General features: G+C 30.8%; 6 protein-coding genes across 7 annotated transcripts; 1 reads left to right on the top strand and 5 right to left on the bottom strand.

Annotated features, from left to right (window-relative positions):
* Positions 1 to 1,338: 1,338 nt before the first annotated feature.
* LOC135131459 (testis-expressed protein 10) lies at positions 1,339 to 3,614 on the bottom strand. Its single transcript, XM_064059230.1, has 7 exons — positions 3,351 to 3,614; positions 3,094 to 3,300; positions 2,396 to 3,046; positions 2,099 to 2,339; positions 1,836 to 2,043; positions 1,611 to 1,765; positions 1,339 to 1,556 (listed from the first exon to the last, which is right to left on the bottom strand). The coding sequence occupies exons 1-7, from the start codon at positions 3,543 to 3,545 to the stop codon at positions 1,354 to 1,356; spliced, it is 1,860 nt and encodes a 619-aa protein (XP_063915300.1). The 5' UTR covers positions 3,546 to 3,614; the 3' UTR covers positions 1,339 to 1,353.
* Positions 3,615 to 10,528: 6,914 nt separating this feature from the next.
* On the bottom strand, positions 10,529 to 18,252 carry LOC135131352 (uncharacterized). The gene is made up of 4 exons (XM_064059028.1): positions 18,099 to 18,252; positions 11,701 to 12,218; positions 11,196 to 11,643; positions 10,529 to 11,146 (listed from the first exon to the last, which is right to left on the bottom strand). The coding sequence occupies exons 1-4, from the start codon at positions 18,207 to 18,209 to the stop codon at positions 10,637 to 10,639; spliced, it is 1,587 nt and encodes a 528-aa protein (XP_063915098.1). The 5' UTR covers positions 18,210 to 18,252; the 3' UTR covers positions 10,529 to 10,636.
* A 2,614-nt stretch (positions 18,253 to 20,866) lies between these two features.
* Positions 20,867 to 21,670, top strand: LOC135131282 (octapeptide-repeat protein T2-like). Its single transcript, XM_064058952.1, has one exon. The coding sequence runs from the start codon at positions 20,867 to 20,869 to the stop codon at positions 21,668 to 21,670; it is 804 nt and encodes a 267-aa protein (XP_063915022.1).
* Positions 21,671 to 23,177: 1,507 nt separating this feature from the next.
* LOC135131353 (uncharacterized) lies at positions 23,178 to 35,964 on the bottom strand. The gene is made up of 4 exons (XM_064059029.1): positions 35,828 to 35,964; positions 24,336 to 24,853; positions 23,831 to 24,278; positions 23,178 to 23,781 (listed from the first exon to the last, which is right to left on the bottom strand). Exons 1-4 carry the CDS (start codon positions 35,936 to 35,938, stop codon positions 23,272 to 23,274), a joined length of 1,587 nt encoding a protein of 528 aa, XP_063915099.1. The 5' UTR covers positions 35,939 to 35,964; the 3' UTR covers positions 23,178 to 23,271.
* Positions 35,965 to 36,569: 605 nt separating this feature from the next.
* Positions 36,570 to 64,928, bottom strand: LOC135131395 (TBC1 domain family member 12-like). The gene is made up of 4 exons (XM_064059140.1): positions 63,819 to 64,928; positions 63,557 to 63,763; positions 44,020 to 44,687; positions 36,570 to 37,369 (listed from the first exon to the last, which is right to left on the bottom strand). Exons 1-4 carry the CDS (start codon positions 64,676 to 64,678, stop codon positions 37,182 to 37,184), a joined length of 1,923 nt encoding a protein of 640 aa, XP_063915210.1. The 5' UTR covers positions 64,679 to 64,928; the 3' UTR covers positions 36,570 to 37,181.
* Positions 64,929 to 82,860: 17,932 nt separating this feature from the next.
* LOC135131338 (sorting nexin-14-like) lies at positions 82,861 to 99,139 on the bottom strand. Of its 2 annotated transcripts, XM_064059015.1 has the most exons (12): positions 98,942 to 99,139; positions 98,631 to 98,895; positions 97,891 to 98,584; positions 97,558 to 97,838; positions 97,445 to 97,506; positions 97,369 to 97,404; positions 89,358 to 89,586; positions 89,126 to 89,304; positions 88,802 to 89,074; positions 83,382 to 83,572; positions 83,168 to 83,332; positions 82,861 to 83,121 (listed from the first exon to the last, which is right to left on the bottom strand). In XM_064059015.1, exons 1-12 carry the CDS (start codon positions 99,052 to 99,054, stop codon positions 82,874 to 82,876), a joined length of 2,736 nt encoding a protein of 911 aa, XP_063915085.1. In that variant the 5' UTR covers positions 99,055 to 99,139; the 3' UTR covers positions 82,861 to 82,873. The 2 variants fall into 2 exon arrangements, with proteins under 2 accessions (XP_063915085.1, XP_063915086.1); XM_064059016.1 differs by lacking the exon at positions 97,369 to 97,404.
* Positions 99,140 to 129,081: the final 29,942 nt, after the last annotated feature.

Here is a 129,081-nt window from a genome sequence, read left to right on the forward strand (position 1 = left end):
AAATCGGAAAATTGCAAAACTGCAAAACTGAAAAATTTTAAATTGAAAAATGGAAGAATTTCAAAATTCTGGAATTAAAAAGTTGAAAAACTGAAAAATCGTAGGGGAGTAAATCAGAACGAAAATTCGAAAAATAAAAAATTCGAAAAATTGCATAATGAACAAATTGACAAAAATTATAACTCCAAAATAAAAAAAATATACAAAATTGAAAAAACGAAAAAATCAAAAATTTTAAAACTAAAAATTGAAAAAAAAAAACGAAAAATTGAGAAACTAAAAATTGAAAAAATACCAAACTCAAAATGTGTGAAAAATCGAAACTTCGGAAAACTGCAAAATTTTAAAACTGAAAAACGGAAATATTTCAAAATTATAAAATTAAACACTCGAAAAATTACAATCGAAAATTTGTAAAATTGAAAAATTTCAACCAAAAAATTGAAAATCTAGAAATTCTTTATTGGAAAGTTGAGAAATGAAATATCGAAAAATTGATTTCGAAAAATTTCAAAATGAAAAATCAAAAAAACATAAAAATTTAAATCAACATCAGAATTGAAAATTCGAAAAATCGAATAATTAAAAAATGCTAGAATTTCAAAATTGGAAAATCGTAAATCAAAACGAAAATTTGAAAAATCAAAAATTCTAAAAATTGCAGAATGAAGAAAATTGAACTCGAAAAACTGTAAATTGTAAAAATTTTAAATCGAAAAAATAAAAAAACACAAAATTGAAGGAACCAAAAATTGAAAATACAAAAATTCAAAATGTCTGAAAATTGAAAAATCGAAAAATTTTAAAAATCCGAAAATTGAAAATTCGAACTACTGCAAAATTGTAAAATTAAAAAATGAAATATGGAAAAATTTAAAATATCTAAAAATTGAAACATCGAAAAATTGAGGAAAAAGATGAGAAATAAAAAATTAGAAAATTGAAAATCGAAAAATCAACAACGTAGAAAATTGCCATGTAACTAGAAAATCGAAAATTAATGAAAAATTAAAACATTGAACTGAAAACTCGAAAAACTGCAAATATATAGATAAACAAAAAATCGAAAAATTGGTAAAACAAAAAATCAAAATTTCTGAAAATCAAAATTTCTGAAAATTGAAATGTCGAAAAATTGAAGAAACGAAAATCTGGAAAACTTAAAAATAAAAAATAAAGAAGCCGAAAAATCGTAAAGTAAGATATTTTAAACTGATAACTCGAAAAAACGAGAAACTGAAAACTCAGAAAATTAATAATAACCACTTTTTTACGGTTGCACTTGAAACACCTGAAAAAAAAAATAGACAGGAGAAAAAAATTCCGACTGCCTAAAAGTACTTATCACAAAATTTATTTCAACATATAAGTCCTCAACTCCAACATATTCGTCAAATAATTGGCATAACTCAAACCCGGATGCCCCTCCACAAACCTGACAATCTCGTCAACATCATCGGGACTCAGCTTTGGCAAATAGAAAAAAATCGAAACCAAATTTTTCCTGGCCGCTTCCACATCACCAACACCACTGATTTCAAGCAGCGGTAAATTACCTAAAAACAACAAAAGCACCATCAAAACTGCCAACATAAAAAAATCACGGGTACCTAAAATCCGCGCCAAAGAATTCTGGACGCCACTTTGGACCACTTCCTGCCCCCTCCTGCACAAATCCAAAATCCCGTCAATCAATTTCCCCGGAATCCGCTCATTACACAGAAATTCTGGCAACTTCTCCATCCACGAGTGGTGCTTTTGGAGACTGTGATCAGAAAAATCATCAATATTTAAGCGACAGAGCGTTAAATTGATAATAATTAGAATAGACTTACCAAGGGCTTGTAAGGATTTCTAAAATGTGATTTTTGTACAGTTCTGGTATTTTTTCGTTGTAAAAATTTAAAATGTGCTCCATTAGTTCCGTTTCGTTTATGCCGAGTCTGCGGCACAAAAATGGGTTTTCTAGGACGATTTGCTTCAAGATTTTTACCAAATAGGAGAAGCTGGTGGAGTTTAGGCGAAAACGGGATTTTAAACAATCTAAAAATTTTCACTCATGTAATATGAAACCAAATAAGTGGACATAATTACGTACTAGTGAGGTAAGTAGCAACTGCTGTCTGTTTGGGAACGTTTCTGCCATTTTTCACCCTCAGGGTGATATAAATATAAATTAAAACCAAATTTTCTTCAACGAAATTGGGGTCATTGTTAAAAATAAAACATTTAGGGAATTCTTTCACAATTTCTAGATTTTTTTTATTGTGAGAATAGGGAAAAGTGCTCATGATGTTGTCCAGAAAAAGCACAGATTTGTGTTGTGTGAAAATATTTCCCTAAAACAATAATATCTATATTTATAAATTCATTTAACACAGACAATTCAACTTACACTTGTACAACTCTCAACGTACTCTTGCAGCAGCCGTAAAATATTTACCACACACGTGAAAATCGCAACCGAATCTTCGCTTGTCAATACCGTCGAAAGTGAGCTTTTCTTCACGCTTTTCTCAGGCACTATTTCCATCCAAATTTCAAACAACAGTTGCGTTAAATCCAAAATGTGGCCATCAAAATTTGTGTTTATATTTTTACTTGAAGAAAACGCAACAGAGTCTATATTTTCATAGGCGCGGATGTTTTTATACATTGGAATGTAGAAACAATCTTTGGCGGACGCAACAATGGGGTTGGTACCATCATGGACACTTTTATGTGTTTGTCGGTTCTGTACCATGGCGCATAAAACCCCATACAAGCGCGCCAAAACCTTCACCCTCCATTTCACACTAGTGATTTTTCCTTCTAGATTCAAACTCAAACTGCGTTCTGACGTGGATTGTTTCAACTTTGAAATTAGCATTAAAAAATTGGGGAAAAAGTCGCTGAAATTTTCGGCTATGAGAAGGCTTTTGTGCTCGATGATGGCGTCCAGAAGGAGCAAAGAGTCCTCTTGAATGTGCCTATTGATGTTGGTCATTGCGCATTTTAAATTAGTGAGGATGTAAGTGAAGAACGGTCTTAACGTATTATCAGAAACCTGTAATTTTGTGTGAAAAATGACTCAAATAATCTGTTTGGACGCACCTTTTCGAAAACCGCGTTGAGTAGTTTAACTGAAGCCCTGCGGACTTTTCTTTCTCGGTCCTGAATGAGCGCACTCCCGTTCTGGATAATTGTCGACAGGTAAATCTGGACAGATTCTAAGGGGTTGAGAGTGATGATCTCCTTCAGGTCTTGACAACTTTCGGTCTTGATGGTGTCGTTGAAGTGCTTCAATTTGGGTAGTAGTTCCTAGAATTTGGTTAAGGGCGTGAAGGTGGGAGGGTTTTTGGTCAGCTTACGGTGATAGTTGCTGTTTTCTTGGTCCCTGCGACTAATTCTCTTTCTTGGAGCTGCTGCTGGAGCACTATTGGTTTTATTTTGAAGGACGTGTTCGTCACATTTTGGCCTTTCGGTAAAAATTTCGTTTTCGATTTTATGTGCACTTTGTTTCTTTCTGATTTTAACTTCTTGGAGTGTTTGTGGTTTTTCCCCATTTTTAAATTCACGTTTGTTTTTTGAGGTTAATGAAAAGTTAGGTTAGGTTCGGCAAGGTCAGTGTACGAACATCGAATTATCAAAAGCGCTTTGGATCGAATAGAAAGCGGACTATAAAATTACAAACTTGTATTCTTGGTTGCCTATATAAATATGATACAAACGTTATCTAACCCTCCCAAAAATAGCAGTGAGACGATCTTGTTATTTCATTTATTAATGTCGTGAACCCAAAAGCACATTTTAGACAGTGCTAACATAGATGGACACGATATATGGACAGTAGATGATTTTTTCTTCTTGATTTAAGATATAACATTTTATTTTATAATTTGATCAAAGTGTTGCAGTACATCTTGCTCATAACAAACAACAACCTATAGATTTCTATTGTCCAATCTATTTAATATACACATAATAACACATATGTACAAAAAATATCTATACATAGTTTTACATTAATTTTTGCAAAAGTCGTTTAAATTCCCCTCGCTTATTCGCAATAAACACGGACTCGTAATCCTGAGAAAATTCAGCACGTAATGGACACGGCGCACGCTTGATTCGGACCATTTTCAAAAATTTTGAAAAAAAGGGCAGACAAATTTGCATTTTTCTCGCTTATTTGAAGAGGTAGATCAAAAACGAGAACGGAATCGTAATCCTGAGGAAATTACGCATGAAATGACACCCAACTTGGTCGAAACAGACCAATTTTGAAGAATTAAAAAAATGAAGGGGGGCAGACAAATTTGCATTTTTGTCGCTAATTTGAAGAGATGGATCAGAAACGAATACGGAATCGTAATCCTGAGAAAATTCCGCGTGAAATGACACCCAACTTGGTCGAAACAGACCAATTTTGAAAAATAAAAAAAAATTAAGGGGGGCAGACAAATTTGATATTTTCTCACTTATTTGAACAGATGCGTCAAAAGCGAATACGGAATCGTAATCCTGAGGAAATTCCGCGTGAAATGATACCCAACATGGTCGAAACGGATCAATTTTGAAAAATTCGAAAAATGAAGGGGGGCAGACAAATTTGCATTTTTCTCGCTTATTTGAAGAGATAGGTCAAAAACGAATACGGAATCGTAATCCTGAGGAAATTCCGCGTGAAATGATACCCAACATGGTCGAAACGGACCAATTTTGAAAAATAAAAAAAATAAAGGGGGGCAGACAAATTTGCATTTTTCTCGCTTATTTGAAGAGATATGTCAAAAACGAATACGGAATCGTAATCCTGAGGAAATTTCGCGTGAAATGATACCCAACATGGTCGAAACGGACCAATTTTGAAAAATAAAAAAAATAAAGGGGGGCAGACAAATTTGCATTTTTCTCGCTTATTTGAAGAGAAATGTCAAAAACGAATACGGAATTGTAATCCTGAGGAAATTCCGCGTGAAATGATACCCAACATGGTCGAAACGGACCAATTTTGAAAAATAAAAAAAATAAAGGGGGGCAGACAAATTTGCATTTTTCTCGCTTATTTGAAGAGATATGTCAAAAACGAATACGGAATCGTAATCCTGAGGAAATTCCGCGTGAAATGATACCCAACATGGTCGAAATGGACCAATTTTGAAAAATTCGAAAAATAAAGAGGGGCAAACAAATTTGCATTTTTCTCGCTTATTTGAAGAGATAGGTCAAAAACGAATACGGAATCGTAATTCTGAGGAAATTCCGCGTGAAATGACACCCAACATGGTCGAAACGGACCAATTTTGAAAAATTAAAAAAATAAAGGGGGGCAGACAAATTTGCATTTTTCTCGCTTATTTGAAGAGGTAGATCAAAAACGAATACGGAATCGTAGTCCTGAGGAAATTCCGCGTGAAATGACACGCAACATGGTCGAAACGGACCAATTTTGAAAAATAAAAAAAATAAAGGGGGGCAGACAAATTTGCTTTTTTCTCGCTTATTTGAAGAGATATGTCAAAAACGAATACGGAATCGTAATCCTGAGGAAATTCCGCGTGAAATGACACCCAACATGGTCGAAACGGACCAATTTTGAAAAATTAAAAAAATAAAGGGGGGCAGACAAATTGGCATTTTTCTCGCTTATTTGAAGAGGTAGATGAAAAACGAATACGGAATCGTAATCCTGAGGAAATTCCGCGTGAAATGACAACCAACATGGTCGAAACGGACCAATTTTGAAAAATAAAAAAAATAAAGGGGGGCAGACAAATTGGCATTTTTCTCGCTTGTTTGAAGAGGTAGATCAAAAACGAATACGGAATCGTAATCCTGAGGAAATTCCGCGTGAAATAATAATATATAATATATAATAATATATATATTTGGTCTCCACAGATACATATATGAATAACAGTATATAAGACAAGTCAAAAAGAAAAAAAATACAAACAAAGAAACACTAAAACTAAAAATTAAAAACTAAACATTTAACAAGCAAAATAACAAAAGGACAAAATGATATTGTCAACATGCCATCAACCTTGAAAAAATTCACCTAGGGAATAATAACATTTATCTGTTAAAAATACTTTTAAATTTTTCCTAAATGATGATATTAACTGACAATTTTGAATATTCACTGGCAAGTAATTGAAAATTCTAACTCCCATACAATCAGTTGCTAACACACCAACATTACAACGTTTAAACGGAACATGAATCTGATGTTTTTGTCGGGTATTTACTTTATGTACGTTATGGACATACGTTAGATTATGTCGGTTTTTATAAATGTGAACACTCATTTCAAATATGTATAATGACGGAAGAGTCAATATATTTAATTTTTTAAAAAGGCTTTTGCAGCTTGTATGTTTACTTGCACCGGCAATTGTTCTGATGGCACGTTTTTGACTAATAAACACATTGGCTGCGCTTGGTGACCCACCCCATAAACAAATACCATACCTAATTCTGGATTCCACATGAGCATGGTATATATTAACCAATTGATCAATATTTAAAATTATCTTTAAATTTCTTAGAAGATAACACAGTGAGTTTAATTTTGGAACCAGTATTTTGGCATGTGACTTAAAGTTGAGGTTTGTATCTACCATAAGACCTAGAAATTTTATGGTGTCGACAGTGTTATGCTGTAGATTTGAACATTTGAGATCTATATACTTACAGGTGTTTTGGCGATTACGAAATCTTATAACTTGTGTTTTTTCAGAGTTTATATAAATGTTGTTGGTGGAAAACCAGGATTGGAGATTCGTCATTAAAATATTAACCCCTCTTTCTAATTGAACTTCATTGCGATCTGAAATTATAATCGACGTGTCATCAGCATATAAAACAGGTGATACATTTTTAAAGATGCTTTCAATGTCGTTTACGTAAAGAAGGAAGAGAATGGGTCCCAGAACTGATCCCTGGGGCACACCTACATCTATGTCAATTATGTTAGAACTGATTTGATTTTTAAAATTTTCTTTATTGGTATTCGGAATTGCAACGTACTGATGCCTGTTCTCGAGGTAGGATACTACCCAATCCAAGCTATTACCTCTACATCCATAAGAGAATAATTTGGTTATCAACAGATTATGATTTACGCAGTCGAATGCCCTGCTGAGATCACAAAAGATCCCAACAGGACACTCTCCCGCCTCTATTTTTGAAACAACATTGTTATACAAATCAATCATGGCAGTATTTGTGGAAAGATTATTACGAAAACCATGCTGGTATTTACTAAGCACATTATGATTGTCTAAAAATTTTTGTAAGCGACACAGAAATGCTTGTTCAAAAATTTTTGAAAAACTAGAGCTAATTGCAACAGGACGGTAATGATACCCAACATGGTCGAAACGGACCAATTTTGAAAAATTCGAAAAATCAAGGGTGGCAGACAAATTTGCATTTTTCTCCCTTATTTGAAGAGATATGTCAAAAACGAATACGGAATCGTAATCCGGAGGAAATTCCGCGTGAAATGATACCCAACATGGTCGAAACGGACCAATTTTGAAAAATAAAAAAAATAAAGGGGGGCAGACAAATTTGCATTTTTCTCGTTTATTTGAAGAGATAGATCAAAAACGAATACGGAATCGTAATCCTGAGGAAATTCCGCGTGAAATGATACCCAACATGGTCGAAACGGACCAATTTTGAAAAATAAAAAAAATAAAGGGGGGCAGACAAATTTGCATTTTTCTCGCTTATTTGAAGAGAAATGTCAAAAACGAATACGGAATCGTAATCCTGAGGAAATTCCGCGTGAAATGATACCCAACATGGTCGAAACGGACCAATTTTGAAAAATTCGAGAAATAAAGGGGGGCAAACAAATTTGCTTTTTTCTCGCTTCTTTGAAGAGATAGGTCAAAAACGAATACGAAATCTTAATCCTGAGGAAATTCCGCGTGAAATGATACCCAACATGGTCGAAACGGACCAATTTTGAAAAATAAAAAAAATAAAGGGGGGCAGACAAATTTGCTTTTTTCTCGCTTCTTTGAAGAGATAGGTCAAAAACGAATACGAAATCTTAATCCTGAGGAAATTCCGCGTGAAATGATACCCAACATGGTCGAAACGGACCAATTTTGAAAAATAAAAAAAATAAAGGGGGGCAGACAAATTTGCATTTTTCTCGCTTATTTGAAGAGATATGTCAAAAACGAATACGGAATCGTAATCCTGAGGAAATTCCGCGTGAAATGATACCCAACATGGTCGAAATGGACCAATTTTGAAAAATTCGAAAAATAAAGGGGGGCAAACAAATTTGCATTTTTCTCGCTTATTTGAAGAGATAGGTCAAAAACGAATACGGAATCGTAATTCTGAGGAAATTCCGCGTGAAATGATACCCAACATGGTCGAAACGGACCAATTTTGAAAAATTTGAAAAATAAAGGGGGGCAAACAAATTTGCATTTTTCTCGCTTATTTGAAGAGGTAGATCAAAAACGAATACGGAATCGTAATCCTGAGGAAATTCCGCGTGAAATGATACCCAACATGGTCGAAACGGACCAATTATGAAAAATAAAAAAAATAAAGGGAGGCAGACAAATTTGCTTTTTTCTCGCTTATTTGAAGAGATATGTCAAAAACGAATACGGAATAGTAATCCTGAGGAAATTCCGCGTGAAATGATACCCAACATGGTCGAAACGGACCAATTTTGAAAAATAAAAAAAATAAAGGGGAGCAGACAAATTTGCATTTTTCTCGCTTATTTGAAGAGATATGTCAAAAACGAATACGGAATCGTAATCCTGAGGAAATTCCGCGTGAAATGATACCCAACATGGTCGAAACGGACCAATTCTGAAAAATAAAAAAAATAAAGGGGGGCAGACAAATTTGCATTTTTCTCGCTTATTTGAAGAGATAGGTCAAAAACGAATACGGAATCGTAATCCTGAGGAAATTCCGCGTGAAATGATACCCAACATGGTCGAAACGGACCAATTTTAAAAAATTTGAAAAATAAAGGGGGCAGACAAATTTGCTTTTTTCTCGCTTATTTGAAGAGATATGTCAAAAACGAATACGGAATCGTAATCCTGAGGAAATTCCGCGTGAAATGATACCCAACATGGTCGAAGCGGACCAATTTTGAAAAATAAAAAAAATAAAGGGGGGCAGACAAATTTGCATTTTTCTCGCTTATTTGAAGAGATATGTCAAAAACGAATACGGAATCGTAATCCTGAGAAAATTCCACGTGAAATGATATCCAACATGGTCGAAACGGACCAATTTTGAAAAATAAAAAAAATAAAGGGGGGCAGACAAATTTGCATTTTTCTCGCTTATTTGAAGTGATATGTCAAAAACGAATACGGAATCGTAATCCTGAGGAAATTCCGCGTGAAATGATACCCAACATGGTCGAAACGGACCAATTTTGAAAAATAAAAAAAATAAAGGGGGGCAGACAAATTTGCATTTTTCTCGCTTATTTGAAGAGATAGGTCGAAAACGAATACGGAATCGTAATCCTGAGGAAATTCCGCGTGAAATGATACCCAACATGGTCGAAACGGACCAATTTTGAAAAATAAAAAAAAATAAAGGGGGGCAGACAAATTTGCTTTTTTCTCGCTTATTTGAAGAGATAGGTCAAAAACGAATACGGAATCGTAATCCTGAGGAAATTCCGCGTGAAATGATTCCCAACATGGTCGAAACGGACCAATTTTGAAAAATAAAAAAAATAAAGGGGGGCAGACAAATTTGCATTTTTCTCGCTTATTTGAAGAGATATGTCAAAAACGAATACGGAATCGTAATCCTGAGGAAATTCCGCGTGAAATGATACCCAACATGGTCGAAACGGACGTATTTTGAGAAATAAAAATAATAAAGGGGGGCAGACAAATTTGCATTTTTCTCGCTTATTTGAAGAGATATGTCAAAAACGAATACGGAATCTCAATCCTGAGGAAATTCCGCGTGAAATGACACCCAACATGGTCGAAACGGACCAATTTTGAAAAATTCGAAAAATAAAGGGGGGGCAGACAAATTTGCATTTTTCTCGCTTATTTGACGAGATATGTCAAAAACGAATACGGAATCGTTATCCAGAGGAAATTCCGCGTGAAATGATACCCAACATGGTCGAAACGGACCAATTTTGAAAAATAAAAAAAGTAAAGGGGGGCAGACAAATTTGCATTTTTCTCGCTTATTTGAAGAGATATGTCAAAAACGAATACGGAATCGTAATCCTGAGGAAATTCCGCGTGAAATGATACCCAACATGGTCGAAACGGACCAATTTTGAAAAATAAAAAAAATAAAGGGTGGCAGACACATGTGCATTTTTCTCGCTTATTTGAAGAGATATGTCAAAAACGAATACGGAATCGTAATCCTGAGGAAATTCCGCGTGAAATGATACCCAACATGGTCGAAACGGACCAATTTTGAAAAATAAAAAAAATAAAGGGGGGCAGACAAATTTGCATTTTTCTCGCTTATTTGAAGAGATAGAACAAAAACGAATACGGAATCGTACACGGTCGACAAGTATCAGTTTATTAGTTTGTAATGTACAAGGGATGAATTCTAATATAGCATACAGTAAGGAAGTCGGCATATATTGTTGGCGCATTTTTTAAACAAATTTTTCAGCAATCTCCTTCGCCTCTTTCCTTATCAACTTTCCAGTCGGCGTTTTCGGTATACTCTCAACGAAAATCACTCCACCTCTTAGTTTTTCCTTGTCGGAAACCCTCTCTGTCACAAACTTTTCAATTTCCTCCTTGTCGGTAGTACAGCCATCCTTTAGCACCACACAAGCAGCAGGTACGTCTCCTTCCGCACCTCCAGGAAGTCCAAAAACAACAGTTTCTTCAATATCCGGATGTTCCAAAAGCACCGCTTCGATCGACGACGGTACTATATGCCACGACTGGTACTTAAACATTTCCTTAATTCTCTCAATAACGTAAACGCAACCATCGTCATCATAGTACCCAATATCACCCGTTTTCAGGAAACCGTCACCATCGAAACACTCAGCACTGTCGTTCCGGTAGTACCCTGTCATCATAGCATCTGATTTCACTCGAAGCTCACCTTTCTGATTTGGTCCGACGATCTCTTCATTGTCTGGATTAACAATCTACAAAAACAAGTACACAAAAAGCAACTAAGCACACAATGGTACTCACTTTGAGAAGAGTTCGTGGTGAGACTTTGCCACAAGAACCCACTTTAGTATCTATGAGATGTTTGTCGTCTTCGGGGTGAAAAATAGACAGTAGTCCTATTTCGGACATTCCGTAACCAAAAAGAACTTGCGCTTTGGGAAACAGTTGTGTCAGTTTTTTATATTGATCGGTACTCATCGGAGTACCGCCTGTCAGTAAACAACGAAACGAGGAAAGGTCGTACCGTTCTGGATTTGGAACGTTAGTTAACTGGTAGGTGTAAATTGGGGCTACGAAAAGTGATGTGAGTTTGTATTTTTCGATCATTTGGAGCGTCTTTTCGCCTTCCATGCTACGTGCAAAAACCCGGGTACTTCCATCCAGGAAAGTCCGTCCCAGAATTGCCATACCGGTAATCCAGTACATAGTTGTGAAATGTAATATGGATCGACAATCGTACCCACAATAGCTGTAAAATCTCATTAATTCAATACTTGTCTTAACTATTTCTAGTACTAGTACTTACAATGATGTTTCTACGATTTGTAAAAAACTACGGTGACTGTGGCAGATAGCTTTTGGAAGACCCGTAGTACCGCTGCTGAAGAACATGACTGCGGTATCATCGATGTCTGTTTTTGACGGTTTGAATGCTTTTTCGTCGCCACAAGGCAACGTCATTTCGGCAAAAGTACCATGTTTTGTGGATTTGCCGAAAACTATAATTTCGCAAGATAATTTAGCCCCTTTAAGAGATTTTTCAATCAACTTTAGTGACTCTTCTTCCACGAAAATAATTCTAGGGGTTACGAGACTAAGCAAATGTTGAATGTTTCTAACCGACAGAGTTGGATCTAGATTTACAACTTTCGCTCCTAAATATGAGGATGCTATTAATGGTATAGAGTTATCCAAGGAATTAGTAGAACAAAAGCAAACTACATCGGTGGAAGTGATTCCCTTTTTTTGGAGATTCAATGCAACTCGAGTACTTCTTGTTTTCACACTGGAGTAAGTTTCTGATTTGTCTAAATCTCCATCTATCTACAAAGAAACGGAAAAATTGTACTAATAATAAGAATCATGTACAACATATTCCCCAAATTTTTGGAAAATATGGTGAGCCGTCTTCGAATTGGTCAATAAAATAAATACTGCTTCATTATTTTTTTTTGCTCATCCTGTATAAACAATTCTAACAAAAATGAGTGCATTGGTAAATCACAAAATGTAAACTTACACTATTTTGTACATTTTAAATAGCATTTATCCAACAAAATTTTGAGATCAACTTTTTAACAAAAACTAGAAAAATGGCAAAAAAGACGACAAAAACGGTGGTAAAAAAGCATAAGAAAAAGACAAAAAGGCGTCAATATAAATGTAAACTATAAAACGACAAAATGAGGGCAAAAAAATGCTTAAAAAAGCGACTAAAAAATAGACGGAAAGACGAAAAATAGGCCTAAAAACAAACAAAAAAGCTCCAAAAACATCAAAAATGGAATCAAAAATAACAAAAAAGTAGAAAAAATGAGGATAACAATGCAAAAAAGGCAAAAACAAGGTCAGCAAAAGAACAAAAAGGCCATGAAAATTATGACAAAAAAATGAAATAAAAATGCAACAAAAAATTGAAAAACGCAAAAAAAAGTAAAAAAAAAAACAAGAACAAGGTTGAAAAAAAGAGGACAAAAGTTAACTAAAAATACTGTAAAGAGGCCACAAAAAATTACAATAATACAAGGACGACTAAAAAGGACAAAAAACGACAAAAAAGGTGATTAAAAAAAGCTTCAAAAATGGGGTAAAAAACGTCAAAAAAGCACCAAAAACATGTCGAAGATGAAAAAAAAAAGACAAAAAAACGCCTACAAGGCGACAAAAAAAGCAGAAGTGAAAAAAACAAATCATAAAAAGTATACAAAAAAAAACACGCAAACTGTGACTAAAAAATGAAAAAAAAAGACAGCAAAACACTTGTCAAAAAAAAAACGAAAAAAATTAGATTGAAGTCCAAAGGAGGCAGAAAAAAAGTGCCAAAAAAATAAAAAAGAGGGCTATAAAAAAAGTCTCAAAAGCAATGATAAACAAACCGGCAAATAAAATATCATAGATATAATAAAAAGGACCCACCAAAAAAAGCGTAAAGAAAGCCAAAAAACGAGATAGAAAAAGATGATAAAAAATGTCATAAAAAAAAAGAAGAAAAAAGTAAGAGGACAAAAATGGCAAACAAAAATAACCAAAAAAGGCGATAGAAAAAGGCCGAAAAAAACACCAAAAGAGTATGAGAATACTTCAAAAGGAGAAAAACGATGAAAAAACTAACAAAAAAGCGAAAAAGTAGAAACAAGGATAAAAAATATAACCAAAAAAAGGACAAAAAAGGAAACAAAAAAGACAATAATATAAATTCGACTAAAAACAGACAAAAAGAGAAAAAGAAACAAAAAAAGAGCTACAAAAATACACAAAAACTATACAAAAAGAATAATAGAGTGACAAGGAAAACGAAAAAAGAGGAGACAAAAAAATGCCACAAAAAACTGAAGATAAACGAAAACAAAAAAAAGGCTCCCAAAAAAAAACAAAATCTGCAATGGAAAAGTCATAAAAATTATCATAGAAGAAGCGGCAAGAAAAGGTGCTGAAAAATTTCAAAAAACAAGGTCAGAAAAAAAGATGACCAAAAGAGGCAAATAAAAGATGACCAGGAAGATCTCAAAAAATATATCATATTTATCGAAAAAAAAGTGATAAAAAAACGAAAAAAGGCGATAAAAAAAGAGGAAAACACGAAAACGAAAAATAAGGGAGACACAAAGAGCTACTAAATGCGGCAGAAAATATAAAGGCGAAAGGATAAAAATGCTTCAAAAGAAAAAACACGATAAAAAGAATAACAAAAAAGCGGAAAAGTAGAAAATGTGAAAAAAAGGTTCAAAAAACGACCAAAAAGGCCTAAAAATCACTTTCGAGACGGTGACAAGAAAGGGATAAAAAAACAACCATAGAAGGATAGAAAAAAGTGAGCAAAAAAGGCAACAAAAAAGACGATAATACAAATTCGACTGAAAACAGAAAAAAGAGGGACAAACAAATTTATAAACGCGCTTCGAAATTAAAAGGTGATAAAACGGGCTAGAAAATCGACCTCAAAGCTTGAAAAAGCCCCGAAAAAACAACAAAAAAATGCGGTAAAAAACGACAAAAAGATTTAAAAAAAACGCTTAAAAAACGAAAAAAAAGACAAAAAACGATTAAAAGATAACCAAACAAGACGAAAAAAAGAAAAAAAAACAGAAAAAAAGTTGAAAAAAAAAACTACAAAAATACACAAAAACTATGAAAAAAAAAAGAAAAATAAAGTGACAAGGAAAACGAAAAAAGGGGCCACAAAAAATGCTATAAAAAGCTGAAGGAAACCGAAAACAAAAAAAAGGCTTCCAAAAAAATTTCAAGAAAAGGCGATAAAAAGGTCAGCAAAAAAGAGGACCAAAAAGTCAACTAAAAGATGACTAGAAAGACTACAAAAAAGTCAAAAAGTACCCACCATATTTATCGAAAATTAAGTGATTAAAAAGAAACAAAAAAAGTCGATAAAAAAACAACAAAAAAGCAAAAAAGTAGAAAATGTGGAAAAAGCTTCAAAAAACGACCAAAAAGGCCTAAACATCACCTTCGAAAAGGCGATAAAAAAGGGATAAAAACAACCATCGAAGGACAGGAAAAAGTGAGGGAAAAAGGAAAACAAAAAAGACGATAATATAAATTCGATCAAAAACAGAAAAAAAGGGGGACCAAAAAGGACATAAACGCCCCGAAGTCAAAAAATGATCAAACGGGGTAAAAATTCTATCGCAAAGCTTGAAAAAGCTCAAAAAAAAAACAAAAAAGGCGTCAAAAAACGCTTGAAAAAGGACAAAAAACGACTAAAAGATGTGCAAACAAGACGAAAAAAAAAAACAAAAAAAAGAGTTAAAAAAGGTTACCAAAAAGGGTACCTAAAATATACAAAAACTATGAAAAAAAAAACAAAAATAAAGTGATAAGGAAAACGAAAAAAGGGGCGACAAAAAATGTCTCAAAAAGCTGACAAAAAAAGAAAACAAAAAAAGAAAAAAGGCTCCAAAAAAACAAAAACTGAAATAGGAAAGTCATAAAAATATGATAAAAAGCGACAAAAAAAAAGGTGTACGAAAATTTTGAAAAAAGGCCGATAAAAAGGTCAGAACAAAGGGGACCAAAAAAGGCAACTACAAGATGACCATAAAGACGACAAAAAAAATAAAAAAAGACCATATTTCTCTACAGAAAAGTGATAAGAAACGAAAAAAGACAAAAAAAGATGAAAACACGAAGGCAAAAAATAAGGGGGACATAAAAAGTAACTGAATAATATCACAAAAGGCGACAGGCGAAGGCGAAAGATAAAAACACTTCAAAAGAAAAAAGACGATAAAAAAAAACAACAAAAAAAGAGAAAAAGTAGAAAATATGGAAAGAATTTCAAAAAACGACGAAAAAACCTAAACATTACCTTCGATAAGGCGACAAAAAACGGATAAATTAATCAATAAAAGGAAGCAAAAAAGAAACAAAAAAAGACGATAATACAAAGTCGATTAAAATCAGAATAAAAGGGACAAAAGGACATAAACTCCTCGAAACCAAAAGGTAATAAAACAGGGTACAACAATCGACGAAGAAGCTTAAAAAAGCTCCAAAAAAAAACAACAAATAAAAGGTGGGAAAAAATGACAAAATGTCAAAAAACGCTTAAAAAAAGAAAAAAATTGAACAAAAAAACGACTAAATGAAAAAAACGAAAACAAAAGAAGCCTTCCAAAAAAAACAAAAACTGCAATGGAATTCATAAAAATTATCAAAGAGAGTGCCAAAAAAGGTGCCAAAAAATTCAAAAAAAGGTGCTGAAAATATCAGAAAGAAAGGGAACCAAAAAAGGCAACTCAAAGATGACCAAAAAACCTCAAAAAAAGTCACAAAGGACCCACCATATTTATCGAAAAAAAGTGTTAAACAAATGAACAAAAGACGATAAAAAAAAGACGAAAATACAAAGGCGAAAAATAAGGGGGACACAAAAAGCAACTGAAGGATGATCACAGAAGGCGACAGAAAATATAAAGGCGAAAGGATAAAAACGCTTCAGAAGAAAAAAGAGGACAAAAAGAACAACAAAAAAGCGAAAAAATAGAAAATGTGGAAAAAAGTTTCAAAAAACGACCAAAAAGGACTAAAAATCACCTTCGAAAAGGCGACGAAATGGAATAAAAAACAACCATAGAAGGACAGAAAAAAGTGAGCAAAAAAGGAAACAAAAAAAAACAATAACACCAGGGTGATAAAACGGGGTAAAAAATCGATTGGAACGTTTGACAAAGCTCAAAAAAAACAACCAAAAAAAAAGGCGTCAAAAAACGCTTAAAAAATGAAAAAGGACAAAAAATACAGAAAAAAGAGTTATACACAAAAACTATGAAAAAAAAACGAAAAATAAAGTGATAAGGAAAACGAAAAGAGCCCAAAAAAATATCACAAAAAGCTGACGAAAAACAAAAAAATGAAACAAAAAAAGGCTCCAAAAAAAACAAAAATTGCAATGGAAAAGTCATAAAAATATGATTAAAAAAGCGACAAAAAAATGGAGTCAGAAAAATTTCAAAAAGGGCGATAAAAAGGTCAGAAAAAAATGGACCAAAAAAGACAACTACAAGGTGACCAGAAAGATGAAAAAAAAGTCAAAAAGGATACCAATTTTACGACAAAAAAAGGTGATAAAAAACGACGAAAAAGAGGAAAACACAACAAAAAGCAACTAAATGATGATCACAAAAGGCGACAGAAAATATAAAGGCGAAAGGATAAAAACTCTCAAAAGAAACAAGACGATAAAAAATGCAACAAAAAAGCGAGAAAGTAGAAAATGTGGAAGAAAGCTTCAAAAAACCACCAAAAAGTCTTAAAAATTACCTTCGAAAAAGCGACAGAAAAAGGAAGCAAAGAAGAAACAAAAAAAGACGATAACACAAATTCAACTAAAAACAGAAAAAAATGGACAAAAAAGGACATAAACTCTTCGAAACCAAAAGGTGATAAAACAGGGTAAACCAATCCAGCAAGAAGCTCCAAAAAACAACCAAAAAAAAAGCGGAAAAAACACAAGAGTCAAAAAACGCTTCAAAAAAAAGAAAAAGGACTAAAAGATGAACAAACAATGCGAAAAGAGAAAAAAACCCACAAAAGGCTACAAAAATAAAGAAAAACTATAACAAAAAATTTTTTTTTAAAAACGACAAGAAAAATGAAAGAAAGGGCCGACGAAAAAATGTCACAAAGAAGCTGACGAAAAACGAAAACAAAAAGGAAAAAACATAAGACGAAAACACAAAGGGAAAAAATAAGGGAAAAACAGCTAAAAGATTATCAAAAAAGGCGAAAAAAATTACCCAAACGGGACAAAAACGCTTCAAAAGAAAAAAAGCAATTAAAAAAGGACGACGAAAAAGGTGAAAAAGGAGGACAAGGAAAGGAAATCAAAAAGGTACCTAAAAAATATAACCCAAAAAATAAAAACACTCCAAACAAAACAAAAAAGGCGATAAAAAACAAAGGGACAAAAATAAGAAGGAAAAAGCCGCAAAAACGACCAAAAAAGCAACTAAAAGATGACAAAAAAAAAACCTCCAAAAAAATTGACATAAGAAAGGCCGAGAAATAATTGATACATCTTAATCAGCATTTATCCAATAAACCGGATAAAGAAAAATGTTTTGGTCTGAATTTTACAAAAAATGAAATTAGCCGTTCGCCTATTACAGAACTTTCTCGGCGTATACCCAAAAATTGAAATTGAACAATGAATTAATAATAACGACCCCGTGATATATATTTACGTACCTGACAAATTCTGTCTGCGTATTTTTCACAGCATTCAAATAAAAATTCGCCGAAACTTATTTTGTCGAAATTTGGATGAAATTCTTTCCCTTTTAAAATGCGAGCAGACATTGTCGACGTTAAGAGGCAACTAACTATAATTAACAACTAATTTCCTTGTTTATATACCATCCTAGATAAGATTGTTTACGGTAATTATATATATGAAACGACAAAAGTGATTCGATAAGAATATGATTCAAGTATGGATTTAACGCATGTTCAACACTTTTATAATATGTATGAACAATGTGTAAATTACGTAGTTTTAAATATATTATCTCAAATAAATTAAAAAAGTACACAATTGCTGACACGAAGTTTCATATAGTTCATATATTTCCTATATCTCTAAATAAATAATACTTTAATATACTGTGAAAATATTTACTTTACAAATAACAAAAGATTCCGTATTTAAAACGACGCATTTTTCCATAGAATAGTGTTGTTTCAGATACTAACATGCACAATTATCAATAAGAATTCGTAAGTCAATTCTCAACATAAGTAAACTTAAAGTTTGATTGTTTTTGTAATTTCACGGGCAATTCAAACCTAGTTTTAAAAGACACCTGACAGGAGGAAACAAAAAAACACAGTGGATTTTTTATTATCATTAAACAAACAGACGTAAGATAACAGTAAACTTGCATTTCTGTAACTTGAGATTTCGAGCTGGGAAACCCAAAGAAAAATCAAAATTGGTGTAAACAGCAAAAGAACTGAAATTATGAAAATAAAACGTAATAATAAAGGACATTTAAAACAAACACAGAAAAATCTAAAATTGAAAAAAATCGAAAAATTGAAAAAGCAAAAATTTGAAAGAAATGACAAATCGGAAAATTGAGGAGACGAACTCGAGAAATCGTAAAATGAAAAATTTGAAAAAACAGCAATTTGGGACTCAAATTTAATTAATAAAAAAATTTCAAGAGTCGAAAATTTGAAAAAACAGCAAACCGAAAATTTAACAAAATAAAAAAGTGAATAATCCAGCACACACAAAATTGGAAATAGTAAAAGTTAAAAAGTCGAAAAAGTGAAAAACCGGAAAAATTAAAAAATTGGAAAATTGAGAAATCGAAAAGTTGGATTCGAAAAACGAGAAATCGAGAAATCAGGAAATTGAAAAGTCAAAAATTTCAACAATTATTACATATTAAAAAAAAAACAAAAAATTGAAAAAATGAAAAATCAATAAATCAAAGAATCAATTGATCAAATGATCAAAGATTGAAAGGATCGAAGGGTCAAGGGACCTAAGGAACAAATAATCAAAGTATCAAAGGTTCAAAGTATCGTAAGTTCGCAGAATCGAAGGATCAAAGGTTCAAAGGTTCAAAGTAGCGTAGGGTCGAAGGATGGAAGGAACAAAGGAACAAAAGATCAAAGGTTCAAAGTATCAAACGTTCAAAGTATCGTAGATTCGAAGGAGCAAAGGACGAAAGGTAGAATGAACGAAATGACGAAAGAATGAAAGGACCAAAGGACGAAAATAACGAAAAGGACGAAAGGACGAAAAGGCGAAAGGACGAAAGGGTGAAAGGGATGAAAGGATCAAAGGATCGAAAGATCAAAGGATCCAAGGAAAAAAGAATCAAAGTATCAAAGGTTCAAAGTATCGTAGGTTTGCAGGATCGAAGGATCAAAGATTCAAAGGATCAAAGGATCAAAGGTTCAAAGGATCAAAGGATCCAAGGAACAAAGAATCAAAGTATCAAAGGTACAAAGTATCGTAGGGTCGAAGGATCGAAGGATCAAAGGATCAAATGATCAAAGGTTCAAAGGATCAAAAGATCCAAGGAACAAAGAATCAAAGTATCAAAGGTTCAAAGTATCGTAGGTTCGAAGGAGCATAGGACGAAAGGACGAAAATAACCAAAAGGACGAAAAGGACGGAAAGGACGAAAAGGAGGAAAAAGACGAAAAGGACGAAAATGAACAAAAAGGACCAAAAGAAAGAAAGGGATGAAAATGACGAAAAGGACCAAAAGGACGAAGAGGACGAAAATGGTGAAAAGACGAAAAGGACGAACAGGACGAAAATGAGGAACATGACGAAAAGGACCGAAAGGACGAAAAGAACGGAAAAGAGGAAAAGGACGGAAAGAACGGAAAGGACGGAAAGGACGAAAAGGACGAAAATGGCGAAAGGACGAAGGGACGAAAGGACGAAAGGACAAATGGACGAAAGGGATCAAAGGATCAAAGGATCCAAGGAACAAAGAATCAAAGTATCAAAGGTACAAAGTATCGTTGGGTCGAAGGATTGCAGGACCAAAGGATCGAAGGACCAAAGGGCCAAGGTACCAAAGGACCAAAGGACGAAAGGACGAAAGGACGAAAGGACGAAAAGACGAAAGGACGAAAGTACGAAAGGACAAAAGGATGAAATGACGAAAAGACGAAAAAACGAAAGGACGAAAGGGCGAAAGGGATGAAAGAATCAAAGGATCAAAGGATCAAAGGATCCAAGGAACAAAGAATCGAAGTATCAAATGTACAAAGTATCGTTGGGTCGAAGGATCGAAGGACCAAAGGATCAAAGTACCAAAGGACCAAAGAACCAAAGGACGAAAGGACGAAAGGACGAAAATGACCAAAAGGACGAAAAGAACGAAAAGAACGAAAAGGACGGAAAGGACGAAAAGGACGAAAAGGAGAAAAGGACGAAAATAGCGAAAGGACGAAAATAGCGAAAGGACGAAGGGACGAAAGGACGAATGGACGAATGGACGAAAGGACGAAAGAACGAAAGAACGAAAGGTCGAAAGGTCGAAAGGTCGAAAGGACGAAAGGGCGAAAGGGATCAAAGGATAAAAGTATCAAAGGATCAAAAGATCACAGGATTAAATTTTCAAAGGATCAAAGGATCCAAGGAACAAAGAATCAAAGTATCAAAGGTACAAAGTATCGTTGGGTCGAAGGATCGAAGGACCAAAGGACGAAAGGACGAAAAGATGAAAGGACGAAAGGCTGAAAGGGATGAAAGGATTAAAGGATTAAAGGATCAAAGTATCAAAGTATCAAAGGATCCAAGGAACAAAGAATCAAAGTATCAAAGGTACAAAGTATGGTTGGGTCGAAGGATTGCAGGACCAAAGGATCGAAGGACCAAAGGACCAAAGTACCAAAGGACCAAAGGACCAAAGAACCAAAGGACCAAAGGACGAAAGGACGAAAAGACGAAAGGACGAAAGTACGAAAGGACAAAAGGACGAAAGGACGAAAAGACGAAAGAACGAAAGGACGAAAGGGTGAAAGGGATGAAAGAATCAAAGGATCAAAGGACCAAAGAGTCAAAGGATCAAAGGATCCAAGGAACAAAGAATCGAAGTATCAAATGTACAAAGTATCGTTGGGTCGAAGGATCGAAGGACCAAAGGACCAAAGTACCAAAGGACCAAAGGACCAAAGAACCAAAGGACCAAAGGACGAAAGGACGAAAGGACGAAAATGATCAAAAGGATGAAAAGGACGGAAAGGACGAAAAGGACGAAAGGCATGAAAAGGACGACAATGACTAAAAGGACCAAAAGAACGAAAGGACGAACAGGACGAAAAGGATGAAAAGGACGAAAAGGACGAAAAGACGAAAGGACGAAAAGGACGAACAGGACGAAAATGGCGAAAAGACGAAAAGGACGGACAGGACGAAATTGACGAACATGACGAAAAGGACCGAAAGGACAAAAAGAACGAAAAGGGCGGAAAGGACGAAAAGGACGAAAAGGAGAAAAGGACGAAAATAGCGAAAGGACGAAGGGACGAAAGGACGAATGGACGAATGGACGAAAGAACGAAAGAACGAAAGGTCGAAAGGTCCAAAGGACGAAAGGACGAAAGGGCGAAAGGGATCAAAGGATAAAAGAAACAAAGAATCAAAGTATCAAAGGTACAAAGTATCGTTGGGTCGAAGGATCGAAGGACCAAAGGACGAAAGGACGAAAAGATGAAAGGACGAAAGGGTAAAAGGGATGAAAGGATTAAAGGATCAAAGGATCAAAGTATCAAAGGATTCAAGGATCAAATGATCCAAGGAACAAAGAATCAAAGTATCAAAGTTTCAAAGTATCGTAGGTTCGAAGGAGGAAAGGACGAATAGGACGAAAAGGAGAAAAAGGACGAAAAGGACGAAAAGGACGAAAACGACAAAAGGACCAAACGAACGAAAGGGATGAAAATGACGAAAAGGACCAAACGGACAAAAGGACGAAAAGGACGAAAAGGACCAAAAGGACGAAAAGAACGAAAAGGACGAAAATGACCAAAGGAACCAAAAGGACCAAAAGGACGAAAATGATGAAAAGGACGAACAGGACGAAAATGGCGATAAGGAAGAAAAGGACGAACAAGACGAAAAGGACGCAAAGCGCGAAAAGGACGAAAAGTACGAACAGGACGAAAATGGCGAAAAGACGAAAAGGACGAACAGGACGAAAATGAAGAACATGACGAAAAGGACCGAAAGGACGAAAAGAAAGAAAATTCGAAAGCTCGAAAGGTCGAAAAGACGAAAGGACGAAAGGGATCAAGGATCAAAGGATCATAAGATCACAGGATCAATGAATCGAGAATAAAAAAAAACAAAAAATTAAAAAATTCAAAAATCGATGAATTGAAAAGTCGCATAATCGAGAAATTCAAAATTGAAATATCTAAAAATCGGAAAATTAGGAAATCAAAAAAACTGAAAATACTAAAATTTAAGATATCAAAAAATTGAAAATCCGAAAAATTGAAATAGTAAGAAATTCAGAAACTGAAAAATTGAAATCGAAAAACTGAAAAATCGAAAAAGTGAAAAATAAAAACCTGAAAAATCATCGCGAAATTGAAGTCTAAAAAACCTAAAAATTGAAAAATCGAAAACGGTATTCCATCGAATGATTTAAATGTGATTTAAATAAAAAATCGCAATCTTTGGTTAGAATCAGCAAATTCGATGTCAAAGATAATATTTACATGAAAACTATTCTTTGAAATAACTTATAGTAAAAGTGGAATTTCTAATTGGAAGTTAAACTCAAAATATTCTTTGAAATATCAATTTATTAGTCTGAAGTGTACAAGAAAGGAATAATATCCCAAAGTCAGACAATCAGTCGGTATATTGTTGGTTGTTTTTTTACAGCGACTTTATCGCAATCTTCCTCGCCTCGTTCCTTATCAACTTTCCAGTCGGCGTCTTGGGCAAACTCTCAACGAAAATCACTCCCCCTCTTAATTTTTCCCTGTCGGAAACCCTCTCTGCCACAAACTTCTCAATTTCCTCTTTATCAATAGTACAACCATCCTTTAGCACCACACAAGCAGCAGGTACTTCCCCTTCAGCGCCTCTGGGAAGTCCAAAAACAACCGTTTCTTCAACATCCGGATGTTCCAAAATCACCGCTTCGATCGACGACGGTACTATATGCCACGACCGGTACTTAAACATTTCCTTCATTCTCTCAATAACATAAACGCAACCATCGTCATCGTAATACCCAATATCACCCGTTTTTATGAAACCGTCATCATCGAAACACCCAGCACTGTCGTTCCGGTAGTACCCTTTCATTATTGCACCGGATTTTCCTCGAACCTCGCCTTCCTGATTTGGTCCGAGGATCTCTTCATTATCGGGATTAACAATCTACAAAAACAATTACACAAAAAGCAACTAAGCACATAATGGTACTCACTTTGAGAAGAGTTCGTGATGCAACTTTACCACAAGAACCCACTTTAGTATCTATGAGATGTTTGTCGTCTTCGGGGTGAAAGACAGTCAGTATTCCGACTTCGGTCATTCCGTAAGCAAAAAGTATTTGGACTTTGGGAAACAGTTGTGTCAGTTTTTTATATTGATCGGTACTCATCGGAGTACCGCCTGTCAGTAAATAACGAAACGAGGAAAGGTCGTACCGTTCCGGATTTGGAACGTTAGTTAACTGGTAGGTGTAAATTGGGGCGACGAAAAGTGAAGTGAGCTTGTATTTTTCGATCATTCGGAGAGTTTTTTCGCCTTCCATGGTACGAGCGAAGACCCGGGTAGTTCCATCCACGAAAGTACGTCCCAGCATTATTAGACCCGATACCCAGTAGAAAGTGGTAAAATGTAATAGTAATCGGGAATCGTATCCAGAATTGCTGTAAAGTAATTTTGCTGTAATTTTGTATTTATCCCAACTATTTCCCGGTACTTACTATGTTATTTCTACCATTTGCAAAAAACTACGGTGGCTGTGGCAGATAGCCTTTGGAAGACCTGTAGTACCGCTGCTAAAGAACATAATTGCGGTGTCATCGATGTCTGTTTTTGACGGTTTGAATGTTTTTTCTTCCCCACAAGGCAACGTCATGTTGGCAAAAGTACCATATTTTGTGGATTTGCCAAAAACTATGATTTCGCAAGATAATTTAGCCTCATTAATACACTTTTCAATAAATTGTAGCGACTCTTCTTCCACGAAAATAATTCTAGGAGTTACGAGATTCAGTAAATGTTGAGTGTTTCTGGCCGACAGAGTTGGATCTAGATTCACAACTTTTGCGCCCAGATACAAGGCTGCTATTACGGGTATTGAATTGTCCAAGGAATTATTAGTACAAGAGCAAACTACATCGGTAGAAGTGATTCCCTTTTTTTGGAGATTCACTGCAACTCGGGTAGTTCTTGTTTTTACACTGGAGTAAGTTTCGGACTGATCTAAATCTGCATCTATCTGTAACGAAACGAAAAAATTGATGTACAGTCAAACGAATCCCAGTTTATCAATTAAATAATAAATTAGCAAGCATATATCAATTTGAGTAGGTACATTATAATATTAGTAAAAACAGTAATGTATTCATAAAATTTTTGAAAAATGGGGTGAGCCAGTCTCGATTTGGTTAATTAAGTAAACTGCTTAAAAAAAAAAACAAAAAAAGTAACAAAAGGTGACAAAAAGGCGATAAAACACGAAAAAATGACCAAGAAACATTAAAAACGACAAAAAAGTGCCCAAAAACACCGTCGAATAGGTGAAAAAAAAATGGGACCGAAAAAGGATATAAACACGAAAAAAGGCAACTAAAAATGGCTAAAAAAGGAGACAAAAAAAAATGAAAAAACCAAAGAGACAAGAAACAGATTAAAACTACAAAATAAGAACCAAAATTAGGACCAAAAAATGCTTAAAAACCAATAGAAAAAGTCGATAAAAAAGTAAAAATAGAAATGATTCAAAAATTAAAAAAAAAAAAATGGAAAAGCTGGCAATAAACCGGTTCTAAAGGGGCCAAAAAATCCAAGAAACTCGAGAAAACTAAGAAACGAAAAAATTCTAGAAATTCAAAAAAAGACTTTCCAAGAATCTCAAGAAACCGAAGAATAGCAAAAAATTCGAGAAATCCAAGAAATTCAAGAATTTTAAGAAACCCGAGGATTTCAAAAAACCCAAAAACTCAAAAAGCCAAGAAATCTGAGAAAGCCAAGAAATCGAAAAAATTCGAGGAATCCAATAATTATAAAATCCACGAAATCTAAGAAATTTAAGACAACTAAGAAATTCAAGCAATTTGAGAAATCTAAGAAATTCAAGATACCCAAGAAACCCGAAGAAATCAAGAAATTCAAAAAATCCAAAAAATCCGAGAAATCCAAGAAATTCAAGACATCCAAGAGAACCAAGAAATCCAAGAGATCCAAGAGATTCAAGAAATCCAAAAATCTAAGAAATTAAAAAAATCGACAGATTTCAAGAAACCCAAAAACTCAAGAAAACCAAGAACTCCAAGAAACCGAAAAAATTCGAGAAATCCAATAATTCCAAAATCAAGGAATTCTAAAAAACTCAAGAAATCCAAGGAACCCAAGAAATCCAAAAAATCCAAGACATCCAAGAAATCCAAGATATCCAAGAGATCCAATAGGTCTAAGAGATCTAAGAGATCTAAGAAATCCAAGAGATTTATGAGATTCAAGAAATCCAAGAAATTGAAGAAATCGAAGGATTTCAAGAAATTCAAAAACTCAAGAATCCCAGGAAACCGAAAAATTTCGAGAACCCCAATAATTCCAAAATCCACGAATCCTAAGAAATTTAAGAAAATTAAGAAATTCAAGCAATTTGAGAAATCTAAGAAACTCAAGATATCCAAGAAACCCAAAGAATTCAAGAATTCCAAGAAATCCAAAAAATCCAAGAGTTCCAAGAGAACCAAGAAACCCAAGAAATCAAAAAAATCCAAGAGATCCGGGACATCCAAGAGATCGAAGAGATCCAAGAAATTCAAAAGAACCAAGAAATCCAAGAAACCGAAAAAATTCGAGAAATCCAATAATTCCAAAATCAAGGAATTCTAAGAAACTCAAGAAATCCAAGAAACCCAAGAAATCCAAAAAATCCAAGACATCCAAGAAATCCAAGAAATACAAGAAATCCAAGAAATCCAAGAAATCCAAGAGATCCAAGAGATCTAAGAGATCCAAGAGATCTAAGAAATCCAAGAGATCTATGAGATCCAAGAAATCCAAGAAATTGAAGAAATCGAAGGATTTCAAGAAACTCAAAAACTCAAGAAACCCAGGAAACCGAAAAAATTCGAGAACTTCAATAATTCCAAAATCAAGGAATTCTAAGAAACTCAAGACATCCAAGAAACCCAAGAAGTCCAAGAGATCTAAGTGATCCAAGAGAACCAAGAGATCCAAAGGATCCAAGAGGTCCAATATATCCAAGAGATCCAAGAAATTCAAGAAATCCAAAAAATCTAAGAAATTCAAGAAATCGAAGCATTTCAAGAAATTCAAAAACCCAAGAAAACCAAGAAATCAAAGAAACCGAAAAAATTCGAGAAATCCAATAATTCCAAAATCAAGGAATTCTAAGAAACTCAAGAAATCCAAGAAACCCAAGAAATCCAAAAAATCCAACGATCCAAGAGAACCAAGAAATCCTACAAATCCAAGGGTTCCAAGGGAATCAAGAAGTCCAAGAAATCCAAGAAATCCAAGAAATCCAAAACATCCAAGAGATCCAGGACATTCAAGAAATCGAAGAGATCCAAGAAATACAAAACATCCAAAACATCCAAGAGATCCAAGAAACTCAAGAGAACCAAGAAATTCAAAAGATCCAGGAGATCCAAGAGATCCAAGAGATCCATGAAATTCAAGAAATCCAAAAAATACAAAAGATCCAAGATATCCAAGACATCTAAGAGTTCCAAGCGATCCAAGCGATTCAAGAGATCCAAGAATACAAGAAATGCAAGAAATCCAAATATTTCAAGAAACCCAAGGATTTAAAAAAGTACAAGAAATCTGAGAAACCCAAAAGAAACCGAAAAAATTCGAGAAATCCAATAATTCCAAAATTCACGAAATCCAAGAAACCCAAGAAATCAAGAAATCCCAGAAATTGAAGAAATTCAAGAGATCAAGATATCCAAGACATACAATACATCTAAGAAATCCAAGCGATCCAAGAAATGCAAAAAACCCAAGGATTTAAAAAAACCCAAGAAATCTAGAAACCCAAGAAACCTAAACAATTCGACAGATCCAATAATTCCAAAATCCACGAAATCTAAGAAATTCAAGAAAACTAAGAAATTCAACCAATCTGAGACAAGCAGCTCAAGAAATCGAAGAAATCCAAGAAATCCAGGAAATCCTGAAAATTCAAGTAATCCAAGAGATCCAAGAGCCCCAAGAATTTCGAAAACTCAAGAAACTCAAGAAATCCAAGAAACGCAAGAAATCCAAAAAATCTAAGAAATCCAAGAGATCCAAGAAATCCAAGAGATTCAAGAGATGCAAGAGATCCAAGATATCCAAGCGATCCAAGAGATCCCAGACATCCAAAAGATCCAAGACTTCCAAAAGATTCATGAAATCCAAAAAATCCAAGAAATTCAAGAGCTTCAAGAAAACCAAGAAATCCAAGAGATCCGAGAAATCCAAGAGGTCCAAAAGATCCAAAAGATCGAAGAAATCTAAAAAATCCAAGAAATTCAAGAAATCCAAGGATTTCAAAAAACCCAAAAACTTAAGAAAACCAAGAAATGCAAGAAATCCAAGAAATTCAGAAACCCAAGGATTTAAAAAAACCCAAGGATTCTGAGAAACCCAAGAAACCGAAAAATTCCAGATTCAATAATTCCAAAGACCACGAAATCTAAGAAATTCGAGAAATCTAAAAATTTCAAGCAATCTGAGTAATTTAAGAAACTCAAGAAATCTAAGAAATCCAAGAGATCCAAGAGATGCAAGAGATCCAAGAGATGCAAGAGATCCAAGATATCTAAGCCATCCAAATGATCCAAGAGTTCCAAGTGATCCAAGAAATCCCAGAAGCCCAGGAAACCGAAAAATTTCGAGGAATCCAAATAATTCCAAAATCCAGGAAATCTATGAAACTCAAAAAATCCAAGAAATCTAATAAATCCAAGGATCCAAGAAATACAAGAGATCCAAGAAATCCAAGAAACCAAAAAAATCCAAAAAATCCAAGACTTGAAAGAGATCCAAGAAATCCAATAATTCAAGTAAGCCAAGAAAATGAAGAAACCGAAAAAATTTGAGAAATTCAATAATTCCAAAATCCACGAAAAATATGAAACTCAATAAATTCAAGAAAGCTAAAAAATCCAAGGATCCAAGAAATCCAAGAGATCTAAGAGTTCCAAGAGATCCAAGAGATCCAAGAACTCCAAGAGATCCAAAAAATCGAAGAATTCAACAAATCCAAGAATTTCAAGAAACCCAAAGATATCAAAAACCAAAAAATTCAAGAAACTCAAGAAACCCAAGAAATCGAAAAAATTCGAGAAATCCAATAATTTCAACATCCACGAAATCTAAAACATTCAAGAAATCTAAGAAATTCAACAAACGCCAGAAATCCAAAAAATCCAAGAAATCCAAGAGATGCAAGAGATCCAAGAAATCCAAGAGTTCCAAATAGTCCAAGAAATCCCAGAAAACCAAAAAATCCTAGAGATCCAAGCGATTCAAATAATCCAAGAATCCAAAAAATCCAAGGATTTCAAAAAACCCAAGAAATGTGAGAAACCCATGAAATCGAAAAATTCGAGAAATCCAACAATTCCAAAATCCACGAAATCTAAGAAATTCAAGAAAACGAAAAATTTCTCAAGCAATCCGAGTAATTGAAAAAACTCAAGAAGTCTAAGAAATCCAAGAAATCCAAGTGACCCAAGAGATGCAAGAGATCCAAGATATCCAAGCGATCCAAGAGTTCCAAGAGATCCAAGAAATCCCAGAAACCCAGAAATTCCAAGGAATCCTAGAAATCCAAGAAATTAAAAATCCAAGAGATCTAAGAGATCCAAGAGATTCAAGCGATCCAAGAAATGCAAGAATTTCAAAAAACCCAAAGATTTCAAAAAACCCAAGAAATCTAGAAACCCAAGAAACCTAAAAAATTCGACAGATCCAATAATTCCAAAATCCACGAAATCTAAGAAATCCAAGAAAACTAAGAAATTCAACCAATCTGAGACAAGCAGCTCAAGAAATCGAAGAAATCCAAGAAATCCAGGAAATCCTGAAAATTCAAGTAATCCAAGAGATCCAAGAGCCCCAAGAATTTCGAAAACTCAAGAAACTCAAGAAATCCAAGAAACGCAAGAAATCCAAAAAATCTAAGAAATCCAAGAGATCAAAGAAATCCAAGAGATTCAAGACATGCAAGAGATCCAAGATATCCAAGCGATCCAAGAGATCCCAGACATCCAAAAGATCCAAGACTACCAAAAGATTCATGAAATCCAAAAAATCCAAGAAATTCAAGAGCTTCAAGAAAACCAAGAAATCCAAGAGATCCAAGAGATCCGAGAAATCCAAGAGGTCCAAAAGATCCAAAAGATCGAAGAAATCTAAAAAATTAAAGAAATTCAAGAAATCCAAGGATTTCAAAAAACCCAAAAACTCAAGAAAACCAAGAAATCCCATAAAACCAAGAATTTCAAAAAATCCTAGAAATATGAGAAACCCAAGAAACCGAAAAAATTCGAGAGATCCAACAATTCCAAAATCCACGAAATTTAAGAAATTCAAGAAAACGAAGAATTTCTCAAGCAATCCAAGTAATTTAAGAAACTCAAGAAATCCAATAGATCCAAGAGATGCAAGAGATCCAAGATATCCAAGCGATCCAAGAGTTCCAAGAGATCCAAGAAACCCAAAAATTCCAAGAAATCCTAGAAATTCAAGAAATCAAAGAAATCGACGAAATCGAAGAAATCCAAGAAAACCAAGAAATTAAAAATCCAAGAGATCTAAGAGATCCAAAAGGTTCAAGCGATCCAAGCGAATCATGAGATCCAAGAAATCCAAGAATCCAAGAAATGTAAGAAATCCAAGAAATTCAAGAAACCCAAGGATTCTGGGAAACCTAAGAAACTGAAAAATTCGAGATTCAATAATTCCAAAGACCACGAAATCTAAGAAATTCGAGAAAAATAAAAATTTCAAGCAATCTGAGTAATTTAAGAAACTCAAGAAATCTAAGAAATCCAAGAGATCCAAGAGATATGAGAGATCCAAGATATTCAAGCCATCCAAATGATCCAAGAGTTCCAAGTGATCCAAGAAATCCCAGAAGCCCAAGAAACCGAAAAATTTCGAGGAACCCAAATAATTCCAAAATCCAGGAAATCTATGAAACTCAAGAAATCCAAGGATCCAAGAAAAACAAGCGATCCAAGAAATCCAAGAAATCCAAGCGATTCAAAAAATCCAAGAATCCAAAAAATCCAAGGATTTCAAAAAAACCAAGAAATGTGAAAAAACTCGTGAAATCGAAAAATTCGAGAAATCCAACAATTCCAAAATCCACGAAATCTAAGAAATTCAAGAAAACGAAGGATTTCTCAAGCAATCCGAGTAATTTAAGAAACTCAAGAAATCTATGAAATCCAAGAAAGCCAATAGATCCAAGAGATTCAAGCGATCCAAGCGAATCATGAGATCCAAGAAATCCAAGAATCCAAGAAATGCAAGAAATCCAAGAAATTCAGAAACCCAAGGATTCTGAGAAACCCAAGAAACCGATAAATTCCAGATTCAATAATTCCAAAGACCACGAAATCTAAGAAATTCGAGAAAACTAAAAATTTCAAGCAATCTGAGTAATTTAAGAAACTCAAGAAATCTAAGAAATCCAAGAGATCCAAGAGATACATGAGATCCAAGATATCCAAGCCATCCAAATGATCCAAGAGTTCCAAGTGATCCAAGAAATCCCAGAAGCCCAAGAAACCGAAAAATTTCGAGGAATCCAAATAATTTCAAAATCCAGGAAATCTGTGAAACTCAAGAAATCCAAGAAATCTAATAAATCCAAGGATCCAAGAAATACAAGAGATCCAAGAAATCCAAGAAACCAAAAAAATCCAAAAAATCCAAGACTTGAAAGAGATCCAAGAAATCCAATAATTCAAGTAAGCCAAGAAAATGAAGAAACCGAAAAAATTTGAGAAATTCAATAATTTCCAAAATCCACGAAAAATATGAAACTCAATAAATTCAAGAAAGCTAAGAAATCCAAGGATCCAAGAAATCCAAGAGATCTAAGAGTTCCAAGAGATCCAAGAACTCCAAGAGATCCAAAAAATCGAAGAATTCAAGAAATCTAAGAATTTCAAGAAACCCAAAGATATCAAAAACCCAAAAATTCAAGAAACTCAAGAAATCGAAAAAATTCGAGAAATCCAATAATTTCAACATCCACGAAATCTAAAACATTCAAGAAATCTAAGAAATTCAACAAACGCCAGAAATCCAAAAAATCCAAGAAATCCAAGAGATGCAAGAGATCCAAGAAATCCAAGAGTTCCAAATAGTCCAAGAAATCCCAGAAAACCAAAAAATCCTAGAGATCCAAGCGATCCAAGCGATTCAAAAAATCCAAGAATCCAAAAAATCCAAGGATTTCAAAAAACCCAAGAAATGTGAGAAACCCATGAAATCGAAAAATTCGAGAAATCCAACAATTCCAAAATCCACGAAATCTAAGAAATTCAAGAAAACGAAAAATTTCTCAAGCAATCCGAGTAATTGAAAAAACTCAAGAAATCTAAGAAATCCAAGAAATCCAAGTGACCCAAGAGATGCAAGAGATCCAAGATATCCAAGCGATCCAAGAGTTCCAAGAAATCCCAGAAACCCAGAAATTCCAAGGAATCCTAGAAATCCAAGAAATTAAAAATCCAAGAGATCTAAGAGATCCAAGAGATTCAAGCGATCCAAGAGATCCAAGCGATTCATGAGATCCAAGAAATCCAAGAATCCAAGAAATCCAAGAAATTCAAGAAACCCAAGGATTTCAAAAAACGTAAGGATTCTGAGAAACCCAAGAAACCGAAAAATTCGAGATTCAATAATTCCAAAGAGCACGAAATCTAAGAAATTCGAGAAAACTAAAGATTTCAAGCAATCTGAGTAATTTAAGAAACTCAAGAAATCTAAGAAATCCAAGAGATCCAAGAGATACAAGAGATCCAAGATATCCAAGCCATCCAAATGATCCAAGAGTTCCAAGTGATCCAAGAAATCCCAGAAGCCCAAGAAACCGAAAAATTTCGAGGAATCCAAATAATTCCAAAATCCAGGAAATCTGTGAAACTCAAGAAATCCAAGAAATCTAATAAATCCAAGGATCCAAGAAATACAAGAGATCCAAGAAATCCAAGAAACCAAAAAAATCCAAAAAATCCAAGACTTAAAGGAGATCCAAGAAATCCAATAATTCAAGTAAGCCAAGAAAATGAAGAAACCGAAAAAATTTGAGAAATTCAATAATTCCAAAATCCACGAAAAATATGAAACTCAATAAATTCAAGAAAGCTAAGAAATCCAAGGATCCAAGAAATCCAAGAGATCTAAAAGTTCCAAGAGATCCAAGAGATCCAAGAACTCCAAGAGATCCAAAAAACCGAAGAATTCAAGAAATCCAAGAATTTCAAGAAACCCAAAGATATCAAAAACCCAAAAATTCAAGAAACTCAAGAAACCCAAGAAATCGAAAAAATTCGAGAAATCCAATAATTTCAACATCCACGAAATTTAAAACATTCAAGAAATCTAAGAAATTCAACAAACGCCAGAAATCCAAAAAATCCAAGAAATCCAAGAGATGCAAGAGATCCAAGAAATCCAAGAGTTCCAAATAGTCCAAGAAATCCCAGAAAACCAAAAAATCCTAGAGATCCAAGCGATCCAAGCGATTCAAATAATCCAAGAATCCAAAAAATCCAAGGATTTCAAAAAACCCAAGAAATGTGAGAAACCCATGAAATCGAAAAATTCGAGAAATCCAATAATTCCAAAATCCACGAAATCTAAGAAATTCAAGAAAACGAAAAATTTCTCAAGCAATCCGAGTAATTGAAAAAACTCAAGAAATCTAAGAAATCCAAGAAATCCAAGTGACCCAAGAGATGCAAGAGATCCAAGATATCCAAGCGATGCAAGAGTTCCAAGAGATCCAAGAAATCCCAGAAACCCAGAAATTCCAAGGAATCCTAGAAATCCAAGAAATTAAAAATCCAAGAGATCTAAGAGATCCAAGAGATTCAAGCGATCCAAGAGATCCAAGCGATCCAAGCGATCCAAGCGATTCATGAGATCCAAGAAATCCAAGAATCCAAGAAATCCAAGAAATTCAAGAAACCCAAGGATTTCAAAAAACCTAAGGATTCTGAGAAACCCAAGAAACCGAAAAATTCGAGATTCAATAATTCCAAAGAGCATGAAATCTAAGAAATTCGAGAAAACTAAAGATTTCAAGCAATCTGAGTAATTTAAGAAACTCAAGAAATCTAAGAAATCCAAGAGATCCAAGAGATGCAAGAAATCCAAGATATCCAAGCCATCCAAATGATCCAAGAGTTCCAAGTGATCCAAGAAATCCCAGAAGCCCAAGAAACCGAAAAATTTCGAGGAATCCAAATAATTCCAAAATCCAGGAAGTCTGTGAAACTCAAGAAATCCAAGAAATCTAATAAATCCAAGGATCCAAGAAATCCAAGAAACCCAAAAAATCCAAGAGTTCCAAGAGAGCCAGGTGGTATAGGAGTTTCAAGAGATCCAAGAAATCCAATAATTCAAGAATGCCAAGAAAACCAAGAAACCGAAAAAACTTGAGAAATCCAGTAATTCCAAAATTCACGAAAAATATGAAACTCAAGAAATCTAAGAAATCCAAGAGACACAAGACATCCAAGCGATCCAAGAGATCCAAGAAATCCAAGAAATCCAAAAAATCCAAGAGATCCAGGATATCTAAGAGATCCAAGAAATACAAGAAATCGAAGGATTTCAAAAAACCCAAAAACTCAAGAAACAGAAAAAATTCAAGAAAAAAAAGTTCTAATAAGAAACTCAAGAAATCCAAGAGACCCAAGAAATCCAAGAGATCCAAGAAATCCAAGAGATCCAAGAGATCCAGGAGATCCAAGAGATCCAAGAGATGCAGGAGGTCCAAGAGATCCAAGAAAACCAAGAGATCCAAGAAATCCAAAAAATCCAAAAAATTCAAAAAATCCAAGAAAATCAAGAAATTCAAGAAATCCATAGATTTGAAGAAACCCAAGAACTACAAGAAACAGAAGAAATCCAAGAAATCTAAGAAACAATCTGAGAAATCTAGGAAACTCTAGAAATCCAAGAAACCCAAAATAATTCAAAATTATGTATAAAGTTCCACGGGAACTAAGAAATTCATAAATCCAATAAGTTCAGGAGATTACAGAGGAAACGAAAGGTTCAAGAAATCCGAGATTTCCTAAAATTATTAAAAACTTCAAAAAACGTACAGAAATCCAGTCAGTCCAAAAATGTCACATACTCCAGATCCTAGAATTCCAAGAATTCAGAGAATTTCAAGGATCCCAAAAATTCGAAAAATTCAAGAAACTCGAGATACTAAAAACCTAAGAAGTCCATTAATTCCCCCAAATCCAAGAAATTCTATAATTCCACAAAAAGTCCAAGAAATCCATGGAGGTAGAAAAAATCCAAGAAATTCAAGAAAACTTCTTAGTTTCTTAATTCAAGCAACTCAGAATTCAAGAAATTTGAGATTTCCTAGAATTAAAAAATTTCCAGTACTCCAAGAATTTGGAATCCCAAAAAATCCAAAAAATAGACGAAGTCCAATAAACGCAAGGACAACAAGGATTCCAAGTATGTATTCCAAAAATCAAAAAGATCCCAAAACCCAAAAAATGCACAAAAAAGCGCCAAAAAATACCGAACAAGCAAAAAACGGAGCAAAAAAGAAGACAAAAAAGGGACTACAAGATCATCAAAGAAAAGCTACAAAAAGACAAAAAGTAAAAAAAAAAACATCAAAAAAGAGCATAAAAAACGACAAATGACAGGTGTTAACGTACAATTTGTCGAAACATGAAGAATACACACTCTCATCATCTAAGTTAATAATAAATAATTATTTTCTTTCGCGAACATTCCGTACAACAAAATTTTCATTACGGTCCACTCGACAAACCCCCTCCTAACCATCTGGACTGCGACAAGTTTACAAGAGTGTGTTAAGCCGTCATAAAAATTAGTTAGTAGAATTCGCACAATATTTTTGGTCATACTATACCTACAATACGTCCATCGGGAATTAAAAAAGGACAATTAATTAGTAATACCGCCAATTTTAAATATTACATACCTGACAAATTCTGTCGGCAAATTTTTCACATCGTTCAAATAAAAATTCACCCAAACTTGTGTTGTCGAAATTTGGGTGAAATTCTTTTCCCTTTAAAATTCGGGCAGACATTGTTAAGAGATAACTGTAATTAATAACTAAATTTCACGCTTATATAACTCTCAAGATAAGACTATTTACAATAAATACATGCATTAGACTAATGACTCGACAAAAATATGATTACTAGCAAAATTTCGTTCTTTAATGAACAATGGGCAAAGTGCAACAACAGCACCAAATTATATAGTTTTAAATATAATCTTTATTAAATAAAGCAAAGTATGTAATAGCTGGAACAAAATGTCATATAGTTTGTATACAATATCTGTAGATAAATATTTACTCTCCAATATTTTAAGTACATATATGTAAAATTCCTTTATTATGAAGTGACAGTTTTCCATAGAATAGTGTTGATTCAGATATTAACAAGCACAAATAAATTACTTCTGTCTTCCAAAAATGTTAAATTTTGTAATATCAAATACAATAATAAAAGGGAATAAAAACAAACACAAGAAATACAAAAGTTCATGTATTTTTTTAATAAAATTTTACTACAATTTTATTTTTAGAAAAGGTAAATTACAATCTGTACAGTATTTCACAACTTTTTTGCATCTATATGATAAATTATAAAGCAGATTTAACAGTTTTTGTTTCTTATAACTTTGTCGCTTTCTGTACATTAATAAAAAAATAATGTCACTTAAAAGTTAACATACAAACACTCCATAAATAATAAACATGGCCGTATGTAAAAAATAACTACACATTTTGAATATTCGTCTCAGAATCTAACATGAAATAACTGCGTTTACATAACTATTAATTATCAATAAAAAGCATAAAAACACAAGTAGGAAATATCCGCGCCTTTAAATGATACATTTTCTTTGAATATAAACAAACTCTCAAAATTCTCTACAAATGGAGATCTTCCATCGTTCAAATTTAATAATCTTACACAGCCTTATCACCTGAACCGGAAATTCGAGAGAATTTTTTTAGAGTAGCACCTCAGTACATTTTTTTTCCGGTCAGAAAAGAACGCCCTCTAACTGGCAAGTTTTGATTACACTTTACAGAATATCTTAAACCATTGTATTGTATTTATACCTAAATTAATTACAAAACAGTAGAGATTCCGTGAAACAAGTGTTTGTGGAAGTGGACGGAAATAAAGAGGACATAACGTTACTTGGACCACAACAAATATTTATATTAAAATAAAATTACAAGAATTACAAACTAGTTGTTTGTTTCGGTTTCTGAGCGAATTTTGTTCTAACTATTTGTTCTACATTTTTTATTACCTGATTGAAAGGCTATACTTATCGACAATTTGGCAAAATGTTTGTTTTCCTATGTTTGTTGTAACTGACTGTATACTTTTGAACAACTGGTCTGACGATAAGTCGTCAGGTAAACGAGTAAGGAACTGTGCTCCGTGCAAAAAATCCATGTTTATTAGGGTATCTTGGTTTAAGTGAAGAATACCTGGAACAACAAAAAAATTAAATAAACACAAATGTGACTTTTGTTATATCCAATTAAATGATTTTAAAACCTACGTTTACTCGCATTTTTTTATTAATTGGAACTATTTACTCGATAAACAACTATAAAAAAAATTTAACAAACAGAGAAAGTTGAAAAAAAAAAGGGAAATTAAAAAGGCAATTTAAAAAAGGTGATAAAAAGGAAGTAAAAGAAACAATGAAAAGGTCGACAAGATAACAAAAAAAAAAACAAAACAAAAGCACAATTACAAAAAAAGACGAGAAAAAAAAATACACAAAAAAAAGACCGACTTAAACACACAAAAGAAAAAATAAGAAAAATTGACATCAAAATAGCAAAAAAAAGACAAAAGAAAAACCTATTACAGAAGGTCAAAAAAGCGACTAAAAAATATAAAAAAAAATAAAACAAAAAAAGCAAAAAAACACCACAAAAAAATCTAAGACATTCAAGAAATCCATAATTACAAAATCCACGAAATTTAAGGAATTCAAGTAACCTAAGAAATCTAAGACACTCAAAAAATTCAAGAAATCCAAAGAAATTCAAGAAACCCAAGAAATCCAAAATATTAAATAATTACAAAATCCACGAAATCTAAGAAATTCACTCAACCTGAGAAATCTAAGAAATTCAAGAAAACTAAAAAATTTCAGCAACCTGATAAATCTAAAAAACTCAAAAGCTAAAGAAGAAGAAATCCAAGATATCCAAGATTTCCAAAAATTTCAAAAATCCAAGATATCTAAAAATTTCAAGAAACCCAAGAAACGCAAAAAATCCAAGAAACCTCAGAAATCGAAGAAATTCAGTAATTCCAAAGTCCACGAAATCTAAGAAATTCAAGCAACCTGAGAAATCTAAGAAACTCAAGAAATCCAAGCAATCCGAGAAATCCGAGGACTACAAGAAATCCAAGAAATCTAAAAAATCCAATAATTCCAAAGTTTCCGAAATCTAAGAAATTCAAGCAACCTGAGAAATCTCAGAAACAAAAAAATTCAAGCAATCCGAGAAATCTAAGACCTCCAAGAAATGCAAGAAATCTAAAAAATTCAATAATTCCAAAGTCCACGAAATCTAAGAAATCCAAGAAATTCAAGAAATTCAAGAAATCAAAAAAATCAATAACTCCAAAGTCCACGAAATCTAAGTAATTCAAGCAACCTGAGAAATCTAAGAAATTCAAGAAAACTAAGAAATTCAAGATCTTCAAAAAATCCAAGAAATCTAAAAAATTCAATAATTCCAAAGTCCACGAAATCCAAAAAAAAAACAAGAAATTCAAGAAATCCATAAAATCAATAACTCCAAAGTCCACGAAATCTAAGAAATTCAACCTCAGAAATCTAGAAAACCCAAGAAAGCAAGAACGAAACGAGAAACTTGAAAAAAAAGGATATTAAAAAGGCAACTCAAAAAAAATTAACAACAAAATGGCAAAAAAGCGACTAGAAAAAGGCGACAAAAAAGTGCATAACAATCTTTGATTTTTTTAAATCCTGGATTTTCCAATTTCTGTAATTTTTAATATTTCGATTTTGGCCTTTTTCGATTTTTAAAGTTCTCAATTTTTTTGCGATTTTTCAGTTTTCCGTTCTTTTATTTTTTCAACTTCTAGATCGAATTTGTAGATTTTTCTATTTTATACTTTTTTGTTTTTTCATTTCTGATTTTTCAAGTTTACAATTCTGCAATTTTTACATTTTTTATGGGAAGTGAAAAATTGAAATATTAAAAATCGAAACGTTGAAAAGTCCAGTTAATCAAAAAGCTTTAAAATCCAGTAGTTTGAAAAAAGGAAAACTTCTGAAATAATAAAGTTGAAAAGGTAAAACATTTTTTTAATTATTATTACTATTACATACTTAAAATGAAAACTGGAAAAAATTTAAAATTGCAACTCAAAAATTGAAAAAACAAACACCTGAAAAATCAAGAAACTGAAAAACCGAAAAAAACGAAAAATAAAAAATCTAAAAGTTGAAACATCAAAAAATTTAAAACCGAATAATTTAATAATAAAAAATGACTGAAAAAACAAAAAATCATAAAATCGGAACATTGAAAAATGGAAAAATTGTAAAGAAAATGAAAAAACGAAACGAAAACTTTGAAGAAATGAAAAACTGAAAACCGAAAACTTGCAAGTCAAAAAATTGAAAAAAACCCAGAAAATAAAAACGCGATTAACAATAAAAAATGACAACAAAAAAGCGATAGATAGATAAACAGGTGACAAAAAAGAAGTACAAAAAACAATATCAAGAAAGAAACTTGGGAAAAAAATCTATAAGGTAAGAAAAACGTAATAAATTTTTTCAAAAAGTCGAGAAAAAGTACAAAATGGACCGAAACACATAAAAATGAAGAGAGTATTTTACTCTCAAAAGAAAAAATTAAAAAAATACAACTCAACAAAATAGCGAAGAAAAAAGACAAATAAAAAGCGACAAAAAGTGCAATATGAAAAAAAATTAAACAAAAAATTCAGCAAAAAAAAAACCTATAAAAAGAAGACAAAAAGGGGGAAAAGGTAAAAAACTACAACAAACGAAGGCAAAAAAGGGTACTAACAAACGCAACAAAGAATTGACAAAAAAAAAAAAATCCGAGTCGAAAAAACCGACAACAAAAAAAAAAAACGAATAAAATAAGACTTAAAAAGAACGATAAAAAGCGGCTTTTAACTGTTACAAGAAAGGCGAAAGAAATCACTGATTAAAAAATACAACAAAAAAAGGAAAAAAAAAAACGCAAAAAGTGCCAAAAAGGCCACTAAAAAATAGTTAAAAAAATATCACAAATACAGATTCATTGTATTTAGTATATTGTAGATAGGATTTATCCAACAAATTTTTCGAGAAGAAAAAAAAAATTGTAATAAGTGATTTATCATATTATAACCTTGAAAATATTTGCAAGATGTTGCTTTACAACTCTAATTTTTTTTTCCAGAAATTTAGGTGTCCAGGGAAAAATATAGGCGCACTAATAAACCACATATAGAAAAGCATGTTATTTTATAAAATTCAAGTATGACTTACTTTTGGTTAGTATTTAACCGTTTAGACAATATTCCTAAAATGAATTCAATCATTTTAAAACCTACGTTTACTCCCATTTTTTTTATTAATTTGAACTATTTAATTAAGAAAGAATATCAACGTCTAAGTCAGCCGTTCTTTGAGAAAAAGCATTCAAGGCGTTATAAACAACATAACAGAAAAAAGTGACAACCAATTAGGTAATAAAAGATGATAAAAACGATACAGAAAAATCGACTAAAAAAATCCACAAAAAATGAAGTAAAAAAGAAGACAATAAAAAAACCGACACCACGGGATAAAAAGGCGACAAAAAAATTGACAAGAAAAGGTGGGACAAACGGACAAAAAAAGAGATGAAAAATGAGAGATTAAAAAAATAACTAAAAACGTCACGAAAGAGGAGAATAAATAAGAATAAAAAAAGGACAAGAAAAAGACGGTAAAACGGGAAAAAACTGGATAAAAAAGGAGACAAAAAATTCGATAAAAAAAAGAGAAGTAACAAAAAACATGAAAAATACGACCAAAATAAAAAAAAACCGCAAAATACAACAAAAAAAAAACTGATTAAAAAACAACAGGAGCAAAAAAATAAAAAAAAAAACACTTAAAAAGTCGGAACAAACAATTTACAAAAACGCCACAACAAAAAAAAAGGTAACGAGAAAACCTCGACAAAAAAGGCGACAAAAGATCGAAAAGAAAAGGGGAAAAAAACTCGATAAACAACTATAAAAAAAATCTAACAAACAGAGAAAGTTGAAAAAAAAAAGGAAAATTAAAAAGGCAACTTAAAAAAGGTGATAAAAAGGAAGTAAAAGAAACAATGAAAAGATCGACAAGATAAAAAAAAAGCGCAATTACAAAAAAAAAAGACGAGAAAAAAAATACACAAAAAAAAGACCGACTTACACACACGAAAGAAAAAATAAGAAAAATTGACATCAAAATAGCAAAAAAAGACAAAAGAAAAACCTATTACAGAAGGTCAAAAAAGCGACTAAAAAATATAAAAAAAATAAATAAAACAAAAAAAGGCAAAAAAACACCACAAAAAATTCTAAGACATTCAAGAAATCCATAATTACAAAATCCACGAAATTTAAGGAATTCAAGTAACCTGAGAAATCTAAGACACTCAAAAAATTCAAGAAATTCAAGAAACCCAAGAAATCCAAAATATTAAATAATTACAAAATCCACGAAATCTAAGAAATTCACTCAACCTGAGAAATCTAAGAAATTCAAGAAAACTAAAAAATTTCAGCAACCTGATAAATCTAAGAAACTCAAAAGCTAAAGAAGAAGAAATCCAAGATATCCAAGATTTCCAAAAATTTCAAAAATCCAAGATATCTAAAAATTTCAAGAAACCCAAGAAACCCAAAAAATTCAAGAAACCCAATAAGTCCAAGAAACCTCAGAAATCGAAGAAATTCAGTAATTCCAAAGTCCACGAAATCTAAGAAACTCAAGAAATCCAAGCAATCCGAGAAATCCGAGGACTCCAAGAAATCCAAGAAATCTAAAAAATCCAATAATTCCAAAGTTTCCGAAATCTAAGAAATTCAAGCAACCTGAGAAATCTAAGAAACTCAAGAAATCCAAGCAATCTGAGATCTCCAAGAAATCCAAGAAATCGAAAAAATCCAATATTCCAAAGTCCACGCAATCTAAGAAATTCAAGAAAACTAAGAAATTCAAGATCTTCAAGAAATCCAAGAAATCTAAAAAATTCAATAATTCCAAAGTCCACGAAATCTAAAAAAAAAACAGGAGATTCAAGAAATCCATAAAATCAATAACTCCAAAGTCCACGAAATCTAAGAAAACCCAAGAAAGCAAGAACAAAACGAGAAACTTAAAAAAAAGGATATTAAAAAGGCAACTCAAAAAAAGGTAGTAAAAGAAACCATAAAAAAATCAAGAGGGAAATTTGGGAAAAATCGACAAGAAATGCAATAAAAAAAATTATAAAAGGCGCAATTACAAAAAAAGACGAAAAAAAAAGTACACAAAAAAAAGACCGACTTAAAAAAAATCACACACACAAAAAAAATCAACAACAAAATGGCAAAAAAGACGACTACAAAAGGTCAAAAAAGCGACTAGAAGAAGGCGACAAAAAAGTGCATAACAATCTTTGATTTTTTTAATTCCTGGATTTTCCAAATTCTGTAATCTTTAATATTTCGATTTTGGCCTTTTTCGATTTTTAAAGTTCTCAATTTTTTTTGCGATTTTTCAGTTTTCCGTTCTTTTATTTTTTCAACTTCTAGATCTAATTTGTAGATTTTTCTATTTTATACTTTTTTGTTTTTTCATTTCTGATTTTTCAAGTTTACAATTCTGCAATTTTTACATTTTTTATGGGAAGTGAAAAATTGAAATATTAAAAATCGAAAAGTTGAAAAGTCCAATTAATCAAAAAGCTTTAAAATCCAGTAGTTTGAAAAAAGGAAAACTTCTGAAATAATAAAGTTGAAAAAGTAAAACATTTTTTTAATTATTATTACTATTACATACTTAAAATGAAAACTGGAAAAAATTGAAAATTGCAACTCAAAAATTGAAAAAACAAACACCTGAAAAATCAAGAAACTGAAAAACCTACAATTGAAAAAAACGAAAAATAAAAATCTAAAAGTTGAAACATCAAAAATCATAAAATCGGAACATTGAAAAATGGAAAAATTGTAAAGAAAATGAAAAACCGAAACGAAAAATTTGAAGAAATGAAAAACTGAAAACCGAAAACTTGCAAGTCAAAAAATTGAAAAAACCCAGAAAATAAAAACGCGATTAACAATAAAAAATGACAACAAAAAAGCGATAGATAGATAAACAGGTGACAAAAAAAAACCTATAAAAAGAAGACAAAAAAGGGGGAAAAGGTAAAAAACTACAAGAAACGAAGGCAAAAAAGGGTACTAACAAACGCAACAAAGAATTGACAAAAAAAAAATCCGAAGTCGAAAAAACCGACAACAAAAAAAAACCAACGAATAAAATAAGACTTAAAAAGAACGATAAAAAGCGGCTTTTAACTGTTACAAGAAAGGCGAAAGAAATCACTGATTAAAAAATACAACAAAAAAAGGAAAAAAAAAAACGCAAAAAGTGCCAAAAAGGCCACTAAAAAAGAGTTAAAAAATATCACAAATACATATTCATTGTATTTAGTATATTGTAGATAAGATTTATCCAACAAGTTTTTCGAGAAGAAAAAAAAAATTGTAATAAGTGATTTATCATATTATAACCTTGAAAATATTTGCTAGATGTTGCTTTACAACTCTAATTTTTTTTCCAGAAATTTAGGTGTCCAGGGTAAAAATATAGGCGCACTAATAAACCACATATATAAAAGCATGTTATTTTATAAAATTCAAGTACGACTTACTTTTGGTTAGTATTTAACCGTTTAGACAATATTCCTAAAATGTATCTAAAATTTCATCATTCATCATTCTTTTAATTCAATTTGATGCCTCCACCAATCTTACTATTCCAATAGTTCCAAAGATAAACAACCCCAATTTCGTTTCTACATTTTCGCTCAATCTTCCAACTTACCCAAGGCGGTTCTGAAGATAAACTCGCACCCATCCCTCAAAAAAATATCCCACACCCTGCACGCCACATCCAGCGGCATCGCCTTCGCAAATATCGTATAAATCCAATCCAGCAAATACAGATCCGGCGTCAACTTGGCCTCCTCGAAATGCTGGTGCAGCTTTGGCAAATTATAGAAGAACACCTCGTTGTACGCGGAATAGTACGCCTCCATCTGCGCCTGGTTGAGCGTGAACGCCGACAAGTGCAGCGGCTGGTTCAGCAAATTCGCGAAGCAAATGAACGCGTCGAACGCCTCCATGTTCAAGATGAGGATGGCGGCGATGTACGACATGCCCTGGACGTAGCCGACGTCGGGGCGGTAGCACACGTAGGCGGCCAGGAGCGAATGCAGCACGTCCGAGTAGGGCCCGCCCTCCTGGAAGATGCACAGGTGCGGGAACGTCCTCGAGATGTCCAGCTGGATGACGTCCATGCTGCCCTCCTGCTCCATGTCGGAGTGCGAGGGCGAGGGGCTGTTGAGGCGGCTCTGGGCGCGGGATACGCAGATGTCGTACAGCTGGGGGGTGAGGTTGAGCTCGTTGCCGATCGCCAGGCGCCAGACTCTGCCGCGGACGCTGGACGGAAGACCTTGCCACCAGAGGTCGAGGGTTTTTTTGCTGCTGCGCCTGAAATGTTTTCAAAATATGGGTTAAGTTTAAGTCAAATTTGAAAAATATTTTTTTTTAATTCTGCGACAAAATAAAATCATTTAATCGAAAGAATTAATACTTGTGATAAGAACAAATATCTTTCTTACCACCTCATCACTTTACGACTGTAACACATATAAAGTAAGGATATGTGTGAATGTTAAAAATACAGACAAAAGAAGAGTGTTATGCCTATGTTTCAAGTGAGTTTTTCATAATAAATTTTTGTGATGATGTTATCAACTTTTTAGCAAGGATAGGAAAAACGGCAAAAGACGGAAAAAACGGCGACTAAAAAAGCAACAAAAAAGCTAAACAAAGACGAAAAATGGTAACAAAAAAGTGAGTAAAAAAACAAGGACCAAAAAATTTTTTTCAAAAAGCCTCCCCCAGAAATAGCGAAGAAAAACGGCCGAATAGGCGCAACAGGACAAAAAAAAGAGGTCAACAAATAAGATCGCCAAAGAAAAGGTGACTAAAAAAATAAAAAAAAAGGGAACGAGCGGTGACAAAAAAAAGTAAAAATAAAAGTTTTTAAGAGACAAAGAAAAAGGACACCAAAAAAACACTGCAAAAAAACCGTTTACAAAAAAGAGCCCGCCAAAAAAAGTTACAAAAACACAAAAAGGGCCACAGTAAAATAAAAAACAATCAAAAAGATAACAAAAAAAAAACGCTAAAAAAAGCTCAAAAAAGGTCAACCAAAATTACAAAAGCGGGACCACTAAAAAAAAAAAATTCTACAAAAACTATGACAAAAAAGTACATAAAAAACAAAAAACTTAAAACGCCAAAAAATGAGGCGACAGAAACAAAAAAGAACAGGCGGAAAGAAGCGCAAAAAACGACCAAAAAGACAAAAAAGAGGTCAAAAAAAGGCAAAACAGACTAGAAAACGACGAAAAAAGACTTAAAAAACCAACAGAAGAAAACAAAAAAACGACCATAAAAAATTGCACAGAGAAAAATGCTTAAAGACCACAAAAAAAAAACAAAAAAGGACCATGAAAAAACGAACAAACAAAAGGTGAGTACAAAAAAGTAAGTAAAAAGACCTAACAAAGACGAAAGAGCCAAATAGGTCATAAAAAAGCGACTTAAAAAAACGAAAAATAAATCATAAAGAAGGCTTCCAGAAACTACAACAGTCATAAACTACTATAAGTCAAAAAAAAGACGCAAAAATACGAAAAAAGGTTAAAACGCAAAGAAGCGCAAAAAAACTACAAAAAGGCGCAAAAAGGACAAAAAAAAAGAGCAAAAAAAGTCACAAAAAAGAGGCTAATACAAAAAGGGCCACCAAAACGTGGCCAAATAAAGGTTACACAAAAGGTTGAAAAAAGATGGCCACAAAAAAAAGGCGAAAAAGACTAGAAAGAGACGAAAAACAATAAAAAAGTAAAAAAAAAACGAAAAAACGACCAACAAAAAAAGCGCAATGAAGCACAAAAACCTACTAAAAAAGCGCAAAAACAGGAGAAAAAGATAAAAAAAAGGTGGCAAAAAGTCACAAAAAAGGCTACTAAAAAGACGCTAATGGAAAAAGGTCACACAAAAAGGCGAAAAAAGATGGCCACAAATAAAAAAGGCGAAAAAAACTGGAAAGAGACGAAAAAAATACTACAAAAGAAAAAAAACAAAAAACGAAAAAAAAACACGACCAAACAAAAAATTGCACAGCGAAAAACGTTTAAAAAGGTCACAAAAGAAAAACAAACAAAAAAAGACCATGAAAAAACGGGCAACAGAAAAATGCAAAAAATCGGAACAAAAATGTACGTAAAAAGAGTTAACAAAGACGAAAGAGAGGACACAAGTAGACGACAAAAAAGTGTCTGAGAGATGAAAAGTCTGAAAAATGAAAAAAGTCGCAAAAAAGGCTACCAAAATATGCAAAAAAAAAACAAAAAAAAAAAAAAACAAAAAAGAGCAAAAAATCCGAAAAAAGGCGCAAACAAAACTGCTAAAAAGGCTCATAAAGAGGACAAAAAAGACCAAAAAAGGCAAAAAGGGGCGACAAAAAACTTAACAAAAAAACTGACTAAAAAAAAGACGCTAATATAAAAAAGGACCACCAAAGAAAGTGGCCAAATAAAGGTTACACAAAAGGGCGAAAAGAGAAGGCACAAAAATGGCGAAAAGGACTAGAAAGAGACGAAAAAAACTAGAAAAGAACCATGAAAAAAACGAACAAAAAAAAAACGCAAAAAAGGGGAACAAAAAAAAAACGTAAAAAGAGCTAACAAAGACGAAAGAGGGGACACAAATAGGCGACAAAAAAGCTAATTTTTTGTTTTCCATTTTTATAATATTTCTAATTTTTCGATTTTTAATTTTTCAATTTTTGCTTTCTTCAGTTTTTCAATATAAAATTTTTCGAGCTTTAAATTTTTATTTTTAAAATTTTTCGGTTTTAATTTATTCAAATTTTCCATTTTTAAATTGCTCATTTTTTCCATTTTATGATTTTCCACTGTTTAGATTTGACAAATTTTCATTTTCAATTTTCGATTTTATAGAATTCCGTTCCATTTTCTGATTTTTCAGTTTCTCGTTTTTTTCCTTGTTTTCAATTTTCAGATTTTTCTATTTGAAGATATTTCCATTTTCCGCTTTTTTAATTTTTCCGATTTTCAATTTGTGGGTTTTCATATTTTAAATTTTCCAATCAAGCCATTTTTTAATATTTCTATTTTGCCATTACATATTTGATTTTTCAATTTTTCGATTTTTCAGATTTTGTTTTTCGAATTTCCAGGTTTAAAAATTGTACCAAATTTCTATGGAACTTCCTTGTAGTGGGCATGGAGAGACAAATTTTGGTTTACGATGTATCAGGCTAATTTTTTGAGTTTTCAATATTTTAAATTTAATTCAGGTTTTCGGTTTTTCAAGTTTCGAATGTTTCTGTTTTTTTTTTTTAAATTGTAGTCTTTGTTTCTTCAGTTACTTGTATTTTTATTGTTTCAATTTTTCGATCATTTTATTCCTAGATTTTTGATTTTTCGATTTTTCACCTTCTCGAATTTTCAGTTATAAATTTAAATTTTCAACATTTCGGCTTTTGATTTTTCGGTTTATCATTTTTATCGATAGCCAATTTTATAGTTCTTTACTTTAAATTTTTCAATTTTTCGATTTTTAATTTTTGAATTTTTGCTTTCTTCAGTTTTTCGATATCAAATTTTTCGAGATTTTTTTTTAATTGCTCAAATTTGGGGTTTAAAATTTCGTATTTTTCAATGGTTTGATTTTTTACTATTAGAATTGTAAAATTTTTCTTTTTCAATTTTTCATCTTTAATTTTCTAGATTTTTCAACTTTTGAATTTTTCAATTTTTGGTTTATTCTGATTTTTTGAGTTTTCAACTTTAATTTATTCAATTTTCCCGTGTTCCAAGTGCTAAATTTTGGGTTTTAAAATTTTGAATTTTTAAATGTTGTGATGTTTCATTGTTTGAGAGTGTGAGATGTCACAGAGTAAAGACGTGTTTCCAGCTCTCTCCGGACTTCCGTGTAGGAAGTGTAAAATTTTACCGGTTAGTGGGTTATTATGTGTAAAATGTGGTTCGTTAAGCCATCCCAGTTGTGTGAAAATATTAAAAAACATCAAGCTTATCAGTGATACGCAGATAATATGCTGCGATAACGTCGATGGCTCGTCGAAAAACGAATTGGATTCGGTGAATCTATCCCTGCACTCATCTCCTACAAATAGTACTGTGGATATTTCGGTTTTAATAAAGAAAGCAATGGAACCGCTTTTAGAGGAAATCAAGTACCTTCGAGCAGAGATTATTTCCCTCAAAGAAAGTAACATCGACCTGGTTAAAGTTCTAACCAGCGCTAATGTATCAGATAATAAATCGCTTTTCTCCTCAAAATTGAAAAAAGTGGACCCTATTCCATCGTCATACGTTGGACAGAAAAGAACTGAACCAATGTCGAAAAAACCAGGTTTTATTATAAGTAATCATGAGAAATTGCATACAAGAAACGAAAATATAAGAAATGATGATAAAGGTTGTAAACAAACATCAGCTGTTCCTCAGACGCCTCCCTCTCGCACTTGGCATTCGGAAGTAGAAGACAGTCTCTCGAACGTCAGCGTTGAAGAAAAATGGACCGTACCTCGACGTTCGCGAAGAAATAGGAAGAAGCAGCCTCCGCCCATAATAGGAACGTCCGTTGCTGCATCGGCATCGGAGAGTAATTTCAGGTCAACATATGTGAAGAAAGCCTGGTTTTATGTCGGCAAGGTTAACAAAGAGACAAGCAGTGATGATGTCAAATCATACATTAGTGGAAAGCTCCCCTCGGATGAAGTGACGGTGGATAAGCTTAATACTCAAGGATCCTACCAGTCTTTCAGGGTTGGTGTGAAGTTCGCCTACAAAGATACCCTGTTCAAGGAAGAATTCTGGCCCCAGGGCGTCGTTGTAAGGCGCTTCAATTTTTCAACTAAATCTTTTTTAGAGAAAACTACCTAAGCTCAATAAATGGGATGAAAGGCAACATTGTGCTGGATACCAACGGTTCTGATCAGGAAATCCCAAAATTCTCTGTCTATTATCAGAACACCAGAGGCATCAGATCTAAGCTTAGTGACATCTATTGTGAAGTATTAGGAGAGAACTTTTGTGCCCTGGCTTTCACTGAAACCTGGCTATCACCAGACATACACAGCAGCGAAATATTAGACACCAGGTATAATGTTTTTAGGAACGACCGTAATGCTCAAAATAGTTCTAAAAGTCGCGGTGGAGGTGTTCTCTTAGCAATAAACAACAAATATAAATGTTCGCAAGTGTCTAGTGAGGACTCAGTGACTGAACAGGTGTGGGTGAAAGTTTCTATCCCCTCACGCTCTCTCATCATAGGTTGCATATACCTGCCTCCCAAATCTGCTGTCGAAACTTACAATGCACATATGCTGTCTGTTCAGAGTATCTGCGATTTAAATCCAAACTGTGACATAGTAGTCGTCGGCGATTTTAATCTGCCAAATATTGTATGGACTCATGAGCCAGATTTCGATGGGCTTCTTCCAACCAATATTACAAATGAATGTGAAATTTGTGTTTGTGATAATTATTTTAATTTGTGTTTTAACCAGCTCAACAACATTGAAAACGCTAATGGCAAAATTCTTGATCTATGTTTCTGTAACTGCAGTGGCATCGAATTGGTAAAATGTGCCGCTATTTCTAAACTTGATGTTTACCACCCTTGCTTTGTTGTGTATCTAGATAGTTACCAGGATAATTTATTGTACAATAGTATCGATTCCTTTTACAATTTCAAACGAGCAAACTATGAAGAAATAGGCAGGTTTTTAAGCAACATTAGCTGGCTAGAAATTTTTTCATCCGCCTCTAATGTTAATGAGGCACTTGACAGTTTGGATTTGACAATTTTTACTTTAATTTTCAGTATCTAGATTTTTCAACTTTAAAAATTTTCAATTTTTCGATTTTATGGAATGTCGAATCGTCAATTTTCCAATTTTTCATTTTCCGTTTTTTTCTATTTTTTTTTTTAATTTTAGTTTTTATTTTTTAAGTTTTTTGATTTTCCGTTTCGCGACGTTTAATTTTTTGACTACTCGATTTCCAATTTTTCGAGGTTTCTTTTTTAATTTTTTCAATTTTTGGATTCTTTTATTCCTAAATATTTTAATTTTACGATGTTTCACATTCTCGAATTTTGATTTTTTATTTCTTCAATGTTCCGATTTGCAATTCTTTAAATTTTCAATTTTAAACAAACATTTTTACAAGTTTTTGATTTTTCGATGTCATATTTTTCGATTTCCAATTTTTCGAGTTCTCGATTTTAAATTTTAAAATTTTTGGATTTACAATTTTTCGATTTGTAGAAATTTTATTTTTTTGTTTTTTCATTTTTACAATATTAACTAAGAAATGCAAACTCAGAAAAATAAAAAAAGTAAAAAAAAGACAAAAAGATCACAAAAAAGGCTACTAAAAACTACAAAAAATAACTCAAAAAAAAACGAGAAAAAGACGAAAAAAGACTAGAAAAAGCGAAAAAAATACTAAAAAACGACCAACAAAAAATTGTACAGAGAAAAACGCTTAAAAAGAAAGGCCACAAAAAAAAATTAAAAAGGGCCACCAACAAAAAAGGGCAAAAAAAGGGGAAATAAAAAAAAGTACAGAAAAAGAGCTAACAAGGACGAAAGAGGGGACACAAATAGGCGACAAAAAGCAACTAAAAAAAAATTGGTCTAAAGAGTTTAGACAGTACTTCCCTCGCTGTCGGAAACGTGACGACTGCATGTCTATTATGTTTTTTTTTCGCAGTAGATTTCATTATTTTTTTTGAGTCACCCGGTATATGCAAATTCAAAAAATATGAATGGAATGACAAATTACAAGTACAGGCTCATCATATTTTGTATATTCTAGATAGGATTTATTCGGCAAACTTTTGAGCTGACGTCATCAATTTTTTGGAGGGGATAAGCAAATATATTTTGACTAAACATTTATTATGCTCTTTATGACCTTAAAACATCTGCAAGATTTCAAAGCATTCGGTTTTGTAGTTTCTGAGTAAATCAGTAAAATAAATTTACGCATTCATTAATTTTTTTGAGTCACCCTGTATATGCAAATCCAAAAAATATGAATGGAGTGATAGATCACAAGTACAGACTCATCATATTTTGTACATTTTAGATATGATTTATTCCACAAACTTTTGAGCTGACGTCATCAAGTTTTTGGAGGGGATAAGCAAATATTTTTTGACTAAAGATTTATGATGCTCTTCATAGCCTTAAAACATCTGCAACATTTCAAAGCATTCTGGTTAGCAGATTAAAAATTAAATTTCAAAATGTTGTTTTATAATTTTGATTTTTTTTCCAAAAATCTGGACGTTTCGGGTGAAAAGTCGATTCAGAGTTGTAAACTACATGTGTAGGACTATGTTATTTTATACAATTGAAAATCCATTTACTATGTACAATTTTGAAGTGACGTCATCGCATTAGTGGTGGGGATGATTCGACAAATTTTGGTTAGCGTTTTACCATCTACATGATATTCTTAATATAAGTACAAAATTTCACAACAATCGGTCGAGTACTTTCGGAGATTATCTGTCTAATAAAAATCCGGGACGGCAGACGGACAGACGGACGGACAGACGGACAGACAGACGGAAATAGGAGATCTATTTCTTCGTCTTCTAGGGGTCATGAAAGATCGAGAAAACGTAAAAGTAGAGATTCGGCCGACGGACTCGATTACAATACTTCCTTTGCTTACGCTCGGGAAGTAAAAAAGACGCCAAAAATACGAAAACTGGGTTTTAAGACGACAAAAAAAGACCACCAAAAGAAGCGCAATGAAGCACAAAAAACTACTAAAAAGGCGCAAAAACAGGAGAAAAAGAATAAAAAAAAGTGGCAAAAAAAGTCACAAAAAAAGGTGAGTAAAAAGACGCTAATAGAAAAAGGGCCACTAAAAAGTGACCAAATAAAGATCACACAAAATGGCGAAAAAAGATGGCCATAAAAAAAGGCGAAAAAATACTACAAAAAAAAAAACAAAAAACGAAAAAAACGACCAAACAAAAAATTGCACAGAGAAAAACGTTTAAAAAGGCCACAAAAGAAAAACAAACAAAAAAAAAGACCATGAAAAAACGGACAACAGAAAAATGCAAAAAAATCGGAACAAAAAAGTACGTAAAAAGAGTTAACAAAGACGAAAGAGAGGAAGGACACAAATAGACGACAAAAAAGTGTCTAAAAAATGAATAGTCTGAAAAACGAAAAAAGTCACAAAAAAGGCTACCAAAATATACAAAAAAAAAATCCGAAAAAAAGGCGCAAACAAAACTACTCAAAATGCGCATAAAGAGGACAAAAAAGACCAAAAAAAGGCAAAAAAGGGCGACAAAAAAGATCACAAAATAATGACTAAAAAAAGACGCTAATATAAAAAAAGTACCACCAAAGAAAGTGGCCAAATAAAGGTTACACAAAAGGGAGAAAAGAGAAGGCGACAAAAATGGAGAAAAAGACTAAAAAGAGACGAAAAAAACTAGAAAAGGACCATGAAAAAAACGAACAAAAAAAAAACGCGAAAAAGGGAACAAAAAAAGCTAACAAAGACGAAAAAAAATTTTCTTATTTTTCGATGTTTAGTTATTCAATTTTTCAATTTTTGCTTTTTTTCAGTTTTTCAATATTTTCGAGCTTTAATTTAATTTTTAAAATTTTTCGGTTTTAATTTAATCAAATTTTCCATTTTTTAATTACTCATTCTTTGGGTTTTAAAATGTTCATTTTTTCCATGTTATGATTTTCCACTGTTTAGATTTGACAAATTTTCATTTTCAATTTTCGATTTTATAGAATTCCGAATCATCAATTTTTCAATTATTAATTCCATTTTCTGATTTTTCAGTTTCTCGTTTTTTCCTTGTTTTCAATTTTTAGATTTTTCTATTTGAAGATATTTCCATTTTTAGCTTTTTAATTTTTCCAATTTTCAATTTGTGGGTTTTTTATTTTAAATTTTCCAATTATGCCATTTTTTAATATCTCTAATTTTGCAATAACATACTTGATTTTTCAATTTTTCGATTTTTCAGATTTTGTTTTTTGAATTACCACATTTAAAATTGTCCCAAATTTCTATGGAACTTCTTTGCAGTGGGCATGGAGATATAAATTTTGGTCAATTTTTTTTAATTTTAGTTTTTGTTTCTTCAGTTATTTGGTTTCACGGTTTCTCGACTCAATTTTTGACTTTTCAAGTAATCGGTTTCCAATTTTTCGAGTTTTCTATTTTAATTGCTTAAATTTTTCGATCATTTTATTTCTAGATTTTTAATTTTTCGATTTTTCACCTTCTCGAATTTTCAGTTTTAAACTTAAATTTCCAACATTTCGGCTTTTGATTTTTCGGTTTATAATTTTTATCGATTTTCAATTTTTCGATTTGCAATTTTTCAGTTTGTAGAAATTATCATTTTTTTGTTTTTCACTTTTACAATATTTCAATTTTTCGATTTTTAATTTTTCAATTTTTGCTTTCTTCAGTTTTTCGATATCAAATTTTTCGAGATTTTTTATTTTTGATTTATTAGTGTTAAAATAGTAAATTTTTTTTTTAATTTTTAATTTTTAATTTTCTAGATTTTTCAACTTTCGAATTTTTCAATTTTTGGTTTCTTGTGTTTTTCGATTTCTGATTTTTTGAGTTTTCAATTTTAATTTATTCAATTGCTAAATTTTTGGGTTTTAAAATTTTCAATTTTTCAATGTTGTGATGTTTCACTGTTTGGATTTGACAATTTTTATTTTAATTTTCAATTTTCAGTATTTAGATTTTTCAGTTTTAAAAATTTTCAATTTTTCGATTTTATAAAATGTCGATTCGTCAATTTTCCAATTTTTCATTTTCCGTTTTTTTTCTTTTTTAATTTTTTTTTTTGAAATTTTAGTTTTTATTTTTTCAGTCTTTTGATTTTCCATTTGTCGACTTTTAATTTTTTGACTATTCGATTTCCTTTTTTGATTTTTTCAATTTTTCGATCCTTTTATTCCTAAATATTTTAATTTTTCGATTTTTCAGATTCTCGAATTTTGATTTTTCGATTTTTCGTTTCTTTAATGTCTCGATTTGCAATTCTTTAAATTTTCAATTTCAAATCTAAATTTCTCAAGTTTTTGATTTTTCGATTTGTCATTTTTTTCGAGTTCTTGATTTTAAATTTTTGGATTTACAATTTTTCAATTTGTAGAAACTTTAATTTTTTGTTCACAAAAAGGCTACTAAAAACTACAAAAAATAAGTCAAAAAAAGACGCCAAAAATACGAAAACGGGGTTTTAAGACGACAAAAAAAGACCACCAAAGAAGCGCAATGAAGCACAAAAAACTACTAAAAAGGCGCAAAAACAGGAGAAAAAGATTAAAAAAAAGGTGGCAAAAAGGGTCACAAAAAAGGCGACTAAAAAGACGCCAATAGAAAAAGGGCGACTAAAAAGTGACCAAATAAAGGTCACACAAAAGGGTGAAAAAAGATGGCCACAAAAAAAAGGTGAAAAAAACTCGAGACGAAAAAAATACTACAAAAAAAAAAAAAAAAAACAAAAAACGAAAAAAACGACCAAACAAAAAATTGCACAGAGAAAAACGTTTAAAAAGGCCACAAAAGAAAAATAAACAAAAAAAAGACCATGAAAAAACGGACAACAGAAAAATGCAAAAAAATCGGAACAAAAAAGTACGTAAAAAGACTTAACAAAGACGAACGGGAGGACACAAATAGACGACAAAAAATCGTTTAAAAAATGAAAAAAGTCACAAAAAAAGAAAAAAAAATTTACAAAAAATAAATGTAAAAAGAAGCAAAAAAATCCGAAAAATGGTGTAAATGAAAGAACAAAAAAAGACCCAAAAAAAAAACAAAAAAAGGCGTAAAGAAGCGCAAACAAAACGCGCACATAAAAAGGACAAAAAAGACTAAAAAAAGGTAAAAAAAGTGCGACAAAAAAGGTCACAAAACAGTGACTAAAAAAAAGAAGCTAATATAAAAAAGAACAACCAAAGAAAGTGGCCAAATAAAGGTTACACAAAAGAGAAGGCCACAAAAATGGCGAAAAAGACTAGAAAAGAACCATGAAAAAACGAACAAAAAAAATGCAAAAAAAGGGGAATAAAAAAAAATACGTAAAAAGAGCCAACAAAGACGAAAGAGGGGACACAAATAAGCGACAAAAAAGCTAATTTTTTTGTTTTCCACTTTTACAATATTTCTAATTTTTAGATTTTCAATTTTTCAATTTTTGCTTTCTTCAGTTTTTCAATATCAAATTTTTCGAGCTTTAAATTTTAAGTTATTCAAATTTTCCACTTTTTAATTGCTCATTTTTTGGGTTTTAAAATTTTTTCAATTTTAGATTTTATAGAATTCCGAATCATCAATTTTTCAATTATTAATTCTATTTTCTGATTTTTCAGTTTCTCGTTTTTTTCCTTGTTTTCAATTTTTAGATTTTTCTATTTGAAGATATTTCCATTTTCCGCTTTTTTAATTTTTCCGATTTTCAATTTGTGGTTTTTTATATTTTAAATTTTCCGATTATGCCATTTTTTGTAATTGCATATTTGATTATATGGAATGTCGAATCGTCAATTTTCCAATTTTTCATTTTCCGTTTTTTTCTTTTTTCAATTTTTTTTTGAATTCTGATTTTTCGAATTTTCGTTTCTTCATTGTTCCGATTTGCAATTCTTTAAATTTTCAATTTTAAATCCAAATTTTTCAAGTTTTTGATTTTTCGATGTCATTTTTTACGATTTCCCATGTTTCGAGTTCTCGATTTTAAATTTTAAAATTTTTGGATGTACAATATTAACTAAGAAATGAAAACTCAGAAAAATAAAAAAGTAAAAAAAAACAATATCACAAAAAAGGCTACTAAAAACTACAAAAAATAACTCAAAAAAAACGAGAAAAAGACGAAAAAAGACTAGAAAAGGCGAAAAAAATACTAAAAAACGACCAACAAAAAATTGTACAGAGAAAAACGCTTAAAAAGAAAGGCCACAAAAAAAAATTAAAAAGGGCCACCAACAAAAAAGGGCAAAAAAAGGGGAAATAAAAAAAAGTACAGAAAAAGAGCTAACAAGGACGCAAGAGGGGACCCAAATAGGCGACAAAAAGCAACTAAAAAAAAAATGGTCTAAAGAGTTTAGACAGTACTTCCCTCGCTGTCGGAAACGTGACGACTGCATGTCTATTATGTTTTTTTTTCGCAGTAGATTTCATTTTTTTTTTGAGTCACCCGGTATATGCAAATTCAAAAAATACGAATGGAATGACAAATTACAAGTACAGACTCATCATATTTTGTATATTCTAGATATGATTTATTCGGCAAACTTTTGAGCTGACGTCATCAATTTTTTGGAGGGGATAAGCAAATATATTTTGACTAAACAGTTATTATGCTCTTTATAACCTTAAAACATTTGCACGATTTCAAAGCATTCGGTTTTGTAGTTCCTGAGTAAATCAGTAAAATAAATTTACGCATTAATTAATTTTTTTGAGTCACCCTGTATATGCAAATCCAAAAAATATGAATGGAGTGATAGATCACAAGTACAGACTCATCATATTTTGTACATTTTAGATATGATTTATTCCACAAACTTTTGAGCTGACGTCATCAAGTTTTTGGAGGGGTAAGCAAATATTTTTTGACTAAAGATTTATGATGCTCTTTATAGCCTTAAAACATCTGCAACATTTCAAAGCATTCTGGTTAGCAGATTAAAAATTAAATTTCAAAATGTTGTTTTATAATTTTGATTTTTTTTCCAAAAATCTGGACGTTTCGGGTGAAAAGTCGATTCGGAGTTGTAAACTACATGTGTAGGACTATGTTATTTTATACAATTGAAAACCCATTTACTATGTACAATTTTGAAGTGACGTCATCGCATTAGTGGTGGGGATGATTAGACAAATTTTGGTTAGCGTTTTACCATCTACATGATATTCTTAATATAAGTACAAAATTTCACAACAATCGGTCGAGTACTTTCGGAGATTATCTGTCTAATAAAAATCCGGGACGGCAGACGGACAGACGGACAGACAGACGGAAATGGGAGACCTATTTCTTCGTCTTCTAGGGGTCATGAAAGATCGAGAAAACGTAAAAGTAGAGAGTCGGCCGACGGACTCGATTACAATACTTCCTTTGCTTACGCTCGGGAAGTAAAAAAGAGCGAAAAAAAAACCGCAAAGAAGCGCAAAAAACTACAAAAAGGCGCAAAAAGGACAAAAAAAGTCACGAAAAAAGGGACAAAAAAAGAGGCTAATACAAAAAGTGGCCAAATAAAGGTTACACAAAAGGTTGAAATAGATGGCCACAAAAAAAAAGGCGTAAAAGACTAGAAAAGTAAAAAAAAAGCGAAAAAACGACCAACAAAAAAAAACCCACAAAAAAAGTATAACGTAAAAAGAGCTAACAAAGACGAAAGAGTGTATGTACACAAATAGTCGACAAAAAAGGAACTAAAAATGAAAAATCAGAAAACTGAAAAGTCACAAAAAAGACAAAAAATTCACAAAAAAGGCTACCAAAAACTACAAAAAATAAGTCAAAAGATGACGCCAAAAATACGAAAACGGGGTTTTAAGACGACAAAAAAAAAAGACCACCAAAAAAGCGCAATGAAGCACAAAAAACCTACTAAAAAGGCGCAAAAACAGGAGAAAGATTAAAAAAAGGTGGCAAAAAAGTCACAAAAAAAAGGCGAATAAAAAGACGCTAATAGAAAAAGAGCCACTAAAAAGTGGCCAAATAAAGGTTACACAAAAGGGCGAAAAGAGAAGGCCACAAAAATGGTGAAAAAGACTAGAAAGAGACGAAAAAAACTAGAAAAGTACCATGAAAAAAACGAACAAAAAAAAAACGCAAAAAAGGGGAACAAAAAAAAAACGTTTTCAATTTTTCAATTTTTGCTTTCTTCAGTTTTTCGATAGCAAATTTTAATTTTTTAAATTTTTCGGTTTTAATTTATTCAAATTTTCCATTTTTTAATTACTCATTTATTGGGTTTTAAAATTTTAATATTTTCCATGTTATGATTTTCCACTGTTTAGATTCGACAAATTTTCATTTTCAATTTTCGATTTTATAGAATTCCGAATCATCAATTTTTCAATTATTAATTCCATTTTCTGATTTTTCAGTTTCTCGTTTTTTCAATTTTTAGATTTTTCTATTTGAAGATATTTCCATTTTCCGCTTTTTTAATTTTTCAGATTTTCAATTTGTATGTTTTTATATTTTAAATTTTCCAATTATGCAATTTTTTAATATCTCTAATTTTGTAATAACATATTTGATTCATTTTTTTAATTTTTCAATTTTTCGATTTTTCAGATTTTGTTTTTGAATTACCAGATTTAAAATTGTTCCAAAGTTCTATGGAACTTCTTTGTAGTGGGCATGGTGACATAAATTTTGGTTAATAATGTATCAGGCTGATTTTTTGAGTTTTCTATTTTAAATTTAATTCAGGTTTTCGGTTTTTCAACTTTCGAATTTTTCAATTTTTTTTTTTAATTTTAGTCTTCGTTTCTTCAGTTATTTGGTTTCACCGTTTCTCGACTCAATTTTTTGACTTTACAAGTAATCGGTTTCCAATTTTTCGAGTTTTCTATTGTAATTTTTTCAATTTTTCGATCATTTTATTCCTAGATTGTTAATTTTTCGATTTTTCACCTTCTCGGCTTATCGATTTATTTTTTATAATTTTTTTGTTTTTCACTTTTACAATATTTCAATTTTGCGATTTTTAATTTTTCAATTTTTGCTTTCTCCAATGTTTCGATATCAAATTTTTCGAGATTTTTTTTTAATTGCTCAAATTTGGGGATTAAAATTTCGTATTTTTGTTGTTTTGATTTTTTAGTGTTAGAATTGTAAAATTTTTCTTTTTCAATTTTTCATCTTAATTTCCTAGATTTTTCAACTTTGGAATTTTTCAATTTTTCGATTTTTAATTTTACACTTTTTGGTTTCTTCTTTCTGTTTTTCGATTTCTGGTTTTTTGTTTTCAATTTTAATTTATTCAATTTTCCCACTGCTAAATTTTTGGCTTTTAAAATTTTGTTTTTCGATTTTATGGAATCGTCAATTTTCCAATTTTTCATTTTCCGGTTTTTTCTTTTTTCATTTTTTTTTTTAATTTCGATTTTTCGAATTTTCGTTTCTTCATTGCTCCGATTTCCAATTCTTTAAATTTTCAATTTTAAATCAAAATTTTTGATTTTTCGATGTCATATTTTTCGAGTTCTCGATTTAAAATTTTTGGATTTACAATTTTTCGATTTGTAGAAATTTTAATTTTTTGTTTTTTCATTTTTACAATATTAACTAAGAAATGAAAACTCAGAAAAATAAAAAAGTAAAAAAAGACAAAAAGATCACAAAAACGGCTACTAAAAAACTACAAAAACTAACTTAAAAAAAAAACGAAAACAGGGTTTTAAGGAAAGAGGACAAAAAAGACCACAAAAAAAAAGGCGAAAAAGAAGGAAAGGCGAAAAAAATACTAACAAAAATGACCAACAAAAAATTGTACAAGAAAAACGCTTAAAAAGAAAGGCCACAAAAAAAACAAAAAAAGGGCAAAAAGGCAAAAACGGGGAAATAAAAAAAGCACAAAAAAAGAGCTAACAAGGACGAAAGAGGGGACACAAAGAGGTGACAAAAAACAACTTAAAAAAAATGAAAACCAGTCACAAAAACGAAAAAAAAGCCAAAAAAGACTACCAAAAACTACTAAAAAAAAGACGAAAAGGGGTTAAAGGAAAGACAACAAAAAAAGGTGCAGATGAGTAAAAAAATACTATAAAGGCGTAAAAAGAGGACAAAAAATAGGCGATTAAATCAATCAGTGACCATGGGGACAAAAAAAGGACAGAAAACAACAAAAAGGTTACAAAAAAGTAGAATAAATTCCACAGAAAAAAGGCGAAAAAAACGACCAAGAAAAAAAATTGCACAGAAAAAAACGCTTAAACGAAAGGTCACAAAAAAACGATAAAATTGCCAAAAAGTGTAAATAGGTGCTAAAAAGACGAAAAAAAAGGCCAAAAAAAACGCTTAAAGAAAGGTGACAAAAAAGCGACAAAAATAGACTCCAAAAAAAAAGGGCTAAAAAACGCCAATCAATGGCATAAATAGGATACAAATAGCTGACGACAAAAAACAACAAAAAATTAAAAACCGCTTAAGAAGGACCAAAAAAAAGAAAAAAAAAGACCACGAAAAAACGATTACAAATACAAAAAAGAAAAAACAAAAAAAAGTAAGAAATAAGCACCAAAAATGCCCCAAATAAAGTTAAGAAGAGTGATAAAAACAAGCGTCAAGAATTATGGTAAAAAAGGCCCCGATAAAAAGAAGCGCAAAAACCGAAAAAAAAATGCGCAAAAAACTCCGAAAAAGGGACAATCAGCAAAAAAAAGGGAAACAAGTTTTTTACAAGAAGAAACCAAAAAAAGGCGGCAAAAATCCGACAAAATAGCAACAAAGGAAAAAGAATTTTAAAGATGGCTACCGAAAAAGGGTGACAACAACATCAAAAAAGCGTTAAAAGCAAAAAATACAAAAAAAACTCACAAACGACGGAAAAAGGGGACCAAAATGCTTTAAAAAAGATGACAAAAAGGCAACAGACAAAAAAACATCCAAAAATGCACATAAAAAAAACTGAAAAAAGCTAAAAAAATCGAAGGAAGAGCAGAATAAACATGAACAAACTGATAAATAACTGATTAATATACATAGCATTTTTTGAGCAACACGATACTTTAAAACATGTTTTTAATTTCTTGTAAAGAAATAAGTATTTTGCAGTTAAGCTCCGCCCCCTTGATTCACGGCGAATAAAAGAATTCATCACGATTGAAACAGGGTGGGTGGGCGGGCTCACATTTGTTTGAACATGCGTACACTTCTTTTCATAACATGAAACTTAAAACATGTTTAAAATGGAAAATTTGTATAAACAAATATCGATTTTGCAATTAGGCTCCGCCCCATAATTGCAAAATCCATGTTTTCTTGCAAAAATATACCATTTTAAGCATGTTCTAAGTTTCTTGTTGTGAAAAGATGGCCATGTATATTAAGCAAAAAATTGGTCTAAAGAGTTTAGACAGTACTTCCCTCGCTGTCGGAAACGTGACGACTGCATGTCCATTATGTTTTTTTTTTCGCAGTAGATTTCATTATTTTTTTTGAGTCACCCGGTATATGCAAATTCAAAAAATATGAATGGAATGACAATTACAAGTACAGACTCATCATATTTTGTATATTCTGGATAGGATTTATTCGGCAAACTTTTGAGCTGACGTCATCAATTTTTTGGAGGGGATAAGCAAATATATTTTGACTAAACAGTTATTATGCTCTTTATAACCTTAAAACATTTGCAAGATTTCAAAGCATTCGGTTTTGTAGTTCCTGAGTAAATCAGTAAAATAAATTTACGCATTAATTAATTTTTTTGAGTCACCCTGTATATGCAAATCCAAAAAATATGAATGGAGTGATAGATCACAAGTACAGACTCATCATATTTTGTACATTTTAGATATGATTTATTCCACAAACTTTTGAGCTGACGTCATCAAGTTTTTGGAGGGGATAAGCAAATATTTTTTGACTAAAGATTTATGATGCTCTTTATAGCCTTAAAACATCTGCAACATTTCAAAGCATTCTGGTTAGCAGATTAAAAATTAAATTTCAAAATGTTGTTTTATAATTTTGATTTTTTTTCCAAAAATCTGGACGTTTCGGGTGAAAAGTCGATTCAGAGTTGTAAACTACATGTGTAGGACTATGTTATTTTATACAATTGAAAACCCATTTACTATGTACAATTTTGAAGTGACGTCATCGCATTAGTGGTGGGGATGATTAGACAAATTTTGGTTAGCGTTTTACCATCTACATGATATTCTTAATATAAGTACAAAATTTCACAACAATCGGTCGAGTACTTTCGGAGATTATCTGTCTAATAAAAATCCGGGACGGCAGACGGACAGACGGACGGACAGACGGACAGACAGTCGGAAATGGGAGACCTATTTCTTCGTCTTCTAGGGGTCATGAAAGATCGAGAAAACGTAAAAGTAGAGATTCGGCCGACGGACTCGATTACAATACTTCCTTTGCTTACGCTCGGGAAGTAAAAAACACCAAAAAAATGCACATAAAAAGAAAAAAAAAATCGAAGAAAGAGCAGAATAAACATGAACAAACTGATAAATAACTGATTAATATACGTAGTATTCTTTGAACAGCACGATACTTAAAAACATGTTTTTAATTTCTTGTAAAGAAATAAGTATTTTGCAGTTAAACTCCGCCCTCTTGGTTCACGGCGAATAAAAAAAATCATCACAATTGAGACCGGGCGGGTGGGCGGGCTTACATTTTGCCTAGTTGTATGAACATGCGTACAGTTCTTTTCACAACATGAAACTTAAAACATGTTTAAAATGGGAACTTTGTATAAGAAAATATACCATTTTAAGCATGTTCTAAGTTTCCTGTTGTGAAAAGATGGCTATGTATATTAAGAAAAAAAGCCAAAATATAAGCCCCACCCACCCGCCCTGTCTCAATTCTGATGATTTTTTTTATTCGTCGTTAGCCAAGGGGGCGGAGCTTAATAGCAAAATTCTTGCTCAAAGAATACTACGTATATTAAGAAAAAACAAGCCAAAAATTAGGTCCCACCAAAAAGGCAACAGACGGAAAAAAACATCCAAAAAAATGCACAAAAAAAGACAAAAAAGGATACAAAAAAAGGGCACCGAAAAGATTTGAAAAACTGTATTTTCTATATTTTTTGATAGAATTTATTCAGCAATATTTTGAAATAAGGTTATCAAGGTTTTGTAACGAAATAAATTTTGATTAGCGATTCACCGTTTTTACGATAACCCTAGACATTTGTAAACAGTCGGTTTTATAGTTCATAATTCCATTCTAAACCTTGTTCTACAATTTTTTTTTCCGAAAATCGAGACATTATCAAAACCACAAAATTCTGAGTTGACGTCAACAAACTGTTCATAGAGACGATCATACAAATTTTGGTTAGATTTTTTGTGGTTTATACGTTCAATAAAATCACCAACAGGCAACAGACAGCAACGGAAGACCTACTTTTTCAAACTTTAGGGGTTACAAAATGTCGAAAAAACGTGAAATCAGATTTAGTTTAGATGTTTACACACTATACTCACATTTGCTCCCAATTAGGCAAAACATGCTTGAGGAAGTGTTTGGCAGCCGTGGCTTGATGTTCCTCCTGCTGCAACTGCAGTTTCTGCAGCTTCTGTCTGGCAACATTATTTTGAGCTTCTTTCCTTTTGGCAGCGGCGATCATCGCCTTATATTCTTCCCGGTGTCTTTGTTCTTCTTCTTGAGTTTTAGCAGGCAAGTTGGACGGCCTATTTAAATTTAAGTTTCAACCATTAAATCCACACTTCCATTTTAAGTACATACCTTGGATGCTGAATGAGTGCAGTTGAGCTTGCCACGTGATGTGGAGAACTGGAAGAACTAGCCCTGGCAGTTTTACTAAACAATTTCCAAACACTTGAACTCGTGGCTGATGAGCTTGATCTCCACGACGAAAAAACACTCCTGGTAAAAAAACTAGTGAGACTCTTCTTGTAGTTTTGATCTCTAGAGTCATCAAAACTGTTCAATGAGTTGTCATCGGCGTCTAATAAAGTATTTGATGGTGAGGGTTCACTCAGGCTGGACACAGTACTAGAAAAAGATCCTTTGAGATTTCTGGTGTGTCCTTTCTTCAGGTCATCTCTAGTGTCATCAATTTGCTCATTCTCTGCAGGTTTTTCCACTAAATGTAATTGTTTTGTCACAGGACTATACGCTAATGATATGTTTTGCAAAGCTTCGCTTAACGTAACTTTCTTAATAATACCGTTTTCTACAATATCACAATTTTTAAACTTTACTTGAGTATTTGGAGATGGATTGAGACTGCTCTCAGTGCTTTTGAATTTGTCACGTTCTGGCCACGTTTTGAACCACGGCGACTGCGGAGAATTGTTCTCGACTAAGAGTTTATTGTGAGTATCACAGTTATCGACAGCATCGTATTCCTCGATTTTGTTCTTTTTGTCCACCACACAGTTGGGCAGACTTTGGGTTCGAAAGTCTTGAGTTACATTATTCTTCAAAAGAACCTTTTGGTAGTGGCTTTTGTGACCCATTTTTGCGTTTTTCTTACATTCTACGAGCGAATAAGGGGATTTTTTGTCGGTTACCGAATCTGGGACTTCCTTTATTTCACAGCATGGTGGCCTCAGTTGGTTGGTGGAGCTGAATTTTTGCATCGCGGGATCGACATGTGAAAGAAAATTACACTACTTCTGATAGAGATGCATTGTTTTTAGAAACAATAGTTTAATAACGTTAACTAAAAATTAAAATGTGGGTTTATTTTGGTAGTTTGACATTTCTAAAAAACGGCGGCCATGTTTACTACGTAGCCTGTCTAGATTGACATGGAGAAATGGCACTTTTGTGTATTACTGGTTGCCTAAAAATATAACTGATCCATATTCATTTACGATCTTTATATTGTAAAGTAGGCTTTGATATTTTTTCTTTAAGTTGGAACATTGGAATTTAACAAAAATCTAAAGTTTAAATAACGAAAAACTGAAAATCCAAAAAATAAAAAATCGAAAAGTCAAAAATAGAAATGTTGAAAAATTCCAACACTGAAACAAATATCCAAAATTGAGACATTAAAAATTTTTTCGTTTTTTGATTTTTCCGCTTTTCCAATTTTTCAACTTTTATCTTTTTGTTTGTCGATTTCTCTATTTTTCGACTTCATCACTTTTCGATTTCTCGTTCTTTTGATCTTTCAACCTCTCAATTTTTCAAATTTTTAAGTTTTTTTTTCGAAAAATCCAGAACGTGAAAAATCCAAAAGTCGAAATACTAAAAAATTCCAAAATTGAAAAATTGAAGATTCGAAAAATTGAGAAAACTCACAAAATTGAACGAAATATCCAAAAATTGGGAGATTAAAAAATTGAAAAATTGGGAAATCGAAAAATCGAAAAATTGCAAACCTAAAGAATCGAAAAATTGAAAAATTGACGAACTGAAAAACTGAAAAATCGAAACCTTGGGAAGTCGAAAATGGGTAATTCAAAAAATAGATTAATTGAGAAACCGGAAAACTGAAAATTCAGAAACGTCAAAACTTGAAAATTTAAAAAATTGGAAATTGAAAAATCGGATAATTCAAAAATCGAAAAGCCGAAAAGTAAAAAAACTAAAAACCGATAAACCAAAAAATTCAAAAACTGAGACAATCAAAACATCGATACATCCCCCTCTCGATAAATCGAGTTCTCAAAAAATTGAAAAATCGAAAAATAAAAAATTCGGAAAAAAAAATTAAAATATGCAAGAACTGAAAACTCGAAAAATTCAGAAATCGAAATACATATAAAACAGTCGAAAATTGAAAAATCTAAAGTTTAAAAAACGAAAAACTGAAAATCCAAAAAATAAAAAATCGAAAGGCGAAAAATAGAAATATTGAAAAATCCCGACACTGAAGCAAATATCCAAAATTGAGAAATTAAAAATTTAGCCAACCGAAAAATCCAAAAATCGAAGAATTGAACAACTGAAAAATCGAAACTGCGAATTCGAAAAACGGGAAATAAAAAAAAATATATATTAATTGAAAAAACGGAAAACTGAAAATTTAGCAACGTCAAAATTTGAAATATTGGAAAACAGAAATATTGAAGAACTGGAAAATTATAAAATCCAGAAATCAATACATATTTCAATTCTTCGGGTTTTCTATTTTTGATTTCTGGATTTTTCGATGTGTCTACCTTATTACTTTTTCGATGTTTCAATTTTTCGACTTCCTGGTTTTAGATGCTCTGTTTTTCAATTTTTCGATTTGTTAATTTTTCATTCCCGATTTATCGAGATTTGATTGTTCAGGTTTTCGATTTATCAGTTTTCCATTTTTTCAACTTTTAACTTTTTGTTTGCCGATTTCTCTATTTTTCGACTTTTCGACTTCATCACTTTTCGATTTCTCGTTCTTTTGATCTTTCAATCTCTCAATTTTTCAAATTTTTAAGTTTTTTTTTCGAAAAATCCAGAACGTGAAAAATCCAAAAGTCGAAATACTAAAAAATCCCAAAATTGAAAAATTGAAGAATCGAAAAATTGAGAAAACCCACAAAATTGAACGAAATATCCAAAAATTGGGAGATTAAAAAATTAAAAAATCGGGAAATCGAAAAACCGAAAAATTGCAAACCTAAAGAATCGAAAAATTGAAAAATTGACGAACTGAAAAACTGAAAAATCGAAACCTTGGCAAGTCGAAAATAAGCATTTAAAAAATAGATTAATTGAGAAATCGGAAAACTGAAAATTGAAAATTTAAAAAATTTGAAAATTGAAAAATTGGATAATTCAAGAATCGAAAAGCCGAAAAGTAAAAAAACGAAAAACCGATAAATCGAAAAATCGAAACATCCAAAAATTCAAAAACTGAGACAATCAAAACATCGAAACATCCGAATCTCGATAAATCGAGTTCTCAAAAAATTGAAAAATCGAAAAATAAAAAATTCGGAAAAAAGAAAAATTAAAATATACAAGAACTGAAAACTCGAAAAATTCAGAAATCGAAATACATATAAAACAGTCGAAAATTGAAAAATCTAAAGTTTAAAAACCGAAAAACTGAAAATCCAAAAAATAAAAAATCGAAAGGCGAAAAATAGAAATATTGAAAAATCCCAACACTGAAACAAATATCCAAAATTGAGAAATTAAAAATTTAGCCAACCGAAAAATCCAAAAATCGAAGAATTGAACAACTGAAAAATCGAAACTGTGAATTCGAAAAACGGGAAATAAAAAAAAATATATTAATTGAAAAATCGGAAAACTGAAAATTTAGCAACGTCAAAATTTGAAATATTGGAAAACAGAAATATTGAAGAACTGGAAAATCAAAAAATCCAGAAATCAATACATATTTCAATTCTTCGGGTTTTCTATTTTTGATTTCCGGATTTTTCGATGTGTCTACCTTATTACTTTTTCGATGTTTCAATTTTTCGACTTCCTGGTTTTAAATGTTCTGTTTTTCAATTTTTCGATTTGTTAATTTTTCATTCCCGATTTATCGAGATTTGATTGTTCAGGTTTTCGATTTATCAGTTTTCCATTTTTTCGTTTTTTGATTTTTCCGCTTTTCCAATTTTTCAACTTTTAACTTTTTGTTTGTCGATTTCTCTATTTTTCGACTTGTCGACTTCATCGCTTTTCGATTTCTCGTTCTTTTGATCTTTCAATCTCTCAATTTTTCAAATTTTTAAGTTTCTTTTTCGAAAAATCCAGAACGTGAAAAATCCAAAAGTCGAAATACTAAAAAATCCCAAAATTGAAAAATTGAAGAATCGAAAAATTGAGAAAACTCACAAAATTGAACGAAATATCCAAAAATTGGGAGATTAAAAAATTGAAAAATTGGGAAATCGAAAAACCGAAAAATTGCAAACCTAAAGAATCGAAAAATTGAAAAATTGACGAACTGAAAAACGAAAAATCGAAACCTTGGCAAGTCGAAAATGAGCAATTCAAAAAATAGATTAATTGAGAAATCGGAAAACTGAAAATTCAGAAACGTCAAAACTTGAAAATTTAAAAAATTGAAAAATCGGATAATTCAAACAGTAAAAAACGAAAAACCGATAAATCGAAACATCGAAAAATTCAAAAACTGAGACAATCAAAACATCCAAACATCCGAGTCTCGATAAATCGAGTTCTCAAAAAATTGAAAAATCGAAAAATAAAAAATTCGGAAAAAAGAAAAATTAAAATATACAAGAACTGAAAACTCGAAAAATTCAGAAATCGAAATACATATAAAACAGTCGAAAATTGAAAAATCTAAGTTTAAGAAAAGAAAAACTGAAAATCCAAAAAATAAAAAATCGAAAAGTCGAAAAATAGAAATATTGAAAAATCCCAACACTGAAACAAATATCCAAAATTGAGAAATTAAAAATTTAGCCAACCGAAAAATCCAAAAATCGAAGAATTGAAGAACTGAAAAATCGAAACTGCGAATTCGAGAAACGGGAAAATAAAAAAAAAATATTAATTGAAAAATCCGAAAACTGAAAATTTAGCAACGTCAAAATTTGAAAAATTGGAAAACAGAAATATTGAAGATCTGGAAAATCAAAAAATCCAGAAATCAATACATATTTCAATTCTTCGGGTTTTCTATTTTTGACTTCTGGATTTTTCGATGTGCCTATCGTATTACTTTTTCGATGTTTCAATTTTTGGATTTTTAAATTTTAGATTTTTCAATCGTTAGATATTTTAATTTTTTAATATTTCTTAATCTTTCGATTTTTCGACTTCCTAATTTTATATGTTCTGTTTTTCAATTGTTCGATTTGTTAATTTTTCATTCTCGATTTATCGAGATTTCATTGTTCAGGTTTTCGATTTATCAGTTTTCCATTTTTTCGTTTTTTGATTTTTCCGCTTTTCCAATTTTTCAACTTTTAACTTTTGGTTTGTCGATTCTCTATTTTTCGACTTTTCGACTTCATCACTTTTCGATTTCTCGTTCTTTTGATCTTTCAATCTCTCAATTTTTCAAATTTTTAAGTTTCTTTTTCGAAAAATCCACAACGTGAAAAATCCAAAAGTCGAAATACTAAAAAATCCCAAACTTGAAAAATTGAAGAATCGAAAAATTGAGAAAACTCACAAAATTGAACGAAATATCCAAAAATTGGGAGATTAAAAAATTGAAAAATTGGGAAATCCAAAAACCGAAAAATTGCATACATAAGGAATCGAAAAATTGAAAAATTGACGAACTGAAAAACGAAAAATCGAAACCTTGGCAAAACGAAAATGAGCAGTTCAAAAAATAGATTAATTGAGAAATCGGAAAACTGAAAATTCAGAAACGTCAAAACTTGAAAATTTAAAAAATTGAAAAATCGGATAATTCAAACAGTAAAAAAGGAAAAACCGATAAATCGAAACATCGAAAAATTCAAAAACTGAGACAATCAAAACATCCAAACATCCGAGTCTGGATAAATCGAGTTCTCAAAAAATTGAAAAATCGAAAAATAAAAAATTGGGAAAAAAGAAAAATTAAAATATACAAGAACTGAAAACTCGAAAAATTTAGAAATCGAAATACATATAAAACAGTCGAAAATTCAAAAATCTCAAGTTTAAAAACGAAAAACTGAAAATCCAAAAAATAAAAAATCGAAAAGTCGAAAAATAGAAATATTGAAAAATCCCAACACTGAAACAAATATTCAGAGTTGAGATTTTAAAAATTTAGCCAACCGAAAAATCCAAAAATCGAAGAATTGAAGAACTGAAAAATCGAAACTGCGAATTCGAGAAACGGGAAAATAAAAAAAAATATATTAATTGAAAAATCGGAAAACTGACAATTTAGCAACGTCAAAATTTGAAAAATTGGAAAACAGAAATGTTGAAGATCTGGAAAATCAAAAAATCCAGAAATCAATACATATTTCAATTCTTCGGGTTTTCTATTTTTGACTTCTGGATTTTTCGATGTGCCTATCGTATTACTTTTTCGATGTTTCAATTTTTGGATTTTTAAATTTTAGATTTTTCAATCTTTTGATATTTTAATTTTTTAAGATTTCTTAATCTTTCGATTTTTCGACTTCCTAATTTTATATGTGCTGTTTTTCAATTGTTCGATTTGTTAATTTTTCATTCCCGATTTATCCAGATTTCATTGTTCAGGTTTTCGATTTATCTGTTTTCCATTTTTTCGTTTTTTGATTTTTTCGCTTTTCCGATTTTTCAACTTTTAACTTTTTGTTTGTCGATTTCTCTATTTTTCGACTTTTCGACTTCATCACTTTTCGATTTCTCGTTCTTTTGATCTTTCAATCTCTCAATTTTTCAAATTTTTAAGTTTTTTTTTCGAAAAATCCAGAACGTGAAAAATCTAAAAGTCGAAATAGTAAAAAATCCCAAAATTGAAAAACTGAAGAATCGAAAAATTGAGAAAACTCACAAAATTGAACGAAATATCCAAAAACTGGGAGATTAAAAAATTAAAAAATCGGGAAATCGAAAAACCGAAAAATTGCAAACCTAAAGAATCGAAAAATTGAAAAATTGACGAACTGAAAAACTGAAAAATCGAAACCTTGGCAAGTCGAAAATGTGCAATTCAAAAAATAGATTAATTGAGAAATCGGAAAGCTGAAAATTCAGAAACGTCAAAACTTGAAAATTTAAAAAATTGGAAAATTGAAAAATCGGATAATTCAAAAATCGAAAAGCCGAAAAATAGAAAAACGAAAAACCGATAAACCGAAAAATTCAAAAACTGAGACAATCAAAACATCGATACATCCCCCTCTCGATAAATCGAGTTCTCAAAAAATTGAAAAATCGAAAAATAAAAAATTCGGAAAAAAAAATTAAAATATGCAAGAACTGAAAACTCGAAAAATTCAGAAATCGAAATACATATAAAACAGTCGAAAATTGAAAAATCTAAAGTTTAAAAAACGAAAAACTGAAAATCCAAAAAATAAAAAATCGAAAGGCGAAAAATAGAAATATTGAAAAATCCCAACACTGAAACAAATATCCAAAATTGAGAAATTAAAAATTTAGCCAACCGAAAAATCCAAAAATCGAAGAATTGAACTGAAAAATCGAAACTGCGAGTTCGAAAAACGGGAAATAAAAAAAAATATATTAATTGAAAAATCGGAAAACTGAAAATTTAGCAACGTCAAAATTTGAAATATTGGAAAACAGAAATATTGAAGATCTGGAAAATCAAAAAATCCAGAAATCAATACATATTTCAATTCTTCGGGTTTTCTATTTTTGATTTCTGGATTTTTCGATGTGTCTACCTTATTACTTTTTCGATGTTTCAATTTTTCGACTTCCTGGTTTTAGATGTTCTGTTTTTCAATGTTTCGATTTGTTAATTTTTCATTCCCGATTTATCGAGATTTGATTGTTCAGGTTTTCGATTTATCAGTTCTCCATTTTTTCGTTTTTTGATTTTTCCGCTTTTCCAATTTTTCAACTTTTAACTTTTTGTTTGTCGATTTCTCTATTTTTCGACTTGTCGACTTCATCGCTTTTCGATTTCTCGTTCTTTTGATCTTTCAATCTCTCAATTTTTCAAATTTTTAAGTTTTTTTTTCAAAAATCCAGAACGTGAAAAAACCAAAAGTCGAAATACTAAAAAATTCCAAAATTGAAAAATTGAAGATTCGAAAAATTGAGAAAACTCACAAAATTGAACGAAATATCCAAAAATTGGGAGATTAAAAAATTGAAAAATTGGGAAATCGAAAAACCGAAAAATTGCATACCTAAGGAATCGAAAAATTGAAAAATTGACGAACTGAAAAACGAAAAATCTAAACCTTGGCAAGTCGAAAATGAGCAATTCAAAAAATAGATTAATTGAGAAATCGGAAAACTGAAAATTCAGAAACGTCAAAACTTGAAAATTTAAAAAATTGAAAAATCGGATAATTCAAACAGTAAAAAACGAAAAACCGATAAATCGAAACATCGAAAAATTCAAAAACTGAGACAATCAAAACATCCCAACATCCGAGTCTCGATAAATCGAGTTCTCAAAAAATTGAAAAATCGAAAAATAAAAAATTGGGAAAAAAGAAAAATTAAAATATACAAGAACTGAAAACTCGAAAAATTTAGAAATCGAAATACATATAAAACAGTCGAAAATTCAAAAATCTCAAGTTTAAAAAACGAAAAACTGAAAATCCAAAAAATAAAAAATCGAAAAGTCGAAAAATAGAAATATTGAAAAATCCCAACACTGAAACAAATATCCAAAATTGAGAAATTAAAAATTTAGCCAACCGAAAAATCCAAAAATCGAAGAATTGAAGAACTGAAAAATCGAAACTGCGAATTCGAGAAACGGGAAAATAAAAAAAAATATATTAATTGAAAAATCGGAAAACTGACAATTTAGCAACGTCAAAATTTGAAAAATTGGAAAACAGAAATGTTGAAGATCTGGAAAATCAAAAAATCCAGAAATCAATACATATTTCAATTCTTCGGGTTTTCTATTTTTGACTTCTGGATTTTTCGATGTGCCTATCGTATTACTTTTTCGATGTTTCAATTTTTGGATTTTTAAATTTTAGATTTTTCAATCTTTTGATATTTTAATTTTTTAATATTTCTTAATCTTTCGATTTTTCGACTTCCTAATTTTATAGGTTCTGTTTTTCAATTGTTCGATTTGTTAATTTTTCATTCCCGATTTATCGAGATTTGATTGTTCAGGTTTTCGATTTATCAGTTTTCCATTTTTTCGTTTTTTGATTTTTCCGCTTTTCCAATTTTTCAACTTTTAACTTTTTGTTTGTCGATTTCTCTATTTTTCGACTTTTCGATTTCATGACTTTTCGATTTCTCGTTCTTTTGATCTTTCAATCTCTCAATTTTTCAAATTTTTAAGTTTTTTTTTCGAAAAATCCAGAACGTGAAAAATCCAAAAGTCGAAATAGTAAAAAATCCCAAAATTGAAAAACTGAAGAATCGAAAAATTGAGAAAACTCACAAAATTGAACGAAATATCCAAAAACTGGGAGATTAAAAAATTGAAAAATTGGGAAATCGAAAAACCGAAAAATTGCAAACCTAAAGAATCGAAAAATTGACGAACTGAAAAACTGAAAAATCGAAACCTTGGCAAATCGAAAATGGGCAATTCAAAAAATAGATTAATTGAGAAATCGGAAAGCTGAAAATTCAGAAACGTCAAAACTTGAAAATTTTAAAAATTGGAAAATTGAAAAATCGGATAATTCAAAAATCGAAAAGCCGAAAAATAGAAAAACGAAAAACCGATGAATCGAAAAATTGAAAAATCGAAAAATAAAAAATTCGGAAAAAAGAAACATTAAAATATACAAGAACTGAAAACTGGAAAAATTCAGAAATCGAAATACATATAAAACAGTCGAAAATTGAAAAATCTAAACTTTGAAAAACGAAAATCTGAAAATCCAAAAAATAAAAATCGAAAAGTCGAAAAATAGAAGTATTGAAAAATCCCAAAACTGAAACAAATATCCAAAATTGAGAAATTAGAAATTTAGCCAACCGAAAAATCCAAAAATCGAAGAATTGAAGAACTGAAAATTCGAAACTACGAATTCGAGAAACGGGAAAATAAAAAACAAAAACATTAATTGAAAACTCGGAAAACTGAAAATTTAGCAACGCCAAAATTTGAAATATTGAAAAACAGAAATATTGAAGAACTGGAAAATCAAAAAATCCAGAAATCAATACATATTTCAATTCTTCGGGTTTTCTATTTTTGATTTCTGGATTTTTCGATGTGTCTACCTTATTACTTTTTCGATGTTTCAATTTTTCGACTTCCTGGTTTTAGATGTTCTGTTTTTCAATTTTTCGATTTCTTAATTTTTCATTCCCGATTTATCGAGATTTGATTGTTCAGGTTTTCGATTTATCAGTTTTCCATTTTTTCGTTTTTTGATTTTTCCGCTTTTCCAATTTTTCAACTTTTAACTTTTTGTTTGTCGATTTCTCTATTTTTCGACTTTTCGACTTCATCACTTTTCGATTTCTCGTTCTTTTGATATTTCAATCTCTCAATTTTACAAATTTTCGAGTTTTTTTTTCGAAAAATCCAGAACGTGAAAAATCTAAAAGTCGAAATAGTAAAAAATCCCAAAATTGAAAAACTGAAGAATCGAAAAATTGAGAAAACTCACAAAATTGAACGAAATATCCAAAAACTGGGAGATTAAAAAATTGAAAAATTGGGAAATCGAAAAACCGAAAAATTGCAAACCTAAAGAATCGAAAAATTGAAAAATTGACGAACTGAAAAACTGAAAAATCGAAACCTTGGCAAGTCGAAAATGGGTAATTCAAAAAATAGATTAATTGAGAAACCGGAAAACTGAAAATTCAGAAACGTCAAAACTTGAAAATTTAAAAAATTGGAAAATTGAAAAATCGGATAATCCAAAAATCGAAAAGCCGAAAAATAGAAAAACGAAAAACCGATGAATCGAAAAATTGAAAAATCGAAAAATAAAAAATTCGGAAAAAAGAAACATTAAAATATACAAGAACTGAAAACGGGAAAAATTCAGAAATCGAAATACATATAAAACAGTCGAAAATTGAAAAATCTAAACTTTGAAAAACGAAAATCTGAAAATCCAAAAAATAAAAATCAAAAAGTCGAAAAATAGAAGTATTGAAAAATCCCAAAACTGAAACAAATATCCAAAATTGAGAAATTAGAAATTTAGCCAACCGAAAAATCCAAAAATCGAAGAATTGAAGAACTGAAAATTCGAAACTGTTAATTCGAGAAACGGGAAAATAAAAAACAAAAACGTTAATTGAAAACTCGGAAAACTGAAAATTTAGCAACGTCAAAATTTGAAAAATTGGAAAACAGAAATATTGAAGATCTGGAAAATCAAAAAATCCAGAAATCAATACATATTTCAATTCTTCGGGTTTTCTATTTTTGATTTCTGGATTTTTCGATGTGCCTACCTTATTACTTTTTCGATGTTTCAATTTTTGGATTTTTAAATTTTAGATTTTTCAATCTTTTGATATTTTAATTTTTTAATATTTCTTAATTTTTCGATTTTTCGACTTCCTAATTTTATATGTTCTGTTTTTCAATTGTTCGATTTGTTAATTTTTCATTCCCGATTTATCGAGATTTGATTGTTCAGGTTTTCGATTTATCAGTTTTCCATTTATTCGTTTTTTGATTTTTCCGCTTTTCCAATTTTTCAACCTTTAACTTTTTGTTTGTCGATTTCTCTATTTTTCGACTTTTCGACTTCATCACTTTTCGATTTCTCGTTCTTTTGATCTTTCAATCTCTCAATTTTTCAAATTTTTAAGTTTTTTTTTCGAAAAAACCAGAACGTGAAAAATCCAAAAGTCGAAATACTAAAAAATTCCAAAATTGAAAAATTGAAGATTCGAAAAATTGAGAAAACTCACAAAATTGGACGAAATATCCAAAAACTGGGAGATTAAAAAATTGAAAAATTGGGAAATCGAAAAACCGAAAAATTGCAAACCTAAAGAATCGAAAAATTCACGAACTGAAAAACTGAAAAATCGAAACCTTGGCAAATCGAAAATGGGCAATTCAAAAAATAGATTAATTGAGAAATCGGAAAGCTGAAAATTCAGAAACGTCAAAACTTGAAAATTTAAAAAATTGGAAAATTGAAAAATCGGATAATTCAAAAATCGAAAAGCCGAAAAATAGAAAAACGAAAAACCGATGCATCGAAAAATTGAAAAATCGAAAAATAAAAAATTCGGAAAAAAGAAACATTAAAATATACAAGAACTGAAAACTGGAAAAATTCAGAAATCGAAATACATATAAAACAGTCGAAAATTGAAAAATCTAAACTTTGAAAAACGAAAATCTGAAAATCCAAAAAATAAAAATCGAAAAGTCGAAAAATAGAAGTATTGAAAAATCCCAAAACTGAAACAAATATCCAAAATTGCGAAATTAGAAATTTAGCCAACCGAAAAATCCAAAAATCGAAGAATTGAAGAACTGAAAATTCGAAACTGTTAATTCGAGAAACGGGAAAATAAAAAACAAAAACATTAATTGAAAACTCGGAAAACTGAAAATTTAGCAACGTCAAAATTTGAAATATTGGAAAACAGAAATATTGAAGAACTGGAAAATCAAAAAATCCAGAAATCAATACATATTTCAATTCTTCGGGTTTTCTATTTTTGATTTCTGGATTTTTCGATGTGTCTACCTTATTACTTTTTCGATGTTTCAATTTTTCGACTTCCTGGTTTTAGATGTTCTGTTTCTCAATTTTTCGATTTGTTAATTTTTCATTCCCGATTTATCGAGATTTGATTGTTCAGGTTTTCGATTTATTAGTTTTCCATTTTTTCGTTTTTTGATTTTTCCGCTTTTCCAATTTTTCAACTTTTAACTTTTTGTTTGTCGATTTCTCTATTTTTCGACTTTTCGACTTCATCACTTTTCGATTTCTCGTTCTTTTAATCTTTCAATCTCTCAATTTTTCAAATTTTTAAGTTTTTTTTTCGAAAAATCCAGAACGTGAAAAATCTAAAAGTCGAAATAGTAAAAAATCCCAAAATTGAAAAACTGAAGAATCGAAAAATTGAGAAAACTCACAAAATTGAACGAAATATCCAAAAATTGGGAGATTAAAAAATTAAAAAATCGGGAAATCGAAAAACCGAAAAATTGCAAACCTAAAGAATCGAAAAATTGAAAAATTGACGAACTGAAAAACTGAAAAATCGAAACCTTGGCAAGTCGAAAATGGGTAATTCAAAAAATAGATTAATTGAGAAACCGGAAAACTGAAAATTCAGAAACGTCAAAACTTGAAAATTTAAAAAATGGGAAAATTGAAAAATCGGATAATTCAAAAATCGAAAAGCCGAAAAGTAAAAAAACGAAAAACCGATAAACCGAAAAATTCAAAAACTGAGACAATCAAAACATCGATACATCCCCCTCTCGATAAATCGAGTTCTCAAAAAATTGAAAAATCGAAAAATAAAAAATTCTGAAAAAAAAATTAAAATATGCAAGAACTGAAAACTCGAAAAATTCAGAAATCGAAATACATATAAAACAGTCGAAAATTGAAAAATCTAAAGTTTAAAAAACGAAAAACTGAAAATCCAAAAAATAAAAAATCGAAAGGCGAAAAATAGAAATATTGAAAAATCCCAACACTGAAACAAATATCCAAAATTGAGAAATTAAAAATTTAGCCAACCGAAAAATCCAAAAATCGAAGAATTGAACAACTGAAAAATCGAAACTGTGAATTCGAAAAGCGGGAAATAAAAAAAAAATATTAATTGAAAAATCGGAAAACTGAAAATTTAGCAACGTCAAAATTTGAAATATTGGAAAACAGAAATATTGAAGAACTGGAATATCAAAAAATCCAGAAATCAATACATATTTCAATTCTTCGGGTTTTCTATTTTTGATTTCTGGATTTTTCGATGTGTCTACCTTATTACTTTTTCGATGTTTCAATTTTTCGACTTCCTGGTTTTAGATGTTCTGTTTTTCAATTTTTCGATTTGTTAATTTTTCATTCCCGATTTATCGAGATTTGATTGTTCAGGTTTTCGATTTATCAGTTTTCCATTTTTTCGTTTTTTGATTTTTCCGCTTTTCCAATTTTTCAACTTTTAACTTTTTGTTTGTCGATTTCTCTATTTTTCGACTTGTCGACTTCATCGCTTTTCGATTTCTCGTTCTTTTGATCTTTCAATCTCTCAATTTTTCAAATTTTTAAGTTTTTTTTTCGAAAAATCCAGAACGTGAAAAATCTAAAAGTCGAAATAGTAAAAAATCCCAAAATTGAAAAACTGAAGAATCGAAAAATTGAGAAAACTCACAAAATTGAACGAAATATCCAAAAACTGGGAGATTAAAAAATTAAAAAATTGGGAAATCGAAAAACCGAAAAATTGCAAACCTAAAGAATCGAAAAATTGACGAACTGAAAAACTGAAAAATCGAAACCTTGGCAAATCGAAAATGGGCAATTCAAAAAATAGATTAATTGAGAAATCGGAAAGCTGAAAATTCAGAAACGTCAAAACTTGAAAATTAAAAAAATTGGAAAATTGAAAAATCGGATAATTCAAAAATCGAAAAGCCGAAAAATAGAAAAACGAAAAACCGATGAATCGAAAAATTGAAAAATCGAAAAATAAAAAATTCGGAAAAAAGAAACATTAAAATATACAAGAACTGAAAACTGAAAAAATTCAGAAATCGAAATACATATAAAACAGTCGAAAATTGAAATATCTAAGCTTTGAAAAACGAAAATCTGAAAATCCAAAAAATAAAAAATCGAAAAGTCGAAAAATAGAAGTATTGAAAAATCCCAAAACTGAAACAAATATCCAAAATTGAGAAATTAGAAATTTAGCCAACCGAAAAATCCAAAAATCGAAGAATTGAAGAACTGAAAATTCGAAACTGTTAATTCGAGAAACGGGAAAATAAAAAACAAAAACATTAATTGAACACTTGGAAAACTGAAAATTTAGCAACGTCAAAATTTGAAATATTGGAAAACAGAAATATTGAAGAACTGGAAAATCAAAAAATCCAGAAATCAATACATATTTCAATTCTTCGGGTTTTCTATTTTTGATTTCTGGATTTTTCGATGTGTCTACCTTATTACTTTTTCGATGTTTCAATTTTTCGACTTCCTGGTTTTAGATGTTCTGTTTTTCAATTTTTCGATTTGTTAATTTTTCATTCCCGATTTATCGAGATTTGATTGTTCAGGTTTTCGATTTATCAGTTTTCCATTTTTTCGTTTTTTGATTTTTCCGCTTTTCCAATTTTTCAACTTTTAACTTTTTGTTTGTCGATTTCTCTATTTTTCGACTTTTCGACTTCATCATTTTTCGATTTCTCGTTCTTTTGATCTTTCAATCTCTCAATTTTTCAAATTTTTAAGTTTTTTTTGGAAAAATCCAGAACGTGAAAAATCCAAAAGTCGAAATACTAAAAAATTCCAAAATTGAAAAATTGAAGATTCGAAAAATTGAGAAAACTCACAAAATTGAACGAAATATCCAAAAACTGGGAGATTAAAAAATTAAAAAATTGGGAAATCGAAAAACCGAAAAATTGCAAACCTAAAGAATCGAAAAATTGACGAACTGAAAAACTGAAAAATCGAAACCTTGGCAAATCGAAATTGGGCAATTCAAAAAATAGATTAATTGAGAAATCGGAAAACTGAAAATTCAGAAACGTCAAAACTTGAAAATTTAAAAAATTGAAAAATCGGATAATTCAAACAGTAAAAAACGAAAAACCGATAAATCGAAACATCGAAAAATTCAAAAACTGAGACAATCAAAACATCCAAACATCCGAGTCTCGATAAATCGAGTTCTCAAAAAATTGAAAAATCGAAAAATAAAAAATTGGGAAAAAAGAAAAATTAAAACATACAAGAACTGAAAACTCGAAAAATTTAGAAATCGAAATACATATAAAACAGTCGAAAATTCAAAAATCTCAAGTTTAAAAAACGAAAAACTGAAAATCCAAAAAATAAAAAATCGAAAAGTCGAAAAATAGAAATATTGAAAAATCCCAACACTGAAACAAATATTCAGAATTGAGATTTTAAAAATTTAGCCAACCGAAAAATCCAAAAATCGAAGAATTGAAGAACTGAAAAATCGAAACTGCGAATTCGAGAAACGGGAAAATTAAAAAAAATATATTAATTGAAAAATCGGAAAACTGAAAATTTAGCAACGTCAAAATTTGAAAAATTGGAAAACAGAAATATTGAAGAACTGGAAAATAAAAAAATCCAGAAATCGAAAAATCTACAATTTAAAACATTGAACAATTGAAATACCGCAAAATTGAAAAATGCAGAAATCCACACATCGAAGAATCAAAAAAGAAAAATTCGAAAATCTAAAACTGAAAAATCGACAAATCGAAACTCCAGAATTTAAAAAAATTGAAAAATCGGATAACTGAAAGATCGAAACATCGAAAAATTGGAAAATCGAAAAACCGAGAAATCCAAAAATCGAAATATCGAGAAATAGAAAAAACTGTCGAAAATTTGAAAAATCTAAAGTTTAACGAAAAATTGAAAATCCAAAAAGTAAAAAAGAGGTGGAAACCCAAAAACTGCAAACTGAAAAATTTAAAAATTGGAGAATCGACGAATTGGAATCGATTGGCCTGAAAATTTGAAAAATTGAATAGACGAAAAACTGGAAAATCGAAAGAAACAACAAAAATTAAGGAAATGAAAAAACAAAAAATTGTGATATAAAATCGAGAAAATGAAAAATAAAAAATCAGGAAAATGCAAAATAAAGATCGGAGTTGAAAAATTTAGGGGACGAAAAATTGAAAAAGGGAAAAACTAAAATCGAGAATGTGAAAAATGGAAAAATGAGAAATTGTAATTATTGAAAAATTGGAAAATTTAGAAGTCAAGAAACTGTAAAATTAAAAAATCAAAAATAAAAAAACGAAAAAGTGTAAGTATAATAAAAACTTGAAAAATGTAAAAAGTGAAAATCAAACTTGAAAATTTGAAGAAAAATTGAAAAAAACCTGAAAATTTGATAAATTGAATAAATGAAAAATTGTAAAATCGAAAGAAACAACAAAAAATAAAGGAAATGAAAAAACAAAAAATTGTGACAAAATCGAAAAAGTGAAAATTAAAAAATCGGGAAAATGAAAAATAAAAATCAGAAACAAAAAATTGGAAAAGGGAAAAATTAAAAATTGAGAAACTGAAAAATCGAAAAATGAAAATCTGTAATATTGAAAAATTGCCAAATTGAAAAACTGATGCAAACCGAAAAATTGAAGGAACGAAAAACTGAAAATTTTGGTAGTCGAGAAACTGTAAAATTGAAAACTCAAAAATAAAAAACGAAAAATTACAAAATGAAAACTTGAAAAATCTTAAGAATCGAAAAAGTGAAAAATCAAAAAAAAAGAAATTATGTATTATGAAATAGAAATATTGAAAATTAAAGGAATTGGAAAATCGGAAGACTGGAAATCCAGAAACTGCAAAGTAAAAATTTAAAAATTGAAAAATGGACGAACTGAAAATTCAAAGCCTGAAAATTTGAAAAATTGAACAAATGAAAAATTGTAAAACCGAAAAAAAACACAGAAAATAAAGGAAATGAAAAAACGGACAATTGTGACATAAATCGAGAAAATAAAAATTAAAAATTCGCCACAGTGAAAAATAAAAATCGGGAACATGAAAAATTGTGGAAACGAAAAATTGGGAAACTGAAAATTCGAAAAATTGACGAAACGAAAAATTGAAAAATCGAAAGAAACAACAAGAAATAAAGGAATTGCAAAAATGAAAATTTGTGACACAAAACCGAGAAAATGAAAATTAAAAAAATCGGGAAAATGAAAAATAAAACTTGAGAACTTGAAAAATTGAGGAAACGAAAAATATACAATGAAAACTTGAAACATTTTAAGCATTTTCATTTTTTTTGTAAATAAAACATAACCTAACGAAAAAAGTTCAGGGAATTTTTATTCTTCTGCATCGAATACCAACAAACTCACTAAATTTTCATGGCCAACCCTACTATATAAAGATCGTGAACGAATATATATAAAATTGAAACTAGAAAAAAAGAAATTGTAAAACTGAAAAATCAAAAATAAAAAACCAAAAATTACAAAATGAAAACTTGAAAAATCTTAATAGAAAAAGTGAAAAATCAAAAAAAAAGAAATATGTATTATGAAATAGAAATATTGGAAATTAAAGAAATTGGAAAATCGGAAGACTGGAAATCCAAAACCGCAAAGTAAAAATTTAAAAATTGAAAAATGGACGAACTGAAAATTCAAAGCCTGAAAATTTGAAAAATTGTAAAATCGGAAAAAAAAAACACAGAAAATAAAGGAAATGAAAAAACGGACAATTGTGATATAAATCGAGAAAATAAAAATTAAAAATTCGCCACATTGAAAAATAAAAATCAGGAACATGAAAAATTGTGGGAAAAATTGTGGAAACGAAAAATTGAGAAACTGAAAATTCGAAAGATTGACGAAACGAAAAATTGAAAAATCGAAAGAAACATCAAGAAATAAACAAAGGAATTGAAAAAATGAAAATTTGTGACATAAAACCGAGAAAATGAAAATTAAAAAAATCGGGAAAATGAAAAATAAAAATCGAGAACTTGAAAAATTGACAAAACGAAAAATTGAAAAATTTAGAAGTCAAGAAACTGTAAAATTGAAAAATAAAAAATAAAAAAACGAAAAAGTGTAAGTATAATAAAAACTTGAAAAATGTAAAAAGTGAAAATCAAACTTCAAAATTTGAAGAAAAATTAAAAAAAAACTGAAAGTTTGAAAAACTGAATAAACGAAAAATTGTAAAATCGAAAGAAACAACAAAAAATAAAGGAAATGAAAAAACGAAAAATTGTGATATAAAAATCGGGAAAATGAAAAATAAAAGTCGGAAACAAAAAATTGAAAACGGGAAAAATTAAAAACTGAGAAACTGAAAAATCGAAAAATGAAAATCTGTAATATTGAAAAATTGCCAAATTGAAAAACTGATGCAAACCGAAAAACTGAAGGAACGAAAAATTGAAAATTTTGGAAGTCGAGAAATTGTAAAACTGAAAAATCAAAAATAAAAAACCAAAAATTACAAAATGAAAACTTGAAAAATCTTAAGAATAGAAAAAGTGAAAAATAAAAAAAAAAGAAATATGTATTGTAAAATCAAAACATTGAAAATTAAAGAAATTGAAAAATTGGAAGACTGGAAATTTTTTAAAATTTATTTAGCATTCCGTAAACTCGGGTACATTTCAGACAAAATAAGATCCAGTAAATTGTACGCCAACTGCTTATTATAATCCGGGTGCTGCAAAATCTCGAGAAGCGTTTTCAAGCCCCCACTGAAGTTCTTCCCAATGAAACTCTCCACATACAAAGGTACAAAATTTTCTATCTCAGCGAACGCCCTTTCTCTCCTTTGTATCAGTTCTTCTCTAGTGTGAGCGTCACGTGGCACGAAAATAACATCTGAAAACAATCATCACCCATTGTCGTTATTTTACGAAAAATTTACCCCCCAGCAGCTGTACTAAATACGTCAAGTTTGAGGGTGATAGCCCCTGTTTCAATTTTCTTTCGATAAAAATGCTAAAGAAAGCTTCCACTGCTTCCTGCGCTACGCTGCAGACGGCGGCGTACAGTTTGAGTAGACACTGGGGAATTTTAAAAACGTATTTTACTGAAATACAGACTTTAGAAACTTCGAAAAATGGAAAGTCGCTACGTACGCAAATAAAACACGCACTGGATCATTCCGACTGGATTGAACGAACTGCTGCACGAATCTTTCAAGTCTTTTAAGGATGTGCCGAAGTTGTCGTTGAAGACGTGGTTGCGGAAGGTTTTGGGCATGGGAGGACGGGTTTCGAACGTTGTTCTAAGGGTTGCTTCGTCGCCAATTTCGGCCCATTCGAATTTTCTATAATTACCAAATTTTGCAAAGACGTCAGCACTTTTTTGAGTAATTCAGTTACTTTACAATTACTTTTTGCAATTACTTTTAACCCATAATGAATATTTTAATTTATCATGGGAAGATTTTAAATGGGAAGTGGTGTTTTTTTATCAACCTGACTTAGTGAGAATTCGAACAAACTGACGAATGTGATTTTTCAAAATATTGCGAGTTTTTAAATCTTACATTTTTCGATTTTTCAATTTTTTGATTTTTCGATTTGTTGATGTATTGATTGCTCGATTTTTAAAATTTTCAATTTTTCGAATTTTTAAATTTTAGATTTTTCGATTTCCCAATTTTCGATTTAACGGTTTTTTTTCGATTTTTTGCTTTCTCGTTTTTTTATTTTCCGGTTTTTCAATTTGTTGAAACTAATTTTTCAATTTTTCGATGTTTCGATTTTTCACTTTTTGTTTATTTTCGATTTTTGGACTTCTGGACTTCTCGATCTTTCGATTTCGCGATTTTTCGATTTTTCAATTTTTCAATAATTCATCTTTCCAATTTTTCGAGGTTTCAGTTTTGGGATTCACGTATTTAAATTTTTGGATTTTTCAATTTTTGGCGTGTCGAAATTTTTGGATTTTTCGATTTCTCAATTTCTTGATTAATGGATTTTTTAATTCTTTGATTTTGCAAATTTTCTACGTTTAAGTACATATTGGGATTTTTCAATACTTCGACTTTTAAATTTTTAGAATTTTTGTTTTTCTGATTTCTTCTTCGATTTTTAAAAAAATTGCAATTTTTTAAATCTTACTTTTTGGATTTTTCAATTTTTTGGAATTAATTTTTAGTTTTTCGATTTATCGGGTTCTTTAAGTTTAAATTTTTCAATTTTAATTTTCCCATTTTTCAATCTGTAGCTATTTCGACATCGGAATTTTTCGATTTTTCGGCTTCCCAATCTTTTGATGTTTCGATTTCGCGATTTTTCAATTATTCGATTTCGATTTCTCAGTTTTCCGATTATCGAGTTTCCAATTTTCCGACGGTTCAGTTTTGGGATTTATGTATTTAAATTTTTCGATTTTTCAAGTTTTGGCGTTTCTAAATATTGGATTTTGCGAAATCTAAATTCCTCGATTAATGGATTTTTTAATTTTTCGACTTTTTGATTTTTCGTCTTTCTGATTTCTCAATTTTTCGATTTTCAAATTTTCTACGTTTAAGTATTGCGATTTTTCAATTTTGAGATTTTTCAGTACTTCGACTTTTAAATATTTAGATTTTTTGACTTTCTGTTTTTTTGATTTTTTACTTATTCGATTTTATCAAAATTTTAAATCTTAGATTTTTCGATTCGTTGATGTTTTGATTTCTCGATTTTGTAAATTTTCAATTTTTAACATTTTTAAATTTTAGATATTTCACTTTGTTTTTTCGATTTCTCAGTCTTTCGGTTTTTTCAATTTTTTGATTTTTCGATTTCTCAATTTCTCGATTAATGGATTTTTTAATTTTTCGACTTTTCGAATTTTCGTCTTTCCGATTTCTCAATTTCTCAATTCAAATTTTCTACATTGACGTACATATCGGGATTTTTCAATTTTAGGATTTTTACTTCCGAGTTTTATATTTTTAGATTTTTCGACTTTGTTTTTTTGATTTTTTACTTATTCGATTTTTCAAAATTTTGAGATTTTTTTTAATCTTACATTTTCCGATTTTTCGATTCGTTGATGTTTTGGTTACTCTATTTTGTAAATTTTCAATTTTTCGAATTTTTAAATTCTAGATTTTTCACTTTTTTGTTGTTTCGATTTTTTGCCTTTTCATTTTTCGATTTTTCGGAAATAATTTATCAGTTTGTTGATATTTCGATTTTTCGCTTTCTCGTTTTTAGATTTTCCGGCTTTTCGATTCGTTGGAACTAATTTTTCAGTTTTTGGTTTGTTGGTTTTTTTAAGTTAAAATTTTTCAATTTTTGGACTTCTGGACTTCTCGATCTTCCGATTTCCATTTCTATTTTTCAAAATTTTGCGATTTTTTTAAATCTTACATTTTTCGATTTTTCAATTTTTAGTTTTTTCAATTCGTTGATGTTTTGATTTCTCGATTTTGTAAATTTTCAATTTTTAGAATTTTTATATTTTTACATATTTCACTATTTTGTTCTTTCGATTTCTGTCTTTCGATTTTTTGCCTTCTCATTTTTCGCTTTTTCAATTTTTCGGAATTAATTTTTCAGTTTTCCGATATTGATTTTTCCATTTTTAGATTTATCGGGTTTTTCAAAATTAAATTTTTCAATTTTTCGGTTTCGATTTCCCAGTTTTTCAATTATTCAAGTTTCCAATTTAGTATTTTTTAATTTTTAAATTTTATGCGTTTCTAAATTTTTGGATTTTTTGATTTCAAAATTTCTCGATTAATGCATTTTTTAATTTTTCGACTTTTCGATTTTTCATCTTGCTGATTTCTCGATTTTTCGATTTTCAAATTTTCTACAATTAAGTATTGGGATTTTTCAATACTTCGACTTTTAAATTTTTCGATTTTTTGACTTTGTTTTTTTTTTGATTTTTTACTTACATATTCGATTTTTCAAAATTTTGCGATTTTTTTTATCTTACATTTTTCGATTTTTCTATTCGTTGATGTTTTGATTTCTCGATTTTGTAAATTTTCAAATTTCCTATGTTTAAGTACTGAGATTTTTCAATTTTGGAATTTTTCATACTTCAACTTCTAGATTTTTCGACATTCTGTTTTTTTTATTTTTTACTTATTCGATTTTTCACTTTTTTTGTTTGTCGATATTTCGATTTTTCGCCGTCTCGTTTTTAAATTTCCCGGTTCTTCGATTTGTTGGGAACAAATTTTTCAGTTTTTCGATATTTCAATTTTTCGCTTTTTGGTTTATTGTTTTTTTTGAGTTAAAATTTTTCGTCTTCTGGAGTTCTCGATCTTTTGATGTTTCAGTTTTGGAATTTATGTATTTAAATTTTTCGATTTTTCAATTTTTGGATTTTTCAATACTTCGACTTTGTTTTTTTTTATTTTTTACTTATTCGATTATTCAAAGTTTTGCTATTTTCTGAAATCTTACATTTTGCGATTTTTCAATTTTTTGATTTTTCAATTCGTTGATGTTTTGATTTCTGGATTTTTTAAATTTCAATTTTTCGAATTGTTAAATTTTAGATTTTTCACTTTTTTGTTTCGATTTTTTGCCTTTTTATTTTTCGATTTTTCGGGAATAATTTATCAGTTTGTCGACATTTAGATTTTTCAATTTTCGATTTAACGGTTTTCTTTCAATTTATCGATTTTTCGACTTTTGGATTTCTCGAACTTTCGATGTTTCGATTTAGCGATTTTTCGATTTCTCGACGTTTGAGTTTTGGGATTCATGTATTTATTAAAATTTTTCTATTTTTCAGTTTCTGAATTTTTGACGTTTCTAAATTTTTTGATTTTTCGATTTTCGATTTAACGGTTTTCTTTCGATTTTTCGCTTTCTCGTTTTTAGATTTTCCGGCTTTTCGATTCGTTCTCTTTTTCATTTTTTTGGTTTATTGGTTTTTTTAGGTTAAAATTTTTCAATTTTTCGATTTTTCGATTTCTCAATTTTTCGACGTTTGAGTTTTGGGATTCATGCGTTTATTTAAATTTTTCTATTTTTCAGTTTTTGAATTTTTAACGTTTCTAAATTTTTTGATTTTTCGATTTAACGGTTTTCTTTCGATTTTTCCCTTTCTCGTTTTTAGATTTTCCGGCGTTTCGATTCGTTCTATTTTTCATTTTTTGGTTTATTGGTTTTTTGAATTTTTGGCGTTTCTAAATTTTTTGATTTTTCGATTTTCGATTTAACGGTTTTCTTTCGATTTTTCGCTTTCTCGTTTTTAGATTTTCCGGCTTTTCGATTCGTTCTATTTTTCATTTTTTGGTTTATTGGTTTTTTAGGTTAAAATTTTTCGATTGTTCGATTTTTCGATTTCTCAATTTTTCGACGTTTGAGTTTTGGGATTCATGTATTTATTTAAATTTTTCTATTTTTCAGTTTCTGAATTTTTGACGTTTCTAAATTTTTTGATTTTTCGATTTTCGATTTAACGGTTTTCTTTCGATTTTTCGCTTTCTCGTTTTTAGATTTTCCGGCGTTTCGATTCGTTCTATTTTTCATTTTTTGGTTTATTGGTTTTTTAGGTTAAAATTTTTCAATTTTTCGATTTTTCCACTTTTGGACTTCTCGACCTTTCGATGTTTCGATTTAGCGATTTTTCGATTTCTCAATTTTTCGACGTTTGAGTTTTGGGATTCATGTATTTATTAAATTTTTCTATTTTTCAGTTTTTGAATTTTTAACATTTCTAAATTTTTGGATTTTTCGATTTCTCAATTTCTCGGTTAATGAACTTTTTAATTTTTCGACTTTTCTATGTTCAGGTATTGAGATTTTTCAATTTTGGGATTTTTCGACATTGTTTTTTTTTATTTTTACTGATTCGATTTTTCAAAATTTTGTGATCTTTTAAATCTCATAGTTTTCGAATTTTTAAATTTTATGTTTTTCATTTTTTTGTTGTTTCGATTTCTCAGTCTTTCGATTTTTTGCCTTCTCATTTTTCAATTTTTCGGAAATAATTTTTCAGCTTTTCGATTTTTCAGTTTTTCGATTTATCGGGTTTTTTAAGTTTAAGTTTTTCAATTTAGCTATTTCGATATCCCACTTTTTTGATTTTTCGACTTCTCCACTTATCGATCATTTGATGTTTCGACTTTGTTTTTTGATTTTTTACTTACTCGATTTTTCAAAATTTTGCGAGTTTTTAAATCTTACATATCTCAGCATGTTCATGTATTCGATACTTTAATTTTTGTATTTTTTAGATTTTTAAAATTCTTGATTTTCCAAATTTTCGGTTTTGACAATATTTTGATTTCTCCTTCAAAAACGAAACATCACATATTTAAAAAAAAAGACGCTAGGAGCCCTTAAGATTCTGTAAAATTATTTCCAAATAAAGAACTCGAGATTTTTAAAAAGTATTTTAAAAACAAAACGCAAAAAACCTCGAAGATTTTTTATATTAAAAAAAAAATACTAGGCGCCTGGAAGACTTTCTCTTTTAAACGCAAAAAATTGGTCTAAAGTTATTTAGACACATCTTCATCAAATTTTTCAAAGTGCAAAAAGTAATTGTTAAAGCAATTGCCCCAATCACTGTTTAAAATATAAAATACCCCGATTTTGATTTTCCAGTCGACGATAAAAACGTCCCCATGAAAGAATCCAAATGTTGCCCCTTCTCCTTCCTCAGTTTATGCGCCACCGACTGATAAATGTTACCCAAATCCTGTACATTCTGGGCACTCGTGGCCATCAACACCGTGAAGTCTTCTTCAGCCGTCAGAAACGAAAACAACAAGTCGCTGCCCCTCAGCGACGGTTTCTGGAGAAGTTTGGTTAGAAACTCCTCATACTTTTTCATTCTGATTTCAAGCGAACTGCCAGCTCTTTAAAAAAACTAAACACTAGACAAAAAACAACAAAACCGCGATTAATACTTTCTAGACGGAAGTGACGCATCGTTGAACTCGTTTTCGCCGTGAAACTCCACCAACTTTGCTTTCAGGGTGTAAAAATCCTGATCCTTCCTAGATACTATCCAGTGCCGCTTTGTACAGTCATCAACGACATCCAATCGTTGGACGTTTATGCAAAAACTGACGATTTTGTTAGTCGTCTGTAAGTTTTTCGTTAAAAAAAAAAAAAGTGTGTGCTTGAGTCGGTATTAACCTGATATGATAAAATCGAGACCCTCCACGCACTCAAGTCCCGGAAAATATTACCACACTCGGAAATAATTATGTCTTCGACTGTCCCGTTTTCAATTGTTTGGGTCTCAGGTGGGTGTATGGCGCCATCTATGGGTTGAGCTACTTTAAGCGCTCCTCTTATCTTACCAATGCCGCTGCTGATTTTAGCAACGGTACCTTGACTAGGTGTCTCATAGTACTTTCGTCCGCTGGACAAAAACGCAAAATTACACAACTGTTATCCATTCACGATCTTTATATAGTAAAGTAGGCTTTGATATTTTTTTTCTTTAAGTTGGATAAACTGATTTAGTTTAAATTAAATCACGGTTGAGGACTCCTCGACTTACGTTGGCAACAGTGTTTGTTTCTAACTAGGAATAAAATTAACTAGAAAAAATACATACATACATACATACATAGGACTTTATTCATGATAAAATGATACATGATTAGGCGGAGTCTAGCCATAGGCTATTCCACTCAACCTTACAAAATAAATATTAAATACAAAAACAATAAAATAATAAAATTAACTTAGAGATGCAATATCTAGGAAGAAAATAATAATATAAATACGCAATAACCACAACAAAAATATATAATTCACACAATAATTTAACAGTAGCTATTAAAAATATAGTTTATAATTATCCGTATTGACCACTGATGAAGGTATATAATCAGAAATCCAAGTCTCCATCACCGCTACCACATCAAAGTCATTGGAATATATCAAATTCTGAAATTCAGTAAATCCTGTAAACAGGGAACTTACATTCAAATGCGCTATACTCATTAGCTTAGAATTATTTTTATTTGAGCTACTGGCCATAATCAATTTTAGATATTAATATATTAAGCTGCTTCTTGTACATAGCGCACTGCTGCTTGTCCCCGCATACATGTTGTGTCGAAATTAATGAATTTTTGTTTTTTAAATTATACTCAGCGCAGTTGATACATTTATAAGACTCACTAGTACACTGTTTAGCTTCATGACTTAGAGAGCACTTGTAACATACTGACTCCTCATTTTTACAATCACGACTCATATGCCCATATCTTAGGCATTTAAAACATTTTAGTATCCTAAAGTTATCATTACATTTACATGAACGCCAACCTACAAAAACTTTACCCTTACTCACTAAGATATTACGAACTTGATAGCTTACTTGTATTACAACATTAAAACTTTTTTTAAATTTTATCCTAGTTATAATTTTAACATCACTGGTAATAAGGGTTTCATCAAGCTCATTAGATGTTACTATTTTTCTGATCAATCTTGCATCATCATATTCAAAGAAATCTAAATCAATATCTTTAATTATAACACGCGGACTCCACTTTTTGCTCTTCTCAACAGAATAAGCTTCACCCAACGTAGATTTAAGCTCTTGCATCAGCACGCTGCGGGACTCATCATCAGCACACTTTATAATCAACCCCGATTTTACAATTTTCGTAGACTCCACACGGGCGTTCAGAGCCGCAGGATCCACCTGACTTCTAATATTATTAAGGACGTCATTTTTACCTTCCTGACTTGCAGATGACCCACTTGGATGTTTAACTAAAATATCACACGATTGATTTTTTGCCACCTCACTATATGAACGCGACAATGCTGGCATTGTAAATAAGGAATTCGCTTTTTCAAGATTGGCAATTTTTTCTCTTTGCAGATTATTAACGTTTTGTAGCTCTCGGACTAATTCTTCTAACAATTTCACTTTATCTTGCACATCAGCACTGATCTGGGCACCACTTACATCACTAGCACTAGCACCATACTGATTCGGATTGCATAATTTACAAACCCAACTGTTTTTGTCGATGATAATGATGTTATTCAGATTTTCAAAACATTTCACATGAACATATGTGGAACAACTTTTGGCATTACATCTAATTTTCGGCGCGTTTTTAGCTATATAGCATTTACAGATTTTACAATGTAAACTTTTTAGCGGATCGACTGGATTTGCATCCTCGTCGTCCGGCATCTTGATTGCAAAATGTCATAATATTTTTAACAAAGCGTTTTACTTTCGACAAATTGACACTAGATTTACCAGAATATTACAAGCTGCTTACTGTTTCCTTCAATTTAATTCAGGTCACACGAATTACAGTTCGTCGTCTGAGAACTCGTTTGATCTACAGACCACAGCGCACTCAAGCCAATGTCGACTCTAAGCGCTCGGAAACGATTTGATTTATAAGCCATGATCCGTGATCTGATACACATCCTAACCGGTTTCGACCATAATTTCTTGCTGTTTCAATTTCGAATTCTCAGCTTTTCGAAATTTTAGTTTGGGGATTTTTCAGTTTACTCCTATTTATTATTCAATTTTTGGATTTTACAGTTTCTCAATTTTTCAATTTCTCGGTTTTCAGTTTTTCTCTTCAATTTTACGATTTTTAAATATTTCCATTTTTTAATTTTTGACTTTTGTAAACTCTTTATTTGTCGATTTTTCAATTAATTGATTTTTCAGGTTTTTCTATTTTTCTATTTTTTCAGGTTTCGATATTTCGACTTCACTTTTTTGAATTTTCGATTTCTCAATTTTTCGATTCTTTGGATTCTCAGTTTTTGGATATTTCAGTTTTGGGAGTTTTCAGTTTTTCGATTCGTCACTTTTTCTTTCATTTTTCAGTTTTTCGATATTTCAGATTTGGGATTTTTCAGTATTTCTGTTCTTGGACTTTTCCACTTTTGACTTCTGGATTTTTCGATGTGTCGACTTTTTACTTTTTCGATTTTTAAATTATAGATTTCTCAATTTTTTGGTATTTTAATTTTTCAATGTTTAAAATTTTTGATTTTTCGATTTCTTAATCTTGATTTTTCGACCGGTTTTAGATTTTCTGTTTTTCAATTGTCATTTCTTCAAATTTTCGATTTTTTAATTTTTCAAATTTGACTTTTATAAACTCTCAATTTTTCGATTTTTCAATTAATCGATGTTTTGATTTTCCCATTTCTTGACCTTCGAGTGTTTCGATTTTCCTGTTCTTCAATTCTTTAAATTTTTGTTTTTTCAGTTTTTCGATTTTTAAAGGTTTCTATTTTTCGACTTCACTTTTTTGATTTTTCGATTTTTCAGTTTTAGGATTTTTCAATATTTCAATTTTTCGGCTTTTCTATTTTTGACTTCTGGATTTTTCGATGGGTCTACCTTATGATTTTTTTCAATTTTTGAGTTTTTAAATTTTAGATTTTTCAATCTTTTGAATTTTAATTTTTCAATATTTCTTAATCTTTCGATTTTTCGACTTCCTGGTTTTAGATGTTATTTTCCATTTTTTCGTTTTTTGATTTTTCCGCTTTCCAATTTTTCAACTTTTAACTTTTTGTTTGTCGATTTCACTATTTTTCGACTTCATCACTTTTCGATTTCTCGTTCTTTTGATCTTTCAATCTCTCAATTTTTCAATTTTTCAAATTTTTAAGTTTTTTTTTCGAAAAATCAGGAACGTGAAAAATCCAGAAGTCGAAATACTAAAAAATCCCAAAATTGAAAAATTGAAGAATCGAAAAATTGAGAAAACTCACAAAATTGAACGAAATATCCAAAAATTGGGAGATTAAAAAATTGAAAAATTGGGAAATCGAAAAACCTAAAGAATCGAAAAATTGAAAAATTGACGAACTGAAAAACTGAAAAATCGAAACGTTGGCAAGTCGAAAATGGGCAATTCAAAAAATAGATTAATTGAGAAATCGGGAAACTGAAAATTCAGAAAAGTCAAAACTTGAAAATTTAAAAAATTGGAAAATTGAAAAGTCGGATAATTCAAAAATCGAAAAGCGAAAAACCGAAAAGTAGAAAAACGAAAAACCGATAAATCGAAAAATCGAAACATCCGAATTTCGATAAATCCAGTTTTCAAAAATTGAAAAATCGAAAAATAAAAAATTCGGAAAAAAGAAAAATTAAAATATACAAGAACTGAAAACTCGAAAAATTCAGAAATCGAAATACATACATATAAAACAGACGAAAAGTGAAAAATCTAAAGTTTAAAAAACGAAAAACTGAAAATTCAAAAAATAAAAAATAGAAAAGTCGAAAAATAGAAATATACAAAAATCCAAAAACCCAAACAAATATCCAAAATTGAAAAATTAAAAATTTAGCCAACCGAAAAATCCAAAAAATCGAAGAATTGAAGAACTGAAAAACGGAAACAGCGAATTCGAGGAACGGGAAAATAAAAAAAAATTATATTAATTGAAAAATGGGAAAACTGAAAATTTAGCAACGTCAAAATTTGAAAAATTGGAATTTAGAAATATTGAAGAACTGGAAAATCAAAAAATCCAGAAATCGAAAAATGGAGAAATACAAACATCGAAGAATCAAAAAAAAAAAAAATTCGAAAATCTAAAACTTAAAAATCGAAAAACTGAAAAATCGACAAATCGAAACTGCAGAATTTAAAAAAATTGAAAAATCGGATAACTGAAAAATCGAAACATCGAAAAATTGGAAAATCGAAAAACCGAGAAATCCAAAAATCGAAACATTGAGAAATAGAAAAAAATTGAGAAATTGATAAATTAAACAATCAAAACATCCAAAGATCTGAATTCGATAAATCGAGAAATAAAAAAAAATGAAAAACTATAAAAAAGAAAAATTGAAACATCGAAAAGTTGAAAAACATTGAGAAATCGAAGTATAAAACTGTCCAAATTTTCGACAAATCTCAAGTTTAACGAAAAATTGGAAATCCAAAAAGTAAAAAAGGGGTGGAACCCAAAAACTGAAAAATTTAAAAATTGGAAATTCGACGAATTGGAATCGATTGGCTTGAAAATTTGAAGTGTAAGTACATATAATAAAAACTTGATAAATGAAAAATGTAAAAGTGAAAATCAAACTTGAAAATTTGAAGAAAAATTGGAAAAAACCTGAAAATTTGAACAAACGAAAAATTGTAAAATCGAAAGAAACAACAAAAAATAAAGGAAATGAAAAAACCAAAAATTGTGATATAAAATCGAAAAAGTGAAAATTAAAAAATCGGAAAAATGAAAAATAAAAATCGGAAACAAAAAATTGGAAAAGGGAAAAATTAAATATTGAGAAACTGAAAAATCGAAAAATGAAAATCTGTAATATGGAAAAATTGCCAAATTGAAAAACTGATGCAAACCAAAAAATTGAAGGAATGAAAAACTGAAAATTTTGGAAGTCGAGAAATTGTAAAATTGAAAAATCAAAAATAAAAAACGAAAAATTACAAAATGAAAACTTGAAAAATCTTAAGAATCGAAAAAGCGAAAATCAAAAAAAAAGAAATACGTATTATGAAATAGAAATATTGAAAATTAAAGAAATTGGAAAATCGGAAGACTGGAAATCCAAAAGCTGCAAAGTAAAAATTTAAAAATTGAAAAATAGACGAACTGAAAATTCAAAGCCTGAAAATTTGAAAAATTGAACAAATGAAAAATTGTACAATCGAAAAAAAAAACACAGAAAATAAAGGAAATAAAAAAACGGACAATTGTGATATAAATCGAGAAAATAAAAATTAAAAATTCGCCACATTGAAAAATAAAAACCGGGAACATGAAAAATTGTGGAAACGAAAAATTGAGAAACTGAAAATTCGAAAAATTGACGAAACGAAAAATTGAAAAATCGATTGAAACAACAAGAAATAAAGGAATTGAAAAAATGAAAATTTGTGACATAAAACCGAGAAAATAAAAATTAAAAAAATCGGGAAAATGAAAAATAAAAATCGAGAACTTGAAAAATTGAGGAAACGAAATTGAAAATGACAAAAATTAAAAACTGAGAATGTGAAAAATCAAAAAATGAGAAACTGTAATATCGAAAAATTGCAAAATTAAAAAATTGCAACTCGAAAAATTGAAAAATTTAGAAGTCAAGAAATTGTAAAATTGAAAAATCAAAATTAAAAAAACGAAAAAGTATATAGTGAAAACTTGAAAAATGTCAGAAGTGAAAATCAAACATGAGAATTTGAAGAAACGAAAATTTGAAAAATCGAAAGAAACATCAAAAAATAAAGGAAATGAAAAAACGAAAAATTGTGATATAAAATCGAAAAAGTGAAAATTAAAAAATCGGGGAAATGAAAAATAAAAATCGGAAACAAAAAATTGGAAAAGGGAAAAATGAAAAATTGAGAAACTGAAAAATCGAAAAATGAAAATCTGTAATATTGAAAAATTGCCAAATTGAAAAACTGATGCAGACCGAAAAATTGAAGGAACGAAAAATTGAAAATTTTGGCAGTCGAGAAATTGTAAAATTGAAAAATCAAAAATAAAAAACGAAAAATCACGAAATGAAAACTTGAAAAATCTTAAGAATCGAAAAAGTGAAAAAAAAAAGAAATATGTATTATGAAATAGAAATATTGATAATTTAAAGAAATTGTAAAATTGGAAGACTGGAAATCCAAAAACTGCAAAGTAAAAATTTAAAAATTGAAAAATGGACGAACTGAAAATTCAAAGCCGGAAAATTTGAAAAATTGAACAAATGAAAAATTGTAAAATCGAAAAAAAAAAACACAGAAATAAAGGAAATGAAAAAACGGACAATCGTGATGTAAATCGAAAAAATAAAAATTAAAAATTCGCCACATTGAAAAATAAAAATCGGGAACATGAAAAATTGTGAAAACGAAAAATTGAGAAACTGAAAATTCGAAAAATTGACGAAACAAAAAATTGAAAAATCGGTAGAAACAACAAGAAATAAAGGAATTGAAAAAATGAAAATTTGTGACAAAACCGAGAAAATGAAAATTAATAAAATCGGGAAAATGAAAAATAAAACTCGAGAACTTGAAAAATTGAGGAAACGAAAAATTGAAAATGACAAAAATTAAAAACTGAGAATGTGAAAAATCGAAAAATGAGAAACTGTAAATATCGAAATTTTGCAAAATTAAAAAATTGCAACTCGAAAAATTGAAAAATTTAGAAGTCAAGAAATTGTAAAATTGAAAAATCAAAAATAAAAAAACGAAAAAGTATATAATGAAAACTTGAAAAATGTCAAAAGTGAAAATCAAACATGAAAATTTGAAGAAACGAAAATTTGAAAAATCGAAAGAAACAACAAAAAATCAAGGAAATGAAAAAACGAAAAATTGTGATGTAAAATCGAAAAAGTGAAAATTAAAAAATCGGGAAAATGAAAAATAAAAATCGGAAACAAAAAATTGGAAAAGGGAAAAATTAAAAATTGAGAAACTGAAAAATCGAAAAATGAAAATCTTTAATATTGAAAAATTGCCAATTTGAAAAAGTGATGAAAACCGAAAAATTGAAAATTTTGGAAGTCGAGAAATTGTAAAAATAGAAATATTGAAAATTAAAGAAATTGGAAAATCGGAAGACTGGAAATCCAACAACTGCAAAGTAAAAATTTAAAAATGGATGAACTGAAAATTCAAAGCCTGAAAATTTGAAAAATTGTAAAATCGAAAAAAAGAAAACACAGAAAATAAAGGAAATGAAAAAACCGACAAATGTGATATAAATCGAGAAAATAAAAATTACAAATTCGCTACAGTGAAAAATAAAAATCGGAAACATGAAAAATTGAGAAACTGAAAATTCAAAAAATTGACGAAACGAAAAATTGAAAAATCGAAAGAAACAACAAGAAATAAAGGAATTGAAAAAATGAAAATTTGTGACACAAAACCGAGAAAATGAAAATTAAAAAAATCGGGAAAATGAAAAATAAAACTTGAGAACTTGAAAAATTGAGGAAACGAAAAATATACAATGAAAACTTGAAAAATTTTAAGCATTTTAATTTTTGTTGTATATAAAACATAACCTAACGAAAAAAGTTCAGGGAATTTTTATTCTTCTGCATCGAATACCAACAAACTCACTAAATTTTCATGGCCAACCCTACTATATAAAGATCGTGAACGAATACATATAAAATTGAAACTAGAAAAAAACTCACCGCGTTTTCAGAGGTGAGCCAAAATTAACAACAGATCTGTTAAAACTTAGTAAAACTGAATTCAAATCCGTCTTACCTGGAAGCGGCGGCTTTGTTGTAGGTGGCGGTGATCTTCGCCCCACAAATGTGGCTATAAAACTTTAAATTTCGTCAAAAAACGTCGTTTTTATCATAATAAAATAGTAATACCTCATTGCTGTGAAAAAACGACGGCAACCAAATTTTTTCCAGGACTGTAAAAGTGTGCTCATATGCTTGATACAGGGGTTTGGAGGTGCGCAATCTCGCCACGTTGTAGACGCCGTCTTTGATGAGGGCGTAGTAATCATTGACAATTTCGTCTGGACAACCGACAAAATTGACGCAATCTTGACTCAAGTACTCTTTATACAGAGTTAGCGCTTCTGAGTGGAGCTCCTCTAGTTGTTTTTTAGACAACTCAGGAGTCAAAAGCTTGTTATTAAATTCATCTAAAAACACCTGTGCAGCTATAATAACTCTCATTAATTCTAACAGTATTACCAACATCCAGACAAAACTGCAACAAATGTACATGCTCCTCCTTTTTCAAAAACTGCATAAAGGCGTATAGTAACTCAGTGTTACCCTTAATAGTGTTCAAATCCGTGGCAAACGACGAATCTTGGCTATTATTGTTAATGAAATTTTTCAAAAATTGTACTTTGTTACAGACTGATTTATTCTTCATTTGATACTTGGGTTTGTACGTACTGGCGAGTATTACCAACAAATTTATTATGTTAGGGTCAGCTAGAACGTCCATCAAGGGTAGTAAAACCCACCCAGCTAATATTTCTCTAATTAAAACTAAATAATTTTTGCATTGTAAGTACTTGTCGGGGAGAACTTGCGGCATCAACGACGACGCTAAATACTGAAGATAGCTCAATTCACTTTTTCGATTCACGGTGGCCACGTGGAGCCTCTTCCCCAAATAATCCACCACAACATCATTAAACCGCGACTTTTTCAGTTTGACGATTTGTTGCATGTAAAGATAGTCATCGATGTGTTTAATAACACACGGTACTAATTTTCGCGATATTATACTAGCATGATCCAGATTTTGAAACTCTGTAATAATAGCGGCACTCGCGTATTGTAAACAATAGCGAAGTTCGTTCAGAAAGTCGGCGTCAGTGGTGAATTGACCATACCAAGAAGTTATAAAATTTTCCAAGATTTTGTTATAAAACTGCAAACAATTATTTTATATACAGTGGTTTGAGGGTGACATTTACCTCCTCAAGTGCACTGTTTAGTTCCTTTGGAATGTACAAATCCTTCCACGGTGTCACCACTTTGCTTTGTAGATGTCTCTTGCACGATAAATCGTCGCAAATGCTGCAAGACTGTTTCAATCTCTTGCGAAAGGAGTTGTTTCCATAGCAAAAAGTAACAAGACTGAGGAGGTACACTGAAGCTGTGCTGTGGTATTTAAGGAGGCACCAACACACGAAGCAACCTAGGACGTATCCGCCGTAAACTACCAACGCAGCGATGGAACTAAAAAAATGTGTGTAACACGGGGATATGTATTGATTATTCTAACCTATAAAACAGGGCTAATTTTAATGACAAGATTGTAACTGCTAGAGCGGCATATCGGCTGTATTTGTCGTTGATTATTAAGGTTACGATGTGGTATATGTCTCTGTGGACCATTTTTACTAATTTAACTCAAATTTGTTGTTGGTTTTCATTTCATTGCAATTTTTTCGTCGAACGAACTGTCAAACGGTGACAGACATGGTTGCCATGTTTTTAGAACTATGTATATCATTGAATCAATATTATTATAAGAACCCCAAGATTTTTTCATATTAAAAAAAAACATACACACATCAAGGACCCCCAAAGATTCGTCCAAACTCAAAAATAGAGACCTAGAGACCTAGAGTAGTAATGTCAATTTGAAAATACTAGACGCGCTTTTTCACGATGTTGCCAACATAAATTTGAATTTCTAACGCACACTGAGATGTGAATTATTACGAAATATAGGTACTTCTTTGTTCTTTTGGAAAAATATAAACATATTAATTCAGAATTTTCATTTCCAGTTATAATCTTATTCCGAAGTCTGAAAATTCGAATTTGAACCTACATTTTTCAGAAAGTAGTCACTGTACAAACTTTTCCTTTTTTTGTCTAAATAAACACGGCATCTCTACTTACGTGTGATTTTTTTCGTAATTTTTGTCTTAGCAACTTTTCTGGAGTCGTGCTGAATGTGTTCTTTTGGAAAAAAATACCATAATTAGTTCAAATTTTGATTTCCAACTATAATCTTGCTCTGAGAGCACAAATATGCTATATTTTTCGGTTCAGCTCGTTGAAATCTACTCCTCAAAATTTTTGAGGGATTTTTTGGCGACTTCGAAGAAAATAATTGAAAAAAATATGAAACAATTTTCCTCGGTCAAGTTCAAGCACCTGAAGTGTTTTTAAATGTCCGTTAGTTGGTATTTCTTGTCGTTTTATGAAAATTTCGAAAACGATAAATGGCAAAATTTGAGATATTCTAAAAATTCTAATTTAAACATACATAGTTCGGATAATAGTTACCGTACGAATTTCTCCTTTTTTCTCCAGATAGATACGACATTTCTGCTTAAGTGTGAATTTTTGTGTAATTTTTACCTTGACAACTTTTCCGGAATCGTACTGAATGTGTTGTTTTGTAAAAAAAATTATCATTAATCCAGAATTTTGATTTCCAGCTACAATATTGTTCCAGGGTCAGAATCTGGTATATTTTTCAGTTCAGCTTGCTGAAATCCACTCCTTAGTTTTTTGGGCGATTTTAAGCCAATTTAGAAAAAAAAGTCAATTTTTGGAGATTTGATAAAGCTTGACATTTTTGACTTTCAACTGAAGGTCTTTAAAAAAATAACAAAAAATTCTCCTCGTTCAAGTTCAACCTCCTGAAGTATTTAAGATGTCTGTCGCTCGATATTTCCTGTTGTTTTACCAAAATACCCAAAATGATACCTGATAAATTTTGAAATTTTCTAAAAATTCGAATTTGAACCTACATTTTTCAGAAAGTAGTCACTGTACAAACTTTTCCTTTTTTGTCCAAATAAACACGGCATCTCTACTTACGTGTGATTTTTTTCGTAATTTTTGTTTCAGCAACTTTTCGGGAGTCGTGCTGAATGTGTTCTTTCGGAAAAAAATACCATAATTAGTTCAAAATTTTGATTATCAACTATAATCTTGCTCTGAGAGCACAAAGATGCTATATTTTTCGGTTCAGCTCGTTGAAATCTACTCCTCAAGATTTTTGAGCGATTTTTTGGCGACTTCGAAGAAAATAATTTTTTTGATATTTGAATAAAGTTTGAAATTTTTGACTTTCTACTCAAGATCTCCAAAAAATATGAAACAATTTTCCTCGGTCAAGTTCAAGCACCTGAAGTGTTTTTAAATGTCCGTTGGTCGGTATTTCTTGTCGTTTCATCAAAATTTCGAAAACGATAAATTTCAAAATTTGAAATATTCTAAAAATTCTAATTTAAACATACATAGTTCGGATAATAGTTATCCTACGAATTTCTCCTTTTTTCTCCAGATAGATACGACATTTCTGCTTAAGTGTGAATTTTTGTGTAATTTTCACTTTGACAACTTTTCCAGAATTGTGCTGAATGTGTTCTTTTGGAAAAATATAATCATTAATTCAGAATTTTCATTTCCAGTTATAATCTTGTTCCGAAGTCACAAATGTGATGTATTTTCCAATTCAGTTCGTTGAGGGCTACTCGTCAGAATTTTTGGGCGATTTTTCGTCGACTTTGAAAGAATCAATTTTTGGAAATTTAATAAAACTTGAAATTTTTGACTTTCTGCAGATAATTTTCAAAAAATATCAAATAATCCTTTTGGGTTAAGTTCAAGTCCCTGAAGTGTTTTAAAATGTCAGTTGAACTATATGTCCTATCGTTTGACCAAAATTGCCAAAATGATAAATAGCAAATTTTGAGATGTTCTAAAAATTCGAATTTGAACCTACACATTTCGGAAAATAGTCATCGCACGAATTTCTCTTTTTTTCTCCGAATAGATACAACATCTGTGATTAAATGTGAATTTTTTCGTAATTTTTGTCTCGACAACTTTTCCGGAATCTTGCTGAATGTATTCTTTTGGAAAAATTTAAAGATTAATTCAAAATTTTCATTTCCAGTTATAATCTAATTCCGAAGTCACATATATGATATATTTTCCAATTCAGTTCGTTCAGGGCTACTCGTCAGAATTTTTGGGCGATTTTTCGTCGACTTTTTAAAAATCAATTTTTCGATTTTTGATAAAACATGAAATTTTTGACTTTCTGCAGATAATTTTCAAAAAGTATCAGATAATTCTCTTGGGTTAAGTTCAAACTCCTGAAGTGTTTTAAAATGTCAGTTGAACTATATGTCCTATCGGTTGACCAAAATTGCGAAAATGATAAATAGGAAATTTTGGGATGTTCTGAAAATTCGAATTTGAACCTACACTTTTCGGAAAATAGTTATCGTACGAATTTCTCATTTTTTCTCCAAATACATACAACATCTCTGATTAAATGTGAATTTTTCCATAATTTTTGCCTCGACAACTTTTCCGGAATCGTGCTGAATGTGTTCTTTTGGAAAACTAAAATCATTAATTGAGAATTTTGATTTTCAGTTATAATCTTATTCCGAAGTCACATATATGACATATTTTCCAATTCAGTTCGTTGAGGGCTACTCGTCAGAATTTTTGGGCGATTTGTCGCCGACTTTGAAAGAATCAAATTTTGGAAATTTGATAAAACTTGAAATTTTTGACTTTCTGCAGATAATTTTCAAAAAATATCAAATAATTCTTTTGGGTTAAGTTCAAGCTCTTGAAGTGTTTTAAAATATCAGTTGTCCTATCGTTTGACCAAAATTGCGAAAATGATAAATAGCAAATTTTGAGATGTTCAAAAAATTCGAATTTGAACCTACACATTTCGGAAAATAGTCATCGTACGAATTTTTCATTTTTTCTCCAAATAGACACAACATCTCTGACTAAATGCGAATTTTTTCGTAATTTTTGTCGACAACTTTTTCGGAATCGTGCTGAATGTGTTCTTTTGGAAAACTATAATCAGTAATTCAGAATTTTGATTTCCAATTATAAGCTTGTTCCGAGGTCACAAATATGTTATAATTTCTGATTCCGTTCGTTGAGAGCTACTCCTCAGAATTTTTGGGTGATTTTTTGCCGACTTTGAAATAATCATAAATCATCAATAAATCAATCAATAAAGTTGGAAAGATGGCGGAAAGCCACGACACGCAAAATAAAGTGCTCTGCACGTTTTGTCAAAAACCAGCGGTTAAGAAACGAGTTATGTGCCTAAATTGTGGTCAATATGCTCACTATAGTTGTTCCGGGTATGGGAAAAGCAAGGTGAATAAAAGCTGTTGTGCAAACCCACATTTAGAAGAGGAAACTCCCGACAGAAAAAGTGTCAAGGACAACTCGGTCACATACAACGAAGACCTAAATACGAGTGGCGAAATCTACTGCAGTGATGATGACGATGATGGTAGAATTAATACCATCGACGAGCTCAAGTGTAAAGTAACCTCTTTAGAGAACGAAAATCGAAGACTGCGTGAACAACTCCTCGAGATAGTAGCAAAAACCCGTCTCTCTGATAAGAAAATTATCGAAAACAATCTAAGCAAGCTAAAGGATGAGCTAGCACATACTCTGAACTACGTCGTGACAAAAATCCAAGAATTTGAAGCAACAATGCATGTGAGTGAACTGCCAAGACCAACTCATTCCACCGTCAGCTGTCGACCCAAAGATAAGATCACAATAAAAAATGGTGATAAACTCACTGCAACGAAACCCAATCCAGTGGCGTCCCACACAGGAAATAAAACTGCCCATCCTGTGAGTAAATCAACTGAAGACGAAAAGAAGAAAGCCATGAAAACGGAGAATACATCACCCACAATTAAATCATCAGCACCAGATGACACAACAAGCGTTAAGTGGGAAACCGTATCACGTAAAAAGATAACCAAAAAGAAAGTAGTGTCTGTAGTAATAGGGAATAAAGAAGATGTTACAAAATCTTCTATTAAGGCTGCCCCCAAAAAAGGATTTATTTTTGTATCACGCCTGGCGCCAAATACAAAACCGACTGAAGTTTGCGAACTACTGAAAGGTGAATTCCCGGAAGTCCAATGTGAACAAGTGGAAACCAAATATTCTATGTTCTACTCTGCTTTCAAAGTAACAATTGACCTACACCGTTTCCAAGATGCAATGAATCCACAAATATGGCCCAATGGCAGCTATGTTACGCGATATTTTCACCGAAGAAGCCGACAGAAAAAATCCACTTAGCTGCCCATAACGCCTATGAGGACAACCCAGGTAAAAGGCTGATGAGCGAAACAGACAACAGCCATACAAGTAGGAAAACCGCACTAGGAGTCAACTGGCTAAACCTTTTTTATCTAAATATACAGTCACTGCGGCGTAAAGTTAATGACTTAGAACTACATTTATCAGACAACCCACCTCATATTGTTTGTTTCAGTGAACACTGGTTAACGGCAGCCGAGGTGGAGATCTTAACACTACTTGACTATAAGGTGGCCAGCAGCTTTTGTCGCAAAAAAGGGTATGGTGGTGCTGCAATATTAATAAGACCAAATGTAAGGTATTCGGAATTAAATTTAGCATCCATATCTAAGCAAACGGTTGCTGAGGTTGCCGGCATCTTTCTAACGGAGTACAGGGTAAATATCATCACCATTTATAGACCTCCAGATGGCGATTTCGAAGAATTTCTGTACTTACTAAACCTACTCTTACTAAAACTAGACGATACGTGCTCCTTTTTAATTGGGGACTTTAATATACTTTTTAATAATCCTGACCATAAAGTCAAATCCTTTTTGGATCTTATAAATAGCTTTCACATGAGAACCTTAATCACAGAAAATACCAGAAAAACGAACTGCCTGGATAATATTGTTACTAACAGTAAAGTACCATATAAAATAAATATAAGTCACACTAGACTTTCTGATCACGATGCAGTCAGCCTTCAGCTGAACTGTATTAGCGTGTACCAGCAGAACGGAAAAACAACTACATACAGGCCCGTTACACAAAGGGGTCTAAATCTGTTCCATAGCCAAATATCAGAAATAAATTGGGACCATATCATAAACATTACAGAGGCAGCAGACCTAGAACATAAGTGGGATGAGTTTGTGACTATTCTTTCAAACGCGGCAATAAAATCATTCCCATTAAGAACCTTCAATAGCAGCAAGTATTCTACTACCGTGGTGCTAAATAACAATCCTCAAATAATACGCTTAAAAAACATAGTTGAGTTATTTCACAATTTAAAGTCTCGTTTCCCAAACACTGCATTCTTCAAAACTGCTTTAAATGACTATAAAAAACTTCTTAACAATAAAATAAATGAAATTAAAATGCACAACTGCGATCAGATCTTGACAAACTCTGTAAACGTACACAAAGCTGCTTGGAAAGTGATTAATGCTAATAGAAATCATGATCATTCCAATGTATATTCGGAAGATCTCAATGCAGAAGGTTTTAATAAATTCTTCATTGATAACATTAATCTACTCAAATCAAAGATACCAAAAAATCACGTGAATCTAAAGGACAAACCATTAAATCATGTTAATGTAAAATTTAATTTTAGTGAAATTACTCCCATTTATCTCAGAGAACTGATAGGCAAAATGAAAAATAAAACTAGTAAAGATTTGTACGAACTCAACATTATAATGATAAAATCTGTTATAAACTCAATCATAAGCCCTCTCACAAAAATGATAAATTACAGCATAAGATATGGTATATTCCCAAATTGTCTAAAAAAATCCAAAATTGTCCCAGTTCACAAAAAAGGTAATGTAGATGATTATAATAATTATCGACCAATTGCGATAATCCCTGTACTATCAAAAATCTTTGAGCAGGTTTTGAACAAACAACTAACTGATTTTCTGGTCAATAACAATATATTATATACATCACAGTTTGGCTTTATAGCAAAGAAGTCGACTTCTATGGCAATTAACGAACTTGTTTCTTTTATCAGCGACGGTTTCGAAAATAAGGAATATGTCGGTATTACATTTTGTGATCTCTCCAAGGCGTTTGGTTGTGTTGATCATAGTTTACTTGTCTCAAAACTAAGAAATATAGGTATAGCAAATTCATCTGTAACGCTCTTATCAAACTATCTATCCAAACGCTGTCAAACCACATTATATAATTCTCATTTGTCACAGTGCCAAATAACGACGTATGGCGTTCCACAAGGGTCCATTTTGGGACCCCTACTGTTTATAGTTTATATCAACAATCTACCAGCAGCAGTTGATGATGTTAATCTAATATTATATGCTGATGATACCACCCTAAGCACAGCTAACCGTAGATTAGCGACTGTGACTGGAAAGCTGGCCGCTGCACAATCAAATGCTCAGAACTGGTTTCATCGCAATGGCCTATATTTGAACAAAGACAAAACATCTACAATGATATTTTCCACGCGATATATTGGCATAGACAATCCTAACCACACTAAATTTCTAGGCATAACGTTGGATACAACTCTCTGCTGGGAAGCTCATGTTGATGTCTTAAGCAAGAAACTTGCAAAAACAATTTACCTATTACGTAAACTCAGTAGTATAGTGTCACTTAACATTAAAAAATTAGTATATTTCAGCCTATTCCAGAGCCATTTTGCGTATGCTCTTGCGACTTGGGGACATACAACACATCTTCCCAGAATTTTCAAACTTCAGAGGAAAGCAATTCGTATAATATCTAATGCGAACTATAGAGAAGATGTGAGGCAATATTACGTAGAACATGGAATCTTGACAGTTCCATCGCTCTATGTATACCAATGCTTAGTAAATGTGAAAACGCGCATTGAAAGCTACACGAAAAATCGCGACCACCATTGTTATAACACCAGACAGGGTGATGATATTTCCCTTGACTTTCGGAGAATAAATAAAAGTAGAAACTCCATCAATTACTATGGTCCTCAGTTTTACAACTGCCTACCCGATAATATTGCGTCACTACCAATGCCCCAGTTTCTAATAAAAATTAAAACATTGCTGTTAAAATCTCCACTTTATGATACTGATATAAGGTCAATTAAATCAGTATTTAATAAATAATGTGAAGTGGGTGCTGCTTCTATCTTTTATATTTGCTAAATGTTATGCTGTCCATATACACATGTATGTTTTGTACCACGTGCATATTTATTGTCGATATGACATACTGTCTTGACATTGCTGAAATGTATCATTTCTTAAGGCACAATAAAACCTATTACCTATTACCTATTACCTATAATCAGTTTTTGGAAATTTGATAAAACTTGAAGTTTTTTACTTTCTGCAGATAACTTTCAAAATATATCAAATAATTCTCTTGGGTTAAGTTCAAGCTCCTGAAGTGTTTTAACATGTCAGTTGAACTATATGTCCTATCGTTTGACCAAAATTGCGAAAATGATAAATAGCAAATTTTGAGATGTTCAAAAAATTCGAATTTGAACCTACACATTTCGGAAAATAGTCATTGTACGAAATTTTCATTTTTTCTCCAAATAGATACAACATCTCTGATTAAATGTGAATTTTTTCGTAATTTTTGTCTCGACAACTTTTCCGGAATCGTGCTGAATGTGTTCTTTTGGAAAAATATAAGATTAATCCAGAATTTTCATTTTCAGTTATAATCTTACTCCGAAGTCACATATATGATATGTTTTCTAATTCAGTTCATTGAGGGCTGCTCGTCAGAATTTTTGGGCGATTTTTCGTCGACTTTGAAAGAATCAATTTTTGGAAATTTAATAAAACTTGAAATTTTTGACTTTCTGCAGATAATTTTCAAAAAATATCAAATAATCCTTTTGGGTTAAGTTCAAGTCCCTGAAGTGTTTTAAAATGTCAGTTGAACTATATGTCCTATCGTTTGACCAAAATTGCGAAAATGATAAATAGCAAATTTTGAGATGTTCTAAAAATTCGAATTTAAACCTCCACATTTCGGAAAATAGTCATCTTACGAATTTCTCTTTTTTTCTCCGAATAGATACAACATCTCTGATTAAATGTGAATTTTTTCATAATTTTTGTCTCGACAACTTTTCCGGAATCGTGCTGAATGTGTTATTTGGAAAAATTTAAAGATTAATTCAGAATTTTCATTTCCACTTATAATCCTATTCCGAAGTCACATATATGACATATTTTCCAATTCAGTTCGTTGAGGACTACTCCTCAGAATTTTTGGGCGATTTGTCGCCGACTTTGAAAAAATCAACTTTTGGAAATTTGATAAAGCTTGAAATTTTTGACTTTCTGCAGATAATTTTCAAGAAATATCAAAAAATTCTCCTGGGTTAAGTTCAAGCTCCTGAAGAGTTTTAAAATGTCAGTTGGAGTATATTTCCTATTGTTTCAACAAAATTGTCAAAATGACAAATATTAAATTTTGAGATATTCTAAAAATTCGAATTTGAACCTATATATTTCGGAAAATAGTGACGTACGAACTTCTCAATTTTTCTCCAAATAGATACAACATCTCTGATTAAATGTGAATTTTTTCATAATTTTTGCCTTGACAACTTTTCCGGAATCGTGCTGAATGTGTTGTTTTGTAAAAAAAATTATCATTAATCCAGAATTTTGATTTCCAGCTACAATATTGTTCCAGGGTCAGAATCTGGTATATTTTTCAGTTCAGCTTGCTGAAATCCACTCCTTAGTTTTTTGGGCGATTTTAAGCCAATTTAGAAAAAAAAGTCAATTTTTGGAGATTTGATAAAGCTTGACATTTTTGACTTTCAACTGAAGGTCTTTAAAAAAATAACAAAAAATTCTCCTCGTTCAAGTTCAACCTCCTGAAGTATTTAAGATGTCTGTCGCTCGATATTTCCTGTTGTTTTACCAAAATACCCAAAATGATACCTGATAAATTTTGAAATTTTCTAAAAATTCGAATTTGAACCTACATTTTTCAGAAAGTAGTCACTGTACAAACTTTTCCTTTTTTGTCCAAATAAACACGGCATCTCTACTTACGTGTGATTTTTTTCGTAATTTTTGTCTTAGCAACTTTTCGGGAGTCGTGCTGAATGTGTTCTTTCGGAAAAAAATACCATAATTAGTTCAAAATTTTGATTATCAACTATAATCTTGCTCTGAGAGCAAAAAGATGCTATATTTTTCGGTTTAGCTCGTTGAAATCTACTCCTCAAAATTTTTGAGCGATTTTTTGGCGACTTCGAAGAAAATAATTTTTTTGATATTTGAATAAAGTTTGAAATTTTTGACTTTCTATAGAAGATCTCCAAAGAGTATGATACAATTTTCCTCGGTCAACTTCAAGCACCTGAAGTGCTTTTAAATGTCCGTTGGTCGGTATTTCTTGTCGTTTCATCAAAATTTCGAAAACGATAAATGGCAAAATTTGAGATATTCTAAAAATTCTAATTTAAACATACATAGTTCGGATAATAGTTATCGTACCAATTTCTCCTTTTTTCTCCAGATAGTTACGACACTTCTGCTTAAGTGTGAATTTTTGTGTAATTTTTACCTTGACAACTTTTCCAGAATCGTGCTGAATGTGTTCTTTTGGAAAAATATAATCATTAATTTAGAATTTTCATTTCCAGTTATAATCTTGTTACGAAATCACAAATGTGATATATTCTGCGATTCAGTTCGTTGAGACCTACTCCTCAGAATTCTTGGGCGAGTTTTTGCCGACTTGAAAAAATTCAATTTTTGGAGATTTGATAAAATTTGAAATTTTTGACTTTCTATTGATGATGTTCAAAATATATCAAAAAATTCTTCTCGCTCAAGTTCAATCTCCTGAAGTGTTTTAAAATGTCAGTTGGACTATATTTCCTATCGTTTCAGCAAAATTGCCGAAATGATAAATATCAAATTTTGAGAAATTCTAAAAATCGAATTTGAACCAACATATTTCGGAAAATAATCACCGTACGAACTTCTCTTTTTTTCTCCAAATAGATACAACATCTCTGATTAAATGAGAATTTTTTCATAATTTTTGTCTTCACAACTTTTCCGTAATCCTGCTGAATGTGTTCTTTTGGAAAAATATAAAGATTAATTCAGAATTTTTATTTCCAGTTATAATCTTATTCCGAAGTCACATATATGATATATTTTCCAATTCAGTTCGTTGAGGGCTACTCCTCAGAATTTTTGGGCGATTTTTCGCCGACTTTGAAAAAATCAATTTTTATAAATATGATAAAATTTGAAATTTTTGACTTTCTGCAGATAATTTTCAAGAAATATCAAAAAATTCTCCTGGGTTAAGTTCAAGCTCCTGAAGAGTTTTAAAATGTCAGTTGGACTATATTTCCTATCGTTTCAACAAAATTGCCAAAATGACAAATATTAAATTTTGAGATATTCTAAAAATTCGAATTTGAACCTATATATTTCGGAAAATAGTGACGTACGAACTTCTCAATTTTTCTCCAAATAGATACAACATCTCTGATTAAATGTGAATTTTTTCATAATTTTTGCCTTGACAACTTTTCCGGAATCGTGCTGAATGTGTTTTTTTTTTGGAAAAATATAAAGATTAATTTAGAATTTTGAGTTACAATTATAATCTTATTCCGAAGTTACGTATATGATATATTTTCCGATTCAGTTCGTTGAGAGCTACTCCTCAGAATTTTTGGGCGATTTTTCGCCGACTTTGAAAAAATCAATTTTTGGAGATTTGATATAAACCTCGAAATTTTTTACTTTCTACTGATGATTTTCAAAAAATATCAAAAAATTCTCCTCGCTCAAGTTCAATCTCCTGAAGTGTTTTAAAATGTCAGTTGGACTATATTTCCTATCGTTTCACCAAAATTGCCGAAATGATAAATATCAAATTTTGAGAAATTCTAAAAATCGAATTTGAATCTACATATTTCGGCAAAATAGTGACCGTATGAACTTCTCATTTTTTCTCCAGATAGACACAACATCTCTGAATAAATGTGAATTTTTTCATAATTTTTGCCTTGACAACTTTTCCGGAATCGTGCTGAATGTGTTTTTTTTGGAAAAATATAAAGATTAATTTAGAATTTTGATTTACAATTATAATCTTATTCCGAAGTTACGTATATGATATATTTTCCAATTCAGTTCGTTGAGAGCTACTCCTCAGAATTTTTGGGCGATTTTTCGCCGACTTTGAAAAAATCAATTTTTGGAGATTTGATAAACCTCGAAATTGTTGACTTTCCACTGATGATTTTCAAAAAATATCAAAAAATTCTCCTCGCTCAAGTTCAATCTCCTGAAGTGTTTTAAAATATCAGTTGGACTATATTTCCTATCGTTTCACCAAAATTGCCAATATCAAATTTTGAGAAACTACCAAACTCAAAAATTTGAGAAAATTTAATAAGACATTTTTTGCTTCATCAGTAAAATAAATAGTAGTAGTAATTAAAAATTCATAATTATCCTTTAATAAATTTTTTAATTAACCTCATTAGCTTTCTAGGTAGAATGAATAAATAAATTTTAATTGGGGTTTCGTAATCATTAAATCAATATTAGCACCTTACGAAAAATAAAAAAAAAATCTTGTTATAGGTTTTAATAATATATGACTCTGAAATTTCACTCTAAAACTTTTGTTGTTTTGCGATAATAGTCGACAACGTAAATTTAAAAATGTGTGTACATTATTATTAGACAAATAAAGAACGTGTCACAATATAAATTTTAGGTGTAATTCACTTGTCAAATTTTTAGTGGCTAAAGAACAAAAAAATTGTTTAACTAAGATCCAAAATTTCTCAGTAAAATCAGTTCGCAAAGAGATAAATATACAAACAGACGAAATCGAGAGACGGATGTTTTTGTGCATACGCAGTCCTTGGGTGAACTTGAAAGTTTAGATCATCATATAAATACAATCTTTGAAACACATAGAAAACGTAAAATTAAACATTCGTGAAAGTGGCGCTCTGACAATATTTCCTTTAGCTTTTAGTTTCGAAAGATACTCTAATCTGCACAATTTATAGTTACTTAAACATTCTTCGAACTCGCTCAGAGCATGATTTTGCACTGTAAAGTTTTATCTGTAATGACGATTAAGGCGCAGTCAAATATATAGGTAGATAACGTTAGCTGGAAAATTCAACAGTTTGATATTTCGTTAGTCATTTCAAACTATGTCTAAATATTTAAAAATAGTGGCTGTCGGTGACCACGACAGCAAAAAAACCGAGCTTTTGCTCAAATACACAAGTAATTGTAACGATTTGCAACATTACAACAAATTCCTAGTGCCACAGTAGGTTTAAAAATTTTATGTAATTTTGACGAATGAGTTAATTAGATTTCAGAACAATGTCTATGCAGTCGTTGTGGACAGGATTGAGCGTGTTGTTCAGTTTGTGGACGCTCCAGCTGAAGACGATTACAAGACTTTAAGAAAAGAAGTCTTCGAAAACGTACGTATTTTGGTGAATTTTGTGTAAAAATTTTACTATTCGTTTGAAAAACAGGCCGATTGCATTCTCCTGTGCTACTCCATTAACTCCAAACCCACCTTCAAAAACGTCTCCAAGAAATGGGTCCTGGAAGTCCGACAACACGCCCCTCTCGTTCCCATTGTACTCGTAGGTAAACCGGTTTACAAGTCCCTAAATTCAAAATTAATATTTCGATTACAGCCACCGACACTGAAACCCGGAACAACAATGCCGCCCCCATTTCCACCGAACAAGGAGAAAATCTAAAACTACTCATTGGAGCTTACGCCTTTGTGGAATGTTCTACTCGACATTTTCTAGGAGTCGACGACGTGTTTATAGAAGCCATCCGAAGTACCTATCCGCACTAATTGAAAATCATTGTCATGTTGATTGGCAAATAAAAGCCTGAATTAAAATTGTCCTTAATCGGCGCATTCATTCGAGCGAAAATGACAAAATTAGAAGTTGAAATGCGCCGATAACGTCTTCGCATTAAATCGAAGATCGAAATTGAAAGAATGGGAAAACAGTCGGGTAAATAAAGGGAACGCGGCTGGGTCGTTGTATAACAAAGAACTCGGGTGAGGATCTTTATAAAAAGCCAACATCTTTATCTATTTTCGTTTGTGCAGGCGCGGTTTCCTACAAAACACGGGTTCTTTATTGTGGGGAATTTTGAATTTGGAACTAGTGTAATCCATTGTAACCGTGGGATTACTGAGGCGAAATAAAAAAAATCGACTAAACCGAGGCGTGTTTTTTTTAAAGATTGCTTCGTATTGGCAAAACATTGTCTGGATAGCATGAAAAGTAATAAGAGACAGAAAAAACGACATTGTTAGTCGCCTTTTTTTAATGACGGACTCCATTAGCACAAAGAGTTTCATTAAACTGTTCTCTGGTAGAACCTCAAACGAAATTTAAAATTCTAATCTGTCTGATGCTGCAGCTGAATGTCAAACTATTTACATTACTTTCGTTATAGAAAAGTTTACAAATTACGCTATAAGCAAACCTCGGTCAAACATTTAATGTTTAAATATTAAAAAAAATATATATACGTACTCTAAAATTCTATTAAATTTTCTCGGCACACGCTAAATTACGCACGAAACTTTGCGATTTGTTTGCATTGAGAAAACATTTTCCCAATTTCGTCAGTTCATTAGAGAGTGACACATTTCCAAAATTTGTTACCGGTACGAACCAATTTCCCGTCGATACGCATTTAAAATGCAAACAATAAAACGTCGAACAAAATATGCTTTGCGGAATCCATTCGAGCGTTTAATCGGCTAAAATCAGTCAAATTAATTTGTACGCCGTTTAGACAATGCTGATATCGTTTTGCTTTGATTGTCCAGCCGAACAATTTATTCAGTTTTTGGGTTACTGCAGAGATTAGTCGTTCTTGGCTGATAGAAGCGTAATAAAATTGTTACTGATTACGAGTACAACGTAAAAATGGGCAAATATTTAGTTTGAAAACGGCAGATCGAAGATCAAAGGACGGTTCGCGTTTTTCGTAAGTGCAGTGTAATTTTTCTGTGATGTCAAACGTGTCGGGAGATCGAAGCTTGAAATGCGATACAACGCTGAATAGTTTTTTACAAAGTGTAAATAGGAATTTTGTTTCGGATGTATGTGTAAACAATTAAACATGTGCTACGAAATGGGTTTAAATTTCACAAATGTTCGTTGTGAGTTGGCAGATTTACTATGGGTAAAAGAAATTTGCCACTTATCATTTTGAAAATTTTGGTGAAACGACAAGAAATATCGACCAACGGATATTTTAAAACACTTCAGAAGCTTGAACTTTACCCAGGAAATTTTTTTCATATTTTTTTTAGATATTCATTCAGAGTTGGCAAAAAATCACCCGAAAATTCTGAGGAGTAGCTCTCAACGAACGGAATCAAAAAATATAGCATATTTGTGACCTCGGAACAAGAGTATAACTGGTTATCAAAATTCTGAATTAATGATTATATTTTTCTAAAAGAACACATTCAGCACGATTCCGGAAAACTGGTCGAAACAAAAATTACGAAAAAATTCACATTAAATCAGAGATGTTGTATCTATTTGGAGAAAAAAAGAGAAATTCGTACGGTGACTATTTTCCGAAATGTGTAGGTTCAAATTCGAATTTTTAGAACATCTCAAAATTTGCTATTTATCATTTTCGCAATTTTGGTCAAATGATAGGACATATAGTTCAACTGACATTTTAAAACACTTCAGGAGCTTGAACTTAACCCAAGAGAATTATTTGATATTTTTTGAAAATTATCTGCAGAAAATCAAAAATTTCAAGTTTAATCAAATTTCCAAAAATTGATTTTTTTCAAAGTCGGCAAAAAATCGCCCAAAAATTCTGAGGAGTAGCTCTTAACGAACTGAATTGAAAAATATATCATATATGTGAGTATGTGACTTCGGAATAAAATTATAACTGGAAATGAAAATTCTGAATTAATGTTTATATTTTTCCAAAAGAACACATTCAGTACGATTCCGGAAAAGTTGTTATGACAAAACTACGGTACGGTAACTATTTTCCGAAATATGTAGGTTCAAATTCGATTTTTAGAATTTCTCAAAATTCGATATTGATCTTTTTGGCAATTTTGGTAAAACGATAGGAAATAATTTTTTGTATTTTTCGATTTCTCAAGTCTACAATTTTGAGACTTTTCAATTTTTCACTTTTAAGTTTTTCGTTATTTGAAGTTTCAATTTTGGATTTTTCAATTGTTTCGTTTTTCGAATTTTCGATTATTCGATTACAGAATTTTCGGTTTTTTATTTTGGATATTTCGTTTTTTTTTTACTTTGAATATTTGGTTTTTTAATTTCATTCTTGGATTTATCGATTTTTCGAAATTTCGATTTTCGAATGTTTGATTTTTCAGTTTCTTGATTTCCATTTTTTAGATTTTTTGAATTTTTGACTTTTGATATTCGAATTTTCAATTTTTTTAATTTCAATTCCTCGATTTTTAAATTCTTCCGTTTTCGATATTTTGTTTTTTCTATATTTCGATTCGTGGGTTTTCCTATTTTTTGATCTCAATTTTCGAATTTTTGATTTTTCGATTTTTCGATTTTCGAATTTTTTGGTTTTTCGATATTCGAATTTTCAATTTGTTTCCTTTTCGATTATCGATTTTTCATTTTTTCAATTGCTAGATTTAAAAAAAAAAATTCCTCGAATTTTCGATTTTCGATTTTTTGTATTTTTCGATTTTTCAGTTGTTTCGTTTTTCGAATTTTCGACTTATTCGATTTTTTACTTTGAATATTTCGTTTTTTTGTATTTTGATTCTTAGATTTTTCGTTTTTTTTGTATTTTGATTCTTCGATTTTTCGATTTTTCGGAATCTGGATTTTTGATTTTTCAGTTTTTCAATTTAGAATTTTCGAATTTTCAATTTTTCCATTTTTCGACTTTTCGATTATTCGATTTTAGAATTTTACCTTTTTCAATTTTTCTATTTTTTGATATTTTTAATTTTCTATATTTCGATTCTTGGATTTTCCGATTTTTCGAAATCTCAATTTTCGAATTTTTGATTGTTCGGTTTTTCGATTTTCGAATTTCTTGGTTTTTCTAAATTCAGATTTTCAATTGTCCAATTGCTAGATTTTTCAATTTTTTTTAATTCTATTTCTCGATTTTTCAATTTTTCAATTTTTCCAGTTTTCGATTTTAGAATTTTCGGCTTTTCGACTTTGCCGTTTTTTGAAGTCTCAATTTTCGAATTTTTTGGTTTTCGGTTTTTCGATTTTCGAATTTTCAATTTGTTTCCTTTTCGATTTATCGATTTTTCAATTTTTCAATTGCTAGATTTTTCAAATTTTCGATTCCTCGAATTTGCGATTTTTTGTATTTTTAGGTATTTCGATTTGTCCAGTCTTCAGTTTTTAGACTTTTCAATATTTTACTTTTCGATTTTTCGATATTCCAATTTTCAATTTTTTTAATTTCGATTTCTCGATTTTTTAGATTTTCAATTTTTCGAGTTTGCGATTATTCGATTTTAGAATTTTTGTTTTTTTACTTTGAATATTTCGTTTTTTATATTTCGTTTCTTGGAGTTTCCAATTTTTGGATCTCAATTTTCGAATTTTTGATTTTTCGGTTTTTCGATTTTCGAATTTTATGTTTTTTATCTCGAGTTTTTTTATTTTTCGATATTTAAACATTAAATTTTTTCTATTTCTCAATTTTTCAATTTTTTCATGTATCCACTTTTCGATCATTCGATTTTAGAATTTTCGGTTCTTCAGTTTTTCTATTTTTAGATATTTTTAGTTTTTTATATTTTGATTCTTGGATTTTCCAATTTTTCGAAATCTCAATTTTCGAATTTTTGGTTTTTCGGTTTTTCGATTTTCGATGTTTTGGTTTTTCGATATTCGAATTTTCAATTTCTTTTCTTTTCGATTTATCGATTTTTCAGTTTTTCAATTGCTCGATTTTTCAAATTTTCGATTCCTCGAATTTGGGATTTTTTGTAATTTTAGGTTTTTCGATTTGTCCAGTCTTCAGTTTTTAGACTTTTCAATATTTTACTTTTCGATTTTTCGATATTCCAATTTTCAGTTTTTTTAATTTCGATTTCTCGATTTTTTAGATTTTCAATTTTTCGAGTTTGCGATTATTCGATTTTAGGATTTTTGTTTTTTTACTTTGAATATTTCGTTTTTTATATTTCGTTTCTTGGAGTTTCCAATTTTTAGATCTCAATTTTCGAATTTTTGATTTTTCAATTTTTGGATTTTTAGTTTTCAGATTTTTTGAATTTTTGACTTTTGATATTCGAATTTTCAAATTGTATAATTTAGATTTCTGGGTTTTTTAATTCTTTCGTTTTCAATATTTTTTTGGTTTTTCGATATTTCAATTTATCGATTTTTCATTTTTCAAATTTTCGATTTTTTGTATTTTTCGATTTCTCAAGTCTACAGTTTTTAGACTTTTCAATTTTTCGTCCAACTGACATTTTAAAAAATATTTTTTGAAAATCATCAGCAGAAAGTCAACAATTTCGAGTTTTATCAAATCTCCAAAAATTGATTTTTTTAAAGTCGGCAAAAAATCGCCCAAGAATTCTGAGGAGTAGGTCTCAACGAACTGAATCGCAGAATATATCACATTTGTGACTTCGGAACAAGATTATAACTGGAAATCAAAATTCTGAATTAATGATTATATTTTTCCAAAAGAACACATTCAGTACGATTCCGGAAAAGTTGTCAAGACAAAAATTATGAAAAAATTCACATTTAATCAGAGATGTTGTGTCTATCTGGAGAAAAAAAGAGAAGTTCGTACGGTGACTATTTTCCGAAATGTGTAGGTTCAAATTCGATTTTTAGAATTTCTCAAAATTTGCTATTTATCGTTTCGGCAATTTTGGTGAAACGATAGTGAATATAGTCCATCTGATATTTTAAAACACTTCGGGAGATTGAACTTGAGCGAGGAGAATTTTTTGATATTTTTTGAAAATCGTCAGTAGAAAGTCAACAATTTCGAAGTTTATCAAATCTCCAAAAATTGATTTTTTTAAAGTCGGCAGAAAATCGCCCAAGAATTCTCGAATTTTTAGAAAATTTCAAAATTTATCATGTATCATTTTGGCTATTTTGGTAAAACAACAGGAAATATCGAGCGACAGACATCTTAAATACTTCAGAAGCTTGAACTTGAACGAGGAGAACTTTTTGTTATTTTTTTAAAGACTTTCAGTTGAAAGTCAAAAATGTCAAGCTTTATCAAATCTCCAAAAATTGACTTTTTTTCCAAATTGGCTTAAAATCGCCCAAAAAACTGAGGAGTGGATTTCAACAAGCTGAACTGAAAAATATAGCATATTTTGACCCTGGAACGATATTGTAGCTGGAAATCAAAATTCTGGATTAATGATATTTTTTTTTACAAAACAACACATTCAGTACGGTTCCGGAAAAGTTGTCAAGGTAAAAATTACACAAAAATTCACACTTAAGCAGAAATGTCGTAACTATCTGGAGAAAAAAAGAGAAATTCGTACGATAACTATTATCCGAACTATGTATGTTCAAATTCGAATTTTTAGAATATCTCAGATTTTGCCATTTATCGTTTTCGAAATTTTGATGAAACGACAAGAAATACCGACCAACGGACATTTAAAAACACTTCAGGTGCTTGAACTTGACCGAGGAAAATTGTTTCATATTTTTTGGAGATCTTCAGTAGAAAGTCAAAAATTTCAAACTTTACTGAAATATCAAAAAAATTATTTTTTTCGAAGTCGCCAAAAAATCGCTCAAAAATTTTGAGGAGTAGATTTCAACGAGCTGAACCGAAAAATATAGCATATTTGTGCTTTCAGAGCAAGATTATAGTTGGAAATCAAAATTTTGAACTAATTATGGCATTTTTTTCCAAAAGAACACATTCAGCACGACTCCAGAAAAGTTGCTATGACAAAAATTACGAAAAAAATCACACGTAAGTAGAGATGCCGTGTTTATTTGGACAAAAAAGGAAAAGTTTGTACAGTGACTACTTTCTGAAATATGTAGGTTCAAATTCGAATTTTTAGAAAATTTCAAAATTTATCATGTATCATTTCGGGTATTTTGTTAAAACAACAGGAAATATCGAGCGACATACATCTTAAATACTTCAGGAGCTTGAACTTGAACGAGGAGAATTTTTTGTTATTTTTTTAAAGACCTTCAGTTGAAAGTAAAAAATTTGAAGCTTTATCAAATCTCCAAAATTGACTTTTTTTTCAAATCGGCTTAAAATCACCCAAAAAAACTGAGGAGTGGATTTCAACAAGCTGAACTGAAAAATATAGCATATTTTGACCCTGGAACAAAATTGTAGCTGAAAATCAAAATTCTGGATTAATGATATTTTTTTTTACAAAACAACACATTCAGTACGGTTCCGGAAAAGTTGTCAAGGTAAAAATTATACAAAAATTCACACTTAAACAGAAATGTCGTAACTATCTGGAGAAAAAAGGAGAAATTCGTACGATAACTATTATCCGAACTATGTATGTTCGAAATTTGAATTTTTAGAATATCTCAAATTTTGCCATTTATCGTTTTCGAAATTTTGATGAAACGACAAGAAATACCGACCAACGGACATTTAAAAACACTTCAGGTGTTTGAACTTGACCGAGGAAAATTGTTTCATATTTTTTGGAGATTTTCAGTAGAAAGTCAAAAATTTCAAACTTTATTCAAATATCAAAAAATTATTTTTTTCGAAGTCGCCAAAAAATCGCTCAAAAATTTTGAGGAGTAGATTTCAACGAGCTGAACCGAAAAATATAGCATATTTGTGCTTTCAGAGCAAGATTATAGTTGGAAATCAAAATTTTGAACTGATTATGCTATTTTTTTCCAAAAGAACGCATTCAGCACGACTCCAGAAAAGTTACTAAGACAAAAATTACGAAAAAAATCACACGTAGAGATGCCGTGTTTATTTGGACAAAAAAGCAAAAGTTTGTGCAGTGACTACTTTCTGAAATACGTAGGTTCAAATTCGAATTTTTATAAAATTTCAAAATTTATCATGTATCATTTTGGGTATTTTGGTAAAACAACAGGAAATATCGAGCGACAGACATCTTAAATACTTCAGGAGCTTGAACTTGAACGAGGAGAATTTTTTGTTACTTTTTTGAAGACCTTTAGTAGAAAGTCAAAAATGTCAAGCTTTATCGAATCTCCAAAAATTGATTTTTTTTCCAAATTGGCTTAAAATCGCCCAAAAAACTGAGGAGTAGATTTCAACAAGCTGAACTGAAAAATATAGCATATTTTGACCCTGGAACAATATTCTAGCTGGAAATCAAAATTCTGGATTAATGATAATTTTTTTTTAAAAAACAACACATTCAGTACGATTCCGGAAAAGTTGTCAAGGTAAAAATTACACAAAAATTCATACTTACACAGAAATGTTGTATCTATCTGGAGAAAAAAGGAGAAATTCATAGGATAACTATTATCCGAACTATGTATGTTTAAATTAGAATTTTTAGAATATCTCAGATTTTGTTATTTATCGTTTTCGAAATTTTGATGGAACGACAAGAAATACCGACCAACGGACATTTAAAAACACTTCACGTGCTTGAACTTGACCGAGGAAAATTGTTTCATATTTTTTGGAGATCTTCAGTAGAAAGTCAAAAATTTCAAACTTTATTCAAAAATCAAAAAAATTATTTTTTTCGAAGTCGCTAAAAAATTGCTCAAAAATTTTGAGGAGTGGATTTCAACGAGCTGAAGCGAAAAATATAGCATATTTGTGCTTTCAGAGCAAGATTATAGTTGGAAATCAAAATTTTGAACTAATTATGGTATTTTTTTCCAAAAGAACACATTCAGCACGACCCCAGAATGTTGCTAAGACAAAAATTACGAACAAAATCACACGTAAGTAGAGATGCCGTGTTTGTTTGGACAAAAAAGGTAAAGTTTGTACAGTTACTACTTTCTGAAATATGTAGGTTCAAATTCGAATTTTTAGCAAATTTCAAAATTTATCATGTATCATTTTGGGTATTTTGGTAAACCAACAGGAAATATCGAGCGACAGACATCTTAAATACTTCAGGAGCTTGAACTTGAACGAGGAGAATTTTTTGTTATTTTTTTAAAGACCTCCAGTTGAAAGTAAAAAATTTGAAGTTTTATCAAATCTCCAAAAATTGATTTTTTTTCCAAGTTGGCTTAAAATCACCCAAAAAAACTGAGGAGTGGATTTCAACAAGCTGAACTGAAAAATATAGCATATTTTGACCCTGGAACAAAATTGTAGCTGAAAATCAAAATTCTGGATTAATGATATTTTTTTTTACAAAACAACACATTCAGTACGATTCCGGAAAAGTTGTCAAGGTAAAAATTACACAAAAATTCACACTTAAGCAGAAATATCGTAACTATCTGGAGAAAAAAGTAGAAATTCGTACGATAACTATTATCCGAACTATGCATGTTCATATTCGAATTTTTAACATATCTCAGATTTTGCCATTTATCGTTTCCGAAATTTTGATGAAACGACAAGAAATACCGACCAACGGACATTTAAAAACACTTCAGGTGCTTGAACTTGAGCGAGGAAAATTGCTTCATATTTTTTGGAGATCTTCAGTAGAAATTCAAAAATTTCAAACTTTATTGAAATATCAAAAAAATTATTTTTTTCGAAGTCGCCAAAAAATCGCTCAAAAATTTTGAGGAGTAGATTTCAACGAGCTGAACCGAAAAATATAGCATATTTGTGCTTTCAGAGCAAGATTATAGTTGGAAATCAAAATTTTGAACTAATTATGGCATTTTTTTCCAAAAGAACACATTCAGCACGACTCCAGAAAAGTTGCTATGACAAAAATTACGAAAAAAATCACACGTAAGTAGAGATGCCGTGTTTATTTGGACAAAAAAGGAAAAGTTTGTACAGTGACTATTTTCTGAAATATGTAGGTTCAACTTCGAATTTTTAGAAAATTTCAAAATTTATCATGTGTCATTTTGGGTATTTTGGTAAAACAGGAAATATCGAGCGACAGACATCTTAAAAACTTCTGGAGCTTGAACTTGAACGACCGATCTTCATTAGTAAGTCAAAAATTTCAAGCTTTATCACATGTCGAAAAATATCTTCTTTTCGAAGTCCCCAAAAAATAGCCCAAAAATTTTAAGGAGTAGGTTTCAACTAGCTGAACGGAAAAATATAGCATATTTTGGTCTCAGAGCAAGATAATAGTTGGTTATTAAAACTATATGTTATATATGGTATTTTTCCAAAGAACACATTCAGCAAGATTCCAGAAAAGTTGCCAAGTCATAAATTATGAAAAAATTCACACTTAAGCAGAGACACCGTATCTATCTGGAGGAAGAAAAGAAAACTTTGTACGGTAACTGCTTTTTGAAATATGTAGGTACAAATTCGAATTTTTAGATTATCTCAAAATTTGCCATTTATTATTTTAGAAATTTTGGTAAATATCGTCCAACAGACATTTTTAAAAACTTCAGGAACTTGAACTTGAGCGACGAGAATTTTTTGTTATTTTATGAAACTGTTGGGTAGAAAGAAAAAGGTTTCAACTTTATCAAATTTTCAAAAATTCTGAGAAGCCAACGCTAAAATTGATTTTCTATGATTTTACTATTACAGAAATTAATGCTAAAAAAACTAAATACATTTTTATTCAAAACTACGCTCAACAGCCATGCACTCCTCTGAAAATTACACCCTCTTTGATATTGAAGTTTTGCAATGTAAATTTCGTCGTCTTTGCATTCAATATCGCCACTACACATAGTGCAAGGATAAAAATTAGCATGTAGATGGCAACGGCCTTGCTCCAGACCGTCAGATGGAATTTAGAGCAGCAGCACCGGCAAAAAATTAGTTTAGAAATGAACTTCAGCCGAAAAGTCTACGGAACAAGTGAAAATGAACTTTTTTGTGTTAAAGCCATCGCCTTAAGAGCTTTAATGAGGGCCTCCCCTGCGCTGATTCAGTCTCCGAACTTTTCCAGGCTTCGTTATTTTTGTTATTATGTTCCATTCTGTGTTTTAAAAATGCCATGTTATTAAACATCGTTATGACAACAGGAATTCTTTGCGACGTAATATCGACGAGCTTCGGGCGTTCTGCGAGCTTCGCTCACGCTAATGAATTACAAGGAAATTATATAAACTTCATAAAGTTTGTTTTTTCGGAGGATAGCGATAAATTTTTAACGATGCTATTTAAGGGCGATTTACTCTTTGGGGTGACGTATTTGCAAGAGTGGAGTCGTTTTTCGTGTTTGCGTCTGTCGGAGCACAATTTTTATGCAAAACAGGAACGTTTGGGTGAGTTGCAGACCTAATAAATAGGGGAAATACGTAATGTTGGCAGTTAAGGGGTCATCGACTTGGGATGAGCTTGTTGGTCTAGTTCCGGGATGCGATATTTCATGGTGGAGTTTCCGATGGATTTTACAAAATAAAACTGGAAAATCAGCATGTTGGATTGATCAGATTTTAAGTTTTCATGGAAAGACGTTTGTTACAGAAGTGGAGCAGACAGGTAGTTTTGTACGTTTTCTCTGACGAAGGATCGACGCTGATTCAGAGATTTCACGACTGCAGATTTTTTTAGATGGTAAAATATCTTCGACTCTTCTATCCAAACTAATATTACGTGCTTTTACTACTCGAGTGTAATATAAAGAAAAATTGGAACAGGATTCATCCGGGAAACGGCTACTTTTTTGTTTTCTCTACGTTTTATGACCCCTAGAACATAAAACAATAGATCAGGTCAGATCGAGTCAGGTCAGGTCAGGTCAGGTCAGGTCAAACCCCTAGAGTATAAAACAATAGGTCTCCGTTTACGCCTGCATGTGTAGGTCTCTGTCGTCTTTTTTGTCCCGTTTTTCGCCTTTCGTTTAGAGCTTTATTTAATCTTTTTTCTTTTTTTCTAGGATCAAATTTGCCGCTTTTTTGTAGTCTTTTTCCTCATTTTTTGTTACCTTTTTTCACCTTTTTTTTTGTAGCCTTTTTTGTCGCGTTTGTATTGTCTTTTTTGTGGCTTATTTTAGCCTTTTTTATTCAATCTTTTTTCGTGTCTTTTCCGTCTTTCCTGTGGATTTTTTGTCCTGTTCACCTTTGTTTGTCATATTTCTATTGTTCTTTTAGTGTTTTTTGGCCTTTTTTTTTGTCATGAGTTTTTTTTTCTGGGTAGCCTTTTTTATCGTTTATTTGTAGCTTAAAAAAAAAGAAAGAAAAACGAAAATTACATTACATTTGTATCTTTTGGTTTTTATTACTTTTTTGTCATTTTTTTGTAGATTTTTTTGTTGTTTATTCACCTTTTTCTTTGTTTCATTTTTCTGAAGTTTCTTGGATGCTTTTTTTGGTTGTTTTTTTTTGTTTTTTTGTTTGTCGACTTTTTTATCGTCTTTCTTTGAGAGACGTTTTTTGTCCGTTTTCTGTCGGTTTTTTTTAATTTTTGCTGCCTTTGTATTATTGTCTTTTTTGTAGCATATTTGTCAATTTTTTATTGTCATTCGTCCCCACTTCTTAATTTTTATTTGACTATTTTCATCAACTTTTTAGTGGTGTTTTTCATGTTTTTACTGATTTTGGTGTCTTTTTTATTGTATTTTTTGCTGCTTGGTTTCATCTGTCAACTTTTTTGTTCTTTCTTTTAATTTTTTGCGCCTTTTTTAGCCATTTTTGTCACTTTTTGCCCTGAATAACGGCCTTTTTCTTCGCGTTTTGTTTCTAATTTATGAATCCCTAAATTGTCGCTACTTTGGCGATTTTTGGAAGCATTTTTTGAAGATTTTTAGTTGTTTTTCTTGTTGTATATTTTTTCACCCTTATTTCGAAGCGCTTTTGAACTTTTTTTTGTGTTTTTTTTGTCTCCGTTTTTAATTTCTTTTAACTTTTTAGTTCCATTTTTTTTAGGGCCTCTTTGTGGTCTTTTTTGCGTTTTTTTTTTGGTGCCACGTTTTTTCTTGGAAGTTTTTTTGGTTATTTTTTACTCCGTTTTTTTGTTAACTTTTAGTCCCAATTTTTAAATGGCATTTTTTTCTCTCGTTTTTCTGGGACTTTTTTTGTTAAATTGTCATCTCTTTTTTTGTCGTTTTTATGGCCACTTTTGGAAGCAGAAATGGGAGAGATATTTTTTTTTTATTTTTTTATACCTAAAGGGTCATGAAACATTACAATACTTTGCTTAAGCTTGGAAAGTATAAGTAAAAAAAAGGCCATTAGAAAAAGGCACTAAAAGGTGACAAGAAAGGAAACAAAAACTAAAAAAAAAATAAAAAATTGACCAATAAAGGCCACAAAAAGCCGTGGTAAAAACTATGTAGATAAAAAAAGTCCAAAATACCGACTAAAAACCTCTAAAAGATAAAAAATAACAAAAAGGTAAAAAACAGACAAAAATCCAGCAATTGAAAAGGGAGACTAAAAGGTGACAAAAAAGAGGATAAAAAGACGACAAAAAAGGTCACCAAAAAGCCACAGAAAGGGACAAAAAAGCGCAAAAAACGACCAAAAAACAAGGAGTTTCCCTGAAAACAACAAAAAGGCGGCACAAACGATAAAAAATAATAAAAAAATACAAAAAAGGTGACAAATACGGAGTAAAAAAATTGCAAAAACCTATAAAAAAAGGCTACCAAAAAAGCCCACTAAAAGTGCGACACTGAAACCCGATGAAGAAATATAAATAGATCAAAAAAAGAAGGCAACAAAAACAAAAAGTAGGCAAAAATCTAAAAAGCCCCCAAAAATTTCAAAAATCGCGACCAAAAACGGAATGAAAAATAGTATAAAAAAGACGAAAAAAAAAAAATTGAAAAATGGGACCAAAAAGCAGAATTAAAATTGGAAAAAAAGCTTCCATGAAAACCCAAAAATGCCACAATAGAAAATAACAAAAAGGCAAAAAGGAGAAAAAAAAGGTATTTTTTACCATAAGTTATCTTCTCCTTTTTGTTACTTTTTTGTACATTTTTTGTTGTTTTTTCACCTTTCTATTTGTCTCATTTTTTTGAAGTTTCTTGGATGTTTTTTTTTGGTTGTTTTTTTTGCTTTTTTGTTTGTCGACTTTTTTATCGTCTCTCTTTTTGAGGCGTTTTTGTCCGTTTTCTGTCGTTTTTTTTACTTTTGCTGTCTTTGTATCATTCTCTTTTTTGTAGCATTTTTATCAATTTTTTATTGTCACTCGTCCCCACTTCTTAATTTTTATTTGACTATTTTCATCAACTATTTAGTGGTGTTTTTCACGTTTTTACTGATTTTGGTGTCTTTTTTATTGTATTTTTTTGCGCCTTTTTTCGCCATTTTTTGTCACTTTTTTGCCCTGAATGACGTCTTTTTCTTCGCGTTTTGTTTGTAATTTATGAATCCCTAAATTGTCACTACTTTGGCGATTTTTGGAAGCATTTTTTGAAGATTTTTAGTCGTTTTTTTTGTTGTATATTTTTTCACTCTTATTTCGAAGCGCTTTTGAACTTTTTTTTGTTTTTTTTTGTCATAGGTTTTTTCGTTTTTTTTTGTAGTCTTTTTTCTGTCGTCCTTTTCGCGTTTTTTGTAACCTTTTAGTTCCATTTTTTATTGATCTTTGTTGTCTCCCTTTTGCCCCATTTTTTGTTATTGTATAATTACTTTTTTAGTGCCTCTTTGTGGTCTTTTGTGGCTTTTTTTTTGGTGCCACTTTTTTTCTTGGAAGTTTTTTACTCCTTTTTTGTTAACTTTTAGTCCCAATTTTTAAATGGCCTTTTTTTCTCTCGTTTTCCTGGGACTTTTTTTGTTAAATTGTGATCTCTTTTTTTGTCGTTTTTATAGCAGAAATGGGAGAGCAATTTTTTTTTCATTTTTTATACCTAAAGGGGCATGAAACATTACAATACTTTGCTTAAGCTTAGAAAGTAGAAGTAAAAAAACTCCATTAGAAAAAGGCACTAAAAGGTGACAAGAAAGGAAACAAAAACTAAAAAAAAAAACAAAAAATTGATCAATAAAGGCCACAAAAAGCCGCGATAAAAATTATGTAGATAAAAAAGGTCCAAAATACCGACTAAAAACCTCTAAAAGAAGCTTTCATAAAATCGCAAAAACGACAAAAACGAGATAAAAAATAACAAAAAGGTAAAAAAACAGACAAAAATCCAGCGATTGATAAGGGAGACTAAAAGGTGACAAAAAAGCTCACCAAAAAAGCGACAAAAAGGGACAAAAAAAGCGCAAAAACGACCAAGAAAAAGAAGTTCCCATGAAAACACCAAAAAGGTGACACAAACGATAAAAAATAATAAAAAAATACAAAAAAGGTAACAAAATAGGCAGTAAAAAAATTGCAAAAAAACTGTAAAAAAAGGCTACCAAAAAAAGCCCACAAAAAGTGCGACACTGAGACCCAATGAAAAAGTAGGCAAAAATCTAAAAAGCCCCTAAAAATTTCAAAAATCGCGACCAAAAACGGAATGAAAAATAGTATAAAAAAAGACGAAAAAAAAAATATTGAAAAATGGGACCAAAAAGCAGAATTAAAATTGGAAAAAAAGCTTCCATGAAAACCCAAAAATGCCACAATAGAAAATAACAAAAAAGGTAAAAAAGGAGAAAAAAAAAGGCATTTTTATCATAAGTTATCTTCTCCTTTTTGTTACTTTTTTGTACATTTTTTGTTGTGTTTTCAACTTTTTATTTGTCTCATTTTTTTTTAAGTTTCTTGGATGCTTTTTTTGGTTGTTTTTTTACTTTTTGAGGTGATTTATGTCCTTTTTCTGTCGTTTTTTTTTAATTTTTGCTGCCTTTGTATCATTGTATTTTTTGTAAGATTTTTATCACTTTTTTAGAGTCATTCGTCCCCACTTCTCATTTTTTTTTTGTCTATGTTCATCACCTTTTTAGTGGTGCTTTCGACGTTTTTAGAAGTATTTTGTTACTGATATTGGTGTTTTTTTTTTGTATTTTTTGTGACTGTCAACTTTTAAATTTTTTTGCGCCTTTTTTTGTCATTTTTTGTCACTTTTTTGACCTGAATGATGTCATTTGCCTTCTTTTCTTTCGCGTTTTGTTTGTAATTTATTAATCCCTTAATTGTGGCTATTTTGGCGAATTTTGGAAACATTTTTTGAAAATTTCTAGTCGTTTTTCTTGTCGTATATTTTTTTCATCCTTATTTCAAAGCGTTTTTGAATTCTTTTTTGACCACTTTTGTTTTTAGGTTTTCTTCGCGCATTTTTTTGGTAGTCTTTTTTATCTTCGTTTTTAACCTCTTATTTTGTCGTATTTTTCACGTTTTTTGGAACTTATTTGATCATTTTTCGTTGGCTTTCATCACCATTTTTTTGTCTTCTTGTGCTACCGTTTTTTTTGTACCCTTTTTTATAGTGTTTGTTTACGACTTTGTGTTGCTTTTCCCTTTTTTTTCGCTTTTTTGTAACCTTTTAGTTCGATTTTTATTGGTCTTTGTTGTTTCCCTTTTGCCCCATTTTTTGTTATTTTTAACTACTTTTTTTTGGAGCTCTTTGTGTTTTTTTCTGCCACTTTTTTCTTGGAAGTTTTTGGTCTTTTTTAATCCTTTTTTTGTCCTTTTTCACCTTTTTTGTCACAGAGCCATTTTTTAAATTTTATTATACTCATCGTTTGTAAAGTAAAAGTAAAAAAAGGCCATGAGAAAAAGGGACTAAAAAATGACAAAAAAATGACCAAAAAACCGCGATAAAACATATGTAGATAAAAAAGCCTTAAACACCCACAACAAAAAATTCCAAAAGAAGCTTCCAGAAAAGTGCCAAAAACGCCGGATACGATATAAAAAAATGACAAAAAGATAAACAACAGAGAAAAATCCAGCAATTTAAAAAAGGGAACTAAAAGGTGACAATGGGACAAAAAAAAGCGCAAAAAACGACAAAAAAAAGAGTTCCCATGAAAACACCAAAAAGGCGACACAAACGATAAAAAAAATATGAAAAAAAGGTGACATAATAGGGGATTAGAAAAAGGCACTAAAAGATGTCAAAAAAGACAGTAAAAAAATGGGCAAAAGGCGACAAAAAAGCCCACAAGAAGTGTAACAATAAAACTCAATATAAAACATAAATACATAAAAAATGGAGACAAAAAGAACCAAGAAAGTGGTTAAAAAACATACGAAAAATATAGATAACAGAACGGGGAAGGCGCCAAAAAATGACCAAAAAATCTTAAAAAGCTCCCAAAAATTTCAAGAACCGCAACCTAAACGAAATGAAAAAATAATACAAAAAGACGAAGAAAAATATACAGATTGAAAAATGGGACAAAAAAGCGCAATATAAATAAATTACAAAAAAGCTCCCATGAAAACGCCAAAAATGCGATTATAAAAAATAACAAAAAAAAAAGGCTAAAAAGGAGAAAAAAAGACGATAAAAAATTACCAAAGATGATAAAAAGTGCGATAAAAAATCGGAAAATGTTCTTAAAATACATATAAAATTGGAATTTTTTTACGATAAATT

This window comes from Zophobas morio, unplaced genomic scaffold (genome assembly GCF_036711695.1).
Source record: "Zophobas morio isolate AGI-343-1 ecotype UQ-CSIRO unplaced genomic scaffold, CSIRO_AGI_Zmor_V1 ptg000020l, whole genome shotgun sequence".
Classification (NCBI taxonomy): Eukaryota; Metazoa; Arthropoda; class Insecta; order Coleoptera; family Tenebrionidae; genus Zophobas; species Zophobas morio.

Coding starts and splice junctions, on each gene's coding strand:
- LOC135131459 (XM_064059230.1), bottom strand. CDS start 3,545: ATGGGGAAAAACCACAAACACTCCAAGAAGTTAAAATCAGAAAGAAAC. Junction 3,047..3,093: donor TCAACGCGGTTTTCGAAAAG/GTGCGTCCAAAC, acceptor ACAAAATTACAG/GTTTCTGATAATACGTTAAG. Junction 1,557..1,610: donor TTCTTTGGCGCGGATTTTAG/GTACCCGTGATT, acceptor TGTTGTTTTTAG/GTAATTTACCGCTGCTTGAA.
- LOC135131352 (XM_064059028.1), bottom strand. CDS start 18,209: ATGTCTGCTCGCATTTTAAAAGGGAAAGAATTTCATCCAAATTTCGAC. Junction 12,219..18,098: donor ACGCAGACAGAATTTGTCAG/GTACGTAAATAT, acceptor GTTTCTTTGTAG/ATAGATGGAGATTTAGACAA. Junction 11,644..11,700: donor CAAATCGTAGAAACATCATT/GTAAGTACTAGT, acceptor GAGATTTTACAG/CTATTGTGGGTACGATTGTC.
- LOC135131282 (XM_064058952.1), top strand. CDS start 20,867: ATGGACGAATGGACGAAAGGACGAAAGAACGAAAGAACGAAAGGTCGA.
- LOC135131353 (XM_064059029.1), bottom strand. CDS start 35,938: ATGTCTGCCCGAATTTTAAAGGGAAAAGAATTTCACCCAAATTTCGAC. Junction 24,854..35,827: donor TTGCCGACAGAATTTGTCAG/GTATGTAATATT, acceptor GTTTCGTTACAG/ATAGATGCAGATTTAGATCA. Junction 23,782..23,830: donor CATCACGAACTCTTCTCAAA/GTGAGTACCATT, acceptor TTGTTTTTGTAG/ATTGTTAATCCCGATAATGA.
- LOC135131395 (XM_064059140.1), bottom strand. CDS start 64,678: ATGCAAAAATTCAGCTCCACCAACCAACTGAGGCCACCATGCTGTGAA. Junction 63,764..63,818: donor GCACTCATTCAGCATCCAAG/GTATGTACTTAA, acceptor AAATTTAAATAG/GCCGTCCAACTTGCCTGCTA. Junction 44,688..63,556: donor TTGCCTAATTGGGAGCAAAT/GTGAGTATAGTG, acceptor AAAACATTTCAG/GCGCAGCAGCAAAAAAACCC.
- LOC135131338 (XM_064059015.1), bottom strand. CDS start 99,054: ATGGTCCACAGAGACATATACCACATCGTAACCTTAATAATCAACGAC. Junction 98,585..98,630: donor TAAACAGTGCACTTGAGGAG/GTAAATGTCACC, acceptor AATTGTTTGCAG/TTTTATAACAAAATCTTGGA. Junction 89,305..89,357: donor TCTCGATTTTATCATATCAG/GTTAATACCGAC, acceptor AAAAACTTACAG/ACGACTAACAAAATCGTCAG.